This window comes from Phodopus roborovskii, unplaced genomic scaffold (genome assembly GCF_943737965.1).
Source record: "Phodopus roborovskii unplaced genomic scaffold, PHOROB, whole genome shotgun sequence".
Lineage (NCBI taxonomy): Eukaryota > Metazoa > Chordata > Mammalia > Rodentia > Cricetidae > Phodopus > Phodopus roborovskii.
The window spans coordinates 27,736,241-27,880,419 of NW_026126460.1; the positions used below are offsets into that span (position 1 = coordinate 27,736,241).

Below are 144,179 nucleotides of genomic sequence, written 5' to 3' on the forward strand. Positions count from 1 at the left end.
GACTTTAACACTAGCTCTTTGTTGCTACAAATTATATGCTATAACTTGCACAGGTAATTGATTTATGAGTAAATTTAACTCTGAGTAATATAATGACATAAGAAATACCATGCCAAGAGCTCTTACAGTTCACATTCAAAATAGAAAACCAGAAAAACCATAGTCATTTCTTCTCAGAGAAAGACCACATGAGACAAAACTAAGAGACCATCTGTCAGCCAGGAAGACAGAGAGACCTCAGAAGAAATCGGTTGTTTAGGCACCTTGATCGTGGGCTTCAAGCCTCTAGAACTCTTAAAAAGATAAGTTCCAGTTATTTAAGATACCCAGTGTGGATATTTTGTTATAGCATCCTTAATGAGCTCATACATCACAGAAGCACTCATTGGGTCTCAACCACTGTCCTTAAGTTGCTCCTCACTTGTTTTCCCTTGTGGCTCTGCTTCTGCCTTCTGTCTCTGAAGAATATATATATATATATATACTGAGTAGGGCATCTCCTTTCCTATGTGTCTTGATTACTATTCTTTTTTTTCTTTGCTGTGCAACACCTCCTCCTCCAAGGTCACACCTCCAAATCCTCCCCAAACAGTTCCACTAACTGGGACCAAGCATTCAAACACAAGAACCTGTGGGGACCATTCTCATTAAAACCACCACACCATGCTTGATTGTTCCCCAGAAAGAAAATTTTCTTTAGCTCCTTTTTTTTTTTTTTTTTTTGAGTTTGTCCTACCCACATTGACACTGTTTGTTAAAAAAAATGTAGTCATTGCCATCGTCAGGTGGTGGTGACACACACCTTGAATCCCAGCACTTGGGAGGCAGAGTTAGGCAGATCTCTGTGAGTTGCAAAATAGCCTGGTCTCCAGAGTAAGTTTCAGGACAGCCAAGGCTAGACACAGAGATACCCTGTCTCAAAAAAGTAAAAATTTATCCATTCATCCCCACTAGCTTCAGAGGTGTGGCCAGAGGTTTGTCTCCTAGGTAATTCCAGAATGTCTGGGAGGGTTATCTTGAGAATGTTGATTGTTGTAGGAACGTTCATCCTATTTGTGGGTGGTACCATTACCTAGGCTGGGATCCTGTGTTATGAGCAGTTTTTCCACCAGCCTGGTCCCCAAGATGAATCAGCCCCAAATAATACACAGAGATTCTGTGTGTGTATGTGTTTGTGTTGGCTTGTTACTAGTGTTTCTTATTGGTTAGCTCTGTCTTAAATATTAACCCATTTCTATCAATCTAAGTACTTCTACGTGGTTTTATTTTATCAGAGAGAGGATACAGTCTTCTTTCTCTGAAGTCTCTACACCTTGAATCTCCCACTACATCTCCTCGAATCCTCCTTGTCTCCTAGTCCTGCCTATCTTGCCTTCCTATTTGCCAGCAGTGCTTTATTCATTAACCAATAAGAGAAACATATTTACAGAATGACATCTCCCATCAATCCTACGCTATAGAAAATGGATAAAATAAGCAAAGGATGCATTCATTGCTCTCCCTCCTAGTCATGAATGCCATGTTAACAATGGCTTCAAACTCTTGTGACCTTGGCTTCTCTGCCACGGTAGACTGACTGTGCCTTTGAACTGTGAGCCACAAGGAAAAAAAAAAAAAACCTTTCTCTCTTAAACTGTTCTTGTCAGTCTTTTATTGAAACCACGTTAAAAAGTACTATGAAAAACACCGAATGGATGTGATAATAGCAATAATAATTCTTGTTATTCTTGCCAGTGTATTCCAGGCAAAGACTATCTGGAGCTGAACAAATCAAGTCTATTACTCCTTAGAGAGAGAGAGATAGCCTGCCATGGGGACCCATGGGGCATCTTGGACATAGATCAATAGGAATCATTTTAAGATTCTGGCTTTGTTTTATTTTGAGAAGGGCTCGGAGGCTTTGCATTTTGTAATGATTGGATGTTGTCAGGACGTGAGGCTAATTCCATGACTGAGCATCTTCATACATTTCACACTTAGGGAAAGCCAGCCCTAGAGCAAGACTAACATTGAGGTAGGAAAAGGAGCAGCTGTCATTTGTATAGGCCAGGAGAGGGAGGTGTTGAGTTATTTCTGTGTCTTTGATATGTTTAATTCTGTTCAGAAGTGACTAGAGAGTAGAGCTCTTTTTCTGTCTTGTCCATCACAGTCATAGGGTGGCCTTCTTTATGTTAATATTCAGTGTGGTTGTTTATGTATAGTAGGAAAATACCATGGTCTGGCTTTGATTTTTCAGGCCAATGGTAACAAGTCCTGACCAGTTAAAGCCGGACTCAGTGATCTTAGTTCTCTGGAGCCATTTTCTTTAGGTGAGGTACTTGAGATGGATACAGCAGTGTTTTTGGACAGGAATGGTCACAGATTATCTCACAGAGTGATGATGGGTGACACTGAGGGAAGTTGGAGATGTTTATTGTATACATGGATATTATGGTTATTTAATTCTTTGCCAGGATATTTGTAGAACAGCTATGACAAAATTGAAAGCCTGCACTGAAAGACAGATTAAGCAGGTGGACCTAGTGGTACATGCTTGCAGTCTCAGCAACCTAGGAGATTGAATCATGTGTTCAAGGTCAGGCTAGGTAGCTTAGTGAGACCCTGTCTCAAAATAAGTAAAGGCCAATGCTGGGAATATACTCAGTGGTAAAGTGCTTGCCTGTCATGAACAAGGCCTGAGTTCTACTAAAGTTTCAGGAAAAGAAGAAAAAGACAGACCTCACAGTCAGAAATTGAGTTTTCCTTGTTGTAATTTAAAAAGCTGCATGAGAGAGAAAGACACCATGTGACAGAGCTTGGGTGGAGGGTTTTTTGTTGGAGGAAAGTGAACGGGAAAAGGGGGGAAGGGAGAGGGGACACTGGACTCTGGGGACAGAAATAGCAGGAGAAAAGAGAGAGGCAGAAGTGGGATGGGGGAGACAGAGAGACAGGCAAAGAAACAAGGAAAAGAAACAGATATACAGAGGGAGATAAAGATGGGAGATAGACAGGGCCCTTTTAAAAGGGAGCGTGTAGTGAATGTGCACAGATGGTGCTCATAGTGCCTGCAGCTGAGGACATATCCTGTCAGAACCCCAAGGGCAGGCCAGTACAGATGCCTGAATACTAACACACCTCAGACCACTTTATATTTGTCAGGCATATGGCTTCTTCTAGGACAGGCACAGGCACTGTGACAAGCACTTCCTCCTCTGACTACTTTGTCCTTCTCATTGTCCTCTTCTGAAAGAGGACATGACCTCATATTCTATTTATAGAATTTGCTTCATCTCAAGTGGCCTTTGGAACTGCCACTGTGTTGCTGTGTAGCTCTGGAGCATCTTAGCTGTTGCCTTGAGCTTCACAGAGATTCTTATGATGGAACACTTTTATTTTTTCATCCTCCCCTCAGGGCCCTGGCACAATCTCATAGAGGAGAGATGAGGTCAGAGAAAAATCTGGCAAGCATGCATCTAGTTTTCACAAAAGCCAGTGTCCTTTGTAAGACATTCCTGGTCTTTGGACTGAGCCTCCAATGCTTTAGAAAGCACCTAAAGACCTCAGTCATGCTCTGAAAGACCTGCAACCACAGACAGGAATAATTACTTTTCAACCTGCCCCACCTCCGGGGAAGGTTCTCCTTTTGCTTTGAGTTGATCCTGGATGTAGCTTACTATTGGGACTGAGTAGTGAACACTGATAAGCCAGCTGACGGAGTAAATGAGTAAAATCACACACTCAATTAATTTAGAATTGATTTTCAGTCTATGCTTCTGAGGGAATAACTGATGCACTGAACATGACTTCAACTTTTAGAGGTTACATTATTCAAAGGAGTTAAAATGTATATGTAGTTTCCTATCCAAGTTCCAACCACGCCAACCCTGCTTAGCTTTGGTGATCACATGATACTGGGCAGGCTCAGGTGGTACAGATGTAGATTCTATCTATCTATCTATCTATCTAACATTTATGTACACACATACACATATAGGGAGAGATAAGGAGAGAGAGAGAGAGAGAGAGAGAGAGAGAGAGAGAGAAAGAGCGAGCAAGAGAGAGTTACTCATGGCTAAAAGAATAACATTTTGTATTCAAGTATAGAAATCTGATCACTGTCAATTCCCTGTATACTACTCTCATAATCTCCATACCTCAACCTCAGCTTTACTGCATTTGTTCCATAATCTCTATAACTGTTCTTAAGGTGAATTCTTATAGCTTTATCTAACCCTGTTGTCTCTCCTTTTGGGTACATGCCTTGCCTCAGTGGCCAGATGTTTCATTCATTTATCCCCTTATTCATTCTCTTATTCATCCAGTATGTATTTAATGGGTGACTGTTATGGTCAGAACATGTTGCTAGGTACCAGCAGTTCACAATGAATAAGACAAATGTCTATGTCCCACAGTTTGCACATTAATGAGGGTGAAGGAATGTATGAGTCAAGTTTCACCAAGAGAAACCGAATGAGGACAATCTGCTGGGATTTGCTGTCAGCAAATGTATTTCTGGGGATGAGCAACAAGGCTGAAATCTTTAGGGCAAGCCTTCAGGATTTCAGGATGGGGGTTCACAAGCTTAAAAGTGACAGCCACTGTTCTCAGATGGAATTCCTTTTTTTTTTTTCCTTCTTCTTCTTCTTGAGAGGCCTTAGTTCTATTACAAAGGTCTGTCCTTTGATCTAAGCCTCTTTAGAATGTGTAGGGTTATCTCTCTTATTTAAAGTCAGCCAATGATGATGGGCTCTTTATCTCTCTACAAAATATTCTTACAGCAACACCTACATTTGTGTTTGTTTGAATAGTTGGAAACTGTAGCCCAGCATGGTAACATATAAACCTAGTCATCATAGAGAGAAGAATTAAAGAGACAATTAAAATACAATATATTTCCAGAAATAGAAATCCCATTTTCTTTGCTTAGCAATAATCTTAGTGTTGTATTTAATGTTTAATTTTGAAACTAACATGAAGACTTTTCTCAGGACCTTTTGGAAGCCATCAGATCCATTGAGTCTGAAGCTAAGCATCTATGAACAATTCTGATGCCTGGGTCCTACTCTGTACCAACCATAACCTATAGGGGTGTAGATCCTTGATAATTTGAACATGTGATTCAGATGACTATTGAACATTGATAATAAATACTGTAGTGAACTTGAATTTTAATAGTCACTGTACATGCTTTTATGTGAAAATGATCTTTTCAACATCTTTGGATGGGAACTATGTAAATTAGAGACAACTGTTTTTGCTAAACACAGTACCATTACAGCTGCTGAGATGCAGTAAATCATTTTCCTGTACTGTAAGTAAACAGAGGACAAGGACCATGTATCATTTGGTTTCTCAGCTATGTCAGAGAAGGTATTGTTACACATACAAAGAACAATGCCCCTAGATTCTCAGGAGGGTCACAGAAAATTTGCTGTGGTTTTCTGGGCAGCTAACTCCCATGAAAAGCCCATGTGCTTTTTAACCTCAATGTATGGCTGCTGGTGACTAAGGCAAAGAAGGAAGCTTGTAGAGCTGGAAGTGACAACTGATACATGTTTCTGCCATTCCTCTGTCATTGTCACTTGGCCACACTTCTGAAGAAAATGGAACATAACCTTGAGTACATGGGGGTTAGAAGGGAACAGATGTTGATGACTGTTTGGTATTTTATCTCTGACCTTAGTTTAGCAAGTGTTTCATAGTAAAGACTTACTAGATATGAGGCAAATCCTATACTATATCTCATTTGCTTTTATATACTGTGTGTGTGTGTGTGTGTGTGTGTGTGTGTGTGGTGTGTTTGTAGTGTGTGTACATTTCTCTGTGTATCTTTATCTCTCTCTCTCTCTCTTTATCTCTATCTGGTGTCTTTAGGCCTATGCCTCTCAGTACATCAGCTTCTCCAGGTCTGTTGTGACCATGATTTGTGATTATTGAGAGTAGAAGATCAGAACTGACACATCTATATTAATTCCAGAAGTGGGATGGAACCAACTACAATGACAGTGGCAGGAAGGAGACTCCTTTCAACACAAGACTCTTCACCCGACTTTCATCTTTTAGAGTGTTGTTCCCTTTTATACAAAAGAGAGGATAAACCTTTGGGAGTGCTGGACTAAATAGTAAGAAACTATATCCTCCCCACAGATAGAGAAAATTGCCCAGAGCATAAAAGAACTCATTCAAAAAATGATACACTTAGAACAGAGAAAAAAATCTTCCTGTGTTCTGCAGCCTGCTGAAGTCACTGTGCAGTGAACCTGGCTAAGGTCTGTGGGCAAGAAGCAACACAAAGTTGGTTACTTCCTTGGTCAGATAAGCACCACTGAACAGTACTCTTCCCAGCATACCAGAGCTGCAGAGCCCTGAAGAACGGTGGGATGACTTGGAAAGGCAGACATTCTGTCCCAAAGGTCAAGGCATCTCAAGAAGGTTTCCCATGATGAGCCAAGCTTCTGCTTTTCCACACGCTGCAGCAAGAGATGTCACCACCTCCTCAGGGAGGAAGAGTCACCTGACTCCATAGGATGAACCTTTCATGAACCTTCTATCCAGAATGAAATAAAAATGACGACTTTTTCTTTCTTTTTTTTTTTTTTTTTTTTTTTTACAGCACCATGGTTAGGAGTGCAGACTCATCTTTATTCAGAAGCTAAATTTGGAAATGTTTAATTTATATTTATATTTCATATTTCCAGTTGAAAGGTTATGTGTGTGTCCCTATCTTGTTCTAATTATATTTTAAAGTTTTCCACTACTTAAATAGTCTGCCACAGAAACATTTTGCTGTACCAACTATACTCACAATTGGCAGGCCTGGTTTGTATATGCTTTAGAATAATTAATATGACATTGTAGCAAAAACATCTGTTTGAAATCCAAGCTAAGTATATTCATTAGCTGTTATGTCAATTCTGTATTATTAGTATTAACTAAATAAATCTCCAATAAACTGGCCATGTTTAAAATTCTCAATAGTAAATGTGACTGGTGAATACCACATTGAAAATCCTGGGTGTGGAAGATGTCTCATCATCAGACAGATGTGTTTGTTGGAGTGTCTCTGAAGTGGCCAATACTAGAGTTGTTAAAAAAAAAATTGCCTCTAGCCAAGACCTCAAGTACTCCATTGAGAGTGCACAGCCTTGCCTGTTCCTGATGTTGTGGAAATACTTTTTGATTTTCTTTCCCTTTAGGTTGATGTTGGCTGTAGGCTTGCTCTAAACTACCTTTATTATGTTGGGGAAGCCCCTTGTATCCATGATCTCTCCAGGATTTTAGCATGAAAGATTGTTGATTTTGTCAAAGTCCTTTTTTCTGCATCTATTGAAATGATCATGTTTTTTTTCTTTCAGTCTGCAAATATGGTGAATTACATTTACTGATATATGTATGTTGAACCATCCCTGAATCTGAAGGTCAAGGGGATATAATTAGGAAGGGAAGAAGTCAAAGTATGTTTATTTTTATATCATATGATAGTACATCATAAGTGATTCCCCAAAATTCAACCCAAAGAGACCCATGGGAACCTCCAAACAACCCAGGCTATTGCCAAGGCTGTTGATTGATACTCACAAACCAACAGTAAGGTCTTATTGCTGAAGACAACACCTATATAACTCAGTGAACTAAAAGTCAAGCTGGTGCCTACCTAAAGCTTTCACCTCTAAGGACTAATATTCATTGTACTGGAAGGTACTCCATGGGCTACCAAAGGGGAAATGTAAATACCAACTCTGCTACAAACCCTGGATCTACAAGAGTGATCTGCTAACAAGATACACTATTGCAACAGTGTAACAAAATTGGTTGGAGTAATCAATCAAGATCTATCGGGTTTGCTTTAAGTCCCACTCCATGAGATGAAAACCACATGTAATACTGCTTGGGTAGCCAAGAACCTGAGACTAGGTAGGCCAGAGTGTTAGTATTCAGATATCTGTACTGGCCTGCTCTTGGGATTCTGACAGGATATGGACTCAGCTGCAGCCACTAAGAGGCTATGCACTCAGCTGCAGCCACTAAATACCTGTACACATTCACTACATTCCCTTTTCAAAAGTCCTTGCCTGGCAAATGGGTGGAGCAGGAAGAAACCATCCTGAGTGAGGTAACCCAGTCACAGAAAGAATAGCATGGCATGTACTCACTCATATATGGATATTAGACACAGAGCAAAGGATCACACCTCCAGAGAAACTAAGAAACAAGGATGACCCTAAAAGAGGCATACATGAACCCGTGAAGAAGAGGAAAGAGACAAGGACTCCTGAGCAAATTGGGAGCATGAGGGGAGAGGGGAGGGAGGTAGGAAAGAGAGAAGTGGGCAAGAGGAGGGGGGAGGAGAACAAATGGACTTTGGGAGCCTGTTCCCTAAGAAGGTGTGCTATGTCATCCCAGATGATATGACAGACTTTGATGATCCCCCATGGACATCTTCCCTATCCTTGGGGAGGGGGTGAGGGATGGGAGGAATGGGAGGATGGGAGGGAAAGGGAACGGGGGGTTGATATGTAAAATAAGATTTCTTCTAAATAAAAAATAATAAAACAAATAAATAAAAGGGTCCTGCCCACTTCCCATCTTTCTGTCTTTCAGTATCCGTCTATCTGTTCCTTTCTCCCTGCTTCTTTGTCTCTCTGCCCCAATCTGCCTCTCCCTTCTGCCATTCCTGTCCCCAGAGTTGAGTGACCCCTTTCCCCACTCCTCCTTTTCCCATTCACCTTTCCCCAATAAAAAAATCCCTCCACCTAAGTTCTGTGGCATGGAGTCTTTATATCTTTCACACTGCCTTTTAAATTACAGCACAGAGACCATGGTAAAGCCAAAAACTACTGTTCTGTGATAAAGGAACATAACAATAAAAAGACCCTTAATGATAACCTCCTATACTCATAGATCAGTCCTTGCTAAGCCATCATCAGAAAAGCTTCCTCCTATATTAGATGGGAGCAACTAGAGATCCACAGTCAGACAACAGACAGAAAGCAAGAGCCTTTGAGAGACTCAGCCTTAAATGGGATGTCTCCATAGAATCTCCCCCCCCCCACCCCATCGTTCAGCAAACCCTGCAGAAAAGAAAGTTGGAGAGAGTTAAGAGTCAGAGGGGAGAGGGGATAGCACAGTAATGAGATCTAAGCATAACAGATCAATGTACATATGAGCTCGGAGACAGAGGCAGCAGGCACAGGGCCAGCACAGGTCTGCACCTGATGGGGACCCAGGGCTGATAGGAAAAGTAGACACATGCCCCTATCCCTAATACAAAGACTAGCTCCAATTCATAACCACTCACAAATGGAAACTCAATTTACTCCAAGGAGGTCTCCCTGGGGAAACAGACCACTCATGAGGGGCTCCATGTCTAGCAGTAGATGGCTAACACACAATGAACTCAGTGACATCTTTGGAGATTCACATAAGGCTGTGACAGGGTATTTTTCTTTTTCTTTCCTTCCCTCCCTTATAGGTCCTTTGCATATATATTATGGCTTCTGGTTTTGTGTTTTTATGGGATTCCTGTGTGGACATGTGTGTCTTCTAATTTATGTTTCTTATGATTTTTTGGCTCCTTTCTTCTGTTTGTTTCCATTCTTATTTTTTTCTTTTATTTTATTACCATTCCGTAGATGACTTTATTTTCTAGAGACAGAATGGGTCTGGTGTGAGGGGAAGTGGGGGATGAACTGGGAAGAGTTGGGGGGAGGGAAAATTGTAATCAAAGTATATTGCATGAAAAAATCCATTTTCCAGAAAAGAAAAAAATACCTCTTCTCTATTTATAATGCATGTATTAATTCTAGTATTCTTGAGTCATGGAGGTGACATGCTACTTGTCAATCCAGGACCCACAGAATTCAGGGTAGAAAGATTGTAAGAACAGAGGTGGTGGGTAACTTCAGGGGAGCAATATCTTCCAGACATGACAGGGCAATTGCACATAAGATCTCACAGCCATTGTGACAGCTCACGGAAGACCTGCACAAGCTCTATCCAAAGTCTCAGCATGGAGTAGGGAAGTCGAAGGTGTAATCACTGATACCTGAGGAGCTATTGGCATGGGACAGCTGTTGGGAAAGGAAGATTCGGTCTTCTGTAGTGATGGTATGACCCCTGGTGACTGACCACACATCAGAGCAGAGCCCAATCCTGAACTAGCTGGGTAACATGAACCGGACTTGATGGGGAAGGAAGAAAGAAACAAGCAAAATAGAAGTAATCTCAAAGTTGAGTGGGAAGGGGCAGGAGGGTTGAGAGTGTGGTAAGGTGAGGAGTTGGGGGATAAATACATTCAAAATACATTGTATGAAATTCTCAAAAATCTATCATCTATCTATCTAACCATCTATGGTCTATCATCTATCTATCTGTTTATTTAAAGATGATACTGGACAAAGAAACAAAGAAAATCAAAAGAACTTCTAATACACTTACTGTATGAACCACTTGCTGTCTCTGTTCCCTGACTATTGCAATTATTTGATGATAAGAATGACATTTTGGGGCAAGCAGTGATTTTGCCATAGCTTTGTTTTGCCTTGGATATTCAGCTACAGTCATGCTTAGTGACTGTTGCTTAACATTTAAGACGGCTTGCAAGTTAACCTAAGTTAAGAAGAAAGTTCCTCTTGTCAGCATGGATCTGTCCTCATGAGGTCCTTCATGGTCAACTTCCATTAGATTGAAAAAATTTGTCACAGTCATATTCCTTTTTCCTGAGCCTAACTGTAGATTTTCTTTTTCTCATACTGAAATCAACAAGAGCCACACACAAACCATTCATAATTTCTTATTTCCAAGTGAAGATCATTAAACCACAGGCTCCAACTTTAACATAATTTTTCCTTTACTAGGAAAATTGATGACACTTAAAGTAGCACCAAACATATATCACCACAGGTGCCATTATTTTCCATGAGGAAATACTGGTGATCTGTTAATGCCAATGGACTTGAGGCCTGGAGGAGGCTAAATCTGCTTTAGCATGGTTGCTTAATTTCCCTCTAAGAAGCATAAAGGATTTATGAAGTCAGTATGTTCCATACCACAATAAGCTCCTTTTTCTATCAAACTGTATGAAAATTCTGGAATTGCCTATTCTGTATGTTCAGCTGGTTATCTGTCATGGAAGATGTTTCCCCAAATTCACATTAACAATTTCTAGTCTTGAGTAAGTAATTCTTCTTGGAATTCAGAACTCAGTTCACCAAGGCCATTTTGAGAGGCTAATTTGAAAGGGTACCTTTCTTTGAGGAGGATTCTGGTTTACATTTACCATGTTGGTGCTGAGGGCTGACTTTCAGAGATGCTGATCAGGTACCCGCATCAGGTACCTCTGGCATGAAAACATCTTCTCTTGTCTTAGAAGAGCTACCTTATGGGATGCATTGTCATGATGATTATTAATAAGCATGCCTGGGCTATTTAAAGTGGAAATATAGGGGGAGATTGTGTTTTGGTATTTATGTCCTCTCTTAAGAACAAAACTTTACCAATAATGCTTACTACATTTACATGAGAAATAATATGAAAACAAGCTCCTTGGAGGTTATGGAAGAATGACTTTCCCCCCGTGGTTATTAGATAAGAACTAAATTTATTAGTTAATTATCCCGAGTCCATTTGCCTTGACTTTGGGATGGTGTGATCCAATAACTCAGAGCTCCTCACTTGGAGCATTAGTTTTCTAAAAACAGACCAAGAAGAGAACTTGTGTTCCCATTGCTGTGGGTTCTTATGCAACAGTAATGCCGTTTTTCAAAGTGTCTCTTCTCTAAATAGCTCAGGCTTCCTGTCACCCTGATTGGAACTGGGTAAAACTTCAACGTGAGTTTAAAAACTAAGTTGTTCGGAATTGAGCCATTTGCAGAATGGAGTACTACTACTCAGCGGAAGAACACAATGGAATCCTGAAATTCGCAGGGAAATGAATGGAACCAAAAGAAACCATCCTGAGTGAGGTGTGTGTGTGTGTGTGTGTGTGTGTGTGTGTGTTCGCATGTGTGTTTTGTCTGTCTGTATGTCTGTGTGACACATTTGTACATGGTATTCTCAGAGACCAGAAGAGTATATGGATCCCCTTAGACTAGACTTTTTGACACCTTTGAGCCAACTTGTGGATGCAGGGAATGGAACCCTAGTCCTCTGCAAAAGCAGCCTGTGCTGTTAAATCATTTCTCCAGTCCTATCTAGGGCATCTTAAAATTTCCCCAACTCTTAACCTTTGCTCATGGTGTTTTTATATGACTCCAAGTATACAGGTATATAAAATTTAAGTATAGGAACCAAACTTTTACTGCTACTAAATCATGAAGAAATTTGTTTAAAAATAATCATCTGCTCTTTACATAATGTTCCATTCATTAAAGAGGAAAGAGAATTTACATACTAACCAAGAGGGTGTGCTTGTTTATCTTTGCATAGAGAACTCAATCATGGTTTATTATTTGATTCTTTAGGATAAGATGCATCTTCAGAGTTTTGAAGAGTTGAATATTTTGCTTTTGTAAACAATAGTTTTTCTGTTGCTTCTTCCCATGAATTTATAATACAGAATGGCAGAAATATGTATATGCCATTTCAGAAATTAGAAATTCAGTCCTACTCCAAAACCAAAATTCATTAGACAAAATGATATTTTTAATGAAACACAAGTCAGCAATTCAAGTGCCAATTTTAAAAATCAAACATTCTATCATAATACAATTCAGATATAAACTAATTTATTCGACACATCAAGGAATAATGGCAGGGAAACATTAAAAACCTTTGTTTCATAATGTAACCTTTGTGTTTCAATAAGAACTAAAATGTTTGTATGTACAGACACACTATAACTCATAACATTTAAGAGTTTGGAATCTGAGCCAAGGTATTTCTAGAAGTTTGTTGGTATTGTACAATGTGATGGCATACTCAGTGTAAAATGCACATATTGTATGTTCAGAACCAGGGCTGCAGCAAAGCCACATTGTGCAAAAGGAATGAGTTTTTCCTTTCGAATTTTGTTGCAATTCAGAAATATGTTACTGTTGCCCACCATTGTTTGTTTTTGTGTGACTATGTTCAGTTATGTCACTCATACAGGGTTGCCACTCACAGTTAAAGCTGAGCCTTAGTCTACTGAGTGGTGGGATTATTAATATATTCCATCAGGCCTGGCTAAGGCTATATCATTATTAAGTTTCATTAACTCTTTGAGATTTAAGCGGCTAAATAAAATGACTCAGAGTTATAGGCATCTGGTCTGAGAACCTGAAACGGCGGCTACACCCCTTTGGGTGTGGCTTCAGGTGGACTGAAGCAGAAAGAGAGCTTTCCTTTGCATGCTCTTTCTGTTGGGTCAGCCGATCCTGTAGGGAGAGCAGGGAAACTCTTCAGTGGTCCTTTGTATTTTTCTGTGTAATTGTTCCTCAGTAAAAACCCATTTATCATTTATCTTGGGTCTAGTGATATAATTACACCCTCTCCTTCATACACACACACACACACACACACACACACACACACACACACACACACAGTCTCTGGGTCAGATCCAGGGCCAACCTTGTGTTTATCAAGTACTGTGCCATTGACTACCTTCAATATTGTGAAAAGAAAAACACTCCAATGAGTCTGAGCTGTACCAGAGAAGTGTACCTATGCACCTGCACCCAGTAGTTGAAGACTATGAAAGAAAAATGTTAAAGTATATTTGTGATGAACAATAAAGACAATTATTCTTGCTACTGGGCTGTATAATTAACCATGAAAACTCTGAACTCTGGCATGAAGCATTTTGTTACATTAGGCATTCATTCTGTGTTTTATAGCAGAGATGTTGTGTTAGGGTTCTACAGAGGAATAGAACTTATACAATGAGATTTTACACACACACACACACACACACACACAGAGAGAGAGAGAGAGAGAGAGAGAGAGAGAGAGAGAAAGAGGAGGGAGAGAGAGCCCAGTCCAGATTATAAAATAAGCTATGGTCCAGATAGTCCAAATGGCTGTCTACCTAAATGGAAGGTCCAAGAATCCAGTAGTTGTTCAGTCCTTAAGGCTGGATATCTCAGATGGTCTTCGGCATGTTCTAGATTCCCAAGGAAGTAGGCTCTAAATGTCAGTGACAGAATGGACTTGCTAGAGGGAGCAAGAGCAAACTAGCAAAGAGCAAGGTTCCCTTTTCCATGTCCTGTCTATAGACTGCTAGCAGAAGGTGTGGCCCAAGTTAAAGGTGGATCTTCCTGCCTCAAAGATCCCAATAAGAAGAGTGTCTTTCTACTTCAAATGATTTAATTAGGAAAAAATCCCTCACAAGTGTGTCTAGCCATTTGTGTTTGAGTTAATATCAGGTGTAATCAAGTTGACAATCAAGAATAGCTGCCATGGATGTTTTATCTTGGCCTGATGATGTCATTTTCAGAGAGGTCGACTTGAGTATCAGACTCACTGGGATTCTAAGCAGACATGCCTACTCATATTCTCTCCAGCATGATCATTTTAGGCTATCATGGTTTGAAAATAGAATTGCTCCATGGTAAATTCTCAAGAGCCCCAGGAAGAAAGTATGTGATGTTCAATGGTCGAGACTTAGACATCATTCAGTACCACACCTACGAAATCTTTTCTGTGAAGTCAGAACCCAGCCCAGATGTAAACACAGGGATGTAGAAAGCACCCTATCAAAGCTAGGAAATACATTCGTGTTTCTAGAAATTCAACAGAACAGTGTGTAACACCACATACACTTAATGGGAAATAGTAAAAGTACTTGTTCTGTTCTGACCAATGGATTTAATTAGTATACTGTAGTCAACTAAATCTTGCTTAAATTCTTCAGGCATAGTCATTTATACTCCTGGAGCCATGGGAATAGAATGCAATGATTTGCTGAATGCAAGTCTCGTGACTACCCATGGCATTACTTTTTCTCTTGAAGCAAGCAGATGGAAATATGTAAAACTAGGAGCCATTGAGATGGGACAAATAGGAGCTAGAAGCACCACACTCAAGTGTATATGACAGGAGAATGTGTATTGCAAGCAGAGAGAGTTGCTTGTGTATGGTTTTCCAGCCCTGTCTATAGATGTGAGGGAGGAGCTGCCATGGCTGTAGCAGAGAGTGTATGGAAACACAGGAACTAAGTTATAACTTCATCTCATCACAAGTTGATGAACTGTTTGTTTTCTTCTGAGCACTGCTCCTGGCTAATGGAAGAGAGTCTTTTATTTTCAAGGAGTTGAGATACAGGGCTGGAAAAATATAACCAGAGAGTACATGTCTAGAAGGATTGTGCAAATGTTGCATTCTTAAAAAAATTAACTCTCCCCCAAATCTTAAGAGCTCAGTTTTGGGGTAAAGCTGAATACCCTCAATTAGAAGCTTTCTCCTTGGGTCTCTGAGCTTGTCCCTTGAAAAGTTCTCTTGAGAATCACCTGTCAAAAATATTTTTGGCACAAATGAAAACTAGGTTTATAAATATTTCAATCAGGTTTAACACTGTCACTTTATACTTAAATACTATTTTTTCAAGCAGGCACCATTTATGGTGGCATTTCAAAAATAGGATCAAGTGTTCAGAGATGTCATCAGCACTGTATCTCAGATAGTCCGTTACTGCTTTTAAGGTATGTGGTACAGTGTGAAACACTAGCGATGTTTGTTCCCGTGGTTTTCAAATGGTGCTGCTGTTTGGGGAAGGGACGAAACCTCTGGGTCTGTGGCCCAGCTATCCAAAATGGATAATGTGAGCTAGGTCTTGATGGTGATATATACAGATAACCAGCACAGGGACATAGACACTGGCCAACTGAAGAAGTATTAAAAAAAAACTGTGACTATCAAAAAAGGCAACACCTTATGAAAGCTAGGAAAAATCATATTGCTTGAATCACTGGCAAAGCCACTTCAGTTGCTATGCTTTCCTGCCATGGTAGATCCATATCTCCTAAAATTGTAAGCCTATATTAATATTTTCTTCCTTATGCTGTTTTTCCTTTTTGTTTGTCACAGCAATCAGAAAACCTGATCTAAAAAAAAAAAGTCTGTCATTGACTACTTAAAACAAGCCTGTAACGAAGGCATGTTGAAGAGCCTTTCCCAGAAGGATTAATTAAGATTAGGAATAATTAATTTCTTTCCCAAAGACATACTGATGGTCAGTGGCATAAAAGACACATGCTACACTCTCCCATTCCAAATACAGTCATTGGCTTAGCATTTCTGTTGCTGTGAAGAGCCACCACGACCAAAGCAACTCTTACAAAAGAAAACGTATAATTAGGGTGGCTTACAGTTTCAGAGGTTTAGTCCAGTATCATCGTGATGGGACATGGCAGCATGCACGCAGACATGGTGCTGGAGAAGGAGCTGAGAGATCTACATCTGGATCCACAGGCAACAGTAAGGTGAACTGAATGCCACACTGTGTGTAGCTTGAGCAAATGAGACCTCAAAGATCACCCCCACAGTGACACACTTCCTTCAACAAGGCCACACCTCCTAATAGTGCCAATCCCTATGAGCTTATGGGGGCCATTCTCATTCAAATTATGACAGTCTTACTTCAGCCAAGACCCTTCACCTTTTCTATCATTAACAAGGTAGATGCCCATGACCCTCATTTATCTCAGTATAATAGAATCATATTTTAAGTTGCCCCAGGTAATTGGCTCTATGGCAGTGGTCTGTTCATCCTTAGACTACTGGGATAATGGAGAAGAATAACACCTAGCCTTCCTTTTATGGTGAATTTTGTTGAAAATTATTATTTTGAAAGAGTAAATTTCTAAAAATTCTCACTAAGATAGATGCACAAGACAAAACCAAAAATTACATGCATGCTTACAGAAATACATTGGTTGGATGGACCTTAGATCTCCATTATGTGATCAAAGCCTTCCATGTTTGACTCCAGCTACTTTCACTTCCTAGGTTTCCTCATTCTCCCATGCTCCTTGCCTTTGCTGTCTACCTTTGGGTCGAAAGACCACTGCTCACATTCTTCCTCTTGCCTAGAACCACTTTGCCTAGAACCACTTTGCCCTAGCTTTAACATCTTAGCTTTTTCTCATGTGAACTGAACTTTCAAGTAGAGTACAGCTGAAACCAGTGTCACTATGCCCCAGCTGACTCCATGTTTCAAGTCTGTCTCAGTATTTCACAATCGACACACTGATAGGACATCCAGATTCTCTGTAGTTTTTCACAAAGTGCCAATGTTTCAGCTTTGAGCATGACTTCTCAACTTTCAGATTATAGGAGTTAAGGCCAGTTAAGTAACTGGCAATCAGACCTCATGGGTCTTAACTAGTTGAAAGCATGTGACACATTAGAAAAACATTTGGATATTTATTCTGATAATCTTGCACCATTCTCCCCAAAGATCAAATGTTTTATTTGCTCATATGATATGAAGCACCTATTGTTCACACCTTCCCTGAGACTGAATATTATCTATCATTTTTGATAATTTGATTTTTTTATAATTTGATTATATGATTTTTGTCAACTTGCATGTTTCTAAGTACTAAAAATATACAGGTTCTTTAAATGTTCTTTTGGTTACTTTCTCTTATTTATTTATTTTTCTTTTTGATTTACTTTTATTTTTGATTATAGGGTTTTTAAACCCTATAATTCTTCTTGCAAAGTATTTTATATATTGTAAATATTCTTCAGTTTGTTTGTAGTGTTTTGTTGCATAGTTTAGAAAGTTATTTTTAAGGGCACAAGACATTTGATCTAATAGTTGAAGAAATAAAATATTTATTATGTTTTTGCCTCAGATAATTATATGATTTATATTATTTAATAAAATATTTGCACTATCAAGCCAGTTGGCTATATACTGTCTTTGTCAGTTTTCATAAAAAGAGTGAGGGAATGTGTGCATGCCCACGAGATAAAAATAACTCTAATATGGTTCCTTCCCTTCAGGTTGAGGTAATGTAGAGCCCAATTCACTTTAGACAGAGTTTAGTTTTTTTTTTTATTTATGTGTATGTGTGTGTGCCTGTGTGTGAATATGTGCACATGAGTTCAGATGTGCAAAGAGGCCAGATGTGTCAGATCCCCTGGATCTGTAGTTACAGAGAGAATTATGAGACACTTAACATGACTGCTGGGAATTGAATTCAGGGCCTTTCAGAAGAACATTCTGTGCCTTTAACCATTGAGACATCTCTCCAGCCTAACCAAATATTTTATAAGGTTATATTTAGCCTGATGATTTAGTCCAGCCTGTGCCCATCTCTAGAGCCAGGGTGGAGATAGTGCCTCTCACATCACCAGAGGAGTTGGATTTCTATTAATAGTACTGGGAAAGGAAAAGATGGAATTCTCAGTGTGGGGGCCACCATATGTGCTAGTCATAGCTTTTTACCCTGGCAATGACCCACGTGGCCTTGGGTAATGAGGACCAATTTCCTTTGTGTTGCTTCATGCCAAAGATCCTTCCCATTACTCACAGTTACTATTCGTGGACAGATTGGGATAGGTCAAGTATTATTTCCAGCATGTCACTGCTGACCAGCAGGTTTGTGGGTTGTGATCTTTTCCTTATCTCTACTTTGTGTTCATTGGCTGGCCTTAGGGAAGATTTCCCTAATTCCAGATTACATAATGAGTCAAACTTTGACAAGTAGTGCTTCGAAAATGACCCACCCCCTACTTCTAAATTCCCCTTGGAGTTAAGTTCTAAAACAAGATTTGGTAGTGGCCCTTGCCCTTAATCCCTGCACTCAGGAGGCAGAAGTATGCAGATCTCTGAGTTTGAGGCCAACCTGGTATACAGAGCTAGTTCCAGGACAGCTAGGGCTGTTTCTCAGAGAAAGCCTGCCTCAAAAAAAAAAAAAAAAAAAAAAAAAAAAAACTAAAGAGATAAAAATAATAAATAAATAAAAATAAATAAATAAATAGATTCATCTACTGGTGTGTTTATTGGATGGTCATTGCCCTTAGGCTGCAAATGCACCTGGTGCAAACCTTCTCTGTGATTTGTAGAATGACATGGCTATTTATTGATGCTTCATGTGTTATTTTGGATAGATGATTTGCCAAACCATGCTTAGGAATGTTTAATATACAATTTCAAATCAAATATCGCACACCTTTAACAGTACTTTTAAGAATGATGTTGGGAATCTAAACATATTTATTTTGTTATAGTAATATTTTATTGCTGTCTCAAAGCTTAGGAAAATGTCATGATTCATTGCTTTCTCAACTCAAGTGCACCTTCACATGTTATATCTGAATGTCATGATGGCCTGGAGGAGGCTTGTGTGAGTGATGGCTAAGTGTAGTCTCTTTTCATGTGGGCGTTGTTTCTCAAACAGCTTTTGGAACAGTCATCATGTCCAGTTTTCCAACCACCCTGCTCTTTGTAAGCAAAAATCAGTTTCATACACTCTTTCTCCTTATGTTGGGAGAAACATGGGTACCAAAAAATATGGTAAATAACACCGCAAACTTCCCCCCTCCCCAAACAAAAACAAACTACTAGCAGATCCTTGCTGTACATACTGATGTCTTTTCCTGTCACCTACACTTTCAACTCCTGGCCTTTTGTGCCCCCATTAATGTGAAATTAAAGTCTTATAGCAGGGGCAAAGGGGTGGGCTCCAGTGTTCATCCTTTAAGACAAACTTGGCACTGATGGTTTCTGCCCCTTTATCCTTACGCCAACTGGTAACATTTTTTTTTTTTGTTGTTGTTGTTCCATTTCTGCAGTAATGACCTGATACTAACAATACCTACTTCAGAGGACTATTGTTGATATTAAATAGATCAATATAAAAAAGTACTTGAAACAGTGTATGAAACCTAACTAGAATAAGGTCTCAAATACGTGTTAGTTTTTGTTTCTGTTGCCTTACTGATTTCCCCTGTGCCTTGCAAACTCCATTTCTCTACCTGCAAAATTGGGTTCCTAAAAGAAGGACAAGGAAGAAAATCATTAATAAAATCTTGGCTAATCAGGTTTAGGGGACTCCTTAGGAAGGCTGCTTTGCATTCCCAGAGTCTCAGAAGTTGACCAAGCCAGATCCCAGCAAGTGTTCATTAGCTCTCTTCCAGGGGAAGACAACCATCACCGCAGAGCTGGGAAACTGCTTTTCCTTTTTTTCAGGAATGAATCCCTGTTATCTATTCACTAGTCAGGGGACTTCCAATAACGACAGCATTGCCCTTGACATTTGGAAAGATGAGATTCCCCTGATTTAGGTAACAGTGTGTTCATATGTCAACAACCTGTTGTAGTGTGAGCCAGTCTGGAAAATATCATGGGGGAGTGTATTGGGATTTTTAGTAGTGTTTACATCAATTCTCTGTTTACCATGACTCTGGATGAAGGAAAAGCAAACTCATAAGGCTCGATTGAGGTATCAAAGTCAGGCCTGATCCACTAGCAGTTGAGGAGAGCCACAAGCTTTAAGTGCCATGAATGGGTGCCATGCCTGCAGTTTTCAAAATGGACACTTAACTTTATGTATATCAGCAATGACATAGTTTGTGATCTAAATTCTGTGTTTCTTTTGTATGCACAATTTTCTCATTTTAAAAGTAGCTACAGTTTTAAATTGTTTTTTAATGAGGTGTTCTAGGCAGGTGATGGATACAGAGGGAAAGAGTGTAAGTTTTCTTAGCAATGTGGTCCACGGTAGGTTACCTGTGTGCTAGTGGATGGCCCTTGCCCATGTGCATAGGGGCAACATTAGTTGAATGTGGGTTATAGACACAAAGAAGAAGATGATGAGGAAGTAGACAAGATGACATGATGTCAGGAGGGAGATATGGTGGGGGACTCCAGACTCCCCGAAAGTGAAAAATAAATTAAACCTTGAAAATATTAAATAATAAATGTTGCACATAGAACAGCAGCGTATTTCTGAAGGGTCACTCTCTTCCATTCCTTTCTTCTCTCCCTCCCTCTTTCCTGCCTTTCATCTTTCCTCTGTCTCTCTTGCCTACCTACCATGTTTCTTCTTTCCTATATCCTTACCTCCCTTCCTTGATGAGCACATGTTCCATAAAAGTTTCTTTAAAAGTGTATATTTTAATTGAAATTTTTATTTTTTGACAATTTCATACGTGAGTACTGTGGATAGGGGGGCTAATTGTAATTTGAATGCATTATAGATGTGTATGAAATTGTCAAAGAACAAGTTAATTCGTAAAAAAATCTGAAAGATCCCTCTGTTTAATTTTTTTATTTTTTTAAAATCCACAATTCTAAAGCCACTCTGCTGCTCCCTCTGTGGATAACCCACTCCAATTTCTTTTTATGGTGCTTTTTTTTTTTAACTTAGTTTTCTAACTACACTTCAGCTTCTCTCCATTGTAATCTTCAGTTACTTCGTTAAGTAAACTGCTCATACTGTAAAAATAAATTACAGTTACAAATTTCCTTTGTTTCATCTGGTACTCCCCAACTTTTCTTTAGCTGGAATTGTTCAAAATTTGACCTCTCAGTATCGTTCGTTCTTCAGGCATTTATAACACAAAGAGCCACACTACTACCATGCTCCTGTGTTCCACCCAGGCTTCCTAGAAAAACAGTTACAGTCCAGAGAGACATGAGACCCCTGGGACTCCATTACATTGCTTTGCTCCTCACCCCTTCTCAAGCCAAGCATTTGTAATATAAAATTCTCATTTGGAAGTGGCCTCACAGGATTCATTGCTTATGTACTCTATTTCTTCTATTAACAAGAATGAATTTCCAGAAACAATTAATAAAGGACTGGAGCACTTACACAGCTGAGATACCAAACAAGTGATTTTTACATTATTCCCCACAATCAAATTTAAAAATGAGAATTGCTGCCAAAAATGAAGGAAAAGGACATTGTGGGATTTTTTATTTCTTATTCTTTGACATTTCTGTAGGCTTCACAAAAGGTCAGCATGTAGTCTGCTTTCTTTATTACTTAAAATATGGCCAGGTCAAAAATAATTGGCCTGTTATTTGAGATAGCAAGCAAGCTTACCCTTCACAAATGTCACCCATGGTCCAGGGGGAAGGTAGGGATGCCTGAAACTAAAGGCTGGTCTGGTTTTGCTTATGCTCCCTCTCTCTCAACAAATGGTAATTCATTTTGTTTTCTTCTTCAGGATGGGATTTTTGTTGATGTTTCTGGAATGCTGCATGCTGCTGTTTGTTATGTGGCAAAAGAGAGCTATGTTGTGTATGTTCAGAATTTGCACTGGCTCAAGGTTCAGCTCAAGGACAGCATAATTCACCCTGAAACAGTCTTTGCACCAGGATGTGTGTGCTAAAAGTAGCCTGTTCAGTTATTGCCTCATTATGAGTCAGAAACAGAGCAAGGTACATAATATAATCAGGTAGAATTCAACAAAAAATTGAGAATTTTTCGAATGCAACGGAGTTAACTTTTAATGAAGGGCCATTCTTGAAGATTGGTAAGGGCTCCATCTCCTTACTTATTAAGGATTTGTGAAGCTAAAATGAGAGACAGTTGTAGACTTGGGAAGGGGTTTTCTTGACAGTATCAATGATCAGATTAACATTTTATTTGTGCATTAACTTGTTTTTGTGAGCTAGAGGTTAGGCTTAAATGATTCCTTCCATTCATTTCATTCCATTAAATCACATGAGAATGTGATTTAAATAAAAATCCAGTGTTTACAGAACATTTCACTTACCTGAAAAACCAAAGTAATTTCATTATATAACATGAATGGTGTTATATGTTAAGTAGCAGGTTGTAGTGAGATAGTCCTTCTGTGGCACTGACCACGCCCATTGGGGTGGAGCCATGGGCGGAAGTGACCTGGGGAAGGAAGTTGGAGGGAGAGCCGGGAAAAGCTCTCTTGCTGGCTTTACTGGGACAGGAGAGGATCTGGTTGAATTTCCTGGTGTTCATCTCTCTAGGTTGTAAGTTATTTCTCCCTGAATAAACATCTATTCAGCCTATTTGTTTATCCTGATCCTTATTTAACCGCGATATCGGGTGTCAGGAGTGGGACAAAATTACAGCAGGTCTTTACTCAGCCAAGAAGAACCTCAAAACAAAGTTACATTGCTAAACTTTATAATCAAATATTATTAGCTGTTGTCATGTTTAACTTGAATAACTTGATGGCTTCTGCATCTTTAGAGAAAACAACATCTGGGCATGTCTATGAAAACGTTTCTAGATTAAGGTAACTCATGTGGGAAAACTTAACTCAGGAGGTCTGCATTGCTCATATTCAGCACCCTTGCCCCTAATATCAGTTAGTTATAGGATTGCCTCTTGTCTGCCACATCTTTAGGATGCTCAGTTTGTTCAAGCTTCTGAGTGTTTCTTGTTTGTATTTTGTATGTGTCATATACAGAGCCAAATGGTTTCAGTTTTGCCAAATAATTTATGACATTGACACAATTTATTGTCAATCCTTTGTCTGGAGGGATGATGCCTTAAGAAAAGGTTCAGTCAGTTACTGTTGTGGAATATTTGTTTGCACTGTGAAGAAATGTCTTTGCCAAGGCACCTTCTGATCATTTTATCAAAGAGCTGAATGGCCAATAACTAGGCAAGAAGAGGTTAGGTGGGACTTCCAGGGACAGACAGGACTCTGGGAAGAAGAAAGATGGAGACTCTAGGAAACAGAGCAAACAGTGTGTGCAGGAAGAGAGGGAAAGCCATGAGCCAGTGGCAGAATATAGATGAGTACAGATGGGTTAAATTAGTGTATAAGAGCTAGTTAGGAACAAGCCTAAGCTATAGGATGAATTTCATGATTAATAAGAAGTCTCTGTGTCATTATTTGAAAGCTGGCTGGTGTGACAGAGAAAGACTCATTACAAGTTATACCAGTGTAGCATGTTTATTTGATTGAACTCCAATAAAACACTTGGATGCCCAGGTTTAGGTAAGTGAACCCCTGACTGACAGACATACTTTGCATGTGTTGTTACGTAGCTTATGTCATTGCTGAAGAATTTATTAAAGTTTTCTTTATTAAAGAAAACTGCCTTTAGCCTGATGGTTGAAAAACTTAGTGGTTAGGAGTCTTCACTGTTGAATTAGTTACTCATTCCTTAATAGTCCTTTCAACCAATGCCTCCCTGTGACAGTGACCACAGGTTGTTTTAATTTGATTACATCCTCTAGCTGATGGGAGAATTGTTGATGGTTTAGAAATGTTCATGACTATTCTGTTGTGAATTAATTGCCTATGACTTTCACTGTTTAATTTGCATATACTCTAATAATGTTCCCCATAATTCAAAAAGCACTGATGCATTTTCCAATAATTTATTCCATGTTCGTTTTATGTCTCTTTCTTTGGTACCCAGATTTTGTGTAAAGGTTGCCCCCAAGAGCTGGGTGTAGGGGATGCTTGGTTTTCTGGTCTGCATAGAGAATTTCTGGACCCTAGAGGATTCAGCTCCTCATTTGATGCTCACTGGGGCTCAAGTCCTGTCTCTTCACACCAGGAAGAGGCAATTATTTATAACTAATTGGGAGAGATTGAGATGCAGCCAAACATTCTACAATATACATGACAATACTTCATAGCAAAAAAAAAAAAAATGTGTTCCACATACTATTATGTATACAGTTCCAAGGTTGAGAAATGATTTACAGTGACTATTTCCTATGCTAATAGATTGTCTTTAACATTTACATAATCAAAAATTGAAATCAGGACAGAAACACTTAACTAAGTGGTATATGCTTTTATCTATTCACAGTGTGACTATTTTTTTTTTTTTTTTTTATCTTTTTAGATACAATTCGTAACGTTCTAGGTACCAGAGTCCAGGAGAAAAGACTGAATGAACAAAAATTTGGCAACAGAAATTTATTGATTAGTTTGCAACATTAGATACAACACATGGTTACATCCAGTATTTGTGCTTTGGAGGACAAGTAAACATTTATTGGAGCACAAGAGTTTACACATAATATTTTGGGATTGTTTGAACAATAGAAGTGTCATTTCCCGCAGAATCAGGCACCCACAGCTAAGCACTGGACCATACTCCTGGTCAGTTTTAGAGAGGGATGAGGGATGAGCAAAAAGTCAAGACCATGCTGGAGAAACCTACAGAAACAGCTGAACTGAACTAATGACAGCACAGGGACCCCAGTCATAAAGCTGGGGAGTCAGCATTGGACTGAACTAAGTCTTCTGAATGTGGGTACCAGTTAGAAGACCTAGAAAGTCTATGGGACCTCTGACAGTGGAACCAGTATTTATTCCTAGTGCACAAATGGACTTTGGGAGCCCATTCCCTATGGTAGGATACTATTTCAGCTTAGATACACAGAGGAGGGCCTAGGCTCTCCCCCAAATAATGTGACATACTTTGATAATCCCCCATGGAAGGCCTGACTATCCTTGGGGAGAGGGTGAGAGGTAGGTTGGGGGAAGTCTATTGGGGACATGGGAGGATGGAAGGGGGAGGGAATGGGGGAATTGATATGTAAAATAAGATTGTTTCTAAATAAAAAAATAAAAAAAGTCATTTCCCATATATTAGCATAAAGAAGCACAGTTCAGTTTGAGATGATATCTAGGTTTCAAAACCTCCTCGTTAATGCACCCAATTGAACATACACCTAAATCTGGACCATCGGCATGATAAATGCCCACTGAGGTCTGTAGAAGATTCCTGTCGTGGAGGAGGGGGGCTGTGTCCCACCAGGAAGCTTTCTTGGAGTTTTAGGATTCAACTGATAGAAAAGTTGACATTGATGGTGTGGGGCATGGCTCACATTAAAAGGTATTCTGTATGCTTAAAAAATAAAGTAAAATCACACTATTTCAGAAGTCACTTAACTAAACATCTTTCTGATTGAGAAAATAAGAGTGGAGAATATTTAGTTAGAAGGGAAGAAAACTTTTAGGGTCATATACATACTTTGAGTTTTCAAAGGAGCACATTCCTATCTTTGTTATAAATTAAAAAAAATGTGATAAAAGCTTCTATTTCTCTAATTTAGTGTCAGTATCACCCAGCCTGGAAATCTGCTTTCCTGGCTGGCCCTGTCAAGCACAAGGCCATTACCCTGCATCCATCATTATAAATGTCTTTGGAGATACATGTCAGCTATACAAATGTCAGCACATTCATCAAACAATCAGCTACCGAGCTTCATGACACTCTACAACTTGAGACAACAATCTTTTCATGGTTTATGAAGTTCTAAGACAACAATATATTCTTTAGATAATCTCTTCATAATTTACAACAAAACAAAATGATTTTTTTCTCATATAACTCAATACACAAGCTTATTTTATCTCAAAAGACTATTATTTATTTTATTGTTTACTTTTAAAAGCTTGTCTTTAGGCAAGAGTTCCATAATAATTTTACCCAAGTAATAAATGTAGTGATGGAAACAAGGTGACCTTGAGCTACCTTCATTGAATGATAATTGACACCCTTCATTGAATGACAGTAGTCTTTTGAGAAGCTCAGGGATGATATGGGGGAGGGGTCATACTTAACAGCCTCTGCAATTAAATGAAATCACCTCATGTGGATTCTGTCAACACTGTTGCATGTGTGTTAATACTCACTGATACTTGTCTGAGAGTGGAAATCTTTCACATAAAGGCATGGAAGCTTTCAACTATATCCCAAGCATTTCCTTGGAAGAACAACCCCTGTACCTGCTAAGTAAAGTATGATGAAGGTTTTAGCATAATTTTTAGAATTATTGTGACCTGATGACTTTGTCTCTATTTGATTCACATAGCTGGAGACATTACAGATCACTCTATATTGTGACATACGTGTGAGTTTAGTTTTCCTGGAGGAGGGGTTTGTTATAAACTTTCCTATTTGGACTCCACTGAAGTATCCTTCTTTGAAGCCATTCTATATAAGCTCTTTTGGACGAAACCATGGTGATATTGATTAGTACAGACCTATATTTCACAATCTCTCAGACTTGTTCCTATTCTGTGGTACTGGAGCAGATTTTTAAATAGTTCTGCTAATGGGATGCAGTATATCGAGGAAGTTCGGAGCATTTAGCGCAAACGACTGTAACCTAAGCTGGGATAAAGGAAGGAAAGCCTTTGTGGGGTGTACCTGACTTATCCCAGTTCCAGGAGCCAGTCAAAGAGACTCGGAGTCCCCTCTTTCTTCTCTGCATGCATTTTGCAGTACTGGACAACTGCATGAAATATATCCCCCACCTTCCAGGACTTCTGATGAACAAGCTTCACAACATCTAGAAACTAAAAAAAGACACGGAGTTAGGCCTCACATATTCTATTTCCCTCACCAGCATTTCACCAAACAACCTTCCAAAGCCTGGGGCTTTGCGTCTGTGCTTCAGCATCTTTACTTTCAGGGGACATTTTCAAAGATAGCCTGTTTCTCTTTTAGACATTTTGGATAATGAATTCCTTCCATTTTTCACTTCTATTCTTAGTGGAGGACTGGGTGGAGTAAGGACAATTCCTCCTAGAAGCAATCTTTTCGGTAGCTGGTGTTTTCTCTGGTTAATTTTTTATTTGGGTTAGACTTCTTGCACCAGGACTGGAAAATAATTTCTCACTGGATGTGTACATTAGGGAAAATAAATTGAGTATTAAATTTCTGGGCCACACAGTGCTTCCATATTCAATAATGAGAAGTACTTCTCCCTCCACATGCTAAGATTAAGCATCAAAATGTTTTTGTATAGTGAAAGGAAAGCAAGGGCATGTCTTAGATTTGTCAGATAGTATCGGTATCATACTTCGGACAACCGAAGATTCTAAGAATGTAAGTAAATGATGGACTTAAGATTTTTATTGATAGAGTTTAAGTAATTTAATCTTCTAGGCTGGAAAATGAAATATTTTAATATCTGGTAATACAAATATTGTCTTAAAGAGTTTTGGGTTTTTTTTTTAAAGGAAGGCAGATATTCATTGTATCATGGTTACCAATATCCCAAGAGTAAGGTACTATCTGAGCCATGGTTTTCTTTCCTTTGCCTATAGTAAAGAGTCAATATTTCCTGAATGACAGAAAGGATAGGAGGCCAAATGGAGTCAAATACATTATAACCTCAAGAAATATGGGTAGACATCTGTGGTGATATATTATTTATGATTTATTAAATCTTGTCTGAGGATTCAGAATGCAAAGCTAGCCACAAGCCAAAGAGGCCAGGCAGTAGTGATACACATCTTTAATGCCAGCAATCTCATACTAGCAAGCCATTTAGCCAGGCAGTGGTGGCACACACCTTTAATCCCAGGGCTCAGGAGACAGGCAAATGGATCTCTCTGAGTTCAAGGCCACCCTGGCCTACCCAAGAGTGCAGAATAACAGAGCTCACACCTTTAATCCCAGCACTAGGGAAGTGAAGACAAGAGTGATATGGCTGGGTGGAGAAAGGAATATAAGGCAGGAAGAATAGGAACTCAGAGCTTTTGCCTCTGAGGATTTGTGGAGACAGGACAGCCCTTTCATCCTGAGATCGATGGCAATAGTGGCTGGCTGCTTTGCTTCTCTGATCTTCAGCTTCAATCTTGAACCCCAAAATCTATCTTTGGTTTATATTTTTTGTGATACAGACATCTAATATTGTTAAGGATAAGCCCACTACTAAAAGTATTCTCCAGTTTTATGCAGCATGTTTGTACACATATAATTAAAAACAAACAAACAACGGCAACAACAAAAAACAAACATGCATACCCATGTGGTGATTGCTTAATAATTCTCTACTGAAATGAAACTTCATGGAGATGGTTGGAGGTGGGAAATGACAGCAGCAAGTTTCTATACAGAAGATGGCCACAGAGCTTGTCTCCCATCGCACAGTGACATCAGTCACATACGTTGCTGAGGTGGCATATCCATCACCTCATTTTATTACTTGACACAATAGCAATGGGAGTCTAGCCTATTTAGCTGGGATCCCTCTCCATCCTTTTTGATTTCTTCTCTGCCTGATTTTGACACTTCAGGGACAAATGTGAACCCTTCATGGGAAGACTTTTTTATAATGCAAATACCTTGAATAATGAATGGTCCAGGTGCCTGGTTTATGGAGACATATAATTACATGTTAGTGTGTATATAGACTCAGGTCATGTTTTGAATGGAACAAGAGTGCAAACAGGAAGCTTTAGAGTATTAGTGACAATGTGAGCAAAGGGGGTGGAGGAGGCTAGGACATCTAATAAAATCAATTAATCAATCTTCCTTAACTCTTTCTAGGCATCTGTCTATAGCCTGGACATTAAACTTCTGAGAAGGCCTTGAGAGATACTCATAGGTCACTGGCTTCTTGGTCAAGATTTCCCTGAAGGGTCACACATAGCCTTTGGCTAACATCTTCCATTAAGGATATACCTTTTTTCTTCACACATCAACATCAAATCAATGAAAAGTCAACATACACTGAATTTGCCACAGCTCATTTCTGTAAACCCCAGGTTATTCTGCCACCATCCTACCAGTTAGGTCTCCAAATCACTGCTAAGGGAGCACTCTGAAGAAGATGGTCTTTCTAGAAGCCTCTATGTTTCAAACCTTCCCAGAAGCCAGGTTCTAGCTCTGTTCCATATACGGGGACCCTTGAAAAAGGAACTTTCAGAGTGGTGATAACCAAAAATTGCTGATGATTGACCCGAAGCGCCCCAGAGTTAGGCCACTCAGCTAGTAGTTATGTGGTGGCCATTGGCTAGAATGTGTCTACTAATTTCTAAAGTCAGTCTGCTATCCAATTAGACCTCCCCCCTTTTTTTTTGTATTTTCTTTTGTTTCTGAGACAGAGTCTTCTTATGGAGCTCTGGCTATCCTAGAATTTACTTATGTAGACCAGGATGGCCTCAGATTGATGGTGGTTCTCTTGCTTTAGCTTCCCAGGTATTGGGATCGTAGGAGTGTGCTAGCATGTTTCACTCAAGGTAGTCTAAAAAGATGATCTGACCCCACTAAATGAAGCAGCTGCACTAATTTAATCTTGGATCCTGAAGCCTTGAAACATGTGTGGAATTGATGAACATGAAGGTCTTGTGCTTCCCCCATAAAAAATAGTGAATGTGAATTAAGATTGGGAGTAGACAGAAAGGACTTTCAGCCTTTAACCCTTCCGGATGCTGTGCATGCTAGCTAAGAGCTCTCTCACGAGCTGTATCTTCAACCTTTTATCAACTTAGTATTTTGAGACAAGTGCTCAAGGGCACCATGAAATCTTTGGCCCAGGCTGAACTTGAATTTGTAGTTCTCTTGCCTCAGCCCCTCCAGTAGCTGGGATTTACAAGCTAGAACCATCAGGACCAGTTTATGGTCCTGTTTTTAAATCTACATTCTATTTAGTAATTGACCTTAGAGCTTTCATTAAGCCTGCTCATACTATGGTCATAATCAGATTTAGTATGTCAGGGATTTAGATTTTGAACCTGCTCCACTAACAAATAACAACAAAAAAACCATTTCTGTATTGACATTTCAGAATCAACAATAATTAGGTTCTTTTCCTGTAGACCAAAGTAGACTTCAGACATATTTTTCCCCCTGACGTTGTGTCTTAGGAAACTCAAGAGAAACTGTATTCTGTGACAGTTTGTTATAAGGGGAATCATCTAGGAAAAAACATCTCATTGTTTCTCATTTGTATTCTTAGGTGCATCTTGTAGATTTGATTGTTTACAGTTCATGGTAGAATTACAGGAATTGCAGCTTGCAGCAAGCAGTGTGGGGTTTTGTTTGTTTGTTTTAAGACACATTCAATGCACACTTCTGAAAGCTGTCACTATCTTTTGCTCCAAGACAGAAATTAGATTTCATTAAGTAAGAGTGAGTGGATCCCTATTTTATATCTGAAGTTACCGCCTATAAAACCCAGAGTCTGAACTTGGACTGGATCTTGGAATTCTAGACTTTGACCAGGACCTGGGATTTGGGTCTTACTTCAGAGATTCTGAACTGACTGGCAAGGCTCTGACTTGGAAGGCTTTCTGGGATGATGCTACCCCCCACCCTCCATCCAATTTGAGATTTCTGATGAAAGATTCAATGCAAGACAGCATATTTTGTTTACTAATGAAAAGTCTTAGGATCCAATTTGTAGGCTTTTTCCTTTTTCTTTCCTTTGCCTTTGTTTACAGCTGCTATTTTAACTCCCGTGTTTTTTATTTTTTCAGAAGGGGATTTGAGTCAACAGTCAGTCCGAATCATCAATGTTTCCTTTCATTGTCCCTCCACCACTTTGCGTGCAGAATAGAATAAGAAATTAGAGGGGAGCCCGTTTCTGTTCTCTCACTTCCATAGGAAGGTAAGGGTCCATCTATTTCCTTTCTTTACACTGCTTCCAAGGAAAGTGAACCATTCTCAATGCAAGTTTAAAGACAAGCAGTATGCCATGTTTACTCTGATGCCAGACAATGGCTTAGCTCAGATTTCAGAAGCTCACTGAGCTTTTACAGAAGGAAAAAAAGCTGAAGAACAATGATTTCTGCTTTAAAACAAAACAACAACAACAACAACAACAACAAACCCAAAACACTCCCCCATCAAAAACCCTGATAAGTAGCTAGTTTAAAAAAGATTTTAAAAAAATAATTCTGCTAATGACAGTTATTTATTTACTATTTATTTCTTTTGTCATCAGTTAACTGGATTAAATTGACCCGATGTCAAGATTGTCGAGAACTAAGTTTGTAAACTGTTTTAGGTTATCAGGTGTCAGAAGTACCAAGAGTGTTCACCAGGGAAAATTCCTAGACTTTAGTGGTTTTTGAATGGCTAGAAGGAACTGATGGATTTGAGTTGTGAATATATCTCCAAGCTGATTCTGTTTTGTGCTTATTAAATTCATGGGTGTGGTTTAGACACATCTCTGTTTATTCTTTCTGGACTGAAATGCAAGCTCTGAAATAGCAGGAGCATTTGCTTTTTTTGTAGCCTGGGTCCTGGAGCTTAGGCCACTACCTGGCACTCTAGGAATGTTTAATGGATGTCTTGAATGTATGACATTCAAGGGCGTGTAGCTGTCTAATGATTAAATAAAATTCAAATGAAGGGGAAGTCTGGGAAATGAAGGCACCTTGAGTCATTAGAACCTACAATTCACTGGGCATCTGGAGTACTTGGAATTTGCCTTTTCTGGGATTCAGTTTTTAATGTCCGTAAGTGCCTTCCTGGTCCAAGGCCAAGTTTTCAAGGCATCTCAGAAAAGATGAGTTGTTCTAGTGTTCATGTGGCCTCTTTCCTCTTTACCACATGCTTCTGTTATCACGAGCAGGAAGGTTAGTAAGCTGAGACTGCCACAAATAGATACATATTGACTAAATTGGTTGTTGAGAGAATTAAATCCAGATTCCCAGAAAAAAGGATAGGCTACTGGACTTCAGATGTAACTCAGTTGTTAGTGTTCCCTAATGTGCATGAAGCCATGGGTTCAATTCCCAGAACAACACAAACCAACACATGAGAGGTTCAGGCACAGAGCTCGGAAGTTCAAGTTTGGTGTTGGAGAGATGGATCAGCACTTAACGGCACATCCCACTCTCGTAGAAGGATCAAGTTCTTTTCCTGGCTCCCATATTGTAAAGCTTGCAATAGCCTGTAACTCCAGAGGGTCAGATATTCTCTTCTAACTTCAGGGACACCTAAGCTCACAGGCATATGCAACCTCCCATAATTAAAAATAAAATAGGTTCAAGGTCTTCACCTCCTTCACAAAGAATTCAAGGCCTTGAACTACATAAGACCTTGTCTCAAACAGACACAAAACAACAGCAACAAAAAGATGTAGGATATTCATTTGTGGTCTGTGGTCTGTGGATGCCCTTAGTTCTGACAGCAGGCAGATGGCATCTTCTGAACTTACGGTTTCTTTTCTCTGGGAAGAGGAGGAGCTAAAGAAATGTTGCTGATTTTGCACACTATCTTTAGTGCTCTCTTTTCCACACTCTTAAAATGCCTACTTAATTACTTGTTTAATTAAAAACAAATAGAATTGAGCCTCAGACCTTGATACTGAGAAAAGAATGTCTAAGTGTTATATAAGTTTCCTTTATTTAACCAATCCAGTTATAGACAAGGAAAGGTGGTGCCCAGTTATATCAAAGCCATTATGTGCAGAGAGGCTTCATTGACTCAGAACATAACTTGGGCATTTTAGTCCTTAAGACTGCATCAGTAAGATTTGTGTTCCTTGAGCTGGTTGACAAGAGTGGATAAAAGATCATCCAGTGTTTTCCCCAGTAACAGCAGAAACTTCTATCTCCTCAGAAACACAGTTATAAACAAAGAAAGATATTGGTTTTAAAACTGAAAACCTGGTAGATGTAGACAAATACCAAGTTAAGACATAGTTTACATATTAACACATCAATAAAAACCCCCTAACCCCGCTCTTGCAACAGTGGAGAACTCACTAAACATGCATGCATGGAAAGTGACTGCTGGGGTGGGAAGATTGAAGGGAAAGTTAAAGAATTAGTGAGCCCTGCATCGCTTTGCTAACAAAGCAAGGATCATTAGGAAGATGCCTGGGCTGGGTGGACTTAGATGGAAAAAGAAGAATGAATTACTGGTTGGAAAGAGGTGGATGTGGGAGAGGCCAAGGGAATGAGCCCTCCAGCAGCTGATCCAATTGGCTGGGGTTATAGAGATTTTGAAACCATTCTAATTTCCATGTCTGTGGGCAAGAAGGTAAGGGCTTTATCCCAGGATGCTGGATTTTGGCACTGAACATTAAAGCTCAATCGCACATTAGAAAAACAAAACAAAACAAAACTGACGATTGCAACCCTTAATGTTATTTAACTGAGAGAGACACATTTTAATAAGGAATTATTCAAGAGTGTTTTGGAGCAAAAATAGAGTTTAGAGCTGTAACACAACTTTGAAAAAGCTCCTGTCTCCTCAGTTCTTTTCCTCTTTATCAGCAACTGTTTAAGAAACTGAAGGTCAGTGAAGCCATGGTGTGTATGTATCACCACGGCTGGGGGCTTGAAAGTCTTTACAAGGATTTTTTTTTTTTTTGGTTGAAAGAACTCAAGATTAAACACTCCAAGTTCATGAGAGTTAAATGGGCATCCACTGGGTTTCCAGCAGTGAGAAAAAGCACAAAACTGTCTTGTTATTTCACCCAGACACAGAACATGGTACCTTTTCAATTCTGCTTTCCTGAGATTTCTTGAAGTAGATTGTGGGGATCCCGAGTTCTGAGGCAGCTATCCACTGAAGGGTGGCTCGGAGCTCAGCATCAGGACACTCTGGCTCCAGGTCAAAGTTGATCACCAGAAGGCTCCTCTGGGGACTGGCTGCTCTCGCTGACAGTCCAGAGGCATGTTCTGAACAGACACAACCACACTGTCACTCTGCTTTCAAAAGGGACACCCCAGGCAATTGTGTATCAAAAGGACAAGAATATGGCTCACCCTTGACGCTTTCTGGTTGCTCTTTAAGATTCTCCTTTTCTTCTACTAATTCACTTGGGGAGGAAAACAACAATATATGGTTGGTAATGCCTTGGAAGAAGAAGCTGTAATGGAAGATGAGGTGATGGGTCTTTCTGAGCTACAAACTTCTGCAACACATTCTTATGACTTTCATGGAACAAAGTAGAACCAGGTGGGTGCTACATAGGACAGCTGAGTCTGCAGTCAGTGTTCCTACCATCAAAGACAGGTCCTGTGTGTCTTGAAAGGCATTAGGTAGGAGTCTGTGGGGGAGATTTTGAGAATTACATTTTTCTTTACTCTTCAACTCCTTTTCCATGGACCTCCACAGGATTGAACAGTTCAAGAGTGACTTGAGGCAACTGGCTGTAATTTGGAGATTCATCCTACTGCCTTTTACCAGTCTCTTAATTGACTGTATTTTTCTGTTTTGTCACAATGTGTTTCTCTATACTGTGGCAATGACGTACATTTGAATTTTAGAGTAGAAAAATAGTTTATACATACATATGGTTCTGCAAGCTGGAATAAGGACAACCAACAAACTGGGAAACTTAAATACTGAAACAGAATGTTTCAATAACAGCGCCTTTATTCTTTTTCCATTATTTTTATTTGGTGGAGATTGAACAGGCTGGAGATTTTTTTTTTTAAATAACAAGTGCCTCATAACGAAACAAAGCCTCTCCTTAGCTGTGGTCATGTTTAATATTTGGAGGTTTTCTGCACCATGCATACTTACTATAGAACCCTGTGTGTAGTGGGGGACCCTGTAAAGGCTCCTGAAATAAACCCAGGCGGCTCAGGAGCTGAAGAGAAGTGACCATCTTGGAAAGCTGGTAGATGACCTATATTTTTCTAGGTTCTAGAAAATTGGAATGAGGCTTTTACAAATGTGTCTTTTGGTGATAGATTTTCTTATATTCTCTGTTACTGTTACGATCATGCATTCTAGTGTATGGATAAATTCCATCAGTGAGGCAAATTTCACAGGCACACACACACACACACACAGAGAGAGAGAGAGAGAGAGAGAGAAGAGAGACAGACAGAGAGGCAGAGAGAGATGGAGAGAGACAGAGACACAGAGAGAGGATAGCCATGCTTCCATTCATAAGTAATTATTTGCAGGAATGTCAATTTTCTAAGGGTTTAGAGCCACTGATTGGTCTCTCTGCAAGTAGTATAAACAACGTAGCAGCAAGGGAGGTGCAATTTCTGTTTTTGTTAATGTTGGGCTGCTGGATAGGGATGGAGGCTATCTTCTCTTTCCCTCAATACTAGATTTTCCTGAAGTTATAGTTTCATATTACTAAGAAAGATGGAGAGCGTAGTAAGCTCTCCACCACAAAGTAATTTTTGTTGAATTTGTTTTCAGTTCTAAAAAAAGAGCACGTATGTGTTTGCTTTCGAGTAATAAAAATGATGAAGGGTGTGGCAACCTCCAATCACCGAAGAATATACCTAATCAGAGGTGAAATAAAATAAATAAATCTGTAGTTAGCCACAGGGAAACACATTAGATTTCTGATGAGAGGATCAGCATTAAAGCTATATGACTTTATTAGTTCTGAATATCCAAATGATATTCTGTGTCATCATAACCAAAATTAGAATACAACTCAGTTAATTTTCCAGAATAATCACAAATTCAAGTAATTGTTATATAAACTCAGGTTGCCCTCCTGGTCTGTGTTATTTTATATAGTACATCTTATGCATCTTCTCTGAGAAGATAGCATATCGAGAGAGCACAGTTATTGCATGGGGATGATATCTCCCTCATGCCAATCATTGCCATTAGATATATTCCATATTGGTAATCCCCCAGTGTCCACAAGCAAAGAAAAAGCCACTCATAACTAATTTTACTGAAATCACTGTGTTCTATGGCAAAGGTTTTTGAATATTTTTCTGAGGGAGGCATGATACAATTTGAATGATTCTGTATGTTGTTTCTGTAAATCAAAATAGGTAAGATGGTCTATCCTTCTGACTATATTGGTAAGCTTTCTCTGCAGTGGCTATTTTTTAAGGGACACATTTGAAACCAAGAAATCAGGCAATGATGGGTATGGGCCTATTCTAGACCTTAGTCTTCCAGTGACATGGAACCACAGTGGCACAGACATAATGAGTTGGTGGCTAGGCACAACCTTCATGATCACGATGGATTGCCAGATGGAATTGAAGTGGTGCTGTCAGTCACTGAGTCACATAGCTACTTACTTAATCATGGGAGAAGATGATATGCTTTCCTGATAAATGTCCAGGTCCATAATGCCAAGACTGCTAGTGGCACTACTGTTGCCATTGCTGACAAAGCAAAAGTTTACATATTAATGCCTGTCTCCACCCTTGGCCACACTATTGATACTGATGGACCATTGTAGGCAGGGGTCCTTTATTGTTCCCCAGGGAACTATGGGTTTGTGTCTCACCTGCATTGGTATTGATGTTTGAATAAATTAAAGGAAGACATAAGATGGAAGCCAATTATGCTTGTGACCGTAATGCGGATAGTAATTTATGATTTCTGAAGTGGTAAATCAAGGGGGTATCCATCAAGAAACTTTGTTGCTTTGGGTATGCTTACAAACTTGAATATATTTCTGAAAATCTGACTGTTGAAAACATCCTAATGATTATCTATCTGCTCCCTGTATCTAGAAAGAGGCCAGGGATCCACAATCTCCCTTTGTTACATGGAGGATTTTTTTTCTTGGAGATATTCTATGGGATTCCATTGAACATACATTTCACTTCTTTTTTGCCCTAGAGGTCTTTAGTATTTACAAGTACAAATTAGGGTAAGGGGTTTTCAATCTCAGAGAAGGAGTGAGATGTGACACCTGTGTCCCAGAGAGAAAGAATAATGTATATAATGACACTATTATAAGTTGCATAATCAACATATGGTTTACTTAGGAGCCAGGAATATACTCTCTGAAACATAGTACCATTGAGACAATTTTTAGTACTTGTGAAATAGAAGCAATCCAATTCTTACCAAACACACTGAGTCTCCTCACACATTCTGCATTTTCCAGAAATATCTTTTCCAAGTCAGGTTTTGCAGTAGTGGCTTCTAATGTGTCATGTAATGGGGCTTTGTCCCTTCAAGACTTCTGTGAGTCACCAAGAAGGCTCTCTCAACCTGACATTCCTTGCCCAGAGTTTTAGACAAAGCCCTGGAGAAAGTTACAGCCTCAAAGCTGACATTCCATGTCCAAAGATTTAAGTTATCATTTTTCTCCTGTTTTATAACATTTTATGGGAATATTTGAAATTTGAGACCAATTATTTATTGTAAAATGTCCATAAATCTTAGGCTGTACAGACAGAAATAGAACATTTGAAGATCTTTTATCTACACCCAGATGTTTCAGCCTCACATTCCAGCTGGCCTCTCTGGACAGTCTGTGATCTTAATAGGGTCAAAAAGGCTTTGAAATAAAAGATCACTTTAGCAGTTACACCTAGATGCCACTTTCTAGCTTTTTCTAGAAACAGTACAGAGAGCAGGGAAGATAAAGGAAGGGACTAGTTAGGGAAACCCCCACAACACAATGTGGAAATAGTAGGCTTCATGTAAACCCAGCCTGTGTTGCATCTGAAATACAAATGAACCAGATAGTTCAAACTCACAAATCTTAATACCAGCTCCCATGAAAACAAACACACAGTTCTTAGCACTGGATGTACTTGCTGTGACTTTTGGGAAATAGGACATAGCTAACTATTAAGCGTGGCAAAGGTGATTCAAATACTAGATATTAAGATAGTTTTTAGTCCAAATCTTGGTAAGCACACACCTTGGTCAACCAGCATACCTCCCCCCTTTTTTACCCTCGCTTTTCTGTTAAGGACACCTGGCACTGAACTATAACACACAGTTTTGGAGTCTTCATCGAGGCTGACTTCTTTAACAAGCCAAGAGAAGGGGAGATACGTACCTCATGGACCGCTCGCTGAGCTGCAGAAAGCTACTTGTGTCATCTGGGTTGTCTTCCTCATTGGCCAGCTGGGACCAGCTGCCTGTACTCTCCTCACTGCTACTCGGAGGGTTGGGGGGCTCGTCCGTGGGTCTGGCTTCTTTCAAGACTTCGGCTTCTGGTTCCTCTCTGTTCTCGAGGCTGTCGCTGTAGACATCAAGTTATTATTACCAATTGAAGAGGTGCAGCATGGAACCGTTCTCAGAGCACACACTGGGCACCCATGAGCCTACATCTCCACACACCAGGCACAATGTTGGACACGGCAGAGTCTCCCTTTAGGCAGCCACTCCCTTTGAAGCTGGGTACCACTTTTTGTTCTCACAATTAAACTCCAGCAGCTTTCTTTTATCTTCCACTTATCATTGTCTACTGGCTTTCCTTATTTTCAAAGTAAGTTGAAAAAAAAAATCATTGTAGTGATGTTTATTTAATTTATTTATTCATTTATTTATTTGTTTATTTACTTGTGTATGTGTTAGGGTGGTGGTGGTGTACACATGCCATGGGACCTGTGGAGGTCAGAGGGAAACTGAGGGAGTTGGGTCTTGCCTTGCATCTTGTGGACTCAGGCCTGGTAGCGAGCCCCCTCTGAAAACACTGGGGATAGGGATGGTGTCATGGTGTGGTTGTCCTTAGGATGTCCTCCCACTTAAGAGGAATGGCTTTGCTTCCTACAATATTGAGATTTGAATAAGTGAAAGAGAGAGGATGGTGTGGTCAAGGAAATAGTGTTTAATTACAACAACAAGAAGAAAAAACATAAAATCAAAAACCAAAAAAAAAAAAAACAAAAAACAAACAAACAAAAAAACAAAACAAAACAAAAAAAACGTAAATAAAGGAGAGGGCTTCTGGCTCCATCTATTCACCCAATTGAAAGCAATTTTGGGCCCAATGCCTTATTAATTTAGGATATTTCACTATAGTAAAATTGACTCCAGGATATTTCTTGCTAAAAAGGGATCTGAGCCCCAGTGACTGACATAGAATATCCAGGTTAACAAATAAGTCTGTCAGCACATTTTATTTTATCTCAATTTCATGCTCTATTTACAGTAAACCTCACATCTGTGCCATAAAATGGAAATTCAGAACCAGTGATGATTACCCAGAGTGCTAGTTTTTGTTTGCTTTCAGGAGAAGCTTATAGCCTTGCTTATTTATTGTAGAATAATGTACACAAGTGTGATGCAGATGTATGTCATCTGTCAGCCTCCCTTCTGACTCCTCAGTTCCCACAAGAGCTTCAGAAGACTGTGGCCATGTCAAAGCCAATTGTCCAACCTCCACGTTGAAAACAAGCCTCTCCTGATTTTTATCTCACACGCCTACTTGCCATCTGTATCATAGTCATAAGATTTCCTTCGGTCAGTTTTTCTTTTAACATAACCTGTGTTATTTTAAGCCATCATCATAAATAAAAAGTAGAGATCACTTGGCACAGGTAGAAGGCAGCAGTTTAAGCACACAACTGGTACCATGCAGCTGTTTATTAGCATAGAGATCCCTTTGAAAGGAGAAATGATAGCAAACATTTTTCACTTGTTACATATTTTATTTGAATGTTAAATGCATATGTGTGCACATATTCACCAGGATTTGAGGTAAAAAGAACATTAGATTTCATTAAGTTTTTTTTTTTTTTACAATCATTGATATTTGCTCACATTTTAATTATTTACTTTCAGGTATTCTTTTAAACTTAATTTGATAATCTTTTAAAAGATTTTTTATTGAATTTATTGGTTTATTTTGTATACGTTAGTGTGAGGATAGTTATAGGAGTCTGTCTCCTTCTGCTATGTGGGTCCTGGGGATCAAACACAGGCTTTATCCATGAAGTTATGGCACCATCCCTGATCTTTTCTAGTTTTTGATGATGGGCATTTAGTACATAGATGATAAACTGTTCTGATTAAAAAAAAAAAAAGAAACATTTAAAAGTATAGATGTCTTTCCTAAGTAGCATAACCATCATATAACAAATTTTAAATACTTGGCATTTTTCATTTGGAGTTTATTTCAACTTCCCCTGTGAGCAATAGTTAATTTATTAATTTGTAAATTTATCAATGTCTAATTGTTGTGGAATATTTTATATACATCCTTTATCATCAACTTTTGAGTTAATTCCAGAGTGATCAGAGAACATATTCTTTATGTTTTAGATTCTTTTAAACATATTGACTTGCTTTCTGGCTTATGACACATCTTCACAAACGTTTTAAGTACACTTGAAAAATGTGTACTTTCCTGTTGGGACAGCCTGTTCTTAAATTGTATAGATTGAGTTGATTGTGAATGTTGCTCCTTTTTAAATCAATATTTTACTAAGTTTTGAGAATTTCATACAATATATTTTGATGTATTCACTTTGATTATCTAATTTCTCTCTACATTTTTCCACTTCTTCCTCCCAACTTTGAGAAGTCTTCCTCTTTATGTATTTATTTTTTCTTATTTTACATATCGATCCCAGTTCTCCCTCCTTCCCTTCCTCCCTCCCTCCCTCCCTCCCACTCTCTCTCCCTCCTTCCTATCCCCCCAGCTCCACCCTCCCATCCAATTCCCCCCCCAGCTCCACCCTCCCATCCCATTCCCTCCCCCACCTCCACTGGGAGGGTGATGCCTTCCAGGATGGACCAACAAAATCTGTCAAGTCATTTGGAGTAGGGACTAGGTCCTCCCTCCTGCCTCCCTCTTTTAACCCCTTCTTTTCCCATGAGTCCAGTTTGTTGCCCAGCTAGCTTTGGGAGTGGTGTCTGCCTTGGTGTGTGGCCAGTTTACTAAAGGTCACATCAATAAAGAAAGCCAGCACCCTTCCAGCAACTCTTCAGCCAGTGGTGGGATTTCTTGTCCACTTGGTCCCCTTCTGCACTGGGATTTTGTCACGAAGGAGCTTGAGCTAGACTTATGTGTGTTGCCTCATCTCTGACTTCATTATTTGTATGTGCCCTGTTGTATCTGGAAGTGTCCTTGCTGTTGCTTCTCTTATAAATATGTGCACACATTTATAGCATGTTTACATATTTTTATTATCTCATGAATTATTAAAAGAAGAATGTTACATTTCTGTGTCTATTTCTCCTTCTTGCTTTTAAAATTATCATATGATGCTTTGTTACTTAGGTGGTTCCATGTACAAGCAGAAAACATCATTATGCTTGATAATACTCATTGTCCTGAGGGCTATTTGGCCTTTTAAAATCTCTTATTTTTCATCCTTTACTTTAGATCCATAAGGAATCCTAGACAGGAACTGGAATTGTCAGTGGTTTGGATTTTGTTAGTCTTAATAGATATTTGCTGCATTCAATTGTTTGAAGTTGAAATTTCTTAATGGCACACAATAGCTGAGCATTGTGTAGCCTTTTGTCGTTGTGTCAGATACCTGAGAGAAATAAAGGAGGGGAGGGAGGTCCATTTAAGCTTAAGTTTAAGAGGGTTCAGTTGGTGGCTTCCTGGTTATGTTGCTTTTTTGGGCTCATATATGGTAAGGCTGGATATCAAGACAGCATCATGGGTTAGAGTAGAGCTGTTCTCTTCATTGCAGACAAGGAGTAAGGAGACAGACAAACACAAGATACAGCTTCTATGGACACTTCTCAGACAACTTACTTCTTCTAACTAGACACACCTAAGTTTACATCACCTATGGACACTTCTCAGACAGCCTACTACTTCCAACTATACACACTTACATTTACATCACATCCCAATAATGTGGTCAAACAATGAATCCAATCATAGGTGGATACAAAGATCACACAAGGCCTTTGTAATGGGCTCTCTTCCCAATGATTATATATAGTTGGGAATCTAGCCTTCTACCCTTGAACCTTTAATTTTCTAATAAGTTGTTTATTTTCTTACGGCTGATTTTTTTTATAATTTTTTAAATTCAAATTTGAAATAAGCTTGTTTTACATGTCAATCCCAGTTTCCACACCCTCCCGTCCTTCCCTGTCCCCCCCCTCAACCCCCATCCCATCCCCTTTCTTCTACCTAGGGAGGGTGACATCTTCCATGGGGAGTCTTCAAAGTCTGTCATATCATTTGGAGCAGGGTCCAGGCCTTCCCACATGTGTCTAGGTTGAGAGAGTATCCCTTTATGTAGAATAGGCTCCCAAAGTCCATTCTTATATTAGGGATAATGATCCCCTACCAGAGGCCCCATAGACTACCCATTCCTCCAAAATAACACTACATTCAGGGAGTCTGGTTTGATCCTATACTAGTTTCCCACATATTAGACTGGAGTTCATGAGCTTCCCCTTGTTTAGATCAGCAGTTTATGTGGGTTTCTCCAGTCTGGTCTTGACTCCTTTGCTCATCACTCCTCCCTGTCTGTAACTGGATTCCAAAAGTTCAGCTCAGTATTTAGCTGTGGGTGCCTGCTTTTGCTTCCATCAGCTGCTAGATGAAGGCTCTAGGATGGAATATAAGGTGGTCATCAATTTCATTATCAGGGAAGGGCATTTAAGGAAGCCTCTCCACTATTGCTTAGATTGTTCTTACTGCTGAATTTTGTGAGATTTTTTTTCTTTGAAGTCATGTTGTTTTATTAGGAAAATCCTATGCTTATGAGAGATTTGTCAACATATAAGAACATTTTGAATTTTAAGATTTTAGATAGTTTTACTTTATCCTGTGTGTTTTTTAGAAATATGTTTTGATAGTCAATGGCTTACCATATTCCACTGATAAAAGCCACTTTAAAGAACCAAGAACTGTAATCTATACATCTTCAAAATATGACACTAATGATTGATTAATAAATAGTTCCATTTAGGAGTGATTTCCACAATGGCTCTTCAACTGTAACTCATTTATCAAGTAATCAAAAAGTAAGAAAGTAGTTTTTATTTCATTGTGTTGAATTTTAACCACATTTTAAAGAAACATGAAGATGTCCTTCAGAGAAGAGCCTAAAAATATCTTCAGGACTTAATCATTCTCCATCTTCAAACAACATTGAGACTATGTCACATTCCCTACTCTTGCATGTAAGTGGGCTGAACTCTTTTACGGAGAATGAAGTTCTGTTTCCAGCTCTTCTGACAAATCAAATCCCATGATAGCAACTCTGAGCTCTGCAAATGTAACTGAACAGTGACTAATTTTTCTGCTTGGCAATCCTAGGAATTCTCTTGTTTTAATATAACTCTCACATTGTCCATTACAGGTTTCCCCATGGGAAAAAGACATCTCCTGAAATAAAGGCCACCATATACCTTCAGTCAAATGATACAAAAAAGAGCAATGACAACAAAGTGTGTTTATTGAATGTTCATAATAGTATTTAATTAAGAGATTTGTATACAAATCAGTATTTAAAATTTAAGAATTATATTATCATTCCAATATCTGCGTGAATAACCCCAAGTGAAAGAGATTAGGAAACTGGTTCAAATTGATATAGTTTAAGGTAGTATAGTTCATGTTGTATGATGATTATATTGCTCCACAAAAACAAAATTGATATTCATTCCTTAGTCTCTGTGCTTTGCAATTAATTTCTGGGATATACTGCATTATTTCTGCTTTATTTGATGAAAAACAGAACCATGCATGTATCTGTATCCTGAAGCGAGATGTTGAAGCTTTGGTGATAATTTGGGACAAGAATCTGAGTCAGCTATGATGGCTTTATTTGTGCAGAGTGTGAAGTGTTTGCAATGTTTCCAGGTGAAGTCTGTTGTAGGAATAGCATCAGTGACATTTAATTTAAAACTGTGTAATTGTAATCACTACTTGATTGTATCTATAACCATAAAGCTTGATGAATATTTTTAGTTCATGGCACTTTCTATTTTGGTGACCTTCACTGACTAGACATCCTTGGTTTCTGCTGACTTTAAGTCAGGTACCTGGAACCAGTGTTTCTCTTTTTTTGAGTATTTCTATATATAACAATTCTGAAGAATGATATATTGGCTATTTTGTACTTTTAGCTCTGATATATTTCTTCATAGTCCTTTGAGCAAAATCTTTGAAGAATACTGTCTATGGCCAAATAATTATTGATTAATCCTCATTTCTTTGTTTATTCAGCCTACTTTGTTAGTCTTAACTTTGTGTTTTTGGTCCTTATTTTATTTATTTACTTGCTGTATTCTCCTTCTGTGCTTCTGAGATCCTAGATAATTGAAAAGAAAAGCTCTTAGCACTAAATGTCTAGCAGGAAGACATCATATCTGACTGGACCCTCTACCAAAGACACCATGTAGAACCCTCTCTGGTGAGGGTATTTTAACACCTCAACATGATTCTCTAGTGCTTAGGGATAAATGTTACAGAGTTTAGAAAACTGGTGCATTTGGTGGTATTGTGTTCAATTTGAGATATATATATAGATATATATATATGTATATGTATATATATATATATATATATATATATTGCATTTTTTTGTAAATGATGAACTGTAGGCATACATCTCTGAAAAGACTACACTGTATGTTTCCAAAGTTTGAATTTTCTGTTTCAATAAACTTTAATTATGGGCTAAAAATAAAGGAATGATATAATGGTACCTTGTGAGGAGTATGCAGAAACTGGAAGTTAGGAAAGAAACTCATATTCCTGAGGGAAATAATTACTTTGCCCCTGATTCCCATTTCATTGCAGCTGCTTGCAGAGCAATCTTCTGCAGAAGCACTGTCCAGGTGACAGCTTCCAGAGACACTCTGCATACCCCTGTGACAGTTACACCATTTACACCATGCACTGAAAGAGCTGACACTTGTGGGACACAGGGTCCCGACAGAGAATTCTTAGAATAAGCCAGAAAAGGGTACTCTTTAGAGAAGAGATGGCAAAAAATGAATCTCAAATTTTAAAGCTAAAATTTAGTGAAATTGAACTATTTCCAAATGAAAAAATTGTTCTTGCTTACTATCGTGTCCTTTTATTGAAAAGCACCTTGAATAATTTCAGCTACCAACCCATCAAAGTACTTGCTTTCATGAGGAGAATGATGCTGCGATTCTTCTGTTATATAAATGAATTCAATTTGTTCTGGAAGTTAAAAAGTAAGTTACTCAATCAACCTCCCTCCTTTCCTCCCTCCTTCTCTTCTTTCCTCTTTCCTTCCTGTTGTTCCTTCATTTACTCCTTTTTTTTTTTTTGCAGTAGGCAGATATTTTACTATGCCATCAGTATAGAAAAAAAAATCAGTTTTATATTCCAAATAGTTAACTGTCCCATTTCAATACTGCCTCAGTTATCTAATGCTGAGGAAATGCCCTAAATAATATTCACAGTTCATTACAAAATATATTTTGATTAGCCTAAAAGAATTTTTTTTTTTTGCTTATAGCAAGGTGTACAGGAACTTTATCAGGTTCTGTCTGGTTTCATATGTTCAAGTAACCATTCATAACGCTTCCTGGCATATGAGTAACATGCAATAAAAATACAGCATTTTGAGCCAAAAGTTATTACAGGTATATGAACAGATTTCCACAAGATGACCAGGGGGATTATTGATCTTAGATGAGGATGAAGATCAGGCATTCTAAATAGAATAGAACAGTAGGCACATTGGGGCCATTACCTAAGCCTACAAATTAGAGCGGGCCCAGCCATAGGAAAGTTGGAAAAATGTCAAAGGATAAGGAGTAATACCTCCCCTTTTATATGAGCACAGGGGCCCATGGAGGTCATTTATTGTCTCAGGAATTCTGTTCGTGTATCAATAATGTCACTGCACTCCTACCTAAGATTTGGAACAATTGTTCTTAGGTCCTTTACCTTCCTAATGCTGGGGCCCTTTAATAGAGTTCCTCACATTGTGGTGATCCCAATAAAATTATTTTTGTTGCTACTTCATAACTTTGCTACTATTATCAATCATAATGTAAATATCTTGTATGTAGGATGTCTGATGTATAGCCCTATGAAAAGATTGTTTGATCTCAAAGGGGTTGTGACCCACAGGTAGAGAACCATTGATTTAGACTAACATTAATTGAAGTGTAAACTCTGGTGAACATGCACTCTATCTGGTCTCAGGGACGATTAACTCACCAACAGCTTTGGCAGGTTCTCAGGTTTGTGTCTCCACTTCTGGCCACATTTGGGATGTTTTCTTCAGGTTGGTGCCCATCTGTTTCTTCTAGGGAGCCACTTTGGGGAAGGATAGGTTCATGTTCTCCAAGGCCCTCTTCTTTCTGATCTGTCTCTATCTGAATCAAAGGTACATCCCTTGAGTTAAGTGTCTGCCTGGGGTTTTTGAGAACAATGGCATTGTGGCATGAGGAAGTTTCTCTTCCAGCATCAAAACCACTGAGTTTTGTAACAGGAGCTGTATTGCTTGGAGATGACACTGAGGAACAATTGCTCCCAGGAACAACATCCTTTCTCTGAGAATCCACAGACTCCTGTACAAGCAGAGTTGGTGCCCTGTGTCCTCTGTTGGTGGCTAATATGTTTGTACACTTCTCTACTTGCAAAGGAGAGCCACTGGAAACAGGACCAGGACTGACACCAGCTGCCTCGCCATCATCCACAATAATCTTGTTCTTCCTCATGAGAGCCTCAATGGAGCTAGCCCATGTTTCATGGATTAGCATGTTTGTGATCTGGTCAGTGCCACTTCTGCGATACAAGCAAGAGTCTGATTTGCAGAGACCAGATGAGGAAGCCCTATTGACTGGCTGTACGTTTAGCGAATCTTGAGGGCAGTTTTGGGCAAAGCCGTCTAAGGAGTTGGCTTTGACTGGCACATTTACTGCTAATCTGGAGCATGGGGACCTGCTGTCAGGCATAGATGACTGTCTGTAACACAGCGGGGAGCGGGCAGAAGGAGACAGCAAGCCCGTGGACCAGTCTTGGCTGCTTCGTCTGGAGGAGGTACCATCTCTGCCTTCTTTGGCAATGTCCCTCAGCATGTACCTGTAGAACTCCTCTGTGATGCTCTCTGTGCTAGACTGCTTAGAGGGGCAGCTCGGCCTCACATTGAGGCGGTCATTTTTCTGGCATGCCTGCATCACTGCTGAGCTCAGAATACTGCTGGCATTTTTGCCAGCGTAGTAATCCAGCAGTAACTCAAACCCTCTCCCTTCATTTTCCATCTGTTTCACCATGAACCTGGAAAACTCGTCGGTGATACTCTCACAGCTGGACTGCTTGGAGACTGAGCTGGCCCTACTAACTGGCTGGCTTAAGGTATTCATTAAACCCAGGCTGTTTACATAGACCCTGGCATCAGAGTCCTCCTCTGGGATGCTTTCGCAGCTGGAGGCCTTCAGCCTGCTCCACCTATCACCACCTAGAAACCGATTCCGGGAACAACTCTGGGCTTGCCACACACCATCCACCATGGAGAACTCCGTTAGGTTCATGATCTTGGCTGCCACTTCATTTGCAAAAGTACTGACGGAATCAGGAGTGTCTTCCAGGTTCATTGACTCATCCATGACTCTGTTCATCAGCTTCTCTTTCAGCTCAGGATGCTCATCTGTTTTTCTCTTGATTTCGCTGAGGCGAGGTGGCTTGTGTTTCCTCACAGTGCTTCCACCACCTGAGTTTTCCTTCTTCCTCTTCAAGGATCGGCAGGATCCATTAGGCGCCACCAGAAACTCGTTCCCTCTTTTCCAAGCACAAAACCATGGCTGTTTTCCATTGGAGTTGTCAAGGCAGATTGCTGCAATTTCGGTTGCCATGGAGACAACAGTCTCTGCCAATTCTTCGGCGAAGTCTGCGATGCAGTAGACCTCAGACTGCTTTTCCTGTAGTGTAGATTGAGCAGGAAACACCAGGTCATCCCCTAATAAGGATCGGCTGACTTGAACTTCGTTGTTTATGGGTGTGACACAAGTGTATTTCTCTTGGGTGTTTGGGAGGATGCTGCTTTCAGTTTCCTGGGAGCCACTGCAGCACTTGCTTGTTTTGGGCAGCTTTCCTATTTCTATAGATGCTCTCTGTTCATTGCCATCATAACTGAACGTGTGGTGAGGGGCCTTTGAATCCTCTCCCACAATCCCTTTCAGATATATGTCTTTGGGGGATGTTTTAGCAGTTGAATCAAGCATTCTGTGACTGAATGAGGATTCAGATTGCATCCTGGGGTTATTGAACAGTCCCAGCCTTATTCCACCCTTGTTTTGCTTGGGAGCTGCATTCTCAAGATCACTGATGACAAGACCAGTGCCATGTGCATTGCTAGGAGCATGACTGCTGGAGCATGCTGAGGCTTTTGCCCATGCTTGACCAGCAACCTGATCATCAAATGACTGGCAGCCCAAGGGTTCCGACTCTGTCCACCTGATGGTTTCTTTAGAAACGTCAGTGGGATGTTCACTAAGCGTGACAACGTGATGCATCTTTTTAAACGTGAAGCAGATCACATTGTGGAGCAGCTGGTTCACACTTTCCATTAAGGTGTCCAGAGTTCCATAGGGATGCCTTTCATCAGCAGGCTGAGCCATTGCACTTCTCTGGTGAACTTCATCAATGGAATGTTTGAGGATGACATTGGACAAGGTCTGTGCCAGTTCATTCCTTTGAATGTTTTCTTTGCACAGGGTTTGGGTTTCGGAAGTGCTTTCTATGATGCTCCTGTTCACAGAGTCCAAGAGGTCTCCAATGCTACTGTATGCATCAGGCCGTGCTAAAACCCGAGCAGCCTCCCTGAGCAGAGCCCCTGCAATGGCTTCCTTACCCAGCTCTGTGCTCCTCTCTGTTGCTAAACCACCAATCGAGGATGTTTCTTTAGCAACTCCAGATGTGGGCAAGAGGTCCCTTGGAGCTATAGCACATGTCATCTCTTCTCTTTCACCTAGGCCACAGACAGCGACAGCACTTGCCACCTGTGTCATGCCACACAGAGCCGATGGGAAGGAGTATTCAGTTATAGAAGGCTCTTGGGGCACTCGAGTTTGCTGAACCTCACTGCCTCTCTGGGCATGGCTGGATATCAGGGATTCCTGCTCCATGGCGAGTCTCTCTGTGGCCTGTGGACTGGAAATGGTTCCAATGACAGTGGCTGCACAAGCTAGTGCAACTTCTAGGGTACTCTGAGTGGATCTGCTGGTGCTGTCTCCGGAAAAGATGCCTGAGGTTTCAACAGAAACTTCCATCTCAGGCCAGGAGGAGACACATGGTTCTGGGGCAGTGTCACTGCCGTCTGGGCTCTGCACAATGACAATTTTGGGGAGCTCATCCCATGAACGAGGGACCACCATATCTCTTCTACAACAGCCACCAGGCATCAGAGAACTTCCCTCAGAGAAACTGACAGACGATTCCCCGGGGAGTATCGGTTGCTCCTGAGACAATCTGATGAAGGCATCTTGCAGCACTGATTCTGCTAAGTTTGTAGCATACTCTCCTGTGGTGGCTTCTCCATTTTGAACAACTAGAAGAGAGTTTTGCATGCCACCACGGTCCCTGGGGTTACTGCCTTGCTCAGTGACAGCTCCACACAATGAAAGCCCATCTTTCTTAATCATGGAGAGATAAGCGTCCCTAGGGATGTACAGCATCTGAGATGTTTCAGTTTCTCCTTTGATGTTTTCAGGGTAGGAGTGGTTTGCAGCCAGCTGCTTGCTCCCCTCTGCTGCTTCACTTTTCCAGCGGGATGCCCTGGCTGAAGGATTGAGACTTTGCAAAGCTATGTTCTCTGCTATGTTTTCCTTTGATCCTTCTGTTTTCATCGAAGGTGTACGGTATTTTCTAAAGTGTTTTTCCCCTAAAGCACAATGTGACTTTTCCTTGTGGTAATCCCATCCTTCCTGGGTCACTTCCTTTGGCTTTTTACCTTCCAAAACATTAGCTGACACGTTTATAGTTTCAAAACCTAGTAAAGAGAAAGTGAGGACTGACCATCATTACATTTTGGATAACAGATTCTACTGAGCCTAAACTAACAATTTCTTTCTAAAATTTCATCCAGCTCTCATTCCCCCCTTTTAATACAACACTGTGGCTGTTGCCTCATTTGAAGTGAATCAAATACAGATGTTGAGTTTTGTTATGGAATTCTGTTGTATAATGTGCCTTTAATGTGGTTCACAAATGCAGGGGTTAGGGGAGGAGAAGGTATTTGGGAATGATGGCATGCCATCACTTTTCCCTGGGAAAGTGACACAGGAAATTGAATTGCAGGGGAAGGGAGAGAGAAGGGGTGGGGGGCTAGAAGAACTTCATGGGAGCTGTGTTGCAAAGATTTGCACTGAAGTTTGCACAGGACCTGCCTCAGCAACAGTGCAACACTTCATGCAAGTCCCTTCTCTCTGGTTTACAATGGGGAGAGGTACACACTCTCTGAGTTCTGTTAATGAATTAATAACATGTAAATGAGAGTTGAGCACTTTGCTGGGTCATTCCCTTCAAATGTCACAACCACCACTAACTAACTGTAAGCCCTCTTGGAAACCAACACTTAAAAGAGATCAGAGAGAAGCCTTAGGTCTCAGAGTCTCAAAGTGAAGTTCTAGGATTCCAATCCAAGCCAGGCCAATTTGATTCCTGTTGATAATACCGGCTTTTGTGGAATGTTTGAGGAAACTAACTTTCTTATTAGGAAGACATTTTCTCTTAGTGGGTAGGAGGGTTTCCCTGTAGAGCACACAGATTCCCCTCAGCATCCCTAAGGCATCTTTTGGGAGCCAGTATCTGTCCAAGCATTGAGATGTCTTAAATATATTAGTCAGCATGTTCACCAATGTTCTCTTATCATCGTTGCCTCACCAAACCTGAGCAAGTAGAGATTATGATTCGACAGCCAAATTGACATGGCCTGAAACTGTTCTTGATCTCCCACTGACAACATTATAGGATGGGGTGACTAATCTGGGAGGACATGTTTGTTTTACCAGCAACGTCTTACCACTCCTGTATTCCTCCACCTCGATCTCTTCCTCCAAGTGCTCAGAGGCAGTAAGGAAATCTTCTTCAATTGAAGACAGGGAACAGTTTGTGTCATCCTCCAGCTTCAAAACATTGGTCTCCAGGTGGAGCTGGCGCTCCTGCACTACTTCCAGACCAATTAAGAACTTGTTGATCTCAAAGATGATGCAGTTGGTACTGTTTGGTCTGTTTCCTCTTGCACATTGTACCAAGCAGATATCAGGCAGCCAAGGACACTAAAGACAGAGAGACAAAAAGGCACTTTCTCCAAAATGACAAAAAAGACAATTGTCCATGACAATTTTCTTCTTCCCAACCTCTCCTGTGAAAAGGAGAAGGCTCTTAAAGATATTTGAAATATCCTCAGTGTTCCTGCTGGCAAACTGTTTGAAAAAACATCATAAGACATTTTGGAACACAGGGCATCTAGAAGAAAGTTTTACTTAAAAGAAAACAACTGGTTGTATCGTATATTCGGGATTTTTCTCATTAAAGCAAAAGACAAGCTGTTCAAAGTTGAATAGGCAAGGAAGATTTTAGTATCCAACAGTATTGAAATAAGCAGAGTGAACACAGAACCCAGGCCATCATCACTGTAATGAAACGCAAAGCAATGGGTATTTAAGGCCTTTTTCTTTTCTTTTTTTCTTTGCTAATTGGCTTTACACAGGGAAAAGTGAAATGTTGTCTATCTGGGGGCAAAAAGCCTATAGATATTAGTACCCCATTCCCTTCTAGAACGAGGAAGGGGGCACTGATCTTAATACATAGTTTTCAGTCTGTGGGTAAAACACTAGTAGGTTATAAAACTGGATAGAGGCTTTACAAAAATTAATTACATTTCAAACGGGAAAGAAATCACAGCAATATGTTACTTGGGCTAAATGCTCAGAGGCAGGACATAGGCTGGGGCCTGGGGTCAGGAAGAAGCTTGGTTGAAGGCTTCCGGGCCACCTCTCTTGATTAAATGGAGACTTTCTCTCAGAACATTATCCTTTGCTAGCTTGATAGTAGCCAAGTGCTTTGACTTTTTTTTTTTGTCAGTGTTTGGGATATGAAGTTAAGTGTTCTCTCAACTATATTCAGGCTTCACATTGGTGCTGCTGTCTTGAAGATGGAGCCAACATGAAATCTAAAGACACACTCTGAAAGAGGCCAGATGGTCTCTACAGCACTAGCACACACAAAAGGCCAGTGACGAAGGGGCCTGAATGATGGCATAGTACCTTGGGTAGACCTGATAATACTATTCGGGTTTAGAGTTATGGACCATCTGGTTATTCTCCAGGATTCATCTTCATTATTCATCATATTTCCATTAAAAGAGCAGCAAAAGTTTTAATTGCTCCTGAACAGATAACAAATAAACCAAAAAAAAAAAAAAAAAAAAAAACCACCAAACCAAAAGGAAACAAAACAAAGATTGTGCACAATTCTCTGCATGTGTGTCTATGTATACATATATGTATATGTATGTGTTCACAAGTGTCATAGGCTGTACACGTGGAAGCTAGAGGTTGACGTTGGGTGTCATTTGTCATTCTCTACCATTCTCCATCTCATTTTTTTTTTTGAGACAGTGTCTCTCAGAAAACTTGGAGTTTTTTGCTTTGGCTAGGTGGGCCCACTGCTAGGTGGGCCAGTAAGACCCCAAGACCTGCCCACTGCTATGCTCATATCTCACAGCATTGGGATTATGCTACATTGTTATAACACTTGTCCTTTACTTGAGTGCTGGGGCTCCCTCCTAAGGCCAGCATGCTTCCACAACAACTATCCTACCCACCGAGCTACTGCTCCAGCCCCTACAGTTTCATTTTAATAATAGCAATAATGTGTGGATTTACAGCAGATTTCAGGGGAAATGTCTCCAGATGGACATAAAAGTTAATGGACAGGGAGAAAGTCAATCCTTAAGTGGAATTAGAAATGTTTGGGAATAAATATTTTATGTCTGAATGGTCACTTTTAAAAAGGACATTTCAATTCTATGTTCATCTGTGGATGGCGTTAATCAGGTCTAATGCTTGTGTATTTATTAGTGGGGAGCACAAGGCTGTACAAAAGGATACATACACATAGATGCCCACATGCTAGCTTCTAAAGTACTTTAACATTTTCTTTTAATTAATTAATTAATTAATTAATTTAATATAACCAAGTCCATTTAAATGAAAGCAAACATTTAATGAAGATGTGGCACATCTACACAATGGAATACTACTCTGCAGAAAAAAATAATGGTATCTTGAAATTCGCAGGCAAGTGGATGGCACTTGAAGAAACCATCCTGAATGAGGTAATCAAGTCACAAAAAGAGGAACATAGTATGTACTTACTTTAACATTTTCTTATCTGTCTGACATATACGAATTTTTGATTGAATATTGTAACTAGAGTAATTGTAGGAAAGATGATCTTAAAACAAAGCAGTCAATCATTTGCATAATGGTTCAGGATTTCCTAGTTTGCAGGGACAGAATTTAGCCATGCACATTTGTGATCTGAACTGTCTCTCAAGGATGGTGGTGCCTTGTGTTTCAAAATGCAGTACACAGACTGGAAGTCTCAGCCTTTTCTGGATGCTCTTTTGAAATGTGTAATTTCAGACTTTAACCCAGTTACACTAAATCATGGCATGCTTCTTCAAGGAAGTCACATGCGTGGACTTAGAGATGCACTGGCGTGTTGCTTTTACTGAACCCACAGACCTGGGGTTCTTCATCCCAAGTGGTGAAGAACAGTAATTCTTTCTTTCCTCTGAAATAGTTTCCTTTCTTCCAAACTTAGACCTAGCCCATTAATTTGAAAAGTACCAGACATCTTCTGACTGTTAGACACAAAGTACACTGTGAGGAACAAAGCAGGACAGCCAGGCAGTTACCATAAAAGGCAGCCCACCATATCTGCCAACTGTAAAGAGAATTATTAACTGGAACCATGTGCCAAGATAATTTCTTATTGGCTACTTAATATTATTCAGATTAAGTGTGCAACATAACAAAGCAATGTGGATCAGGAATAGTCCAAGATAGATTTAAAGTAACTTTTTTGTTGTTGTTGTTAATTGTGCACTGCTACACAGGTTTGGAATTTTTTAGAAAGAAAGTGTACTTTTTTAAAAGTCTCCTAAAAATAAATAAAAATCTAAGAGTTGTAGCCAAGTAAAGCAAAAAATAGCTTATAACACAAAGACATATCACATAACTTTATGATACTTTACATGTTCTGAACCTTCCTGATGTTGCCATCCTTTAAGATAGTTCTTCATGTTGTGATGAACCCCAATCATAAAATCATCTTCATTGCTACTGCATACCTGTAATTTTGTAACTGTTATGAATAGTAATATAAATATATATGTGACCCCCAAGGGTGGGCCATAACCCCCCCCCAGGTTGAGAATCACTGCTTTACAGGGTAATTTTCAAATCTTGCTGATTCCAATGTAATTGATCTATATATTTATGAGGCTGGCAATCCATGGCTCCTTCACTGACAAGAATATAGAGCCAAAATTATCTAACTCTTCCTTCCAAGGCTAGACAAGTACACAGTGTAAGAGCCAGAAATGCAATTCAGGCTTAATGCACACTAGAGGTATTCTTTATCCTCATGGTTGCTTGGTCCAAACAAAAAATACCCATTATCCACAGAAGGTGGAAACTGGTGTGAAGTTTAAAAAGAAGAGAGGCTGCACCTGGGCCTTTGCAAACCCATGCATGTGCAGTTAATTATACCCTCCTTTCATCTCATAGGAAGGATAACCACAGGAGTGGACCTCACTGTTGTATATGATAAGCTTCTCAATACATAGTCAAGTGTTCCAGTTAGCTCTTATTGTCAACTTGACACAAACCTGAGTCACCTGGGAATAGGGAACCCCAAGTGAGCTGTCTCAGTCAGATCGGCTCATGACCATATTAGCGAGAGATTGTCAGATGAGAGATGATCTAGCCCACTATGGGTAGCACCATCCCTAGGCTGGTGAGCAGGGGATGTGTAAGAAAGATAAGGGTGTCAGAAGGTGAGTAGCATTCCTTTGTAGTTTCTGCTTTAGTTCCTGCTCTGATGTCCCTCAATGATCGACTGTTACCTACATGCGTAAGCTAAAACCTTAAACCCTATTATCCATAAGCTGCTTTTGTTTACAGTGTTCATTGTAGCAAAAGAACTCAAACAGGACTGAAAGTAAATCATTTTACTTAGTATTTTATGTAACTATTGGCTATTGAAATTCTTTTCTTATTATTACTCTTCTTAGGTGATGACAGTGCATGTTCATTAATGCTTTGAGATGTATGCATGTGGACTGTTGGGTATGTACTTACATATACTTAATAATACACATAGACATAAGGCTCCAGCTAATGACTGTAAGGGTGTTTCCCAAAAGCCAGGTCTTAACTTGCTCATGACTGTATTCCCAGCATGGTCAAGAACTAGAGGCACTTAGTAAGTCATCAGTGTATTGTTAGACCATTTCTACTACTAATCCCTACTAATCCAGTTTATGCCAGTCTCTACATCCTTAATTGTGGTTTAACAGAGTGCCAATTTTAATGGGTGGCAATGCAGACAATCATAGAATATCTTTGAAAAGTAGATAGATACTTGCTATGGTGGCCAAGATGGGGTTCAGTGTTGATGCTGCTCCCTTTTCTGACCTATTAAAACATGTGATGTGGTAACTACAAAAATCAGCTTTGGGAAGACCTGGGAATCTGCAGAGAGGCAAAGGGATACAGGATAAGGAATGGACAGTCTAATAAAAAGGAAGTATGAGATGAAAGTGATAAACCTGACAGATAAGAATTGATAGCTTATAGGTAAAATGTTACAAAACTGAACATTTTGTTTGTCTTTTGACATGGGTCTCAAACTCCTATCCTCCAGTGGTCCTCCAAATCCAGCCTGACAGATAGTGGGGACTATAAGTGGCACACAACCGTGATTGACTTTGAACACTTTTTACTATGTGATAATTAATGAGTTATTGGTAACTCTACTCCCAAGGGTCTCATGGAACATCTTTGCTTCTTTGGTGAACATAATTTAACCTCTTTGTCTTTATGTTCTGTGAGGCAGAATTTTCTGCTTCATTTACTGTTTGGGACATTCACAGGAAGTTAATCTCTGAGTTCAGGGATGAATCTTGCCTGGACAGTCTTAACAGTATATTCCTCAAATGAGAGTGACCGGTTAAAAAATGAATATATAACACATGAGAGAACTCACTCAATGTGGCATTGGAAAACTACCTGAAGTGTTAGTTTTAGTCAACTTGGACAAAAGGATAACGTCTCCTTGTGTTTGGTAAATAGGACCTACAGAGAGAAACCAGGAAATAGATTATAAGGAAAATCCATGTCCTGTCAACATGGTTCAAGTCCTTTCATCTTTCTACTCCCTGTGTTTGCTTAGTTATACATACATTCTCTGTGTGCTTACATCTATTTTCAGTCATTTTTTTTCTCCAGCCCTTCCAGCCATGTTTAATTAAGAATCTTAACTAAGATCAATCAAAGTCTACCAAGCCTAGGTTCAATTAATGTAAGTATCACTTTTCTTGGCTATATGAAAAGAAAATTGGGTCTTCTCAATAACACCTGAAATTGCCAATATTACCTATAGCTGAGCACATCAGTAAAAACCGATCTAGTATTATAAGGTAGACAGAAAAAAATTTCTCAATTGTTTCTATATCTAAAACCATAACATATAATTTGTGTAGAAATCATGTAAAATTTATAGTTACAAGCCTTGTTGTTAGCTTCAGAATCAAGAATATGATTACTAAGCCAGAAAGCTTTCCTTTTCACTGATTGGTCACATTGTTTAAAAAGTCATTATTAAAAGGTTGCAATTTTAATATAAAGTAACTTCATTTTATTTAAGAAGATATTTAAGAGAAAAAATAGCTTCAGTTTTTTTTTGTAGGATGTTGAATTTTATACAATTTTGTTGTTCTTTTCTAAGAAAACTAAAATTCATTTTGAATAATGTGAGTTTTACAAATTCCATTTCTCAAGTTGATGCTCCAAAGTAAAAATGCATTTATTCTGCTTCATAGATGGATAAATCCAGGATGAGAAAGACCCAAATTCTTCAGATTCAAATCCCAAGTGGTGGCTTTTCAGGAATATCATCTCTCTGACTGACAAGGTGTAAATTATTATGTACTATTGGATTTTTGTTTTGTTAGTAAGAATGACCACACTAGGGTGAAGATATGTGGTCAGGGCAGTGCTTGCCCTTCACTTCCAGAACTAGTTGGAGTTTACTTTGTGATATTAAGGAACTTCTCATATATATATATATATACCTTTAACTGGGTTGTAGATCATTCCTGGGCACAAAGGCAGAGGAAATCCAGGCCTATAATTATTGTTAAAATACTTAACAACTTTCAGATTTTAATTTTTTTTTCTGGTCATCATTGTTTTGCTCAATACAAAAGGTACTTAGAAACTTAGAACTTTTCTCAATAACCCCCAGAAATCCAGATAATGAAAAATATTACTATATTGATATCTCAATTAAAAAATTCAAATAGACTAGGTAGAGATCTGCACTAAGTCTCTGGAGTCAAAAACTGAGTACAGGCTGGCCTTCTGAGTTTCTGATATCCTGGTGCACAACAAATAACACTTTAATTTGGAGCTGTGGTCTATATTATTACAGCATACCTTGTGTGTACTTGCCTTGCAAATAGTCTAAAAAGCTTTAAATGCATTCTTCAAACTAGTGCTGTAATAATTTATACAAAGCAAAAAGGAAGTATCAGAATATACAATATTTCCACTTCTACTTTATTTTTAATGATATTATTTCTTCTGGGATTTTATTCCTTGGGCCTCAAATCAGAAGCCACATTCTCTACTTACAATCTTGGCTAACTGGTATTTCTTAAGGAGCAAATAATTCCCAGAAGAATGATACTGATGGATGGTGTGATGACCAAATGATACATAGTAGAATTCTGAGTTTGTTCCTAAAAGGGGAGAAAATTGTGAAAAATATTTAGCTAGGCTTTGTAAAACAGAAAGTGGGATAACCCAGTATCTGCTTAAGCCACAGTGAAATAACACTATGGATCTGAGAACTGATGTGGAGGGGAAAATCTATCAAGCTCTAAGTGGTGCTGTCTGGGAGAAACAGAGATAAAGGCCAGTATCAAATACAGAGCTCTTGTTGGTTCTGCTGCTAAAGTTCATGCATAGCATCTGTTTTGGGGTCATATCTATCTGACTACAGAAAAGTTTTTCACTAAGTGACTAGTTGATCAAGAACTATGTTCCTTACCTGTGAAACATCGAAATCTGCCTGGAGGTTCCCAGAGGCTAACCCACTTAAGAGGACAATTTCATTTTCTTTCGGTTGTTGGACATTCATAGAGCTGATGAGTTTTGGAAGGTCTGGTGAAACATTGAGCAGTTTCTGTGGAGTAAGACTTTGTTAGTTCAGAGGATTCCTTTATACATTTAAACTAGTACTTCCAAACTGTTCTATCTCCAAAAGTCATTTGTGATGGGAGATGTCATTCTGTAAATATGTTTCTCTTATTGGTTAATGAATAAAGCACTGTTATCAAATAGGAAGGCAGGATAGGCAGGACTAGGAGACAAGTAGGATTCTGGGAAATGTAGTGGGGAGAGTCAAGATGTAGAGACTTGAGAGGAAGAGGTCAGGACCCTCTCTTCAGTAAGATAAGACCACATGGAAATACTTAGATTATTAGAAATGGGCTAATAATTAAGACAGAGACAACCAATAAGAAACACTAGTAACAGATCAACAGTTTTATATCTAATACAGCATCTCTGTGTGTTATTTGGGTTTTTGGGGGCTGACAGGGCTGTGGGGCCAGGCTGGTGGAAAAACTGCTCATAACACATTTATTATTTAGAATATAGATAATTTGCTGTTTAGTCTATAGATCCTTACTATACAACCTAAGACACAGGGGTCATTGTAGAAAGAAGTTTGCTATGGGATTATTTCTAGAAATGTCAGAGAAGCTACCCATGAAGTATGACCATCATGGCTGCCTAAACCTGACCTGAACAAGGATGACACCAATGTATGTGCTAACACGCAAAGGAGAAAGCTCAAGAGGCCTCAACACTACAGAGGACTGCAGGAAATTAAGGAATGCTGAGTGATGGGTAAATAAATAGCTTTCCCCAGGGAAGAACACAACTATCTGATATGAAATGGTCATCCCTGAAAACATAACACACACACACACACACATACACACACACACCACTACCACCACCAACACCATCATCAACAATAATCAAAAAAGAGATGTGTTTGGGAGGAGCTCAGGGATAAGAGGGAAAGTTGGAAATGATGTAATTATAATCTCAAAATATAAAAACACATTAAAAACCTTGAAATCTAGAAAAGAAACTGCTTCAATTTGGATAATAAGAATTAAGGTTGGAATAGAAAATTTAAGCTTAAAAATAACTCTGGTTTAAATTTTCCAAAGTGAACATTTGGCAATTACTATCACACAATAGGAAAAAACACTATTTGGAAATATTTTTCCCTCTTAAAATTTGAGTTAAAGGAATTACTTTACTAGTAATCTTCTGTTCCAACAAACTCAATAATTAAAAAAACATCACTCTCAATACTGATTTTGGTTTGATTATGTTCAAAGCAGTTTGGTAAAGCCTATTTATGTGACATCCTATTTCATTTAATCCTTTATACAGAACCTTGTGTGACTGAGATGCCATACTTACTTTCATATATTCATTAATAGCCTATGGCCTAGAAAATGGTAACTTGCACAATTCATGTCATCTATATGAGTTGAAGCCATATAGATGGAAACTCTCTTAAATAATTCCATAAATTATGAGGATGCAGTTATTATGATGAGTCTTTGTTTCCACCCTCTCTGTCCTATCTCTGAAGGACTCTCCATAATAACTCCATTGCATAAAGTTATATGCACAATTTTCTTTGAAACCTCTTGTGCTACACAAGGAACAATATTTGGAACCTGATGAAAGTTTATATTGAGTAATCCCTGTGAGTAACTAGATTCAGTTATACCAAGAAAAAGACACAGAAGCACTGAGTAACCTTAGGTTCTGCATATACTGTGACTAGGTCCTGAATAACTGAGCTCCTAGTATCAACCGAGTGAAGCATGCATGTACTGTCATGTGATAATCCAAGGGCCAATATGTTGTTATAGCAAATGAGGTCAAACCTCTCAGCTTTGGGTATGTAATGACAAAGTATGACATTACTTAATTCTTTTTGCTGTACCACAGGCATGCTCAGCTTCTAAAGAACTGAACAGACATTCAGGAGGTTAGTGCAGCCAATGATTCATACCAGGGTTCAACCTTGGATGAGCTTGGGGAAGTTGGCTGTTATGAGGTACAAAATATTCAAGCTGATGATGAGGGTTAGACAAGGAAAACACAGTTGAGACAAGATTTGATGGCAAGAATGGGAGTCATCCTGAGAACTAGAGGAAAGGACCGACTACCTTCATCTAGGAAAATGCATGCCAGACTGTGCTGTGAAAGCTAAGAAATGACAGAATAGTCACGTTAGGATGCTGATGGGTGAGGGGAAGTGCCTCCCTGAACAGTTTTGTGGGCAGAGAGAAATTACTCTCAAACATATAGCAGGGCAACAGTCTGAAAAACTGCAGGGCAAGGTCAGGGAAATGGGCAGGGATGAAGCCATCTGCACTTTTACAGAAGAGCATCACAAAGTCTAGCATTCCTCACAGGCTCCTGGAGGGCTCCAGGTCCAGCTCTCTTACCTGCTGCAGGTGCTCTGTGCTGCAGGCATCCTTGTTTACATCCAGATTCACAAAACAGACCTGAAAAAAGAAAGCATCAATTATGTGAAGAATCTATCCATCCTGTTTGAAAAAGGATCCTAACACCCATTTGTAGAAATTATTTTAAAGTCTTAGGAATTTTATATAGCTTGACATAGAGGTCATCACTTCACTTTGGGTCTCTACAAAGATTCCCAACCCCCTTCTCACATGTCTCGATTGTCATAGCAAATGTCTTCCTTTCATAGACCAACATAGTCAAGCAATTTCCGGTTTTGCCTGTGTCACAGCAAAATCTTCAGGTTTTTGTTATTATTGAATCCCATGAAATAGAAAAGAAAACAAAGAAACCAAGCAAAGAGACCAGTAATGTGTTGAGCCTCAGCTTACAAATCATGAGTAATTGTCTACATTCTCCCAGTACAATATGTGATGACGGGTCTCTGAATGCCTGGGTACTGAGTTTATTTTAATTTATTTACATTTGTAAAGGTTGCTCCTTAGTTGTTCATCTTAGATGAATGCCTAATTCAGTCAGTTTAAAATAATGGGTACATTATTAAATATGGTTTTCAAACAACATTGAAATAGCTTGTTCCAATTCAAATTTCAAGCACAGGATACAGATAGATAGTACTCTGAACAATGGGATGAAGTTGGAAAGAAGATTAAAGATAAATTTCAAAGAGGAAAGTTGGGTTTATGAAAGTTGGAAGATTCTGTTCAGCAAGGAATAAGGAGAATTTCCATTGATGGCAGGGGTAGTGCTTGGAGATAAAACACACTGTCAGGCAACTGTTGCTCAGCCTGGGAGAAAAGGAAGTTCTGGAAATAAAATCTTACAATGATTATATCAAATCAGATGACAGGAATGAGGTTTTATATTCGTCAAAATCTTCCAAATGTTTTTATTCTTAACTTATTGATTTGAATATGTAAAACAGAGCACATCATCAAAATTTTAGTAAGATGTGTGATTTTACTAGATGCCTGCAGACCTGTGGGGCCTTCTGATTTCATTTGGTTTCTACAAAGTCATGGTTTCTCAGAATTCACCCTATTCTTTTTGAGATTAAAAGAATAGTCCACAACTGAAGGCCTTAAAAGCCAGTGTGATTTATACTCTGCTGGAGCGTGAAACAGACCACTGCTGCTCTGCTTCCAGATAAGAGATTTCCCCAAGCTTTATGGACTCTTATGACCCTTGCATTACATTCTATGGTATAGCAGGTACTTGTTCAGACAGATTGTTGGGTATTATGGAGACATAAGGCTATGAGACGCTCCTTTATTTTTATTCAAGCTCTATTTCCTCAAGACACTCTGAATGGAAAATCGGGAGTCACGGGACATGTGTCCCTTTGCAGATAATGCAATGAAAGTGCAGTAGATGGGAGTCAGAAATGGTTCACAATCTAGAACCATTTGAGGATTCGTAGAGTAATTGGAACTTTGACCTTGGAAAATTGGCTCAGTATCCATTAGCACTCAGGGGTATTGATACCACACTATCAGCACTGTAGACATTGAATTAATTTGATGACTGTCCACTTATCTTTAAAAAGGCTATTACTTTTTTCCAGGCACATCACAAAACTCTCATTATCGAGTATCATAGTGGGAAAAGGCAAAGCAGAGACCATTGAAAGGCATCTAGGATAGTGATTATCTGCCCTCTAACACAAGTTTCAGTTATAAGAAGACAAATTTGCTCATCCACGGTGGACCATGGTATGACATTTTGCTGATACATGTCAACAACCTGCTTATATCTGGCCTGGAATATTTTTGTTTCTGTATCTTGCTGTAGGATGTTGATTAAGGATTTTTAGAACTCAATTTATACTATATAAACACACACACATATATACATATATACACTGATTTTTTTTTATCAAGGGAACATTTATTCAAGAAAAAGAATAATAAGGTTTATTAGATATGAAATCAAATATCCCTTTTGTAATAAAATACCAAATATAGGTACTGGGAACATGGTTCAGTGGGTACACAGCTTGTGATACAAGTTTGAGTTCAAAGCCTCAGAAACAAAGTAAGTAATATCTAGATGTGGTAGTGTACATCTGTAATCCCAGCACCATTAGGGCAAGATTGCAGGCAGAGAATTCCTAGAAGATCCTGGTCCAGCTAGAGAAACAACAGATCTTGTCTCAAAAGAGGAATGTGAGGACCCCCCCACCCACACACACTGAGGAAGGGGAGAAGAAAACCTCTCAAATGTGAAAACTTTGAAAACCTCCAGAAAGGTGGTATTTTAACTGCCTAATATATTCCCCTATAACACCCTTCCACTAATTTCTGATTATACATTAATTAGCTCTTTTTTTTTCAAGAAGTTTTAGAATTGTATCTTCTCCACTGAGAGTAAAGCCATAACCCAGTATTGTTTTTATATGGTTTAGTGCTTTTCAGCTACTCAAATTCTTATTTATAGAACATTACCCTGTTTTTTTTAGTTTAATTTCCATTTTAATGGGAAGCTGTCACACAATTCCTTTCATGTTTGAGTTATTATAGTATTACTACTTATAGCATACTTTGGGTTGACTGAGCATCACTGAAAAATCCCACTGATGGCTGGGAAATTCTACATAGGCTAGCTCTGCTCACTGCTATCTTGTGCCTGGAGTATTGAGATGTGGAGTATGTACTAACATGATTATGACCTCTGACCTGACTCTATCATGTCACAGTGTTTGGTTTGGTTGCCCCTTTCTATGGCAAGAATATCCCTGGGAACCATTTCTTCTTGCAGGTGGCTACAAATACTTTAAGTGTATATGAAATTCCCTAAAGCCACATAGTCTGTATCTCATAACTATAATCCCATCCAGTTTCTCTAGTGTCAGAACTCACAAATGCCTTGGAAAAGTTTAGGCGCAGAATAAGATACATTGAAAATCTGAATAGAAATGGTAGCTAAAATATCTACCTTTTGAAAAGTTTGCACGGGGGCCATGCTAATCTTCTCTGTGTCGTTCCAATTTTAGTATATGTGCTGCCGGAGAAGAAACCTAAGAGTTTCATACAAGGTCCCTCGGAGAAAGGAAAGGAACAAGATCTCCTGAGCATATTGGGAATGGGTGGGAGAGCAGGGAGTGGAGAGGGAGTAAGGAGGAAGAGAAGAGGAGGAGAGGAGAACATTTGGGACCAGGAAGATTGAGTCAGGGGATGAATAGACTAGAGTAAACAAACAAACAAAAACAAAAAGAGAGATACCATAGTAGAGGAAGCCATTATAGTTTTGAAGAGAAAACTGACCCTAGAGAAATGTCCAGAGACCTACAAGATGACCCCTACTAACAATCTGAGCAACAATGGAAAGGGTAACTTAAATGCCCTTCCCTGATAATGAGATTGATAACTAACTTATATGCCATCATAGAGCCCTCATCTAGTAGCTGATGGAAACAGAAGCAGACACCACACTTAAACACTGAGCCGAACTCCAGGATTCCATTTGCAGAGAGGGAGGAGTGATAAGAAAATGAGGTCAAGACCAGGCTACAGAAACAAACAGAGACAGCTGACCTGAACAAGGGGGAGCTCATAGAACCCCAGACTGATAGCTGGGAAACCAGCATTGGACCGACCCAGACCCCCTGAACTTGAGACTCAGTTAGAAGGCCTAGGCAGTCTACAGGAACTGACAGTGGAACAGGGATGTATCCCTAATGCAAGAAAGGACTTTGGAATCACATTCCTCATGGAGGGATACTCCCTTAACCTAGAGACAGGAGGGAGGACCTAGACCCTATTCCAAATGACTTCACAGATTTTTGATGATCCCTCCTGGGAGGCATCACCCTCCCTGTGGAGTGGGGGGGGATGGGAGAAAGGGGCCAGGGGGACATTGGAGGGATGGAGAGCGAACTGGGATCAATACATAAAAAGAAAAAAATAAATATATATAAAAATAAAATAAAAAAATATTTGCAACATAATCATTTGAGAATTTTTTTGTCCCTAGCCCAGGGCCTTAGAAGTAGGACCTCTGCATATTCAGAGCTTTGCAAGCACAGCCCTGACAGTTTTACAGTTATCTGCTTCCTATTGAGATAGCCCTTGTGATTGGATTGCTGTTTACAAATGTAACTCCCTCTTACTTCAGGTTATTTCCTTGGAATTCAGTCATCCATTCATGCTTACCCCTAAGTAACAATACAGATCTTTATAAGAAGAGTAGGGAAATGGTAGGTATGGAGTGGCCAGTTTTGAGAGACCAAGCATTTATCCTCTCTGAGGTATATGTTCTTTGGGCTGTGTGCCCAGAAGACAGACAATACATGGTGCTCTTCTTGTTCTTGTGGAGTTAGGTACCTGGAAGGAGAACACATCATACAATGAGAAGCAACATTACGAGATGAGTAAAGGTGGACTGGAGAAGGATGCTGGAGTGTTGGGCCAGTCCCAAATGATATCCCAGAGAAGACACATTTGAGGTGAGCAGAAGGGGAAAGTTCCTATAATGAATGGGCGATCTTTATATGATGTACATCCACTGAGCAATCCCATGAGAGGCTTTGCATTAAGTTTGCTGGGAGGAGAAGCCAGAGCTCTGAAGCCCAAAGAAATAGGACTTCTGAGCAGAAGACCTTTCTTCTGACATAGTGAAAACTCAAGGCATCTTCTATCATTTTAAAGGAGTAGAATGAAAGAGGATATCAGCATTTTATGCTACACTCATTGCCTCACAAGTGCTGAGAGAGCGATGGATATTTCCCAACTTGACTGACAGCTTGGAAGCTTGTGATGGAAATGTTTGGTAAGAAGGTACAATAAAGTTCTGTGGAGGGTATGGTTAGACTAGTTCTGTGTGACTAAATTATGAAAGTCAAGGGATTTTTGTGCTCTGGTTCTTCAGGATGAAGAACATTTTGTGGTGATGATGGGGTTGGGAGCTGGTGCTGCAGGAGATACCAGCTAGTAGGCACCAAGGCACCTGTGCTGGCTTGTCTCCTTACTTGATTAAATGGTACAGAGTTCTCAGGGAAATACCCAAATAAGCAAATCCAAGTATGCCACGTGACTCCAGGAGGGAGCTGCTGGCAAAAGATGGTTGTGTTTACAGAATTTCCATTTCCTTGAACATGGTCTATCTTCCTTTGCCCTTTATGTGTGCCTGAGACAGGCACTGCTCCTCAGTCATGTTTTTAGTGCTTATCATAGTGCCTAGCACATTCTTTCTTTTTAAATGATTTATTTTTATTTGTGGTGTGTGTGTGTGTGTGTGTGTGTGTGTGTGTGTGTGTGTGTGTATGCAAGGTGAACATTTTGCTTTTCTTCTTGTTTTTCTATGCCTTTTCCATTGAAACAGGGTATTTTAATGAACCTAGAGGTTGCCTTTTTTTTTTTTTTTCAGTATGTTCACCTATGCTGGTGTCCAATGAGCACCTTGACCCCAACCCATGTGTCTCTTCCATCCCCACACCCCAGTTCTATCCCAGCTTCAGGAATGGGGATACAAGCTCACATAGCAATGCCTGTGATATTTGTTGTCTACTACGTAATTTTGTGTGAATGTAGTGAAATGTAGTGAAAACCAGATGTGAGAAAAATGTGATGCTAAGATCTACTCAAACAAAGTAATATACAATAAATTTAATTGGACTACAAATCAAACAACTTTTGAGAGATAAATGATTTTATAGATGAAGCCAATAATGTTATATCAGGTTAAAAACGAGTTTTAACTTGGGATTTAATTGAGAACACATTAGAAGAACTGGTGATGGCTCTCAGGATCTATATCATGTATGGACAGTTTTAGGTTGCTTTGTGTTAATTCCAGTCAACATTTTAGATTATTCATATAGACAGATGCAACAGTAAGGAGAAACCACCCTGCTTGTACCCACCGTGAGCAAACAGTGGTAGAAAGCTAGATGACAACAGGGATTTTAGCCAGGAGATGGCATCTTTGACTTTCTCTGTTAGGACTGTTTCCATGTCTCTTGAAGTCAGCTAAAAACTTTTATTCATATAGAGATGGTTCTTATGAACAGTTTATTAAAAGCAGGATGTCAAATTGGCGTTAAGATTTAGACATTTGAATGTTGTTTATGAGCAAACATATACTTAGGGTTTATTTTTGAAGACAACTAGCTCGTTTCAGCTGCTTTGAACAATGCAGCCATCTGCCCATAGGAGCTATGACAAGATCCCTTAATTTGACAGTATCAAAATGCTGATCCCTACAATGCTTTCAAAGGAAAAAAAAGAAAAAGCTGTCTCTTTTCTTCCTATAACCAAAAAAAGTCTGCTAGTTTCAGGACCCTGGACCCAATTTATCCTCTTAAAGTGTCACATTTTTTCTGATAGTAGTTTAGGCTGATGATACCAAAAGGAAAACTTTTCCATCAGTGTTGCATGCTGTCTTGTTGTCAGCCATTCTGGGACACACTCGACTCTTTGGGATGATACTGCATTTGTATACAGTTATTGCTTCAAAATAATTGCAGCAATCATACAAAACGCAAGTCTTATTTACACTCAAGGCTGTCAAACTTCTTTGCTTCCTTTGATTGTCAAAATTTAAAAAATACATTTGAAATGTTTTTCGAAGAGACAATTGAGCACTTTGTGATGAAATGCCCAGTGGAAGCTATAGACAGGGCAAAGAAATAGATATTCTAACTAACTGTACATAAAATCAATTTTACAAATTAATAGAAATGGGTTAATATTTAAGACAGAGTTAGCCAATAAGAAATACTAGTAACTAGTCAATAGCTTTATATCTAAAAAAATAGTTTTGAAAAGAGATTCATTCTAAGTAATTGTTTGAACTCAATCTGCTTGAAAATTTTGTTCTGTGCATATACAAATAAAATGGTAAGAGAATTTACTCTGCAAGCATAAAGATCTGACTTAAAATCCCCAGCATCTACCTACAAAAAGTCAGATCTGACTGCTTGTCTCTATAACCCCAGAACCGTAAGGAGGAAATGGATATATCCAGAGAGCTTTCTGGTCTACCAACCTAGCCAAAACGGTGAAGTTGCTTCACTGAAGGATCCCGTCTCATGGCAGAGAGCAACAGAGGAAGGCACAAGACATCTGTTGTCTTTGATATTTATTTTTTTTAATCCTCAGAAGAAACTGTTAATTGGCAATCAAATCTTATTTTTCATAATATTCCTTCCACAGCCATAAGTAACTACACAACTATTTAATGCCTTTCATAGAGTTTTCTATCCTAGACATTTAATAATGTAAATGCAAATATACAATATGTGGCTTTATTATGATTGCCTGACATGTTTAGTTCAATTGTACCAAGTGTGTATTTGTACTTCATTAGATTTTATTATTGAAGAATAATATTTCATTGTGAGAAAATATCCATTTTATATGTCCATTCTTAAACCCTTTGTTTCTTTTAAAAGGAATGCTTATTTCTCAATACTTTTTGCATGAGAATTTGGGAAATATAAGGTGATCTTTAACTGTACTGTGTCATTTTCATCTTGGCTGTGAGAATCTTGGTACCTCTTACTACTAAAAGGTATGCTCTTAACAAGGGATACCAAAATATTGTGGGAAGTGATGAATCAAATTCTGTTGGGAACTCTATGTACCTGGATGCTTCACTTGTAAAGAATAGAAAAAAAAAGGTGTGTGGTAGACTTAGCTCCACTTTGAACATATTTTCCTTCTTAGAGGTTATTTAGACTACTAACATGCATAGAGTTTGGATAGTTATTTTTTTCAACTCTGGAGTCATGTTGTAGGCTCGTGTATATAAAGAAAAGTCAATACATTTTAAGCAAATGAATTAGTATAGACACCTGGATGATGCTGAGGGGCCTCATATTCTGCAACAAGACACCACTCACTTTTGTTCAACATGATTTATTACCAGGAATCCCCAATACTCAAGCCTAGGCTACATAGCAGTATGATGAAGACCAACCAAGACACATAGTGAATTCATTTCTCTAAACCACCACTGCTGCTGCCTCTGCTGCCACCACCATCAACACTGCACAACCACCACCTTCCAACATCTTAGAATGTATGTAGCTCAGTTTACAAAATGCTCACAAATATCTGGGCTGAATTAATTCCCCAAACCACAGGTGCACACTCAGCCTTCTACTTTGCCTACTGTGATTTAAAAAAAAAATCAAGCTGCATAAAGCCACTGCAATCACTAACAGCTTTCACAGGAATAATCATTTCTGGTGTATGGGAGAAGGGTATGCGGAGCTGTTTCTTCTTAGATGGCCGGGACCTCAGAAAGTGGTAGGTAGGATGCTCTGTTTGCTGGTTCTGAAGGGTTAGTGGCGAGAAAACATAAAATTCCTACCTAATGCCAGGTTAAATATGATGGTCCAAGGCTTCTCAAAGTCCTTCAAGTTACCTTATTTACTTATGTTTAAATTATGTATTGGTACTCTTTCAGATATCTGTAGTGCAAGGGTCCAACTCTAGTATATCTGAATTAGAATGCCCCAGAGAAAAAATGACAAGGTGGTGGGCTGACTCACAGAAACCAGCAAAAATGACCCGTATTCCCACAGTCTCTCTTACTGAAGTAAGGTGTGTAGCGAAAAGTCATCTTATCTTCAAATTTTTAAAAGCAACCCTGTATTTTCCAAGCAGAAGGGTCATCATTTATTCAGAATGTACAAATTCTGTGTTTCATCAAGGAACATTGGAGGGAAGCCCAGATGTTATGAGTGACTCGAGAGTAGAATAATTCTGTATTCGTGAAACTAGAAGCAGAAGTGGCCAGGGTACGGAGAAGATGTTCAGATAATGCTGGTTTCTGTGACAAATTTTAAAGACCTTGTCTTTGCTCTGAATACAGAGTGTTGTGCATTATCAGTTAATGCACACTGTCTTTAATCAAGATAATCATTGATACTGGACTGTTTGGTGCGTGTCAGCACATAGAATTCCAGCAAGTTCATGCCAATCATGGACTACAAACATGCTCAGCATCTTGCCCCTGCATCATTAACATTGCTGATGGACCTGGTTACCCGTGCCCTTCCTATGGGAGAAGATTCTAAGTGCTTGCTCTTATAGTTTCTCTTGTGATGTGCTCCTCTTTCCATCATTTAAAGGGTGTGTTATTATTTAAAGCAGGGCCCTTTCAGCCAAGTGTCCATTTTATATTTACTCACTTGTGTAGTCACAGTTTAAAATTTTTGTTTAAGCACAAATTTCCATTTGACTTAAGTAACTATTTGCAATCTTGCTAGGTGGTGTGGTGCATGCACATTTAAGTAAAAGTAAGCCCCCAACTATTCTCAGAGTGGTCCTAATATGCCCCACTCCTGTTACACTCATGTTGGGGATGCTGCGCTTGTAGATACTTTCTGAGTCTATTTCTGCCAGTGACAGAGCTGAGCTGCAGTAATGGTCTAAAGCAGCAGGAACTAGAGGAATCTGCATGTGTTGGAAACTAATCTAGCCAGGAAAGGCAAAGTCTATCACAACAGAACAAGGAGAGAGAGAGGAAGGAATATCATGGAGCTGTTTTTTTTTTTTTTTTTTTTTTTTTTTTTTTGGTATGAAAAAATAGAATCTGCATGTAGACCTGAAAATACAAGCTTATTATTCCTTCCTTATCCTACAATTCTTTTAAAAATGATTTATTTATTTATCTCATTTGTGTGAGTGTTTTCTACATGTATGTTTGTGCACTTCATGCTCACAGTACGCTACAAGGCAGATGGTTTTAAGCTGCCATGGGAGTGCTGAGAACTGAACACAGGTCCTCTGGAAGAGCAGCCAGTGCTCTTAATTGCATGAGCCAGCTCCTAATTGCTCCAACTCCCAATTCCTGTTCTCCCCAGTGACATGGAATTTAAAATAGAGCAGAGACATTTATTTAGAGGCTGCTGTAGAGACTCAACAGTCAGTTATGTCTAATTGATAGAGACCAATATTAGGCAGAAATGCAAACAGAACTCTCTGCCATATGTGCAAAGGGATGCATAGATGCAGCATCATGGAAACCTTTGATAGGTCTGGCTCATTACTGTAGCAGAGCATCAGTAGTCATAGCAACCATAGTGATAAGCTTCCCCACATACCAAGGTGCTTGTGCTTCAGCTTACTCCATCCTCATAACAAGCACAGCACAGCATGGATGTTGAACTTACCCAAAGAAGAGGATACTGAGGGGTAGAGTTTTCAACATCCAAGGAAGAACTGAATTAGAAGTTTTAAAGGCCATTCTGATGAACCTGGGAGATGGCTCAGTGGGAAAAGTTCTTGCTACACGACTTGAGATCTCAATCAGATGAATTCTTAGCACCAGTATGAAAAGCCTGGCATGTATGGTGATGGCTTATAACTAATAATTTGGGGTTGGAAATATGAGGATACTAGTGTCTTATAGGCCAGTCAGCCTAACAGAAATAACAAGCCAGTTCAGTGAGAGACCTTGTTTCAAAATAACAAATTAGTTAATAATATGGAAAAACAACTGAAGAAAACCACCCTGACATAAATCTTTGTCCTTCTACAGGGGTGAACATATTTGCACACACATATATACACACATGCATATACCATACACTCACAAATAAATTTTAAAATATGGGATCTGAAAAGTCAATGCAGTAGGCAGAATTGAAGAGATGTCTAAAACTCTCTAAAGTTCAAATAATTTTAAGTACATGGGTACATTCCTTATTTGGAATGAACTGACCAAATAAAATTCTTTGGCTTGTTATTCAATACAGAACGTACGACCCCAGTCTGGTGGCTGTGCCATGGGAATAAATAGAGGCATTATCTTCCTATCTATTCACTCTGGATACTGATTCATATCTGTTTTACTAAAGTTTCAGGTTAGTGACAAAATATCTTTGATCCAAGGGTTGGCCCTACACCCACAAACATTCTTAACTCACTTCCGGTGAAATTGGCCTCAGTAGGTTAGATATGACTGGGGATGGGTTCTAGGAGGAGTATGAGGGGAGGGAGTGGGTGTGACTTTAATCAAAATGCATCATGTACATGTATGAAATTCTCAAATAATTAGTACAACATATTTATAAGAAGTGAATGAGTGCATACCTTTAATCCCAGCTCTCAGGAGGCAGATCTCTGTGAGTTTGAGGCCAGCGTGGTCTACAGAGCTAGTTCCAGGATAGATGCCAAAGCAATACAGAGAAACTTTGTCTCAAAAAAACCAATAAATAAATAAATAGTGAATGAAATTGAAGAAAGAATCAAAATAATACTGAGTTGATTTGCTCTAAATGCTTGCATTAAATGTGGAAGCATTATTTGGAGTACAAGGCTATAATAGGTATAAAATTAACATGAAATCCTGTGCTACTCTGGCTGGTGGAAGCCAGTGCTGGGAGAGATAGAGCAAATGAGAGGTAGGTAATGTAAACCAAAGGAGAGGAATTAAGACAGTAGGAATGTGGGTGTCTAGCCTTAAAGTCTGCTGCATAGGATTATTATTATTTTTTTGAAGCATTTTCTTGATTTTAGAATACACTCCCTTTTCTTCATAAACCTCCAAATCACTTGAGGATCTATATTGACCTTCATAGAGTACCAGACTATGTTACATGACCATTTTGAAACTGTGACTTCCACACTGGTTTTTATTTGATCACCTGCTCGCTCCACATTTTGGTGCCTCTGTGGCTCTTGAAACCAGAACCTAGAGATTTGCTTACAGCCTAAACTACTTTCACCAGCTACAAATGAGCCCTACAACAAAATTTAATTTCAAGCTAACAATCATAATTTATTTTCCTAACTATTTGATAGTTTTAGTTAGTTGTAAAGAATATTACTAAGAGGTGCAAATATTTTTTTCGCATTACAAATATTGACCTTCCCTTTCATTTTGTATTTCAACCAGAAATAGTAAAATACCTACAATATGGAAGCTATTTTATATATGCATATTTTTCATATGTTTTGATTTTATACATGAGATATAAAGCAAAGGATAATGAGATGAAAATTAACAGCTCCAGAGAGCTAGGGTAACAAGGAGGCCCTACGAGGGAAACATGGATCATCCTGAGAAGAGAAATTAGATTATATCTACAGGGCAAACTGGGGACCAGGTGGAAGATAAGGGGGAGAGGGGGGAGGATGAGAACAGGAGGGAATGAGATGACCTAGGTGGAGAGGGATGCAGTGGAAAAGCAATAAAAATATATCTTAATAGAGCCACTATGGGCTTAGGGAGAAACCTAGTTCTTGGGTAACTCCCAAGAATCCACAAGGAGGACCCCAGATAAGACTCCTAGCAATAGTAGAGAGAATGCCTGAACTGGCCTACTCCTGAAATCAGATTGATGAATTCCCCAACTATCATTATAGAGCCCCCATCCAGTAATTGATGGAACCATATGCAGAAATCCACCACCAAGAACCAGGAAGAGTTCTGGGATTCCAGGCAAAGAGAGAGAGAGAGAGAAGGGAACTTAAGAGCAAGAGAGGCCAAGGTCATGATGGAGAAATCTACAGAGACAGCTGAACTAAGCTCGTGGAAAGTCATGAACTCTAAACTTAGAATTGTGGAGACTCCAGCCCCCCCCCCAACAATGTGGGAGACAGTTGTGAAACTTGGACTATCAGAGGGACCCCTGGCTAGCTTGTTAGAACCCATTCCGTAGGGTAAGATGCCATGCTCAATAGAAGTAGGACCATGATATAATCCTGGTGCATGAGGTGGCTTGTTGGAGCCCATTCCCTATGGTGGGATGCCATGCTCAGTCTTAAAGCATGGGAGAAGATCCAGGCCTTGCCCCAACCTAATGAGCCAGACTATGTTGACTCCTCATGGGAGCTTTTACCTATGAGGTGGAGTGGACTGGGAGTGGGATGGGGGAGGTAAGAGGGGTGGGAAGATGGGTGGGAGAGAGAATTATAGTTGGAATGTAAAATGAGATTAAAATATGGAATAAATATTTAGAACTCGTCAAAATTTTTAAAAATGACTTTTTGATGACTTAAGAGACTTTTAAAATACATATTTATATATGTCCATACAAATATTCACAAATGTAAAGCTGACTTTATATGTACATGCTGCTTCATGTCGGCTTTATATATGTCAGCTTTAAAATAAGAGCCGCAGAATCACACCCGAGAGCTGAGGACGTGGTAGTCATTTGGTCCTCCAGGCTGTGTGCCTCAGCACTCACAGTAATCCCACAATGACTGTCTCTCACTAGGGAGAGAAGGGATGACAGCCACTAGCTGCTCAGTCACTCCAAGACTGGGTGTTTCAGCAGTCTCAATATGGCACTAGATGCCTGAAAGGTTACTGTCGCTGTTGCTTCCTAGTCCACAACCAAAGCTAATCAAAGCTTTTAAATGCTGGTTTGATATGAGAGGAGGAATCAACATCAGCATCAGTGCAAATTTACTCAGGGCAAAAGGCAATGCTGAATGAGCACAAGGAGAGATGGATGATCTACCTGGGATGCCATTTGTATCTGGGTTGCTACCAAAACCTGCTCTCAACAATCTGGTGGGCCTTCCAATATCAATCCAGGCTGCCAGGACACTTCTTCAGTTGAAGCTCCCTACTCAAGATTCTAGTCTGTGGCAACTTAACATTAACACCAACCATGGCATGCCACATACAAGTATATTATACTATTGTACCAGAAGTTACAGGTGTCCAAAGAAAAGCATTGTCACCGGACACTCTTAAAGATACAATTTAATTGATGTCACCATGCAAGGGAACTTGACTGACATTGCTCATCTTCTGTTATTGGACCTGAGAAGGAAGAGTTAACCAAAGAGACCTCTGATAAAATAGAATCACAAGGCCTAGAACACAGAGAGAACTCTGGGATATTGGAATTCTAGAACATTCTCAGATGTTGCTATCCTAAACACAAGAGGCAGATGCTGGGCTTCAGAGACACTCCTATCAGGGAAGGAAAGACAAGTAAATATCTCTTCCGGTCAGTAGGATCATGGCTGAGGTGGGTACTGTTCACTGCAATAATGTAGTTAGTCAATTTGCTTTCAGGACTGGGGCGGATGAGACAGTTGAGTAATTATAGTTTACAATCAAATATTAACAAATGAGAACTTACTATATAATTTTTTAAATTTCTTATTCCTGATAGTTTTAAATACTGGGCTTCAAATGATTTTTTAAGTGTCATAGATGTTTGTGTTCCATGAAATATTTTCTTCATTTGGTATTACGAATGGCATGGGGCCACATTAATGGCAGATGTTTGCTTTATTTGCTGCTGGTTTTCTGTTGCTTCATTGTGACCTTTTTTGTTAAGCATTTGAGTCTGAATTTCCTGGAATGGATATTATTTAAAGCATGAGATCATGAAAGAATGTAAAAAGGAAAGGACAGCACTCTAAACAATGGGCAGACAAAGGCAGACAGAAATGGATAGGTAATAACACAATGATCATCTCTCTATATTCTTGGTTAAAACAAAAGTGCAAGGCCCCTGACTGCTCCTTATAGGTCTGGCTCATAGCAGGGTCTCCAGCTAGTAGCCTCATAGGATGAAGCGCTGTCTTTTCCAACCCCTTTTGCAAAGGGCAGGTCCTCTGTGAACTGATGACTTTTTAAGCTGAATATTCCTTGGTCATGATGCTAACTTACTATATGAATGGCCTAGGGACCACCTGTACCACTGTGGTTCTTGGAAAGAATGGGAAACCAACCATGCTGATTCTCTTGTTAAGATATACTAAGAGTCATAAAATCCTTTTCTTTCTGACACAACAGTCTTCCATCCTTTCTACACATCCCCCAGGATGGCATGTGCTTATTGAAAGGAGGGTAACATCTCAAATCTGCCCAGACTCCCAACAGGAGAGACACCCCAGCAGCAACTTAAGTTCAAGTGTGACACTGAATGAGGTGAGTGCTAAACATGACAAGGAACAGCCCCCTGGGATTGCTGAAGAAGAAGCTTGATGGCAGTGAGTGTAGTTGCTACAGTGGACAGAGCAAGTAAAGAATTTCAAAAGTTTTCTCATTAGTGGGGGGGCTCAGGTAAAAGAAAGGGAACAAAGGAAAATTCTATTTAAAGGTATTTTTATTACGTGTGTGTGCCTCTCTGTGTGTGTCTACACACACACACACACAGGAACAGAGAGAGAGAGAGAGAGAGAGAGAGAGAGCAGGGGGCGCCATTGTGAGAGTGTATGGGGAAGGGCTTACAGCAAGGCCGATTTAAGAGACTCCTAGGGTCTACCACTGAGAACAGCCTCTTGCCTGAACTTGTCATAGTCCGCTCTCCCCTAGAATTAGCACTGAGTGATGCTGCATGAGCGTATAGGACACACTGCCAGCCCTCAGAATTCCAGAAACTTCTCAGTGAATGTTAAGAGTTAACTAAGGTGGAACATGGGAAGGAAGAGTAATCCATCACCAAAATAGGATATGGGGGAGAAGTGGATAGAGTCATAAAAGCTTCCTGTGTTCCGGAGTCTCCTGGAGCTCCAGTTTGACCAGCACGATTCAGAGGGACACTGAAAGATGATCTTAGTGCCTGTCCACAATGGAAAATCCTACAGAATAACCAGAAAGCTGTGGGGACAGTTAACGCTCTCTGATAAGTAGACAACTAAAGAAGGGACATTCATATTTTTCTCTTCCTCCCAACCTCCCTCCTAACCACCTCACTCCACCTACCCCCCCCCCCCCGTTTTCATTCGTTTCTTGCCTAGAAGTGTTTTTGTTTGTTTTTTGTTTGTTTGTTTGTTTTTCAGCAGAATATAGCTCACTCCGTTGAAAAACGCCTGTGGTGAGACGTGTCCATAGACTGCTCTCCCAGCATTTGTGGACATCTCACCCCATCGTGAGCCACAGATCACACCCTTTAATGTCAAGGCATCATCTTCTGTCCTCACCTTTCTCAATGGGTTCTCTCACTTGGGCACACAGTAATTCGGTTCATATAAAATGGCCATTTGTGCCTCTTTGAGCTTTATCCCTTTTAAAAGGTTATCCAATTACCCTCTGTCATGCTGCTTGGATCTACAGAGGCAAAACCATGCCAGCCCTCCAGGCAAAACCAAGCCCCAGAGTCTCCCAGGGCCAGGTGTGAGGGGCAGTGGCGCCGGAGGCCAGGGCTGCAATTACTGTGCCATTGCTTGCTTGCACATAGTTTTGACAGTGACAAATCACACTCATTTCTGTCTCTATGTAAAGGAGGACTTATTTCTCAGTAGTGGGGCTGTTTGGAGCAAAAGAAACATTTATTCATCCATAATAAATTCTCATTAGAGTGTAAATTTATCAGCATAGTTAGTAAGTTAGTATCTTTTTTTTTTTTTTTTTTAAGCATGTGTTTAAGCATCTGTTTCTTAGGTCCTGTTCTGTGGGTTAAAAAACTCATTTTTTTATCACTTGTCCTCTTGTCCTGCTCCATGGTGCTAAACATACCCAAGACTGTCTGTCTTTATGTAATTTGGACACTCAGATCTGTAGATATAGCATTAATTGTGTAAGCCACAGGCTCTTCTGAGATCCCACAGCTGTCTCTTTCTCTATGATGCAACCTACAACGGCATTCTGTTTTCCTGTTTCAGTGTGGTTGTAAAAAGGACTAGGCTAGCCTGGCATGGCAGTACACACTTCTAGTCCCAGTACTCACAGGTAAAGTCAAGTGAAGCTCAGTGATTTGGAGGCCAATCTGGTCTACGTAGGTGAAGACAGGGTTACTAAGTGAGATTCTGGCAAAAATTAAAAAAGTGCTACGTGTGGTATCTAGTTCTTACATCACCTTAATGCAAGCTAGCATCATTTTGAATGGTAATCTTAATTGAGAAAATGCCCTCAACAATTGGCATTTCCGTCAGTGGTCAGTGTTGCCTCTGGGTAGGTGGTCCTGGGTTCTAAAAGAAAACAGAGTGAGCAAGCCATGAGGAACAAGACAGTAAGCAGCACCCCTCCATGGCCTCTGCATGCCTCCAGATTCCTGCCTTGAGTTCCTGCACTGGATTCCCTACATATAGAAGTATGACTTAACAGTTGTAAGTGAAACTAAACCCTTTCTTCCCCCAAGTTATTCAGGAACACAGTGGTGTTTCATAACAGCAAATAGAAACCCAAAGACAGGAAGATCCTCATCTTTGCTGAAGTACTGAAGACCCAATTAGCTTAATGCCATCAGATTATCAGTAACTACTAGAAACATTGACAGGTGCTTTCAGTTCTAGTAAAAGTGGATTTGTTTGATTAGTTTTTTTAGATGGAAGAAAACTGATTTAGGAAATTACAAGGTATGCTTACAAAACTTAAAATTATAAACTGTGTAAGCCAAGCAAGGAATATGAAGGACAGTGCTTTCTGTCATTTGCTTTATTAAAGTCACCTTGGCTTGGAAATTGACAGCATCTCATGGGGTCTGAGCTAGCCAGCCATTAGACTGTGGATCAGACAGACAAGCCCTTATTCAGTTATTTATTATTTAACCAAGGCCCTCAGGTTCAGAACGGTGACAGATCAATCTCCAAAACTTAGAAACCCTTGGGAACATATTTGTTTTCCCTGATATGTATGACAGAGTTCACTTGGAAAATAGATTGTGCTGTGTATTTAGAACTATATATTAATTCATAATTTGTTCACAAATACACACTCATGGTCACTAGAATGGAAGCCTGAGCTGGTAATTATATATAGGCATCTGGGACTGTATTTCTGTCTGTTGCTATCTGACAGTTAAGAGTTAATGAACATCAATATTACAAACATCTGAAAAATGTAAAATCAGGGTTTTCTTCATTATCTTTGGAAGGTCTTTGTATTTTCAGTTTCAAACTTTTTCTCAGTTCAGATATTTTATGTTTTATTCATTTAGATTTTAATATTTCCTTGGGTTTAAAATGAAAGAAAATCAGTTGGATTCTAGCTATATAACCTTGGAACAGTCAGCCATTTCTTTCAACAATAAATTTGATTTTCTCTTTAATGCAGATATTCAAGTAACTTTATGATTATATGTACTTGCCTTTGGCTGTTTTTGCATCTACCTAGAATTCTCTGCCTTTTCTTTCTTGTCCAATTAATTTCCCCTAGTTTTCAAACAATGATTACAAAAACTCCACCCTCCATGAAATAAAATTGGAGTTTTTTAGTTCGTCTAGTCAGGGAATAGCTCCTGCTTTTCTGTTCACTTCCTTCCTTCATGACTTTGATGCTAACACGCAGCATCCAGAAAAGTAGACAAAAGGGGAACCTTCCCTGTTGTGTCTCATAGACATAGACTCTGGTTTATCTGTCCTTATTTACCACTGCAGTGTACTTACTTTTTAAAAGAAAATATGCCCGTTATAATTTTGGAAGTATATAAAACAATAAAACACATGCAATGACAAAGCTGCCCAACTCTACCTTCTCTGGCCTCTTTCCTTTTCAAATAGTTTACCTAGCATTAATCAATTTTCGTATCTCAGTAGGTATCCTTTCACATCTTTTTTTGTAAACAAACCTGGTCTATACATGTCTGTGTCTCTCATATGGCAATCATCTATCTATCTTCCATCATTTTCCTATTCTATTTTCTGTCCACCTATCTTTATCATTCTAATATGTACACCCAAATTTAGGAACTTTATGAAATTGTTTTGAAATAGTAGAATGTTCCTTTATACTCTATAACATGATTTTCTTACATGGACAGGCATACTCCTAACTAGTTATTTCTTTTTTGCTATGTGCTAGAAGTTTCAGGAAATGTGATTATAGCACATTATGTGTATGTTTGTGCACCATGGGTTTTTGTGCTCATGCAGGCTAGAAGAGGGCATCAGATTCTCTGAAACTGGAGTTACAATTGGTTGAGAGCTGTCAAGTGGGTGCTGGGAACTGAAGGTGGATTCTGTACAAAAACAGTACTCTTAACCTCTGGACCATCATGCCAGCCTTACATGTGGATCTCTGTTTTGAAATATATGTATATTACGTGTCTTTTTAAAATATACATGTATGGGAGATATGACTATAGTTTGCTTCATAAAACAAAATATACTTTGTATCATTTGCTTTATTAATACATCTTAGATATTTCCTAGGGTAATAACTCAGTACCAGCCCGTTTTATATGATTGTTGCCTGTGTTGTAGACTGAGGTCATTTCAGTTCTCCAGTCCAAAAAAACCATTTTGTTTCCTGATTTGTTGGTCCATTTACTCCTATTGTTGTTACTATGAAGATTGCACCTTTAGATTCTGATTTCCATGGGTTCATTTCCAAAAATAGGATTTCTGGTTTAGGCAAGTACATTGGGAACTTGAGTTTAATAGCTATTTGTGTTTCCTATTTAACAGGACAGAACAATTTAAACCACACCAGCCATATGTTAAAATCACATACCTTTAAATCCACATCAGGAACTGTGGTAATTTAAGTTAGAATGGCCCCCTTAAGGTTGTATATTTGAACAGTTAGGGAAGGGTGCTATTTGAAAGGATTGCTAGGTATGGCCTTGTTGAAGTATGCCTTTGCGTGTGGGCTTTGAGATTTCAGAAGTCCAAGCCAGTCTCTCTCTCTTCCTGCTGCCTCTGGGTGTAGAACTCTCAGCTACTCTCCCGTACCATGTCTGCTAACATGCCACCAGCGAGGTTTCCTGCCATGACAATACTTGACTAAACCTCTGAGACTGTAAGCCAGCCCTATAACACACACACACACACACACACACACACACACACACACACACACACACACACACACACACAAAAGGACTCAGAAATTGATATTGGGGTTCAAGCTTCAAGCTGAATATCAGAAAAGCAAAGCAGCTAGCCACTAGCTCTCACCTCTAGCTCAGGCTGAAAGGGCTTATCCACAAACGAGCTCTTCCAAGACTCAAACTTCTGCCTCTCCTCAGTGTTCCTGGAGACTGAATGCCTCTCTGAGAACTTGCGTCTGTCTTATATACTTCCCTAATGTTGGGATTAAAAGTGTGAGCTATAAATCTCTTTTACACTGATTCACTCTTGTGTAGATCTGGGTGGCCTTGGACTTGAGATCTATCTTAATCCTGAGTCCTACAAATAAAGGTGTGTACCACCATCTTCTAGCTTCTGGCTGCTGGGAATAAAGGTGTATGCCTGGCTTCTATGGATTGTGGTTGACTTTGCTTTCTGAATCCTCAGGCAAGCTTTAATAAATCATAAACAATATATCAACACAGAGCCCCAGTTAAATGCTTTCTTTTATGAGTTGCTGTGGCCATGCTGTCTCTTCACAGCAATAGAACACTGACTAAGAAACAAGTCTGTGTAGCCCCTTTAAATGTTTACTATCACCACAGGGAAGCACAACTATGCTTCCCCCAGGAAGATCTCCTGGCTTCACTTTTAGTCCATTGTTTGCCAATGAATGCATTCATGACACAGCCACTTAATTTGCCATTTTATAGTTCATCAAATATTTCCTGTAACTTGATGAACCATTATGAAATGTTGCTTCAGCTCTTCTTGTGTGTCAAGCAGAAATGCCTTTTAAAAAAGTGTTTAATTTCAAAAAGTATCATTTTTGAAACCATTGTTCCATTTATTCTTCTTTTTTGAAGCGTCTGTCATGTTCGTGTCAGATTTTTTTTTTTTTTTAAGTTTCTCTTCCAGGGTTTCATGCTTTTATTTTCTACAATGAAGAGGATTGAGATTTTTCTTACTCATTATTTATAAGTATTAAAATTTGTATCTCCTGTGTCACTCAACCTATGTTTTGAAACAATGAGTTTTAAACTGAGAATGATCAGTTTAAATGATTTGATTTTTCGTTGTGAATGGGTTCCCAGAAATACTCTGTACTGTCCGAGCCAAGTGTTTGTTCCCTCTCATGAAGAGAGGCAGTGTTTTTGTATTGTATCTGGCATAGAGAAAGTACCCTAATGATATCCATTAATTTTATATTTAGAAATTTATTACGTAGAAAATTATTACTATTAATGTTCTTATTTGTAAATAACCAAAATGAATTCTGCCCTGCACAAAAAGGGAATGCATTACACGGCTACTGAGTAACATATCTAGAACTGGAGGGAAGAGAGATGGCTGAAGAAAGCTTGAGACACAGACAACAGCTTTGGGAGGTAAATTTCAGGCTACAGTAGATCCGCCCAGGCCATATTGCTGTTGTCACTTAGCAGCTGTGTCTTGAACTGTAGCCACAGACTGTGTGTGTGGTCTACATAGGTTAGATTTCTGTATTACCGCCCTCTCGCCCCCTTAGTGCTTCAGTTATGAACAGGAGGGCAGGATTGCCTAAGTTCAGGCCAAGTACATATGCCCAGTGTTGAGAGTACCTACTTGCTTGTACTTTTTAGCTATGAAGAAAATAAAAGCCAATATGTTCTGTAAACCTAGGAAGGGGTTTTATAAACTCAGCAGTCAAAGACCCTTCGTAATTTTGTGGATAAACTTAACTGGGCAACTGCATGCCTGTCTAGCTAGTACTGTGTACAAGGTGCTTCTGAAAGTTATTAACATTTAAATTAGAGAATAGATGAAGCTTATGCTCATCCTCAATGTGGGTGAGCATCATGTAATCCACTGAAGACTCTAGAAGAACAAAAAGGCAGAGGAAGAGAACATTTCTCTCTGCTGACTAATCATCCTCCCTGGTTCTTATACTGCAATTTACACTGTCAGATCTCAGGCCATGGGACCATACTATGGCTTTCCTGTGTCCCTTAACATACAGATAACTGAACTTCTCAGCCTCAGAAAGGGAACTGATTCATATCACTAATACCAAATCTAAAGTTATCTACTACTATTGTTATTCATATTTTTATGAAGCATTACTAACTGTTTTTAATATTAGACATTCAAGAAAGGGAGAACCATAGCAGATTAATTCTATCCCCATGGAACTAAGCATATTGAGAAGATGCTTGTGAAGTTTATATTGCATTGCCCTAGGTCCAGACACCAATATGTACCATCACATGTACCCTTTGCAGTATATTAGTGGTGCTCCTCATCAAGATGTAGGGCCAGTGTTATTTTATTCTTTATCTAGATGAGCTGTGTCTATAGAAGAAATAATTCTGAAGGTATGCTGATGTAGCATAGCTTCTCTTTGGAGCTTGGATCACACCCCTTGAGACCCTGGACTACCATGTAAGAAGTCCAGATCATTTGAAAACTCTGTTCCTCAGAGGCAATGGCCACACAGAGGCAGAGTTGGGTGTTAGAAGTATCAGAGATCAGACACATGAATGAGCAAGCATTCCGATGACCACCCATCAGTGTCCCCTGTAGCTACGTTGATGCCTGTGGAGTCAGCCTTAAGAGTTTTCCAGCTGTATCTCAGAGAATTTCGAGCAGGAACAAATACTTGTCCTATCCAATATCTGAATTCTAGCGACACTGAAAGGTTGATTACATTATTAAATTCTGGGGTAATTCCAAGTGCTGTGTTAATGAATAGAACTCATAAATAGAAAACACTTACAGTCATGGGGAATAAATTTAAGAGCATCTAGTCAAAATCAATTATTTCAAAGAGGGGGAAATCACCTCAAATGGACAGGATGTCTGATCTAGCATCTAACAGCTCATCAATGGAAGAGTAAGGAAAGGTTTCCTCCTTGTTATATGAGGAATAATTCTGTCTTCCAGGAATACCAACATGGAAACTAATGTACTAGAACAAAGATGGCAATTCATGCCACACTGTATTCTCATGGTGGACAGAGTTAGGAGAAAAGAGTTTGAGGTCACAAACAGGTATGGGAAGAGCAGGTCTAAAACATGATAATTGAATGCGTAAGTGTGAGGAGGTAAGCGTTATGCTGGAAGAGGAAGGAATGTCCATATGCTTCCACTTCTGCGAGTGATGTCGGTAAATGTCATGTCATCATGTACTCTTAAAATTATTTAAAGTTTTCAATAGCATAAAACCCCCAAATAACCTTGGACCAGAAGTTTGCTGTAGAAAAGCACTGGTCTCAATGACTTGGTTAATGTAGGAGACAGCTGATCAAACACCAAGGGAGGCTCATGCTCACTGTGTAAAAAACAACCATCCTGCAGGCAGACAAGTATGAATGCTGCAGGTTTATCATCAAAGTTTCTCTAATGAACCCCTGCATCTTCCAGTCAAGCGTAATTTTGCTTGATTTGCATTTTTGATAATTTAAAAATAAACATAATGAAAATTTTCTATGAAATGCGTGAATAAAATATATATCAGCATGAAATATCCCTAATGGATATAATGTAGTTTGATTTCATATCCATGGTTTGTGTTCTATATTACCATTCATAATAAAATTGATAAGAATTATCAAGTGGTAGTGGTGCATGCCTTTAACCCCAGAACTTAGGAAGCAGAGACAGGCAGATCTCTATGAGTTGGAGGCCAACTTCGTCTACAGAATGAGTTCTGGAACAGACTACAAAGTTACAGAGAAACCCAGTCTTGAAAAACCAAAAATAGATTAATAAGACTTATTTGAGTTCTTTAGAAGTAATTCCCCTTACACAATTTGATGTTATTGTATAAGTCTACCTTTCTTTCTCCCCTTCACCCTCTCCATTCCTCTCCCTCCTGTAATCTTCAGTTTTCTTTTAGTGACTATGTATTTTTGCCAATCATATTTAATTTCATCATGAAATAATTTTATCAGGGAAAAATGAAATAATTTTATTCCAAATCTAGCACAATAATTTTCTTTATGCCTAGAGGGTAGAGGCTATAGGCATCACAATCCCAACTGTAGCTCCTGGGGAATAATTAATGCCTTCTGACTTTTAAACTAAGAAAAGTCCTTTATGGAAGTAAACAGACACTGCGTTTACTTCCACAAAATGGGCCTCAAAGATGAAGAAATTTTTTTGTATTACTTCTTTTCTGCTGCTGGTGTTTTACCACTCTGTCTTTTGGGATATATAGATGTGTCTGTTTTTCAAAATTTATAGTATGTCGGCAATTTCCCTGGTTAATTGTTTCCTCGAGTCTTTATCCGAGCAGCTGAGGATGGACATTGCACAAGTCACTGAATTAGTGAGCTCCCAATTTCCTCTTCTGGCAGGGCCATACATGTTTGAACCCCTCCCTGTACTGCAAGACACATATGAACTCCTTCTCACCATGGCTTTTGTGATTTCTGAGTTTGTGATTTACAGGCTGTAGTAATGTGGGAGGGCAAATTAGAGTTTACATGACTAAAAATACCATCAGTAATTACGGCCTTGAGAAAAGAGAAAGAGCCAGAGTCACTCAGGAACCAATATATGTTTTGCAAAAGAAGCTCTACTACTCTTCCAAGGGAAAGGGGGGCAGCGGTCTGCTTGTCTAGTTGTCAGACAGAAGTCAGGGGGAGATGCTGTGATTCCATGGGCCACTGGTGTGATGCCTGGCTAAATTAGGAGGGCATGCATATAACAGGGGGAAACATTTTCATTTAAGTGAAACAATAGAGTGTGTGGGAACTTGTTATGATGAGGTCAACTGATACAAATGTCAATATATGCAATAAGTAAATCCATAGCCTTATCATGGAGAAAAGAGATCAACCAACCATCTGAAGATTTGCCAGGATCAAAAGCTCTGAGAGGTTTTGCAAAGGCAGCTCTGTATTCTTCAATCCAAACCACCAATCCAGAGAAGGTGGTGTTTAGCTTCCTAAGTGCTGCCTTTCCTTTAGAAAAGATGGTGGCAAACTTCTCTAAACCGTGTATACAACGCAACAAGATACCTTGCATCAGCAACCTATAGGTTTTCTATTACATTTACTCAGCACCCCTTTCTGACCCTGCCTCTCTATCTCTGTCTCTGTTCTCTCTATTTCTGTCTCTGTTTGTACGTGTGTATGGGGGGAGAGGACAGATGTAGAATGAATGAGGTTGACAGGATTGACGGCTCAATAAAACTCATTTATTTTCTAAGCAAATCATGGGACACATTTAAAGGTTCAGTAGTGTATTTCACTAACTACATTTCCAGAAAACCATGGATAGGAGAGCATCGCATCTTAACTTCCCATTTATTTTTATTTGGTAGGTGTGGTGGTTAGAACGAGCATTCCCCCCATAAATGTGAATAATTACTCCCCTTTTGTTGGAATTGCTTAGGGAGGACTAAGAAGTGTGGGCTTGTTGGAGGAGGTATACCACAGGCATGGGCTTTGAGGCTTCCAAAGTCTCGTGGTACCCTATGCTCTTGATGTCCTGCCTGTAGTTTGAAATGTGAATTCTCAGCTGTTCTTGCTGCCTTTGTTCTGTAATCATGGCCTCTAGAACCATGAGAGACCGATTAAATCTTTTCTTTTATAAGTGCCTTAGTCATGGTCACATCAATAGAAAAGTAACTAAAATATAGTTGACATAGACTAGATGGGATTTCTTGTCCTTTGTAACTAACTGAAAGATCTGGGTTAAGATACCAATGTTGTTACCATGTGGCCTCGGACAAACTTCTAACTTTCATTGCTGCTCATTTATCTACTTAAGATAAACTATTCTAGCGACTTCATGAAGTATTTATAAGAATTTGGTTAGACAATACTAGTAGAAAGACTTCACAGAAGCGGTCATGACTCAAGCAGTTACAGCTGGCAATAGCAGACAATAACTGTTGCAATTTTAAAAAAGCACCTAGAGAGAAAAAGACACCATGTAACAGAATCCAAGCTGAGGGACTTTTATTAAGGGAATAGGGGAGAGGGGAGGGGAGAGACCAGCCTCTGGGGTCAGGAGCAGTGAGAGAGGGGAGAGAGAGAGGGGGGGGAGAGAGAGAGAGAGAGAGAGAGAGAGAGAGAGAGAGAGAGAGAGAGAGAGAGAGAGAGAGAGAGAGAGAGAGGAGAGGAGGGAGAGGAGAGGAGAGGAGAGGAGCGAGGAAGTGGGCAGGGAACATAATGAATGTGCACAGGTGGTGCTGTTAGTAGCAGCAGCTGAGGGTGTATCTTGTCAGAACTCCAAAACCTGGCCAATACAACAGTAACAACAGAAGCATTCTCAGAAATGCACGGGAAACAAAAGAAGAGACTATAGATTTGAAATCATTCAACAGCAACTTCCATAGCTAAGGCAGGTGTGTCCTCTGAGATGTAGCCATGCCTTCCAGTCCTATTCCAGTAATTTGTTTTCTGGGAGGCCTATACCTGCACAAAGCTCTTTGGTCCAGGAAATAAGTTCAGTGCTTCTGTCATTATTATTGGCAAATCTTTTTTATCACTGGAAAAGAAAGAGACCAGTAGCTGTGCTCTACTGTGTCAAGTCAATCATTTAACATATTTTTAAGCTATAGAAAAACAATGGGAAGTCTGGAAACCTTAATCAATGGTGTTCACTGAGCAGATCTTTCAAATGCAGCAGCAGCAGCCAGGAAGCCACCCCTCTATCTTGCCTCTAAAAGTCCATGCATGGTGTTACAGGCAGTGCATAATAATTGCTTCATTGCATTGAGAAACTCTAAATGTTAATACAGCTAATAGTGGTCATGCCATTCATGACACACTATGCTTTAGAAAAAAAAGAGAGAAAGAGACAAGTGAAAAGAATTGATTGTAATGATGTACACATAAAATCCAGAACTGGAGAGGCTGAGGCAGGGGATTGATTTCCAGGTCAGGTTGGGTGACATTGTGAGATCTGATAGCATAAAAACAAAATGACAACTATGAAAAGAGTCAAAGCAAAAATCACTTCACAGTTGATTTCAAGTGAGCTTTGAGCCTGCATACATTTTCACCATAATTATCAAACTGGCCTCAGGCTCTGAAAACACATTCTGTTGGATGACCTAAGAGGAGAAACTGCATCAGGTTGTATTTTGGCTTACTTAACAGCAACTGTTAAATCAATTAACTTCATATTTTAATGTATTAAAAACAAATATTGTTGTGAAATGATTTTATTGTCTTGCTTTGCATTCAAACAAATGATGTGATTTGAATTTTCCTGCAAAGAAGGAATCTATTATTTATGCCTGGTCTGGTGTGGCCTATGAATCTTTCCTTTTATCAATTGCTTAAATGCTCACCACTGCTTAATTTTGCAAAACACTTTCTTAACCTAAAAACACAAGTGAACTTTCTGCTTGGATGCTGAGCTCCTTGTTGGTATACTGGTGCATGAAGAGGGCTCAGTTCTTTTCTTTATAAAAATGCTTTAAATAAAAGTGGTCTTTGCTGTGTGGAGAGTGAGAAGTTTGGATTGGACAGCAAAGAGGCATCTTCTCAGACAAACTGACAGAAGAAAAACAGGGAATAAAGTTGAGTAGCTAAGAGCCTATGACATTGATTGACAAATTCTCCTTGACATTGCCAAGGTAAGCTGAAAATAAATCCTGATATAGTTTTCTTCTTAGGTCATCCAACAGAATGTGTCACAGGGCTCCAGGACAGCAGCAATCTGCTGAGTTAACAGAACCTATACTGAAGGCCCAGGTTAAAAAACAAATCAATACAGGTGTATATATATAGCAGAAATACTGTTTTCACTAATTAAGCATAGCCTCACCCTCCTTCAATACTACACTGCCAAGAACAATGAATAAGCTTTTGTAAAGAGTTCTAAAATTGGAAAGATATGTTGAGCTCATACATTGCCAGCCACTTTGGATAAAAACTTCAGTGAAATTTCATATATATATATATGCATTATTTTCTGGTTGTTTAAAGAATACAAAAATGTTCTGGTTGTTCAAAGAATACAAGCCTCAGTTTTCTTGTAGTTCAAGGGCGCGATCATATTGAAATAAAGGAATGGCAAACATATTGTGGCCTCTTGTATACTTAGTGAGATGAAGAATGAGTCAGCTTTGGGTACTCAATGCCTACCATGCCCTACCATGCCTTTAACCTCTATGCATCTTCAGATGAACACGGCATTACACGCCCATGCACACAGTACCAAAGAGCACCTTTTTATGGTTCATTTTGTGAGCTTATTTTGAAACTACACCCTTTACAGGCAAGCAGTCATTTAAGCAGTCAGTACTATACAGCGTCTTTTAGTGGACGCTTTGGATACCATATGGCACCTGTTAAATGTCTTCAGAATACAATTAACACAAGCATGTTCTGAAGTTGAACTCCACATTTTAGAAACTCCAACTTTGTTTTTTTGTTTTTGTTTCCTGTGAAAATAGCAGCACTCTTCACAGTTGCTGAATTAAGAGAAAAATTAGATGCTATTTCTCAGACACACTAAATGCTTTAGTCATGAAGCAATCTCAACAGCTCCCTCAACACAGCTGAATAGCAAAGGTTAGAAAGCTGCTATTAACTAAAGGCACGGAACTGCTGACTATTAATTATAAACCCTTCTAAGTCACAAAGTCTACCTGCAAGGGCCAGGCAGGTCACATGGAGTGGAACAAGCTGAGCTGACAATATGAGAAAGTACTAAGTTTTAAGTCAGTTAGGGGAGTTCCTGAAGTTCTGAGGACCAGATCTCTCATAACTTAAGAAAAGTTAGCACACACATGCAAGCATGCACGCACACACGCACGCACACCCTCACTCCATATTTCCACTGTTCTCTCGGGAGCTTGTGAACCTCACAGTAAGCAGTGTTAGCTGAGATGCAATTGATCTTCCTGGATTAAGCTGGCTCAGGGATGGTTTGCATGTCCACTACAGGGTTTGGATGCTGCACAGAGACCTTTTAATTGTTTTGGTTTTTTTTTTTTTGTTTGTTTGTTTTGTTTTGTTTTTGATCAGCAGTGATGTCCATTTGTGGGCTTTTAAAGACAATAGCAATTTTGAAGGAGTAAGATATTCAAGTAATTGAATAACCTGCTTTCAGTTCCCAGTAAAAGGAAAGTTCAGGAAATTGCCGTTTGTTTTTCAGGAATTAATGTGAAAACATGAATGTGAAATGTTTCTCCCTACCTGACAGAGTAATTCTTAAAAGCTGAAATGATTGTTTTGTTTGAATGTAGCCAATGTACTGGACTCAAAAGAGTCAGTGGCAGTTTATACAACAGCAAGTAGGCACCAAGATAGTCCAGGCTGTGGAAAAAAAATATTTGATTGATAGTAGGCATTCTAATGAAACTGGCATCAGGGAAGTAAATGGGCATAGGGCTACTTGAGTAAATGTGATAGGAAGATGCAGAGGGTTTTCAATAAGATACTTGGGTATAAACACATCTAGTTGACACATTTTGATTTTTTTTAGATTATTCTTTCTTGATTGAGTCTTCATGAAGGATGCTATTTACTTTCTATGGCCATGGCTTCAATAGGAATACATATGCATATGATTTACATGTGTAGATGTAATACAAATATAAATGGATAAAGAAGTAAAGTGGGATGTTCACTTTCATCTATTGTTCAGGTTAGGTAAGACTTTTCTATAGCATCCTCTGGAAGTGAGAGTATTTAGAAGAGGTGGTCTGGATGAAGACAGGTACCAATTTGGATAAGCCAAATGGAGTGACAAGAAAGGGAATCTTGGTAATTAATTGGTCCCAGACACAGAACTTTTATTGAGCTTGAAAGCATTTGTTAGGTTGTGGAGTAGCACATGATGAAATGACATAAGTCAGACACTGTAGTCCCACCAGCTGATCTTAACCCAACACACAATAGCTAGGCTCTGTTTTGGTTATACAGTGTTGAATGAAAATTATAGGCCTGGAAAATATTTTAAAATTTAATATCTTATATAGGAACAAAAATGAACAATATTTCTGACTCCTTTTGAAAAGCTGAAGGTCTCACATTGCTACTTGAAGACATGACACATCATCATGGTTGCTCACTGTAGGTCCTACAGGCAAGTAGGGCAGGAAGTAGCCTCGTTTCCAGTAGCAGTAGGTTTATTAGATAGTAAGATTAGAGTGCTTTCTTTCTTATGGCTTTAAGAATACTATCATATAAATGTATGGTATCTGGTAAATGACAGCAGATGAGTAATAAAACATCATATCGCCATCTAGAAATATATAGAAATTGTGATGTCCCAGTGACACTGGATCCTATTTGTGACAAAGGCAACAGCGATGGTTTAATCTTTAATTTCCACCTATACTTTACACTGGTCTTGACAGTTTCATGACTCTTTCCTTTGGCTTCCTCCCTTGGGTTCAGGTGGCTTTTGATACAGTGATAGGTAGCCTAGATTTACTGGAGATGAGTGGTCTGTGTTTTATTTCTCCACTTATGGTAGTTTGGTGGACAATGTGGAGTTAAAACACAGATTTGGATGAATCACCTCATGTGTGTTTTAAATCTTCAGGAAATTTGGACAAATGCCTCCCAACAAGATGTAATTTGGGGTGCTGCCCCATCTACTCACTTCCCATCTTTCACCACATCTAGAGGAGACTCTAAGGTCCAGTGTTAGTTTTGTTTGTTACAACTTGGAAATGTGTTACTTCTGGGACCTAATGAGTAGAGACCAGTGAAGATACTAAATATGCTACCATGCACAGGATAGCCATTGGGAACTAAGAATGATCCACTGCCCCAATGTTTAAATAATACCAGAGGTAAAAGATCTTAGTTTATAGGACATTATCCATGGATGTCCATGAAACTTACTCTAGTGGGCTGGCTGACTCAGACTCTCTATTTAATGACTATATTAAAACCAAGCAGAAGGTGTATCTTAACTGGGATTCTCTTTCACTCTATTCAACTACTGAAAATGCTTCTGGAAAGTATATAAAATGCTTTCAGATGGTTCAGTTGAAACCTGTGGGCATCACACACATCATGGATCAGTGAGTAGACAGGTGTCTCTGATCTATAAGAAAATATGGTAACTAATATTGAAGGACAGAAATCCTGCTTCTATATTTAGTATGTTTTCATTCCTTCATTAACCTCTACAACAAACCTGTGTCATTGTCACAGAATTGGTAACTAATACTCCTGGGAACATCAATCACAAAAGAGATACCCTTCAGTGCTCATTAGCTAGATCACTTCCCTTTATTTGTGTTTTTCAAACTTCAGTATATAAGATTTAAAAAAAAAATCAACTACTCATTCTCACCTTTCCCCCTAGGATATCAGAATAATTGAATAGAAAAGACAGGTTGATACAAACAAACAATTCTAAAAAGAACTAGAAAATTATGTGTAATCGCACCCTTCAGGTGTTGGAGGTATTTTAATGAGAGTAATTATTTATTGTTACTGACTTTTCTTGATTGATAGGCTTTTTCCTCAGAGGAAAATTACCATAATGGAATGAGGTGTTGAACATTTGAAACATGTCTCTATTTTGAGCTATTTTAATAATCTGTTCTGTCAAAATGAATTAAAAATAGTTGATAAATGATGTAAACACTCTGGCTTTATAAGCACACCCAGATCTACTCATCTAACCCCATTTTTAGTGGCAAAATGTTGAGATTTGTAAAATACTTTATGCATTAAATTCAGGCTTGCAAACTAAAGTAATAATCCTTTGCTAGTCTAAGACCCTCCGGCATACAGATCATCAGCCATGAATGTATTCTGAGATTCCAGACTCCTTTCAAATTGCCCCTTTCTCTTTATACTATTCCCTAGCTTCATGGATCTCTGTCCTCCAAAGTCCTTTGATGAATGAGGTTTAAATCTCGGCCTCTATTTCCAATCTTGCCAAGAGACCCAGTTTCTAAATCCAGATGCCTATCATCTCTACCTGAAGGAGTATATGATATTCAACCATCCTCCACCTTTCAATATCTATTCTCCCTTTCTCCCTCCTTGTTTCCTACTATAGTAAATGACTATCAGTGGCCCAGGAGCTCAAACCATAAAATAACAGTGTAATGATTCTTGACATACAATTTTATAGCTTTATTTATTTTCTACTCTTGTGTTTTCCTTGCATTAATTTGTTGTGTTTAATTTATTGCTTTTGCATCCATTTATTTAAGGCATGTAGCACAGCACATTTTAGAAAGCACATGCATATTTGAATCATTAGGATAATAGAATAAATGAACATTTCTCTCATCTCAACTAGTTAGCCACCTATCTTTTCCCTGGCTGGAATAAATACAATCTATACATCTACTGAGAATCTAAGGTAAAATACACTATTATTAACTGTGCACTTCCTAGTGTACACTGAATATTTATACTTGCTTGTCCAACACAGTTTACAACCTACTTTTAATATACAATTACATAGGGACTCCTTATTCCCAAGTGCTTAAATAGTCTTTCAAAGCCTGGTTCATGAATATGTTTCACAATGAAGTGGTTTTCCTAACTCAGTGACTTCTGGCAGCCTAATCATGTTTAGTGGCTACTTGTTTCTTTAAGAGTCAAAATGCTTCTTCTGGGAATTTTGAATTTCCTGATGGGGCAGATTCATAGGGTGAGGCCAGGCCACTCAGACAGATCATAGAATTTGCGTTCCACTTCAACAGGCGTCATCTCATTTTATCTATTCTGGGAGATGTATTGGGCAGCAAGCCTTCTAGGAGGGTCTTTTCTTCTGGACTCATTGAAGGGTTTGAGTATTAAAACCCCTGGAAATCTGTCAGATGGAAAGAAGGAAGAAGAATGCGGCTTGAAAAAAAGAAACCCCTATGGGTGAAGACTGACCTTGCTCTCATCCTCTGCTTTCCAGGAGGCTACCAGCTGAGGCTACCCGCTAGGCAGAGCAAGAGTCTTCCTAAGGCCAACATCTCTACTTCAACGGGGAGGGTTTTGTTGTACTCTGTCATCCTTCACCAACATTGGACCATTTATGCTTCTTGGAAGGTGGTGGTGTTTAGCTTTTCTTTTCTTTAGCAACAAAGGAATGCTGTTGTGCAGAGGAGCTGCACTAGGCTGTGCCAGTGTCTTTTCCTCCTTGGGTCTAAGCACCTGACAAAATAGCTTTAAGGGTCAGAAAGATTGACTTCTGTCTTAGAGTTTCAGGAGAAGTGGCCACTTGACATCGTTGCTTTTAGATGAAGGCTCAGTAGGCAAGTAGGCAGGGGAAATAAGGATGTGTGTGTGTGTGTGTGTGTGTGTGTGTGTGTGTGTGTGTGTGTGTAGAGGAGGGGTGAAGAGAGAGAGGAGGGAAGTAAGAAGGGGAGGAATAGGGAGAAAAGAAAAAAGGGAGAGGAGATAAGGAAGAGGGAGAGAAGAAAAAACAAAGAGGAGGAAGGGAGAGAAGGGAAGGAGACAAGTGGGAGAAGGAGAGGGGAGACGAGGGAGAGGGAGAAGGAGGAGGAGAAGAAGGAGGAGAAGGAGAACAGATAGGAGGAGAACAGATAGGAGGAGACACTAAATATGCCCTTTAGGCTATATCACCAGTGATCTTTCAAACAGGCCCCATCTCCTAATGTTTCTACCACCGGCTAAGAGCACCACCCCTTTGGGTGAGCCATTGGGAGGCTTTCTACATTCAAAGTGTAACAGAACTGTAACAGACACAATATTAATCCTGCTTTTAAATCTTCATGCTCCACACAAAGAAGAGAGGAATAAAGGACCCAGTATTTGAAACTCATCCTAAAACAGGTCATGACTCATACACTACTAGTCATATAAAAAAACTTCATGCAGAAAATGGCAAACCACAAGTTAGTAACATTTGAGGAAATGGGGAACTGGTGTCTCATTTTTGCCTTGTATCTATCAGTCTAAAATTAACAAATAATTAACAAAAAGTAATAAAAATAAAATTAACAAATAACTTACCATTTAAAGAAAGAAGCTAAAACATGCCTACAAACATCCCCCACAGTTCTGTAATTACATATTTCTTTGAGCGTCCTAGTCTTGATCTTTCAAAAACATTACACATGAGGTATTTAGCTTGCAACAGTTTTCGATTCTCATGAGAGAGTATGAATATATCTAGAGAAATGATATACCTTATATTCTCGGTAGATGTATAGATTGTAGTTACTTCAGTCAGGGAGGAGATAGGTGCTCTGTTTGAGTTCCTGTCCTGACCTCTCTCAATGATGAACAGTGATGAGGAAGCTTAACCCAAAGAAACCCTTTCCTCCCCAAGTTGCTTTGGTCATAGCATATCATCACAGCAGTAGAAACTCTAACTAAGACAAACCAGGAATGGAAACAACATAAATGACCAAGATAATTCTGTGGATACATTAAGGCAATTCTTTAAAATTTAAAAATAAAAATTTTAGTATATAGCAAAATCCAATAAAGACTCATTTAGCTTTGAATTAAAAATAGCAAAAATAATGAAATGTCTAATTCCTATCAGTAGTTTTAAATACCTCTGCTATGATAGTGTCATGGCTATTGAGTTTTGGAGGTGGGCTTCCAATTCCATTGTCCTAATTTCATTTCTTTTAAATAATCAGGTTACTGAAATTAACCCCCCCATAAAAAAGAAAAAATGAAAAGAAAGAAAACAAAAAACTAAAACCCCAAAAGCTGGTGTATATTTTTTTTGAATGGCAATTGGGAAAAGGAATGAAATGACATTGCATGATGTATGAAGCTCTGTTTAGGAAACACAGAATTTTTATCTGTATTTCCAAAGGATTTTGCCTTTGGAAAAGTTAGCAATCACCTCAAGATGCTTTCCAGCCAGTGACTCCTGTTTGGGAGGAGAGGGACTGTCACGTTTCTGACCACTTCTCACTGTTCTTCACTAAGACTAGTCTGGTTAGCCTAACTCATCAACTTTACACAACTTTTGAGTCATTTCAGTTAACAACTTGCCTAGATCAGGCTGATCTACAGGCACATCTATGGAGGCGTTGTTTTGATAGTTGATTGCTGCAAGAGAGCTGAGCCTAGAGTAGGTGGCATCATTTTTAGGCAGGTAGTTTGGGCTGTATTAGTTAGTGAGCATCATTCCTCCATGGTTTCTGTTTCCAATTTCCTACCTTGACTTCTGACCATGACTTCCCTCAAAGATGAGCTGTAACCTCAATGTGTAAGCTGAAATGAATGATTTGGGTCATGATACTTGTCACAGCAACAGAATGGGAATGGTAATAGAGTCTTCATGTTAGCTGTAGGAAATATAAGCCTGCTTCCTGAAGAAATAAACCTTATGGATTGTTTTTGGAAACAAAATATATATTGATATGTGGACACAGTATCCCAGTAATTTCCAAGCCTGAGGCTCATTTTCAAAACAAAATAAAAAACAAAACACAAACAAACAAAAAATTCAAGTGGCACCAAGCCAATCTACTCTCTCTATAAAATTAGCTACTAATTGGAGTACAGAAGCAATAGTCAAAAGAGCAGTTCACTTAGTATTGGGCCTTTCAGAATAACAGAAAGATGATAGAACAATAAACAGCATCCCTACAGATTCCTTAGGGGATCTGCTGTGATTATCTGTAAATACTTTAAGACTAGGAAAATTTCATAATGCTGATTTTTTAAATTAAACTTTAATGAAGGGATTATTTTCAACCATACTATTTTTATCTTCTTTTAAATTATACCTTTTTTTTCCCAACCAGGGAGGTATCTGAGACAGGATATCATTCTGCAATATTGGCTTGTTGGTAACCAGCAGACCAGATTGGCTATCAGCACTTGATAATCCTCCTGTTTCAACTATCTGAGTTCTGGGATTACAGGCATTAACGCAGTGCTTGCTCCAATTTACATTGCACTTTCATGGAGTTGGGAGAAAATTAACTTTTATCCTTTGTTTGATAAGGTTTTTGTAATATAGTACGAACAACCCTGAAGTCATGTTCTTCCTGCATTGATTCCTCAGTGGCTGGGAGTACAGGTCTTTTCCACCTGCCACACTGAGAGACGGTTTTCAAAAAAGAATTTAATACTTTTTCTTGATTGCTTGTTTCCATCACGTGGTTGTTTTGCCAGAAGTTACCTCTCCTGGCCCAGTATCTCCATAGTTTATCCTAGTTCACCTGTAGATATGGGGTTCTGTCAGAATTAAGGAGCCCTGGTCTCTCACTGTTCTGCTCCCTGCCTTAGAAACCTCACCATGCTAAAAGAGAAAGAATTTGGGATTAAGAAAAAGTGACTATAGGATACATTAGCTAAAGAGACTGGATTTCTATAGTTATCATGAAATTTAGTTTTAGTTCATAGACATGGATAATTCTTAGTGTTTATATTAGTTTCCGTCATTACAAATGACAGGGCAGCATCAGGAACAAATACTCTAATGTGTCTTTACTTCTGTTTTGTTTCCCCATTTAGAAACTGTAGGAAGAACCATGATAGCAGGATGAATCAATTTAACCTTATTGGTGTCATCTAACACCAGAAAGGAACAAAGAAGAAAAAAAGTCCTATATTTTAAATCCAGTTTGATGATGGATATGAGTGTTTGCACACAGAAAGATGCCTTGGCTATGAAAGTTAGTGTTTCAAACCATAGACCCACAATTTCAATCCCAAATAGTGTGTGGAGAAGACATCTGCTCTGAAGTCATTATTTTTTTGTAATCCAACATTCATGCACTTGCCACGTGGAAGATCACAGTATAGGAATTATTTAGATGATAACTTTGGCCAAAGCATAGCTACTGTTACAGGTTCTCTTTTGCTACCTGCAGGGCTATGATTGGATATCCACATCATAAATGCCGTGATTTTTTGTTTGTTTGTTTTTTTTTTTAAACTCCAGGGTTGAATTTGTAAAGTAGGCATTATAATAGAATCATTTGCCACTTATTTTTCTGAAAAAAAATCGACCAGCAACTAATTTTTGGACAAGAGATGAAAGATACTAAATGTTTGGGGCTAAGAAGATGGCTCAGTCAGTAATATGACAGCCTTGAAATCACGAAGATATAAAAACCTGAGTTTGGACCCCTGACACTAACATAAAAGTGGGTATGGTTGTGCACATCTGTAACCCCAGCACTGGGGAAAGGGCAAGGTGGAGAGGGATGAGGCATGTGGACTCTCAGGAGTTCACTGGCCAGTCAGTCTAGCCAACCAGTGAGTACTGGGCTCAGTTAGAGGCCCTTTCTCCAAAGTTAATATGGAGAGCAATAGTGGAAGGCATGGGATGTCTCATGTTGTTATCTGGCTTCTACCTGCACATGCAAAGATCTAAACCACATACACACACGCACACACTTGCACACACACACACACACATACGTACACACATACAGATACACACACTACATAGAACACACATGCACCACACAGTGAGATACATTCACCATATAGACACACACACACAGTTACACACATATACAGATATACTACATACCCAGAACACACACACACACACACCACAGACTCAGACACCATAGACACGGGACACATACACAGTTATAGGCAAACACCCCCACACACACACACTATACTACACAGACACTGTACAACACATACACAGATACACACACAACACACATACACAGACACACATAGATATGTACACACCACACACCCCATACTCATAAATACCACATGCAGAACACACACAAACAACACACATAACACATAGACACACGTATAGCACACACACACACACAGACACACATAGACACCATACACACCATACACTTATACTAAAAGTTTTTATCCCAAAGAGAGTAACTATTTAAAACCATTTTCCTTATTGCTTTTTATATAATGTATTGTCATTTTTCTTCCAATTCCTCCCTACTTCCCTACCACCACCCAATTTCATGTTCTCCCCTTCTCTTTCTCTATCTTCCTCATGCACAAGCAGAAAATGAAAATCAGAACAAACCTGCAAAAAATAATGAAAACAAAACACCCCCCCCATCGTTGAATTCACTTAATGTTGGCCAGCTACTTGGGCACAGAGCCTGCTGGGAGTGTGGTTGATAAAACTGCTTTGGTCTTTCCCAGTAGGTATCTATTGAAAATAGCTGCTCTGCTCATCCCATCCTATTTTCATCCTTCTGTATATTTTTCTTTTGAAATATATTCCAGGAATAAATCAGAGGGGGTGCTCTCAATTTACTCAGGAGAAATGCATTTCTGCCCTCTTTGGAAAAACTCCTCAGTCTGTGTACTCATGACCCCATAAGAGCTAGGTGGTTTCCATCACAATGTAGGATATAGGTCTTAGGAAGGGTCACTCCAAATACCCACAGTGTATACTCACAATCTAAGCCTTAAGAGTGATATAGTCTGTAAGAACACTTCTTGCCTCACAGAGGCTTTTCACATAGTACAGTATAGCTCAGTACATTAAAATTCGTGCCTTTTCATTTCTTAGGTTGAGGAGGATTTCAAATTATAGCTGTAACCCATAAGAATGCTAGAAAATTCTTGCCCAATTTTTGTATCAGAAAACACCTTCTAATAGAAGTTATAAAAACATATTGGAAAGAATCCAAGGAAACTATTCTATTCAGGTTTTATGTTTTTATTCCTGTACTGCCATTCTATTTCTTTCGGAACCTATGCCTGGGTCTTTTTTTTATTTTTGTTTATTTATTATTTGTTTATTTTTGCTTTGCATGGGAGTGATTGCAATAGCTCTTCTATTTAATTGAAGCACCGATGGAGAACTGCCAGCTGTCTATTATTATGCTGCTTGTCCTCATGAGCTACTCACATATTTTCAAAAGGATCCTTTCCCAAACTTGTATAAGAAGTTATTGTATATTGTTAAGTTCCTGTCTTAGGTATCTGCCCGGATGTCCCGCATTATCGGACAGTATCTCCCCACATCGTTCGCGCACTTACCGAAGCACAGTTTTCAGACTCGTCGTCCACAAACCCAATCTGGCAAGGCGTCCTCTGGTTCTGCAACCAGTAGTCCGTGGACTCCAGCAAGCTGTTGCTGCGAAGAACCTGGGGGAACACAGACAAGCCTTCCAGTGCTGCTCAGCAAGGCTTTCTGTCTAAGCAAGCAGCTTTCTGCTGAGAAACCTGTAGGTGTTTTCCCCCACCCCTTTCCTGCAAGCAGCTTGGTAAGGAAAAGAGGAAGGAGAAAGTCTTGGATTACCACAGCCTTAGAAAGTATAAACATTCTGCCATGAGCTGGCTTTATGTTTGTACCTATGCTCCTTTTTGTTCAAATCTAACACCCCAAACAGGAATGTGTGCTTGACTTTTGCGTAATGTGTAACCCGGAAACTACTTTTGGGTGATGCCCACCTGTCAGTGGGCATAGAAGTTTCATTTATAGTTAATGTTCTCTTACAAATTTGAATACTTTTGATTTAAAAAATTCATGTTTTTATTTTCAGTGCATTGCCTATTCTTTATTCCCTTGATTGCATTAGCATAGGTGTGAAATAGGGCACAATTCTAGAATACCTAAGGTACCAGGCTGTTAAAAATATTAATAATTATACAGTTCCATTAGTAAAACCATTTTTTCCATTTAGAAATAGTAAGCCAAAGCAAAAAGAAATTGAACACACATATCAATAAAGCCATATATCACTTATAAATGCAGGTTTTGGCCTTGGGTTTCAAAGCAAAGGTGAAAAGCATTTTTTCAGAGCCAAATATTTTAAAGACACAATTTCTTAAGTAACCAAATGACTCAGTTTGAATATGACTTCCAGTGTTGTTATGGGTCTCTTTTAAGGTGAGTGTCTGTTAAATTGTGATTACAGCCTTCCCTGAAGCAATGTAACTGCCTTGAGCAATTCAGTTAATGCCTGGAAAATAGAATTTAATCACAACAACATATTATCTCTTTTATCCTATAAAAGCAGAAATGTATTAACTTTGTTTTAGAACAGAGTTAATATAAATCCTGAAACTGTCTTCTGTAGTATTTTCCCCCTAGATTTGTGATCTGACTTAGGTACATCTTCCCTTTCTACATTTTTACCTAAGGATGACAAACCTTCATCTTTCTTTTGAAATAATAAAAAAGATAGTTTGTATGTGAGCAGGTGACTGAGTGGTGAGCTTGCTTCTATTTCTGCAGACTAACACTGGCAATGGGACTGACTTCTCACTCCTCTTAGATTCTGCCTATAGTGCCGACACAGATAACATTTGCTGTTTCAATACTCATTATCTCTGGGTATTCAATTGTGTTTCTAGAGACAGTATGACCTGTGCTGGCCCAGAGAATTGAATGCAGAAGCACTAAGGAGAACCAGTTGTCTCTTAAGTCAGAAGTTGAAGTGATTTGCAAACATTCAAAATAAACACATATTCTCCTCATCCAAAAGTTTTTTTATGTTTTGGAAATCATATGGTTTAATTAATAAATATGTTATCAAGTGCTTAACATTTTATAAATAAGCATGTTAAACCTATGGAAGCAGGGGCTAGAAAAATAGTTCTGTGGGAAAATGCTGGGCATGAGGACCATCCCCAGAACCCATACAGAAAAGCCAGGCTATCTCAAAGGAAGGGGAGATGGCACCAAAGGAATGATGCTTGGAGTTATATTCTGGCCTCTATGTATATATGTCTGTGGGGACCTGCACACATATGGGTACACACATGGGTGTAACACATACACACATCTCAAGGAAACAAAACAAAGTACAATGAAAACTCTGAAATAAATAGACAAAATAAATCTAAACTATTGTATATGCCAAAAGGAATTTTAAGTTCTTTTAATCACATTTTTAAAATATTTATTTTAAAAAATCAGGAATGTAGATTAACTTACTTAAAGCAGAAAGGGGCCTCTAAATCCCCAAATATTGCCATTCCTTTTCATTTCCAGACAGAATAGAGTTTGCAAATCATTTTTGAGTGGGAGTTTGGCCACTAACAGCAGGCCAAGTGGGGCCAAGTGATGTAATCTATGCTTTTCAGCTTCCTTACCTATGAGAAGGGATCAAAAAGCACGAGGGTTGACTGAGGAGCTGTGGTGGGAAGAGGGAGGAGTCCATTGAAGAGCTGTGCTGGGAGCAAGGTGGGACCCACTGGGGAGCTGTGGTGCTGGGAGCTGGGAGATGGTTGCTGAGGAGCTGTGATGGGAGCAGTGAGGGGTTCACTGAGGCGCTGTATGTGAGCCATTCAAGAGGTGGGTTATTTTCTCAGAACATGGTTTTGTTACGATTTGAAGGGAACTATAAACAGTGATAGAAATTTGGAAGATATTTCCCTAAAATTAGGAAAATGAAATAACTTCAGATGTATGAAGGCAAGTTTTCTTTCATAAATATTCTGGACCGAGGTGTAATTTGTGAACTTTGTAGGATTGGTAGTGACAGCCAATATTTCTGGCAGGGTTAGAAAATTCTGAAACTGAAGTTATTAAAATTCACCTAATAATTGTTGTAATGTTACTATTTCATAGACAAAGGTTTTCACAGAATTTATGATTTTTTTTAACAATAAGGTCTTAGAGGCTCAGATGGTTTGGGGGTTTAGGGTTTGGCTCTGCATGGTTCGGATTTGGCCTTGATTTAGTCTGGAGGGCACCAAGGTCTGTTTTTCAATTCCCCAAACATAGCTGTATTCCACACCTCCCAAATGGTCCGATCTGAAGTCCTTCTGAAACATCTCCTACTGTCCAATTTTTCTAAGTAAAAGTGCATTTTATGTACTTTCATTTAAGTTCAGGTTTGCCTTGTTAAAATTCCTGGGTAATATTTTTCTTTAAGAAGGAGAAACTTTTGTGGTGTAAATGATATAACTGAATTAATCCACTTAGTGATAACATGCTATTATAATTTCTCATAGGAAGCATGGTTTTAAAGCCTACTCGAGCTATCATTAGAAAACTGATACCACGTGCTTGCTCCTGGCCTTTCTTTGATCTTCTGGATTTGCAAGGTTATCAGTGAAACAAAAAAAAAAAAAACTTATTAATTCTGCATCCTAGGAACATTAGAGCTTAAACTACAGGCATCAGATGAACACAGAAGCTAATCCTACTTTATAAAGCAGTTCAATAAACCTAATCGGAATCAACTCTTCATCGTTTCAGGGCTCATTCTTCAAAAACTATGGTATGGACAGATTCTGACTCACAAAAGGCATATAATCTTGTGGTCCTTGCAAAATGTTTCGATTGTCACATCAGCATTTGACTGATCTTTCGACTAGATGAGCTTGAGGAGTAAAGGAGTAGTTGAATTGCAATTCATTTGGTCCTTTCAGGGTATGCAAAGTTGACACACTTTCTTAATGGTGGTTAGGGAGTGACAAAAGTCAGCCTGCTACTTGGCCACATGCCAGCTGAGGAAGCAGCTTTCTGATGCAAAGCGAGCCAGCCTGTTACTTGTGTTTAGTAATTTCTTCTTTTTTTTCCCTCCGTTTTTGTGTATGTATGTGTATCTGTTTGTGTGTGCATTTTTACATGTGTGTTGGCATGCCTGTGTATGTACCTGTGCACATGGTGCACATAAATATGGAGGTCCAAGACTGATGTCAGGGATCATTCTTGATTGTCCTTTCATTCTTCATTGATTAGGATCTCTTAATCAAACCCAGATGTCACCAATGAGGCTCATCTCTCTAGCCAAGTTTTCTGCGGATGGTATATCTCTGTCTTCTGAAGCTGGAATTACAGAATGTCCTATACTCCTTCCATTTACACAGATGCTAGGGATCTACACTGCAGTCTTTATTCTTGTGAGCCAAACATTTTAATCACTGAACCATTTGCCCAGCCTGATTAGAATTACTTATACTATACTGTGAACTTCGAGATAAAACTCCTCATGTATTATTTGAATTAAAGCTCTAGACTTGTGGGGTACAGTGTGAAAGCTAACATATATATATATATATATATATATATATATATATATATATATGAGACAGTTCCTGCCATATAAAAGTACCCAACCAACCATAGCCATCTTTTAAAAGTTATTATTCTCTTTTTCCTTGATCACAGAGGCCAAAATTTTGTTTAGCATAAAGCAGCAGCATTACAGCCATTCTAGGAGATATCAAGGCCTTGACTCAAGCTGTAGTCTTTCTATGTTAGTGATATCTCCTGAACCTCACATTTGGGTCATCTATTCTAATGTAAGGATTTGCAGTCTGGGTGATTCAAAAGTTCTGTGCCAGTTCTGATTCTCTGTCAGCTAACTCTTATGTCCTCCTAGCTTCTAGTCCCAGTTAAACTGGGTAAAACAAATATATCAGACTATCTCAGGTAAGCACCACCCTTGTACACAGCATCATGTAGTATTCCCTTTCACGCTCCTAACTCCTTTCCCATTTATTTTAGTAGTTCAACAAGATGGTGGTGGTGCACACCTTTAATTCCAACAGAGGCAGAGGCAATGGTAGAGGCAGAGGAATCTCTGAGTTTGAGGCAAGCCTGATCAGCAAAGGGAGTTCTAAGATACCCAGGGCTACACAAAGAAACCTTGTCTTTAAAAAAGGAAAGAAAAGGAAGAGGCAGCTGGAGAGGTGATTTGGAGGCTGAGTACCTGCTGCTCTTTCATAGGACCTGAGTTCATTTTCCAGCACCCATTTTGAGTGGCTCACATGGTAACTACAGTTCTAGGGAACACAACACCCACCTCTGACCTCTATAGGAACCTACATATACATACTGCACATGTACAATCACACACACACACACACACACACACACACACAATGTGAGAATGTTTTTCAAAGAGTCTGATTAAAGAACAAGGAAAGAAAACAAAGATGATAGCTTCAGTGAGTTACCTATTATAGTGTGTTAAGCAATTTTAAAATATCTTTTTGTCTAATGGTTTGGACAAAGGACTAGAAGGAGTGTTTGAAAAAAAATATGTTCTTGAACATTTAATATTTTTGAAGCTTATGAATATAGCTTCCTGCTGAGGGAGTCATTTTGAGTGGGAAAAGAGAGACGCTCCCCAGGTTCTCCATGGCTCATTTAGTTATCTGCTATTTTTAGTTCCCGGCTTGCTTATTTCAGATGGAGTGCTAATAATGAACGTGCTGTGTGCTGTGCATTCTCAAGTTGGAAGTTGTAATGGTGCAATTCGCCTGAAAATTTCAAGAGTGTCCTCAATAAGGAAGAAAGATCCGTCTGTCCATGGTTCAGCCACTTTTATTTCAACAGACAGCTCCAAGATATCGCAGTTTTGGTACAAGGCAGATGATGGGAGATGTCATTATGTATATATGTTTCTCATACTGGTTAATAATAAAGCACTGTTGGCCAATAGGAAAGGAAGATAGGAGGGACTAGGAGACAAGGAGGAAAGAGGAAGTAGTAAGGAGGAGTCAAGATGGAGAGTCTGGAGAGAGCTGGACGCCAGCCACCTTCCCGGTAAGAGAAGGCCATGTGAAAATACATAGATCAGCAGAAATGGGTTAATACTTAAGAAAGAGCTAGCCAATAAGAAACTAGTACCTGGCCAACAGTATAATATCAAATACAGAGTCTCTGTTTGTTAATTGGGGCTGGTGCGGCGGTGGGACAAGACCAGCAGCGGCAGGTGGAAAAATCCATACTCGTTACAGGCAGATAAGAAAGAATTGGCTCTTACAAGTTAAACTCAGTCCTATTGCTGCAGAACAAGGCCTGCCTTTTTGATTAGTGACTTAGATTGGAGAATATGCTCACTTTGAGCTGAAGGAGAGACAGAAAGCTCTTCCTCCTCATCTCACACACTTATTGAATATGTTTAGAGAAAATGATGGACTTCCTTTCTCCAGTAAGCCAAGACCACGTGGAAATACTTAGATTAATAGAAATGGGTTAATATTTAAGACAGAGCTAGCCAATAAGAAATGCTAGTAACAGGCCAACAGCTTTATATGAAACACAGTGTCTCTGTGTATTATTTGGGGCTGACACAGCTCTGGGACCAGGCTGTCATGAAAACTACTTGTAACAGACTTCTGTGGCTTAGTCATTGTGTTACTCCAGGATAAAAATGCCACTTGAGAATGTTGTTCCAGGGACCAAATAGGATGTTTGCAAAACCATGACCACCTAACAGATTTAGCTACCTGATCGATGCCTGCTTCCTATCCATAGAGGAAGGCCATGGAATTCAGAGGTTATGTGCTCCATCTTGGCACTTTAGTTATATTTCCAGTGTCTGCCAAGCTCTCTTCCTTCATTTGTGATTTCTTCTTTCTCTACTCTCTCCAGCTGGCTGTTGGTTAGCAAATGTTAATTCTTTTGGGGGAAATGATGATGATGAAAAAACCCAACATGGAGTCATACACTGCATTCTCAACACTAGGAACAGGGAGGGAAGATGATCAGAAGGGCAAGGCAAAACTATTCAAGGTGAGACTGTGTGGGAAAAAAACAAAAATATATGCACAAAAATCCAACTATGTCTTTGCAAAATACTCCCAGGAATGTGATAAAGAGAAGCTGCTTTGGCTAATGGCAATCCCAGTCAAATATTCCAAGAACAACGTGGTCAGTTTTGTCTTGGGTTAAGAGACATCAAAAGCCTTATCATTTGATGAGTGTGTTGGAAGGTGAATTTGAGTTGTCTAGAGATACTAGGGAATCTGGAAGGACTGCCTCTTCAGACTAGCTTTCCATCCTTTGTTCACTAGTATCCATTTCTCGAATATTGCTCCTTTCTCTTTCATCAACCATCCTCTTTGTAGACCTCAGGGCCTCACAGGGCTTTATCCCCTGAAGGAATGACAAGCTCATATCTCTTGCTTCAGCTTTGACCTTGCCCAGGAGCCTGCCTATGACATTTCTAATGGTACATTGTTACACTTGGATCTGCTGTGATCATCTTGGACTTTTTGTGTTTAAATACAAACTCCCTCCTTCCCCAACTGAATCTCTAAAAGGAAATTCAGGTCCTGATCCAGAAGTGATGGTAACTCTCCCAGTTATGTTGGCTTGTTATTTCTGTGCCAGCTGAAACACCACTTTGCCTATTTCTATTTCCCACTTTCTTCTCAACCAAGTTTGTTTTTAATCTCATACATTAAACATCAGCAAAGCTTTTAATGTGCATGTTATGGTTTGCCCTCTGGGTAACATATTGTGCATAGTATGGAATTGATCTTTGTATTTATGGAGACAAAATAATAAGCGAAAAGCATTGGAATGTATAACTGCAAATAATGGTTCATAGGATGTAAAAATCCACACATGCTGTTATAGGGAACAAAAGGGATGAGTGTTGCTATGATTTGAATGTTTTTGTCTCTCTAAATCAGTGGTTCTCAGTCTTTCTAATACTATGACTTTTCAATGCATTTCCTCTCCTTGTGGTGACTCCCAATCATAAAATTATTTCATTGTTACTTCATAATTATAATTTTGTTAATGTTTTCAATAGTGATGTATATATCTGACATGCAGGATATCTTATTTGTGACCCTTGTGGGGTTTGTGAACCACAGGTTGAGAACCACTCTCAATACATATATTGGAATCTAACCCTTAATATGTTGCCATTAAGAGGTGGGTCTTTAGGGACTGATGGGTATACTGGGCTCCAACCTTACCAAGAGGATCAGTGTCTTTAGTAAAGAGATTCCATAATCTGTTTCATCCTTCAAAGTGTACAAGATCACTTTGTTCTTGATAAGAAATAGTCTTCCTAAGACCCTGAGCCAAGTTGTACCATGGACTTCCCAACATCCTGAACTGTGAGTAACATTACTAATGCATATTAACATATCTGAATGTTCTAAGACAGGAATGTTGTGCAGCATGGAAAGTGGGGAACACATAGAATCCTAACCAGTAATGTTGTAATTGCTTTTTCTTCTTCTGCCCCCTTTACCTCTCAAATCTACATAATTTACTGAAACCAAGATGGAAAAATGTGATTTGAAGACACACCTAGTTTCAAGTCTCAATGTGTGTACCTATGTTCCAAATGCTGAAGTCATATATATGTACCCAGACTCTGCCTTTGAGATGTCATTTTATTTCCACCTCTAGGATCTTGTCTTGTACAGAATGACAAGTTCTTTTCACTTGGAGCAATGAGTTCAAAATTCAGTGTGCTGTAGTGTGCTGTTAGTAGTTTATTTTATTGCCCAGCCCAGCAGTATTTGCTTCTGGGTATACAGAGAATTTTTATAATTAGAAAGATATTGATTTGTTTATATCCTTTGACAGGTACAAATACAGCTATTGTGGATCTTTGCCCAAGTTTTTGCTTGGTTCAAGTATTTTTTGTGGGGAAGGGTTCTGGGTAAATACATAGGAATACACACTACTAAGTATTAAGGCAAACGTACATGGCTCTAATGTGCCTTCATATAAAGTTACCAATTTAAATTTCCATTAGCAAAACATCAAAATGCAAGTTGCTCCATGTTTATTCTAGTACTTGGTGTTATCAGACTTTACTTTTAAACTTATCAATTATGACAGGTGCATAACAGCGTTTCATTATGGCTTATTTTTGAGTTTCAAGTGACTTGTTTCCTTATAAAATAGTTTTGAAACTAAATTTTTAACTTGAGCTCCATAGAAGCTATGAGTGATTAAATAAAAATGTCAGTGCCAGGTGTGGGATATCACATTCGTTTGTATGATATTCATTAAGGAAGCTCTAGAGTCCCTCTGCCATGATACAGGTTTCTGCCATTCCTCTTGAATGGATGATAAGACCCTATTGATGAAGACACCATATGCTCTGATCATAGGTTCTAGAGAAGTTAAGATGGATCAGAACTAGAAACTTCCTGCCTAGTATTCACAGTGCTGGAAGGCACTATAAAAGCTTCTGAGGGAGAAAAGGCATTGATAGTCTTACTTAGCCATCTGTGTGCCACATCCGTGGACACACCCATTCTTGTGCAGACCCAGTAGAGGCAACAGCAGCTGCTGTGAATCCATGATTGTGGCGGGTGTCATGACCAGAAAATGGCAGCCTATCTCTGTATGTTTGGCTCTTTCATTCTTTCCATCACCTGCTCTTGATTGTTCTCTGAATCTTGAGGATCGGTGGCGTAATGGTCTCGTGTAGAGCTGAACACTTAACCCTGTATTATTCTCAGTAACCTGAGCAGACTTGAGCATCTGCATTCACCACCGTTCACTGGATGGAGAAGCCGTTCTCATTGAGTCTGGGAGTGGCATGCATCTATGGATATAAACATAAATATTGGGGCCAGAGATGTGTGCCATGTAAGATGTGCACAGATGTGCAACAGTGGCACAGCCATTATAGGAGTAAGTAACCATTCTACCAGTGGACTTAAGACCATACAACACAATTCACACCAGGTATAGTGGCCAAAGATCTGTTGTGTGGGAGGTCACAGGATCTAGAAGGGAGCTAAATCTTCTTGAAATAATGTTAACCTGCCCACTAAATAAATATTTCGTTTAGCGGGTGTACATGTATGTGTGGGTGCTTCTGTGTGTTGGGGATTGTTATGGTCAGAGAACATCTTGATTAAAGTAGTTTTATTTTTCCACCATAGGGCTTCAGAAATGAAATTCAAATCATCATGTTTAGCAATGACTTACCTACCCACTGAGCCCTCTCCCTGGCCCCAATATTTATGTTTATATCCATAGATGCATGCCACTCCCAGACTCAATGAGAACGGCTTCTCCATCCAGTGAACAGTGGTGAATGCAGATGCTCAAGTCTGCTCAGGTTACTGAGAATAATACAGGGTTAAGTGTTCAGCTCTACACGAGACCATTACGCCACCGACCCTCAAGATTCAGAGAACAATCAAGAGCAGGTGATGGAAAGAATGGAAGAGCCAAAACATACAGAGATAGGCTGCCATTTTCTGGTCATGACACCCGCCACAATCATGGATTCACAGCAGCTGCTGTTGCCTCTACTGGGTCTGCACAAGAATGGGTGTGTCCACAGTCATGCACAGGTGAGAGAAAGACACATGGGACCCAACCCCTCACCACTGAGGTATTGGCTACTGATAAAGGGGGATGGGGAATCATTGCCTTCACTTATATAACTACTGGTGAAAACAGCAGGCTTCAATAGATAGCCCTAAACCTATGGTTTACACAGATGGCCATGATGAAGTAAGACACAAAGCAAAAGAATGTGAATTGGGGGATAGGACTTTTAAGGAATGGGGGTGGTTAGTAGGGGTGGATGATGGATAAAAAATAGTGGGAGAGTAATTAGAATGTAGTATGTACATATATGTGTGTGTGTGTGAAAAACTTTTCAATGCCATTATAAGAGAAGGATATACCATCTATGCTAGGTTTTTACTCACCTTCACCTACACAGTTATTTGTTTTACTGTTTTCCACTAGGCATTGTTTATTTAAGTGAAAAATCTGTGAGCAAAACAAAAATAGGAATCTACATAGAATCCTGTTTTGTTCTACTGTGGCAGGACCACAATGAAAGGAATAAATAATAAGCATATATGTCAGATAATGAAAACTACAGGAAAGATCTATAACGGATGAAGACTTAAGGAAGTAAGATGCTATTTTGGAAAGTATATCTTGGCAGGTCTCTCTAACACTATGCTAAAAGAATTTTCAAGTCTGTAAAGATAACATGGAACAGAGAGCTGAATAAAGCAAGGCATCAGTCACACTCCATCCAAGGAAACAGCAGTGGCCCATGCAGAGGTCAAGAGCGCAAATGGATGCTCAAAGCTGAAGTGTACATTTGAAGGACAGAAAAGAACCCATAATGGCCTGGAGAGAGTTGATGGAAATAAAATTTCCCAGAAATAGGAAAAGAATTTTTTTATCTTTTGATAAGAAGACATCTGTTGCTAAATTGGGACTGTAGATTTTCAATGTCTGGGGACAGGTTAAGATTTTTTTTCTGAAATTTTATTATAATTTTGGAGTATTTAGTCAATGGATTAACTGCATATATTGAACTAGGTTAAAAGTCTAGCACACATATGCACACCACACACACACACACACACACACACACACACACACACACACACACAGTCCAAAATTCAGAGGATTTTGCTCAATTCATACATTTAAGTTTCTGTTGATTTAATATATGCCTTTGCTAACTTTCCTTTTGGAGTTTTCTGTCATCTACTCCTGGATAAAATACCTTCTGTTGTTTCAAAAAGAAATGTACACAGTCTTTTTAAAGCACACCAAACTACAGAGCAGAAACAATGATATAAATGATAGGATTGTGTAGAAGGAAAGGTGGCATTTAAAAACCTTTCACATTGGGTTTAAGCAAACATCAAAGTAGCATTTTCCTTTCAATGGTAATTTAACTGGGTGACTGGGTTCTTGTGTGTTAGCTTCCTTTTACAAGAGGAAACTGGATTCTAGTGTATGAATAATGATTATTCATGGCATCTACCTTATAATTCTTTTTGGTTAGATGTAAAAGATTCTAGAATTATGCTCTTGATACCTGCCAAGACTCAAATATGTTCTAATTGATTATTAGAAAAGGACAGCCAAATAAAGGGATTCTTTTAGTATTTAGAATAAAGTGATTTCTAATCATTAAGGAGGAATCACAACCTAGCAAACACCAGGTGACAGGTACCTTTCATGGGAAAGCCTGGGGAGGAATGGGTTGTGTGGGGGATTGCAATGCATTTTGCCCCTTGCTGTAGAGGGGGAATGGGAAGGGCGTCAGTAGCTTCAGATAATCATGCATCATGGTTAACAGACTAAAGACTGGCCTTGGCTAAATTATTTTTTTATAGCAGGAGAGTACTTATTTATAAAATGCTTTTAGCACAAATACTTGGTCTAATTAAGCTTGTAGCTAACAAACAAGTATAATACTGACTTATAAAATGTATCTGAATAGTATCTCTTTTCTTACTCTTGTCTATTCGTCGCAGGACTCAATCTTCCTGGTCCCTCATGTTCTCAATTATAGAGGGAGCCATTATAGGTTTGAAGAGAGAACTGACACTACAGAAATGTCCAGAGACCTACAAGGATGACCCCAACTAACAAGCTGAGCAATAGTGGAGAGGTTATCTTAAATGCCCTTCCATGATAATGAGATCGATAACTTATATGTCATTCTAGAGCCTTCGTCTAGTAGCTGATGGAGACAGAAGCAGACACCCATGGCTAAACACTGAGCTAAACTCCTGGAATCCCTGTGGAGTGGGTGGGGAATGCAATGGGAGGGGGAGTCAGGGAGCATGGGAGGATGGGAAGGAGAGGGAACTGGGATTGATACGTAAAATAAAAAAAAAATTAAAAATGTATCTAAATGTAAAATGGAAATGCTTCATGGTAAAATCGGGTGAGTTTATTACTCTAGCTACAATGCTTAGCCACTTTGTATGCCAGCATGCACCCTTATGAGGCAAGCAATGGACAATACAGCTTGAGTATATTCTAGGTATCTTGTTGCTTTACTTGTGATCCTCAGTTACATGTCTCCTAGAAGCTACACTACATCTCAGTATAGTTCAGAGAACTGGATGGGAGGACAAAGACAATCCAGAGTTTGAGAAATCTTGGGGGCAGTGAAGAAGTAGCTGCTGCTATTGTCTAATTCTGTTGAGTCCCACAGATGTCAGCTGCCCAGGTTGGTCAGAGCTTTTCCCATATGAGTGTAAGCAGGTTTGAGTCTAGGGCATGAAGTGAGGGCACAACAGAAGTCATATTCGGGAGACGAGAATATAGCCTAATTTATGGATGGTCTGCAATGGCTTTAACACACTCAAGCTATATTTACAAATAGAATAAAGTTGATTGATTACTATATAATTGCTGTGTGGAGCCAGTGTATCACCATATGTTGATAAGATCAGTGAAAGGAAATATTGTTTTACTGTTAAGCTATGCAAAATATATGGAAAATCCTTTATGAAAGATATACATGCATATTTATAAACTACACCACAGGCTACTACTGATTATTTTAGATAATTTTTGCATAGGCATGCAAAACAGAATTTACCACTGGACAAAAGGACATGTCTTTAATAGTTATCTGTCACTTCATTATCAAATATGTTTTGGACCCAGACACCTAAAAAGAAGTGGTAATTCTCTTTGCTCAAATATATTTCTCCTCCAGAAGAAGCCATTGGAAACAAAAAGCTGGTTGGAAACATTGAAGTAGACATATAACTTCAGAAACACATTTGCTCATGGAAGTTCTTTTTCTGGGATTGCATGAGCCATGGAATAAGTCTTCCAGGGAGGGTCACTTTTACAAAGGGGAGAAATCAGCCTAGTCGACATGGACACATTAATGAATAGGCTCTCTCAGAGAGATGTCTGAGCCAAAGGTACATGCAGAACAGCAACTCTACCCTTCACTCTTCTTTAAAATTGGAAGACTGGAAAGCTAGGCATTGTGAGCAAAGAGGTTAAGCAGGTAGGGAATGAGAAACGAATGGGGAGAGAGGAGAGCCCACGCTAGACTTCAAAGTGAAGGAGTTTTCAGATACAGGACTCTGATGCTGCCTACAGTGAGCAGGGTAGGAAGCCTTTCCTTGGTACCCCAGGGAAGAAAGTGAGCTTCAAATGCCAGATTGTGTTTTCAAAACTCAAGAGCCCTTCCGTTACTGGAGAGATATATTTAGTTTACAGTTTAAAGAAAGTTTATGGTAATTGCAAGTACTCCTAAGGAAAGATTTAATTCCAAAAGCATAGTATTGCTCAATTTTCACAAAATATTCTATGCTATTTTGGGTTGTCAGAGTCCTACTTTTTTGATTTAAAAGAAAGAAAAAGTTCTGCAAGCTCCTTCCGAGCCTGCTCTAACATAGCAGAAAAGACACAAGAACAAGACTGGCAAATTGACTTTGCAAAATTATTGGAGGGAAGGGGGGATTTGTAAAAAATTCCTCCATTATACCAACTTTCAGAATACAGAGAGAAATCATATTCATATTGAAAATTAAGCTGCAATTGATAGCTTTAGATGGACTGTCCTACAAAAGGTCAAAATGTCAACACTTTCCAAAGCATAAACTGGTGGTGGGTACAGTCAGCCTCTCTGGTTCAGGATGAACTCAACCACCCAATGACAAGGGAAGACATTTAGCATCATGACCTGGTTTTTACTGACAGCAGAGGAAATGAGTCCCTGCTGGAAGCCTTCACTATTTGCATTTTGTCCTCAGTACAACCCTGAAGCTGTCTACATGCAAAGTGGCTCAGGATGTGCAGAAGTTTCCTTTGGTGGTCAGAGGCAATCTTGATGTATGCTCTTCACATATAACTGGGTGGATTCCACACTCCTGGCTTATCTTTGCCTTCTCTTCAGTGCCTTCCAGAGCCCTCTGGAGGGTCCCAACTGGGCCACCACTCAAATGCTCAGAGGTCATCTTCCGTGTAACATTCACTGCCATGCAGTATTACTGGCCTTGACTTTCATACATGTCTCATCATGGTTCCCCCTCCTCCCTTTCTCTGCTACCACATAGGCACTTCTCATCACTCTTATTCTACCCCCATGAAGTGGCCCTTCCTGGCATCCTAGGGTCTAGGCACGTTTGCATCCAAACACTTATCTGTAGACTTTCTAATTTACCCTTTTTTAAACATTATTTTAATATAACTTTCTACTTCCTTTCTTTTCAAAAGTTTCCATTTATTACTTATTTTATTGTTTTTAATGTATATATGTCTTTTTGCCTGTGCTTATCTGTGCACTGGGTGCTTGCAGTGTTGGGAAAGACCAAACAAGGTCATTAGATCCCCTAGAATTAGAGCTACAGATGGTTTTGAGCCACCACGTAGGTGCTGGGGGTTGAAACTCTGATCCTCTGGAAAAGCAGCAGTACTCTTAGCTGCTGAGCCATAGTTCTATCATGCTGCCTCCCCCCCAAGTCTCCATTCCTTTATTGCCATAGAATGGGTGTACAAGACGGCATCTAGCCCACTGACAAAAAGTGGCAAGGGCATTCTTCTATATCTCATGCTGGTCCTGAAGACTACTAGTATGCTGCAGGATTACAGTATACATACAGAGACCTCAGTGTGCTTTACAGAGCAGAGGCAGGCACTTCCTTCTTTAGACTGCAGCCTATTGTTTATCTTATTTAGCCTCTCAGTCTGTAGGTCTTTCCTTTTTGAATGGAAAGAGCCTTTACTAGCACAGACCACTGTAACCGTTCTCCATGATGTGTCTATATACCTGTCCAGCTCAGTAAAATTGCTTAGCTTCTTGGAGAAGCAATGATGGGGTTTTTGTTCCAAACAGTTCTGTCTTGAGAGATAATGGGTTATCACATTTGAATGTATGTGCCTCCACATACAAATTGACTTCTGTTGTTAAACGCATGTCCTCACAAAGATCTGGTTGTAGGTGAAAGGGTAATTTACAGAATTAAATCAAACATTAAGAGGCATATGGTCTGTCACTCCTCAGATATATCTGAAGCACACTAAACTACTTCAGGGGTCAGTCACAGGAAAAAAAAAAATCTTGAAACTTCAGAGTGTGATCAGATATCATAGGAGGATCAAACTGTCCCTGGGCACCCAAAGGGTTCTGTGTCTGCTGCCTTTGATAAGACCAAGTTTATGGAGATTCATTAACATGACAGGAACAGAGAAAGACATCTGGGGTGCTGATTTTCTCTACAAATTCCTTCTGCATGCCAGTAGTATTTAGAAACTTTGTTGCAGTCTAAAAAGAAAATAATGCATCTTTGGTCCATGAAATAAAGCAAGGGTTGAGAATGTTCCACTGGTGCAGGAGCCTGAGAAGGAATACAGTGCTTTCAAGGGAGAAGAAAACAAAAGTATTCCACATGGAAGGACATTGCACAGGATGTGCCCATCAGCCTGATATCACACACTGAGAAGAAAAACCTGGGATGCAGTTCAGGTATTTGAGCAGATTCACATTCAGACAGTTGCCTGATTTCACTGTTTTAAGATAATAGATTTTGATCTTATAAGGATACAATAGAGACATTTCACTTAAAATTCAATGAATATAAGATTATAATGTAATAATTTATCTTACGTAGTAAAAACTCCTTACAAATCAGCTTACTGAAGCTGACTCTATTTATCATATTAGGAGTCACAGTAAGAGAAGCATTAGCTGTGCCTGGGAATGAAGTTGTTCCGGGGTCACTGGGAGGGAATGGTGGCGCCTTTGCCCACTCACTCCAAACCCTTCCTAAGTTTCTGCAGCATTGAGTGATTCCAACATTTAACATGTACAATACTGAGAATCGCATTTTTTGGAATTTAAACAATCTAGATCTTCATGGTCACTACATTAGAGTGGCATGCAAGTTACTGGGTACACATTCCAACTTGGATGAACTGTGCTGGATAAGTTTCTAAGGCCATGTCCAGGCACATTGATTTACATTATCAATGTAAATTAAGAGAAGGGGAGAATGTAACTTTGAGACAATGTCTCATTATGTAGCTTAGGATGTTCAGGTATGTAATCAAGGCTGGCCTTAAATACTTGCCTTATGCTCTCATATGTCACGGCTGCAAGCCTGGGTCCCATGGTTCTGTATATGTATATTTATGAACATGAGAAGCTCACTTTCCCAGTACCTTTATTGGTGATTACAATTATTTGAAAAAATGATCAATGGTTGTTGAGATGACTTGGCAGTAATGGTAATAAATGCATTGAATCATTCAATATCTTCATGCTAAGAGTCTATGTTCTGGGTACTAGGAAGAGTTAGACGTTATGAGTTAACGTCTAACGTTAATGGTGTGAATGAGAAGGTCAAAGGATGTAAGTCATTGCTCTCTCTGATTGTTCACTACTGTGAATGCTACATGACAGCCTCTGGTGTTTCTCCCATTTCAGCTTCCCATCTGAAAGGGCTTATGTCACTGTCTCTGACTTACATGGGGTCCAGGGATCCAAACTCAGGTCCTCACACATTCACAGCCAGCTCTCTACCCAGTGAGCCATTTTTCTAGTCTCTGAGGTTATTTTTTTTAAGGTGATACAAATAATTCCACCCCAAATGGTTTGCGACTGTGACTAAACAATTACAATTAAACAATCATTTAAGCGTAAATATAGAAAATACTTGAAATAAATGGGGTCTACTGTGAAGATTTGTAAACTTAGAAGTACACACAGCTTTTGGTTAATTAGCAGTAGACCATTGGATGTTCTGTTTACACATGCAGATGCTCACCATGCATGGGGCCTAAATCAGAAGTAATCCCTGTAATAACTGCTGCCTCCTGGACTGTCTCTCACCTCTTGATTCCTCTTTTCCTTTTATTGACATAGAATTTCTCTCGCATAACATATTCTGATTATGATTTCCCCCCATACTCCTCCAAACCTCCCCTCCTATCTGCATCCACCCCCTTCTTGTATCTCATTAGAAAACAAACAGGCTTGTTGGAAGGACTCATTTCTCACCTACTTTAGACTGTCTCGTGATATGACTATAATTAACTTGTGAATTCTTGCTTTACTTTCACATGAGGAAACAGAATTACCTGTTAAACTAGATAACAGATTTTTCTCATAAGGGAAGTTTGTGATGCATCTTTGAATCTACCTTCAAGATTTAAGAGGACTTTGAATATATTTGGGTTGAACCACATGAAATTGCCTACATTTGATCACTTTGGGTCGATAACAAAAGGTGATTTTATATTATTAAACCTATTAACAATTGTTCAGAAACAATTGCAGAATAAATGAGACTCTATTTAAAACTTTTAAATCTTATCTGTTTATACATAAATATCTGTTCATATGGATATACAGAAATATTACATGTATATGATGATAAAATCTTAGAATTGAGTTTTGGGTTTAATTTGCTTTAATTGAGGTGTTATCTTGCTAGATAGATAATTGGCCTAAAATTGCTGTATTACTCAGACTCTCCTCATCACTCTTGACTGCTTTTAATCATTTAAGTAAACACTCTGCTTCTACAAGGTGTCAGTTCAGTAGCTCCCAGACATTAGTTTTTAAAACAGAATAGGGCATGGCCAGCCTTTCCTCCATAGAAATGGCTATAACTAAGATAACACTATGAATTACCTTCTCATTATTAAGTTATTTTTCTGGGACTGTACATGCTTGGATAAAATTACCCTGCTAATAACATTAGTAGTAGGTAATCTTTCTTTGGGGGTGCTTAGGATATGCCAGGCATGGTTCTCAGCACTTCATGTCTGTTGCCTCATTCTGGTCTTGTCTCGCTCCTCTGAGGAGGGTAATATTATTATCTTCATTTTTTTCAGATAAGGAAATTGAGTCATCCAGAGCTAGTCATTTGCTGCAAAACACACACCTCACAATGAATGAGAAGCTGACTGACAGATTCAGGTATTGTGACTACTACAATCATTTCAAACACCACATAGACTCTTACCAGCAGAAATGTATATGCCTTAGAAATTAGAATACCTAGAAAATCCACTGGCTTTGTGAAATGTATAATACCTAGTACTGCATGATTTGAAGTTACAGACTCAGAAATGGACCTAAGGTTTGGAGGCTTGCAGCATACTCCTCTTATACAAAGTTAAAAATAATTTCGAGTTGTAGGACCTCCAGTATCATACACTAATTGGGACTTCAGCATCAATTTATCTATAGGTAATTTATAGCAGGAAGTATCATGATACATCCTATTAAGAGTTCTTAATTAGTTAGACAGACTTGTTCTATATTTGATTTTGAGTGAATACGTGAGTTAGATTTCATTGTAAATGACTCATAAAGACAATGGTTAGACACTTGGTCCCAATCCTGTGCTATCAGTGAGCAGAGGCAGAATGTTTAGCTGTAGTATGGAAGGAAGTTTGATCATTAGAGGCATGCCCCTAATGGGGATAGATGATTTTTGGCTTTCACTATCATGCATTCCTACCCCATTGTTCTAACTCATTACAAACACAAGAACAACATGGTCAATAGACCATAGACTTGAACCTTGGAAACTGTGAACTGGAGTTAATCTTTCCTATTTAAAGACATTGTCTTAGTTGTTTTATCTCAGCTGAGGGAAGCTGGTGTACATAGCATGGAAATACATTGATAAAATTATGCCTATTCTTTTTTATAGTATTGTTTTCTAGTGTATATGTTTGCTAATAATTTTCTACTTTAAAACCATCAATTTATTAAAAAAAGTTATATAGGTAAGAGAATAAATGGACTGATTATATGGACATAGTACTCAACAGCATGATATTTATATAATATATATAATATATTATAATATATACACATATGAGTATATGGAATGCATATTACCTATATGTAGTATATGTATATATTTTGTAAATAATTTGTATTAATTTATTCATGCATGTGTTTGTATAATTACAAAATATATCTTACAATAAGTAAAATAACCCAGTTTGGTATTCTCTAATTTTGAATGAGAAGCACCCTACTATCCTCCATTAACCAGCATAAAATCGTGACAAAATATTAATTTGGGGGATCAGAATCTTAGACATTTTGCTTTATGATTTGGGCCTTAGTTAGACTGACAGAAAAATGGGGTGGATAAATTGGATTATTTATGTTGCACAAATAATTTGTCTTCTGCAAGTATAATAAAAAATGCAAGACAACTCTCTGGCCAAGATTTTAGGAAATGAAATTCCACTTCTAAGGTAATCCTAGCATACCCTCCCTATTTATTGGAAAGCCATACTCTACCCTTGGGTAGTCATAAATTTTGCTTCCATATGACATAGCTCAAAACAGTAGGTCAAGCCATTGAAAACCTGGGAAGACTGTCCATGTTTATGTGGCTCATTTCTATGGCTGTCTTTGGGTCTACGTCTTGGAGAACAAGGTGGGATTGGGTTAATTGGGCAATGGAGGCTTATCATTTTCAAGTTAGGACTTTGGAAATTGCTCAGTTATTTAATCCTTTCTATGAAAGCAAAATGCAGGTAATTTGGTTGTTTCCCTGGTTGTCTCTATATAAGGAAACGTGCCTGAAAGACCAAGCTTAGCTGCTATTCACTGATAAGAAAGTGTCATGAGGAAGGGTTACCTTCTTACAGGCCGTGATGGAACCAGCCAGGTTGCCTGCTGCGCTGTTACTGCTCTGCTGAGGTTCCAAAGCTTCATGCATCAGTGGTGATTCCACTTTGCTGTGTGTGCCCCAGATGCAAAAGAAAGAGAGCACAGTCCAGTGAGTCACCAGTCTATTTAGAAATGCTGTGCAAATCAAGCATTGCATGACATTAAACCCATCTTTTCCAATTGTTCTTAACACCACCAGTCTTCCGGCCCCAACTGGCCTTTCCTTGTTCAGTTCTCATTATGAAATGGAAGTAGGATGAATAGTCATACTGTGGACAGAAAGCAACCAGCCATTGCTTCCCACAGTGCTGAAATGGATACAGTCCCATCTGTCTGACCTCTAATGGTGCTAGCCACTTTTCTTAAGCAGTTTTTAAAATCAAATAAAACCCTCTCACCTGTCACATTAATTCAGTTCTGCCAAACCAACACTTTGTAAAACACTCATCTCATTTTTTCAAACTGAAGGTAAAATTATTTTAGCCAAGAACTTAGCATGATATGACACCAGAAAGAGCAGGAGCTCAGCAGGAGCTAGCCACTCCCTTACCATCTCTGTGGTGGTAGAATGTCCTTCACCTTGTCTGTTTCCAAAACTTGAAATGCTTCCCTATATCTACAACAAACTTTGATGGTTTTGTCTATGTATAGAACTTCATCGGTATTTTTTAAAGAATCAGAATTATTGTTACATTTTTTAAGAGGGGTTGAAAACCTCTTAAAAAGAGGTGAAGGTTTTATTTATTTTCAAAAATCTCTTCATTGAATAACTGGCAGTTGAAAATTGAGCACCCTTCAATGCTAAAAAGTCCAGTGAATTTTTACAAAACATTTCTAAGTATTGTTTTTCTTCTGAAAATATGACAATTTGGAATCTACAAACATCATATTTAAGGCACACGCTTTGCCATGATGTGATTGCTGGCTATCACATAGAATATGCACAATTCATTGAAGGTACCTTTTGAAATATTATCTAATGGTTTCATATGAAACCAAAGTTATGTACATAACTTTTTAAAAACGTTTAAAAAATAAGTCAATTCAAACAAACAATGTTCCTAATAGCACCCTACTCTCCTTTCAGGTTATAGTTTCATGAGATCAGGATATGAGTGTAGTCTGTTGGCATTCCCATTAATTACAGTAGATGATGGTGTTTTGTGACAAATCACAGGTCCAGCAAAGTTTCCATAGAGTTCAAACTTCTCATACATGTTACTTTCTGAGTAATTGATGCCCCGAGGACTACAATGAATTAATATTAAAGAAAGGGCAATACTCACATTGTCTTTACTTATGGAAGATAAAGTAAGAAGAAAAAGTAAACTAAAGGCAACAGTCATGGAAGAAGCAAGAGAGATATGGAGGAACAGAGTTGAAGAGGGAAGATGCAAAGAAGGAATAATAGGTTAAAATAGGTCATAAATTATTAACATGTGATAGACAAAGTCATAGCCAAACTAATCTTAGCCACCATACCTGGTCTGTGAACACAGAGAAATAATTCCTTATTCCATTTCAGAGTACTATGGGCAAGGAGTCAGGAAGCAACCTCTGCATCCTGTTGCTATTGTTCCCCCGGGTAGCTTTGGTAAGCTAGTGAACGACATCTAACAATCATTCTAGGACTAGGCCCAGAGTTAGGCATTCTTCATATCTTTTTTATGGTGCTAGGGAACTTAGGAATTGGACATAGAAGGGCTAAGAAGTAAAATTGAGAAAGTGCCCAGACTACTCACTGCTGCTGAGAAACAGTAGACACAGCAAGTCAACAAGCTCCACCTGCTCATGCGGGGACTTCATCTGGTTTAAAGAGTTGATTAGGCCCCCCAGTCAGCAAGAGCATGATGTGAAAAAGAAGAAGAGTGAAACTTAAGTAGCTGCTCACCAAGTATCTACTCCCATATTTTAGAAAGCCCGGTACGATGATCAACACTCATCTATTAAAAAGAAGAAACAGAAACTCTGCCCACAGATTTCTCTGTGATAGTCTGTTTCCTTTTAGTGCTGTGACACGCTAGCTGGACATAAAGATGCATATAGGAATTTAAGTTTTGTTACTTGTCTATATGGTTCATTCCGTCGTTCAAGAAATACTATAGAAGTAATGAATAAGTTAACTATGTACATATGTACACACACACACACATTTAATTACTGTTGTAAGAATTAAATGAGGAAATCAAGTGACATCACAGGTATAAAGTCAGTGTAGTATATTACTTATTGATAATCATTATGCAACTTCATGACACCAATGTTAGAAGCAGATACACCTCCTTGTCTCCCAAATTACCAAAGATATGGCTTCAATGATATATAATATCCACAACAAAAATGGAGGGAGCTCTGCCTTTTAAAACCATGTGATATGGTGTAGATTTTTAGTATGTGACTCTACAATTGTCTCCACATGTCCTCTGGCATTTGGGATAGAGATGGGAAGTTTTCATTTTTACAAGAATTTTGTTTTTAGTTTCCAGGGAGGTAAATCTTCAGCTATTTCAGGAGGAGGCAAGATGGTGGTGACATGAAATTCATGTGTCTATTAATATGAGCTCAAGTTGACATGAAAAAAATAGCTGTCGAGACACATGGTACAGTTCTATAATTTGCTCTAATGGGCAAGCCTGTAAATTCTTCCCTGGTACATTGACCTTTGATTTGACAAGGGTTGATAATATTAAGGCTAGCCAGGCTGATTTTCATGTGGAAGCTTATAAAATCTATTTCATTGAGAAGGAAGATAAAGTGGAATATATTAAAGCGAAGTATGATGGAAAGGAGTGATTTTAAGCTGGTTCTCCATCAAGAATCCTTTTTTACAGGGAAAAGGTCATTTGTGACCAAATGAGGTGTTCAGGGGACACTACACTGCCTGTTTCATTGATTCATGTGGAGTGAGGTAGTAAGCCAACATCCAAGATCACATGATTTCCCCAGAGACAAGTTGTTTACGTATTCCTATTTCAATCTTAGTCCAGGAACCATCACCACTTGTATGGATCTGGGGCTTGTTAGAAATCTTACAATTTGGGTCCTCCTTCATAACTACCAAATTAGAATGAAAAATTTGATGTCAAATTTGGGTGGCTTCTATGCCCACTAATTTCTGAAAAGTACTTCTTTGTCATGTTAAGTGATGCATATTCTAATTTTCCATAGTCCCTTGTACATGATGTTTCATCCAGGAACATTCTTTCTAATGTGCCTCCTCTTTCATTAATAACCACTCCTGTATCAATTGTGTTTCAGCTTATAAATTGCTTCATGATTCTTCCCCTGCCCCCACAATTCCTTCCCAACATCTTCCAAATCCTCATGAACACACACCTACACACATTGACACTTCCTACTATTCCTACCTCAAGCTATGAAGCGAGATACTCACTGACTTCTATATCCCACCCGCATCCCAAGCCACATCGGCTACAGCACTTGTCAAGAAGTCCAATCTGTGGATAATATTTCTCTGTCTCTCCCTTTAGGATTGAGTCTTAAAAGGGTAGCAACCACAGGGGACACAGGACAATGCTAGGCAGCAAGCAATTGCTGAGATTATTTGTTCCCATCTTTCTGGGAAATCAGTTAACCTCAAAAGATTAGACACAAACATGTGTTTGCATTCATTGTTTAATTTTCGGCAGCAGTGACAGATGGTAGGATAAGCTGTATCTGAGAAGATAATTTAAAGTATTTCCCAGGATAGGTCTAATGAAAAAAAAATTAATACTAACCCTGCTGGTAGTGTTGCTAAACAGTGTAAAGTCAAACACTTTTAGTTAAAAAAAAAAAAAAAAAAAAAAAAAGATTTGGTCTTGATTTCTCTCCACTTAAAGTGTGCTTTTGCTAAAATGTAATGACCATCATTTGCCATTTGGTTATTTGGTTATGTCAGCCCTTGTCAAGGATGTGTACTCTTGAGCTCCCTGCTAAATCCTTTCATCTCAACACTGGACGAAAAGACTCAGATCCATCTGAAGAGGTCTTGAGTGAACAACTGAGATACGCTCATTATTAACTATTAAAGAAAGTACTACAATCAAGAATTATTTAGAAGAATTTAAAATATGTGTTTGCACAGCTCAAAATGAAAGTTGCTCTTCTGAAAGTCCTCATTTTATCTTTATCCAAAGAGATTAACCTGCTCTGTGCAGGTCAGGCATTTAGGTTAATCTTTTAAAAACCAATTTGTTATACAAATTAACATGACATAGTAGCATCTCTTGTTTTTATCTCCTGAGCCATCTTTTGACTGAGACTTGGTTCTTGACTTTGATTAAGTTTTTAGTCTGACTTTTATGAGTGTCCTTTTCAGCTATGCCTGGACCTTGGTCTGCTGAGCCTTATATTAACAATACACTTCCTACCATAGTTTAGCAAGACATCCCTTAAACTGGGTATCTGACCATCTTTCTCATCTCCTCACCCTTGATGCAATCCTTGGCCTGTCTTAGCAAGTACACGTAGTTCAGTTTCACAGACTCCCAGTAACCTTGATAAGCTTTCTTAATATTTCTGTGTTTCATGAGCCTTTCATCCTGCCTTTTCTTGTAAATTTCTCCTTAGTATATTTATAGTTAAGTCCACCTGTATTAATGTCACTTGTACCCAGTGTAATAGTTTACATAAAATCTACCTTGACAACTTTAACAGATATCTGGTACAAAACCAAATCTGTTTTACACTGTATTCTATAGTTGTATCAAGTAGGTAAGATTTCTGTGTTCTTTTTAATTTTGTATTCATATGCATGACCTATCATCCACCAATTTGGAGGTATCCATGCAAATTGAATTCTTGGCCAATTCAGCTGTGGTTGAAAGGCCAATGAGTCCTCATGAGCTGTAATAGTTGAGTAAATTTACAAGAGGAACAAATTAGTCAATATTGAATATATTTGGACATCATCTTTTATGAATCCTGTTTCAACAATGAAAGTTTTTCAAATAACTGAAGAAAGAAGTGTAGACTTTTTATATCACACACCAATAGAATAATAATGACAACAATGCATCAAGTAGCCACACTTTGATGTTCCTACAGGAAGACATTTTAGAAGCAAGTGAATAATGAACACCTCACAGCCTATTGTCACTATTATACTTCAAAGCAAGGATAGACAACATGACAACACTGTGATGCATTATCAAAAAACAAAAGGCATTACCTTGTAAATAAAAAATAGTTGATAACCTTTCCCTAACATTTTGTCCTTGGATCACATAGAACATTCTTGCAGACCCAAGCTTGGGTACTAGCTATGTGAAGTGCTTAGTGATGGCAATGAGAGACTACAACAGGTTGTTCATTATTAATCATAAAACAAGTAGGATCTTCTTGGCCACAAATTAGCTATGCTCTATTTAATCTCAACAATTAAGTAGCAGATAAAGAACAAAGGCCTGATTATAGTCTTGTTACTTCCTTTGAAATATAATTTGTAAAGCCAACAGCTAGTAATTTCTCTGTTTTCAGTGCTACTTGTATTGAAGTCTTTTATACTAAGAATTGTGTTGAATATTGCATAATTAAAGCTCTTTATTTGTAGATCTCAAAATCTAGCAACTATGTCCATAAATAATCTGGAACTACATCTTAATTAGATACTAGGCAAAATGACTGTATTACAATAGGAAAGACAACCAACAGTGACAACCAATATGCTGTTACGGTTGATGTATAGCATTGAAGAGCATTTGCAGAGCAGGGTCTGTGTGTCAGATACTAGGCTTTACAAATGCATGCAGTTTCTACTAAGGAGATGATGACAGACAACATACACATGGCCTTAATCACTACTGTGTAGGTTCCTAGATTTCATTTTTTAAAAATGTTGCTACACAGTCTTGGGCTTCACAAATTCCTAAAATGTAATTTAGAAACTATACCACCTTGCTCAGGAAACAGACCCAGCCTGCAAACACATGGACTTGTGTGTCTGTCTGTTCTCTGGCTATGTGGGAAACTCTTTTAAAATATGCAGCTCCCAACCATGTGTACAAAAACATAAACTGGTAACTTTAAGACAATACATTCCCACCACTATCACTAGTTTATTTTTTCATGAATAAGTATTCAAATAGGAATGGCACACAATGTTTAATACACAAAAATTCCATCTTTTTTCTATTTGAAGATAAGAGGTGTTTCAGCTGCAAAGATAAACTATATTGTGTATGTTGCTTCATTCAACTGCATCAGACCTTCATCCAGGTGAACTTAGGAAACATGTTGTAGAGATTGCCTCAGCTATGGCCTACTCAGTACTTTCATAATACATAGGCACAAGACTCTCTCTTATACAGTTCTTCACCACACCATTCACTTCTCCCAAAGTTGCTATTGCTTAATATCTATTGCAGTTTTTGCACTCAGAAGTACGTCTTAGTTAATTATTATGATACGTCTACTTTGTATATAAGAAGTTGAGTACTAATATAAGAACCTAATGTTATATTGCCTGGTTATAATAACCTGATGTTACAGCCACAGACTTGTTCTGCCACTCCTGACACTGTGCAGCATCCTTCTCTACTGATTTTGCTACCAATCCCTCTCAGTCTCTGCTTCCATGACAAAGCTAAGCAAGACCAAATGTGGCCAGTTCCCAAAGACCCAATGTTCAGGAAGGAGTTGCTCAAGTCTCTTTAATGTTTAAGGTTTTTTCTTCTCTTCTATGGAATGCAGACACCATGGGCTACTATGGTGGATTGGTAAGATTAGTTCCTGTAAATCTGCAATATCATACATGGTATAAAAGAAAAATCACTCAGTATGAAGCTGAGAATTGATGCCATCATAAGTCCTGAATGCTACAAAATGCTTCCTTGTTAGGCTTACACACATTTGGCAACATAATATATGCAGACTTTTAAAATAAATACACACATACTTAGTTTTGTCTTTATACCTGATTTTTCAAAATATTCAGAGTAGACATTTCTGTATTTAGGGAGAATCATGAGCACTATCATGATGACATAAAATGAAGACTCACAAACATCTTAGAAACTCTAAAGACCACAGAAATTTTCAATCAGTCTTTATGAAGTCTATAAAAAGACTATAAAGATGTGCCTGTCCAGACACACAATGTTTTGTCTATCATTATGGAAAATATTAAAATAAATCATACTCCAAAGATAACAAAAAATTATTATATGGCAAAAACCCGAATTTTTTTTAATTTATAGACCAAAGAAGTTGTTTAAAAAAAAAAAAAAGAAAGAAATGCTACTTCAAGTGGCAAAAAAGAATAAGATTATTTCAATAAATATGTAACAATTATGTTTCTAAGGTAGCTTGTGCCTTTTTTATCATTTGTTCCTGTTTGCCCTATGTATTTGCTTGGTAAAATCTTTCTCCCAGAGATCCCAGAAGAAAAGCCTCTGAATTTCTGCTTCATTTAGCATAAGCATCATGTCTCACATCTCAAAGGGAGTAATGCCAACTGGAGAGAAGGTACAGGATAGGCTGAACCCTGCAGGGAGTAAAAGAGGTACGTGTGTTGCTGGAAAATTGATACATGGGCCAATTCCAATGTGATTTGTTTGTTTGTTGGCAACTAAGGAAAGAAACACATTTTTGATTATTCAGATTATGAAAACTATTTCACTATTCCATTGATATGAAATATATATTCACATGTTATTTCTGGAAGTATAAATCATGACTTTTCTGAAAACCACCTGACCAGGCTTTCCTCAAATTTTACCCATTCTAGCCTCCTACCTGTATGGGATGGTTTGAATGAAGCATGCCCTCCATGCCTTGAGAATTTGAATACAGTGAGAATGGGCTGGGTGGTGTAGCTGGGAGAAACAGGAAAGACAACAAAGCCAGCAAGCTCGGGCTTAGACCAAAAGACATGACCTACAGCAAGAACATCTGTGTTGCTGGGAAAAATCTGTTATCCCAGGTTAAGTGTTTATAAATCTGCATCTTGCCTCCCTTGCATCTCCCTCCCAAGACTTCCGGAATATGTCACAGTTGTCCATGACAATGAGTAATAGAATAAAATTAAATCCAGAGAATCCCATGGACTGCTTCACTGTGAATTATGAGACAAAAGGAGCTGAAGCCCTCAGAGTCTACTGAGTGGCATTGCTGGTACTATGTAAAGTAATACCACATCACAAATATAGTTTCTTTTAAAGGCATGTATCATAATATGTAAGATTACCTATTTTAATGCTTCATTTTTCCTTCACCATCTTAATGAGGTCAGGACTTGAGCTGAACTCTTTATTGGGAATATGAGAATATTTTATAAAAGTAAATAAAGCACATGGGAAGGTTATCAGAAAGCATTGGAAGGCACTTTGGAGTGATTGAGATCAGACCTTAAGAAAAGGCTGGGGAATAACCTTGGGTGGGTGCTTCTGCACTCAGACTTTGGAATGCATTTAATGATTTTCTTTGGAAAAAAATGTGTCTGTTATTACAGTTATGGGTTATTCCTCCAAGCCAAATAACTCACCCACCTCCTTACAAATGCACTTTTTTAAATGACTTTGAAAAACCCAGTTTGTTAAATGTCAAAAAAAAAAAAAAAAAAAAAAAAAGGTACAAATAGGAAAAATAAACATAGTGGAGAGGAGGGATATATCAAAATTAGCAAGAGTAAAACAGAACCCATAGATTAGGGGCCCTATTTCTCTGCATAGTTGAATCAGCGTTCAGTACTTGAAAACAGGAAGGGTATACCTATAAAAATACAGGGGCGGGGGGAGGTGTGATTTGGCTTATACCAGACAGTAATTGGTGAATGTGAGACACCCGTAAGGCAGTGAGCCTGTTGTATTTATTTTATTATAAGTATTGGTCTAAAGTATTTGATTATTTGACTACAGATAGCAAGTATACCAGACATATCATTCATCCATTTTATATTTTCTTTCCTCAGATTTTTAATATTTTTGTTTATGCTTTTTGTACCAGAAAAGTTTGAGAGTAAGGTACAAAGCATTTCAGCAGGCCCCTGCATCTCCCACACATAGTCACCAACATGTTCAACTAGGCTGGTCTGCTTGTCACAACTGGCAAGCCACAAAGGCCATTGTCACCTGAGTCCACGGTCTACATTAGGGCTCACATTCTGTGCTGTAAATTCTGAGGATTTGGAAGAATGGCATGTGCCCCATATTACAGTGTTCACCTGTGGGCACTTTAAAGCCCTGAAATTCCCTTGTGTTATTCCTATTCAACTTTATAGCACCTACCCACAGATTTTCAGTTTATAAAGCCATGTGTTCCCGGATTGCTTCTTAATTTGTACTGTGTTTTGGAATTAAGAACTTTTGAATCATTGTTGAAATGTAGATAAGGTCTTTTTGTAATTGTAACAGAAGGCATTGTAAGTTATCTGGGCAGTTGCTTAACATAGCTAGAAAATAAATGATCATTTTTTTTCCTTGTCCAGGGCAAAAATATCCATAAATAAATCATGATTGAGTAAATATATCTTTACCTCCCAACCTTAACACATGCCAACCTCCACTTTAAGGTACTACCTTTGTACCTAAGAGAGGCTTACAACTTCAATGGGTGTAAGTTAGAATTGCCACGTTTTATCTTTCAGTGTTTTATTTAGTTCTTGATATGAAAAGGATACCTGAATCATGATGAGATCCCACAAAAGATAGCTGTGCCCCTAACTATTCATCCTTCCATAAATGTGATAGGTTCAATTATGACATCACATTAAAGACCTTCTGATTAATTCAAGTAAGTAGAATATTAATAATAATGTCTTAATTTCAATTTCTTTTTTTGAGTGCCAATACTTCTAAAATACAAGTTTCAGTGAATATATCAAATACATAGAAATAATTTGCATATATTCCAAATGAAACACTATTTATTTATTTTAGACCAAGAAAAATGTCTGTAAGTCCTATTTACAGTATTTGATGCCTTTTAAAATGGGATAAAGTATAAGAATATCCATGCATTAAAAATCTTCGACAGGAGAATATTCACACTTCATTTCAATGAGTCAGATTTGAATGTTTCTTCTCTGTGCAGTGTAGAACCTTATTACATAGTGGCTGAAAAAGACTCCCCATGGGAGATCTTACCCTTTCTAAGGAGTGGATGGGAATGAGTTTGGGGAAGGTTGGGGAGAGGGGAAAGAGGGAAGGAAGGGCGAGATGTGGTTGGTATGTAAAATGAATAAAAAATATTTTTTAAAAAACTTAAATTGGGCTCTCAACTGGCTTTCATTGCTTTGATCTTAGGAATATTTTTGTGCTCTCTTCTGGTAAATGGGGCTGATGTTAATCACTTTATAATATCTATTATGAATGAAAGGAAGGCAACCTCAATGAAAAATAAACACATTTCACTGAGTACCTGTTTTGAGTTTTACAGTCGTCCTGGTATTACTGCAGGGTGGTTGCTGCCGACTTGTTATATTGGTAAGGCTACAGAGTCACAGACTCTGTGTTTTCCCATTTTATTACTCTAGAAACTGAAGAAGAACCTGCTCTCCCCAATCTATGGTCTGGCATGATTTCCAGCTATGTAGGAGCTGTTTTAATGGGGTCTTCTGACTTTATTGAACTTTTGGGTCTGGAGAATAGCAATGAAGACTGGGAGTAAGTATTGGCATGGGAAGTTACCTTGATGGATAGAATCAGGTTGAACGATAGTTATAAGTAAACACACCGAGGGGTCTGTACTTCGTGAAAATGCAGTAGAAACCAAGTTTGATTTTAAGATTTGCAACATGAACTTCACCCAAGTAAAGGTTTTACCTCCCCTCTAATGATTTCCAAATACCTGGGAGCCCTTTAATCTGCAAGAAGGCAGGAGGACACTGCAGGGATGGAACATAGGGGTCCATGATATTGAAATATCTCGTAACGCCTTAAAGCCTTATAAGCTAGAAGGAGGGCAGGGCACTGAAGAGGTAGAATATGGGAGTTAGATGTGACAATAAATAAGAGACAAGTGCATGCGATGGTTTGCATTTCTACAGTTGCTCCATCAAACAGTTAGGTCTAAAATATCACGGTCAAAACTTTCAGCCATGTGTCCCCAGGGCTCATGGGTACTGGGATTAAGAAGACCCTGATCATGACTTGGCATTGCAATCCCCTGGGTCCCAAGCCCCACAACCCACCTGCATTCCTGGGAGTGTCTCTTGGCAGGCAGGGCAGCAGAGAGGCAGGTGGGAGAGTTTGGTTCAACTACCCACATGGCTGATGGAGAGGACCACACCCACCATAAAGGGGTTAGAAACACCAGCAGATTTGGAGAGGAAGCCAGAGAAGAGGTGATGGGGAAAAAAAGAAAAACGTTTTAGTATTGTTTAAGAAGAAAGACAGGTTCACAACATGCCAGTATTTGTACAACAGTGGTTACATGGCAGGTTCTAGAAAATACTTTCAACTTCAGCAAAGGGTCTAAGGACTCCAGGCATGTGCTTGTACGTCATCTGACTTGAGTTGATTTGGATCGCAGTGGATTTTTATTTGTGACTGATCACCACACCATTAGTATATGAAAAAATAGTTTTCATTTTGTAGATAAGAGTTTCAGGTCTTCTTAACTCATTTTATACACAATCACTTTTCTGATAATATTTTAAGAGATAAACAAAGCAATATATCATTTTAGATATTTTTTTCTTTGTAAGATTTATAGCTAAGGTTTGTATATGATGTATTTGTGCAAGCTCTGGTCCTTTTTGAATGCAAATCAATTTTATATCTCAGTTATCTTCAGATTACAGTAACTATGAAGGGATAATACATATGGCTAAGCCAAGCAAGAAAAGAAAACTGTCAGTAAAATAATGGTTATCTTATCTCACAGTCACTAGTAACTCAAAACACAAAGCAATTTTACTCTGTGAATGAAGGTATCAGAGAAATATGAGATGTCACAGCAGGAAAACCCTGGTGTAGAACAATGAGGGAAAAGTACAGATGAGTGATCATTTCTGGCAATATGAAAATATCTTCATTTACTCTTACAAGGTATTTTCAGAGAGCACAGAATTCTAAACTAGCAATAGGTCTTTTGAACACATTGAAAACATTACCCATTTGCTCTGGTGAAATTGGCCATTAGATTAACTAACTATTGGTTTTGAAGTTTTAAGTTCAGAGACCTTTTTTTTTTTTTTTTTTTTCACTCACTTAAAAAAAATCTTTCAAATGTGTTTTTAGTTTGATGATACTTGTTTTTTTGGGGGGGGAATTGTTTGTTTGTTTTTCTGTTTTTTATTTTTTTTTTCTTTAAATTAGAAACACTCTTGTGCCAGGCATTGGTGGTGTGTGCAATTATGCAATTAGTCCCAACACTTGGGAGGCAGAGGCAGGTGGATCTCTGTGAGTTCGAGGCCAGCCTGGTCTACAGAGCTAGTTCCAGGACAGGCTCCAAAGAAATACAGAGAAACCCTGTTTCAAAAAAAAAAAAAAGTAAAAAGAAAGGAAAGAAAAGAAGAAAAGAAAAGATAAAAAGAAGCAATCTTGTTTTACATGTCAATCCCAGTTCCCTCTCCCTCCCCTTCTCCCCTGCCCCCTACAAACCCACTATCCCACCCCTTTTCTACTCCCCAGGGAGGGTGAGGCCTTCCATGGGGATCTTCAAAGTCTGACACATCATTTGGAGCAGGGCCTAGGATCTCTCTCCTGTGTCTAGATTGAGATAGTATCCCTCTATGTGGAATGGGCTCCCAAAGTCCATTTGAGTGAGGTAACCCAGTCACAAAAAGACAAACATGGTATGTACTCACTCATATATGGATATTAGACACAGAGTGAAGGATCACCAGCCAACAATTCACACTCCCAGATTAGCTAGGAAGCAAGGCAGACAGGCAGACCCTGAGAGAGACATTCATGGTTCCCTAGAGAAGGTGAAAGGGACAAGATCTCCTGAACAAATTGGGAGCACTGGGGGAGGGGAAAGGGAATTAAGAGAAGGAGAAGGTGGGAAGAGGAGGGGAGAGGAAGACATGAGGGGGCAGGAAGATTGAATCGGAGGGGGGGGAAGCAAGAAAAGAGGATACCATAATAGAGGGAGCAATTGTAGGTCTAGAAAAATCTGGCACTAGGGAAATGTCTAGAGACCTACAAGGATGACCCCAACTAACAATCTAAGCAGTAGTGGAGAGGCTACCTACATGCCTTTCCCCTATAATGAGATTGATGGCTAACGTATATGCCATCCTAGCTGATGGAAGCAGAAGCAGACACCCACAGCTAAACACTGAGCCAAACTCCTGGAATCCACTTGTAGAGAGGGAGGAGTAATGAGCAAAGGAGTCAAGACCAGGCTTGAGAAACCCACAAAAACAGCTGACCTGAACAAAGAAGAGTTCATGGACCCCAGACTGGTAGCTGGGAAACCAGCATAGGACTGACCCAGACCCCCTGAACATGAGTGTCAGTTAGGAGGACTGGGAAGTCTATGGGGCCTTTGGTAGTGGATCAGTATTTATCCCTGTGTACAAATGAACTTTGATGGTACTTGTTAGTGAGCTCTTTTTTATATTGTTTTTGGTAAGTGTCAAATGTTTGTAACAGAGGCTGGAAAGATGGCTCACCAGTTAAGAGCATTTGTTACTCTTACAGAGGACCTGGGTTTGGTTCCTAGGACCCATGTGGTGCCTCACAACCATCTGGAACTACAGTTCCAGAGGGTCAACACTCTTTTATGATCTGTACAAGCAACAGGCATGCATATGGTGCCCATATACACAAGCAGGCAAAATATTCATACATTTAAAATAAGATAAATACACCTAAAATAGAAGTGTTAGCAATTTTAGTTGTTTTCAGGAAGATGATTTATATATGATTTTTTTAAAATAAATAATATTAAAGCTAAAATTCATAGGCATATCAGTTTCTTGATACTGTCAAGATGGATGTAACTAGAAAGAACAATAGTGTCAATGGGTTATAAGGTTAAGAAAACAATGTTGGTAAGATAAAGGAGACAGAAGAGTATTTGCAAACAGAGAAGACCAAAGAAGAAAACGCTAGCTTGTTGATGGAAAAGCTTTTCAGAGATAATAGTGCTGGAACAGAGGAGGCAATAGTCATCCTTTAGCCTAAAGATACATGGACTTCTTACACCATAGCAATAAGCTCTAGCAAAAACAATAACTTGTATAGCAAGGTTAGTTATATTGTGGTTTAAGTAGTTCTGTGTAGTTTAATTATCCTCTATCACAAATGCATAGGGTCAGAAAGGTTTTGGCATTTAGATATTTGGGGGTGTGGAATATTTGCATATACCTAATGACTTATTCCTGGAGATATGTCCCAAATCTAAACCAGAGTTTGATTACTGTATGTAGAATTATAGGTGGTACCATACAATATTTTCAGTGTGTGAATCTCAACTGGAACTGCCATGTGAGGTCAGGAATAGCATAGCCCCTGGTGACGGTTTTCAGTACTCAAAAGCTGGACTCTGGCATCTTTTGGGTTTTGGACTTTTTAATTAGGACACACTCAGTTTGCCTGCCACTTTTGAGAAGTAAATCAGTTCATTCCCATTTTACATGAAGATTGTTGGTAAAAATAACCCCATGGTATAGATTTTTTTTAAAAATGTGGACATTTTCCAAACCATTTTCTGAACTGTATACTTTAAAAACAAGATAATTGACCGAATATGGCTCCTGTTTTAGTCTTAAAAGTATACCTTGCTTATATACATCACATAATATATTTCTTGTAAAATAAAGCAGGCATAATTAAGAGAAAGTTTGTCCCTTAAATATATGAAAATACCTGGACAAAAGAAATACAGCATGTGAATTTATTAATTTTATTAAATCTTAATTCTTTGGTTAGCAATTCAATAAAATAGCACTCTATCACTGAGTCCATAGGTTTGATTTTTCTGGACTGTAGCTACATGTCTTGGAGGATGGTGCTCAATGTTTGTCCTAAACAGCTTTTAACACAAAGCATTTTTACACTCACAAGGCTGAATTGCAGAACCCTGTGCTGGAGAGGGCAGCCAAGCTCTCACATTTGGTCTAAGACAGCAACTCAAACACCACTAGGTTTTACCATGAGGCACAAAAATGTGTAAAAGAATAAAATATCTCCTTCCTTTATTCTCACAGGAGTTCAGTTACTTAAAAAGAATTAAATGAATTTGTTGATAAAGGGAAAAATATAAATTCTCATTTTAGCCCCAAGTTCTCATGTTTAAATGCATTGAGCCGACACAGGGAAAAGTAGATCTACCTTGCACCTCTCATAAAAGATTGTGTGATCAAAATCAGCAGTAAAAGCATTCCTCAAGTTGTAAAGAATGCTGGGCATTTTATTATCTAATCAGTCTTCTAATTGTGTAACCGAAAGAAAAAAATCTTAAATATGATAATAAAACTTTATATTGGGTTATCAGTTTGGGGAATTAAAATATTACTGACTATACTTTTACACATCTGGATGAGCCATTCTAGGGCTGATTATAAGGTTTACTATTTAACCAATCTGTGAAGAGCTTTCTAAAAGAGTCTAGTGATGCTCCTTCTTTTTTAGCACATTTATTCCTAGTAATAAAGCCATTTTCTGAGTACCATCAACCATTATAACGGTATTCAAGTATAGTTTTCTGTCCCACTTACTTTCAATTAGTTTTCTTATTGTGTCTGCAACACTATCATGCTTTCTTTCAGAAGATGAAATCAAGCCCATGAGACAGGCCTGGCATCTCCATCTGCAGCTCGGCCAAGAATACACTTGCCATTCATTCGGCAGTCCCATTTCTAAGATATGAATTAATAGACTCAGACTTTGCTTTCTAAGTGTAGATAATAAGGAAAAAAGTAACTGACACGCAGGCTCTCATGGAACTATAACCTGCATACAGCTCCTATTAATAGACTCTAGTATTATGGCCTGTATGAATCATATCAACAGAAGAAAGGTGCTCTCTAAAGAGACCCAAAAATACTCAGGATATAAATGCCCATGTTAGATTTTTTAAAATAACTTTATAGACTCTGAAATAGCCAAGTTCAGGAAACCTTGAGTAGTTCTTAAAGACAGCATTTCTTCTTCCTCAGTGAAAGCAGAGCATGGAATTTTACCGAGGCTGAGAGATGAGCAAGTTTCCTCATTATTAGGACAATAGAGCCATTGACACAGCAGGTCTATGTTGCTGCCTCATTAGATGCTACTGGGAAGAGTGAGCTGAGAGCAGCAAGTAAGCAAAGGCAGCCACAGTCATTATGTAAAGACTCCCTTGCTGCTTGGTACCCTAACACACTTGTTTTCTTGTTTAGAAAATGTGCAATAGAGCCATAACGGACTTCCAAGAGGCATTTTGAAAAATAAATGTTTATTGCAAATTATATTTGTAACCAAATGGAACTTGCAAGTGGCTCATGCAGGAGGAGCAACGTCTCAGAATATGGAAGTCCTCCTTTGTTGGGACTCAGGGAGGAAACAGCAGGTTGTGGGTTTATTAGCCAGTTTGTAGGCAGAGTGGAATGGAACGTGTCCTATATAGAAGAGCATCATGGTGAGAAATGTCTTCCCTTGGGAAGGATTACTTAAGCTATAATGTGACACCTGAGAGAACAGGATGTTTTTTATTCTTCGCCTACTTTGAGATAAGAGTACTAATTGGCATGTTTGCTTTCATCCAGTCTACTCTGATTTCCCCAATACCAGATGAGTTTATCTCAGCTGTAGCTATGATCCATTTACAAGACTGGGTCTTTAGCATTTCAGGACTTTGTGCCTAAAGCCATGCTGTCAAAGAGGCCATGTGACCTTTAGGAGTTGAGTTGGCATTGTGGGAGTCTCTAAATTATGAAGGTGTTTACTTGAATTAGTCTGTGGAGTATGTTTCTTATCTTTTCTGGTTCGCTTCCTAGACATGAGGAACTTGGGCTTTTCTGCTGTGGTATAGAGATAGTCTCAAAATGCTGGGAGTGGAGGGTGGCCGTGGGGGGGGGGTCTTGAGAGAGTGGGAGAAAAGGGAAGGAAGGAGGGAGGGATGGAAGGAGGGAGGAATGGAGGGGGAACTGAGATCAATATGTAAAAATAAAATAAAATAAAATAAAAAGCCTGGTTTCAACCAATCATGAAAAAATACCTTAAAACTCTGGCCATAAATAATCCTACCCTTCATTCCTTTCTTATCTCCTCCCTTCCTCCCTCCCTTCCTCCCTGTCTTTCTTCCTTCCTCCCCCTTCCTCTTTCCTTCTTCCTTTCTAGCTTATTTCAAGCATTTGTTATAGCAGCAGAAAGCCAGGAGGGAGCTTTATTGATATTAGAGTTTCTGGTGCCTCCTGTGTGTTAGCTCAAATGGCTCCTTTCTCTACTTACTGCCGCAAGGAAAAAAATGTGATAACAATAAACAGGCTTCATATCCAGGACATAGTTCAGAGCTGCTCATTTTCTATATTAGAATCTTCTTGAAAGTCCAGGTATACTTGCTTTTCTATAACTCATTCAATTTAAGTGAACCTTCTTTCTAACATTGTGTTAATACATCCATTGATCAGTTTCTAGCACAATAAAAACAAAAAAACAATCCTTCTGAGCTGTCATAAAATCACGAACAGACCTTCTTAGTTTTTATTTATCTTTTACCTAACAGCTATTAACAGCTAAGTATCGTTTAGAATGTCAAGATATGTCAGCAAAGGAAGGGGAACCAATTCTGACTTTCATGAATTTATATAATATTGGATAAGACAGGCCCAAAAACTACCTACAAGACTAAGGTGAAATGAAATGAAGGTGGTTTTTCATACCATTCTAGTAAAGTATTAGTTTCCTTTGCACACACCTGAGAATCTTGTCAGGAAACACTGAGAGGCACATGGATATTCAATTCACAGGATAAGTCATGGCATACCATCTTAAACTCAGGGTCTTCAATCTTGTATCTCCCTCCCATCCCCATTGTAGAGCATGATCCAGTTCTAAAAGTACAAACAAGTGTGTACTGAACATCATGGAAACGACTCAAAGTATTCTGAGATTGAATATGTATCTGAATATATATGAGTTCTCCATGCACAGCCTCAAACAAAACAAAACTAGTAACAAGAAAATAAGGCTGGGTCTGTATGGTAAGAACAGAATGAAGCAGCTGGATAATTAGCAATAGAACCTCTGCTTCACAATGCTAATATATTTTATTTTCTTAGAAATTGCTTTAAGAGGGATTCTGAGTCCATTTGGTCAATGTGGATGTTTTTGTTGCTTTGGGGTTAAAGGTGATAACATTTTAGAGTGTAAGCCCTGAAGCCTGGAGGTTACTATTGGAATCAGATCTTTTAACAGTTGCTCTGAAAACCATTACTGCTGACCCTTGAAAATAAACATCTAGAAAATGGACATTGGTTATTTTTACAGATAATTTAGATGGCCACTGAAGGTCAATAGATATCTCGTCTAAGTTGAATAATTGTGATATTTAAAAAGACTAACAGACAGGAAACTGGGTGTCAAATTTTAATTATAGTTGGTTTTTGCATTAATCATATTTGTGTAGCCTGTTGCACTGTGCTCAAGACCAATGTGGAAATTCCCAGGGCACAGCAGCATGTCAAACTTAGTGTAGCTAATTATGATGGAGAAGCTTGTAAAAGGCCAGGAAGTCTGCAGCGGGGTGTACAGCTCACACAGACTTGTTTATTTTTGGACAATTATCTAGTGAATTTAATCAGCACTTCTGAGCAGTACTGACCATACATCTAAACAACTTCCATCCCCTGCCTAAACTGTCTACTAACATCTTCACCTGATTTCATCTTTCTCAAAAGGGATGTGTGAAAGTGCACACACACACACACACACACACACACACACACACACACACACACACACACGTGGGGGGGGTTGCAACTACAATTCACTTCTTGCTTTTCAGCCTTATCTCTGATTTTATTCCATGTTAAAAGCCTAGAGACCAACCACATCCATTTCTAGTGTGCAGGTGATGAAAGTGGCAAAGAGTGGGTAGAACGAGAAGGAAGTGTCAGGGTACAGATAAGGAAAGATGAAAGGTCGGAGTCAGGCCGCTGAATTTTCTTGCCAAGTCCATACAATGAATGACAGGAGGAACACCTACAGAATAAGATGGGGGAAAACTACAAAATTCAAACTGAAGAATAGAATTTGGAGTGAGAAAGCGGCAGCACTATCCCGATAGCATCAGTTTATGCTAAAGGATCTCTTCTCTCTGATACTTCCAGCCCAGAACCACAGTTGCACTCCAACCACCCCCTTTCACATGTGCTTCAGAACCAACCACAGCTGCTTGGCATCCACATCCATTTGTTAACATCGACCGAAATTCAACTTACTTTCACCTGAGATCTGCCTCACCCAAGGAATTTCAGTTCTTTTTTTTTTTTTTTTCTTGTTCTTTTTTTGTTGTCAAAAGCAACCCCAGATGACTCAAACCAAAGATAAGTTGGATTTACCGTCTAATCCTCCTTTATCCCAAATACTTACTCCATTATGAAAACCTTCCAGTTTTTCTAAATATGATTTGCTTTCATGCCCTTCTTTGCATTCTCATTATCCCTGTAAAAATTCAACCCATCTATGTCCTGTGTGAGAAAAACAAGACTGAATCATGAAAGAAAAACCGAGAGGAAAGACAAACAAAGGACACACTATGCAAGGTCACTGAAATGGGGAGGGAGACCAGAATGAGGTCTAAACTATGTAAGTCAGGAGAGCTTCTCAGTAGCAGGAGTACTAAGCAGATGTCAGCTCTGTGCTCAGGAGCCTTATGTGAAGGAAGTACATTTTCTCATACTTTAATGAGTTGGCATAGTTTTACATGTTGGCATAAGCCACCCACAAATATCAGATTCCTCCTTTCCTATTGTGATTCAGAAATACAAGATAGCATTCCCCCCCTGTGTGTTCTCTCTCTCTCTCTGTCTCTGTCTCTGTCTCTCTCTCTCAGTAGTGTTAACATTTCATTACATTACATTTCAAAGAGATGGTCCTTCAGAAAGACAGTTCTAGTTTGAAAACTGCCAACAGACTTCCAAAATGATTCATTTCTCAAAAGATCAGAGACTGAACACAAATTTTAAAAAATTTCTAAAGACATCATTCCAGGAAATTAGAGTTCCTGATGTGCTGCCCAACATCAAGAAAAAGCCTATGTTAAGGTTAAGGGTATTTGCTCTGAGAGACAAGTTACAATTTTCTTAGTCAATAACCTACAGGGCCTTCCTCTCTGACTCTCCATCCTCATTTCTCAACATACAGAATTGAAGACTATGATGCTGTGGTATTTTTGCTGTGTTGGTACAGCTGATTTCTCTATATGACAGTCTTTAAACAGTCTATGTAGAAACATATATGTATATCATATTATTTTCTTACCTAGGCTGACAATATACCTTCCAAGAACTAAAGACCATCTTAAAAAAAAAATACCAGGCATGAGATCTCTCTTTTGAGTTGTTGGTCAGGGCTGTCCAAAAGAATCCCAAAACATTACAGACTATGTCCTCTGCTTGCCTCTCAAAGGTAAAAGGTTAAGTTCCTATTGCTGAAGACCACTAAGTGCTTCGGAAACAGGACCCAGAGGTTCCTGAGCTGGAACCGAGCTGAATGACTCCTCTCTGAGGACTAGCTGTTATGGTACTGGAAAGCACCATGCAAGCTTCCAAAGGAGGAAAGTCATCAACCTGTGTATCCAACTATGATGCTGGATGTACCACATCAATGACTAGCATGGGGGGACATTGTGTTCGCTGAATCAAGAAACAGTGATATTTTGCCTCAGAATGTTAGTCATTGAATTTTTACCAGTGACATACATTTCGTCATTAGTGAAGGATGGAACTTCTTGAGAAGTTTTCTCTGAAGCACACATACACATGGCATCAAAAGATATTTTCAAAGTGCTCTAATTGCAATATTTGTTTGAGTAGTCTTACCAAGTGGGTTCCATGCTTTTGTGTTAAGGATTTTACAATCAGTTAAAATGTCTTGCTAACTGGATTACAGGTATGGTGCTGCAGAGAGAAAAGCTAATAGGGTTTTAGTTAATATTCCCTCAGGAATACAACTCAGGAAAAATGGTGGCCTTGAGGAAGAAGTCAATAGAAGTTAGGAAATGCTTAGAAATTACTAGGAACTTACTAGATTTCAATTTCGGTCAATGGTAATTGTAGTCTATTCACATAGACCATTCTGTATGAATAAATCTTGAGTCAATCCTCAACCTAACAGAGGAGGCCAGGGAAACAAGTAGAGTCCAGAACAAGAAATGCCTTGCATGTTGCTATTCTCTTACAGCTGTATTAACAATTCAAAATATTAAGTGGGAGAATATTGGTGACTTCATGATGCAGGTGATAATTTGTGAATTTTTTTCTTTTACATTTAAATTATACTCATTCATCAAATCGATTAGATCCTTATCCATGACTCTTAAATCATAAGTTTTATCTTTATTTCAATTTGAACAAGACTATTGGTTTGGCCATTCTTATTAAATTATATTATTGCATCCATTAAAAGTTGCCAATATTCAGTGTGAAGAATTTGATGAATTTATTTACTGTTAGTATAAATTACATGCAATGCATATTGCTATATTAATTTGACTTTGAAAGGTTACAAGATAGTAAGAGCACAGAGGTAGGTAGGGAAGCCAGGCCTACTTTGAGAAATTCTGTGAGGAGGTAGTAAAACCCAAGAAAGAATAACTTTTTGTTTCTGAAAAAGCTGAGTCACTAAGTATTGTGTTCCAAATGAAACAGATCTTGGTGTCCCACTTTTAAAGTGAGCAGAGGCAGTTGCATGCCAGGGAGCATCTGTCTTGGAATCAGCAGCCACATGAGAAGATTCAGTTATAGACAGTAGACAAAGTTTTTACAGTACAGTTCTGAATCACACAAGATCTTTGAGAGGGCAGTATCTCACTGAAGAGATGGAGAATTTTAAGAACATGAAGAAAATGTTGTTCTTTTGAACCTTTGGTAAAAGTTAAGGGAAACATTGTCTCATGTGAGGGCACCATATGTTATGTATGGTAGTTAACTGACCCAGTCCCTACCTTACAGACCCATATGATGTCATAATCTTCCTGGAGAGATGCAACACATACCTCTGCTCACCCCAGAAAGAGAGCTTATGTCAAACAGGGTAGTGGTGGCACCAGTGTTCCAACAGATGAACCAGTGAGTTTTTCATTGGGTTACTAAAAGGAGTATGAGTGATGCGTATTTACAAAAAAAAAAAAAAAAAGCCACATCATTTTAAAGCCTCCCTGACAGGTGATGACACTTGAAAACTTTCAACCCTAGAGCTGTCTCCCCAGGTTACAGGCAATGCCACAGTTTGAACAACTAACTTGTTTTCACAGTTTGACCACTCATTATCTCCACCTGAGCTCTGTTCACTACATTTTATACTGTTTGGTAGGGACCTGGAGATTCTTCCAAGGCATTGTTCTCTAGGACACAGTGATCTTTACTTCCTGTTACCACTTCAAGTTTGTGAACCTCCTCCTCTATCCAGGAACAAATGCTGAATTTGGTGGAACATGCCAGATAATGCTGAATTTGTACATTCTCAAATCATTTCTCTCCTTTCTTTCTTCCTATTCTTCCTCCTTCCCCCTCCCTCATTTTCTCTTTCTCCCCTCTCTCTTATTATGGAATTGAAGCTAGTGCAAAGACAACTAACTGTACCTATGTGTAATGAACATGAAAGGTCAACAAGAGCATTTGCAGATGGAGGCAGAGTCAACACCTTTGCTTGCTATAAACATTGAGGATGTGGTAACATGTGAACTGACATCTGGCAGAAGAATCCTCGTGGTTGCTTTTTCTATTTTTGTGAAAGATGATCAATCTCTTGATTATTTGTTTCCAGATATCTTTTTGTATTTTTGAAGGAAAGAAAGAAAGGAAAGAAAGGAAAGAAAGAAAAAGGAAAAAAGAAAACATTTTATTTTTTTTAAAGTGGCCTGTTAGTGATTGTCACTTCTCTTAAACTGACTTGGGGTTCTGGGTATCTTATGATTTTTAGTAGTCTTCCCTACCTGTTGAGCTATTGAAATTGTAGGCTTATCAAAATTGAAATTGATAGGCTTATCAAAACCAGTTTTTTTTTTTTAAACTGAGGCCCAGGCTAGTAAATGTAAAGTGTAGGGCTTAATGTCATTATTTTTCCTGAAATGAAGGAATTGAACAAAAACTACCACCACATGGTTTTATCTTGTATCAAGAACAATCTTGCCCTATATGTAGGAAGGCAGCTAATCCTTTTCACTAAGAGCAGCTAAAGAGCAATTAAGAGCACTTCATTGAAATGTATACCCTTTGTATATTGGAGTAGACTGAAAATTGGATGGCTGTTTCAACTCTATTATACTTAATGACTTACTTGAGATGCTGCAAGGACAAATGGTGTTGCCTCTCTTCACTTTTATTTAATAAAGATAGAAGAAGAAGGGAGGGAGAAGGAGAAGAAAACTGAAATAATTTCTGGTAGCATCTCAAGTAGCAATTTTAGTTTGATTACAGTCCATGGCAGGCACAGGAATGATTCCCCCAAGACATTTAGTGACTAATCCTTGGAGGCTGTGACCATTATTATTCTAAGGCAAATCAGGATTAAAGTTCAAGATGGGATTAATCAGATGACCTGGATAGAGAAAGATTATGCTGGATTATCTAGGGTGCAGTATTATTAATAGCATAAGAGGGAGGCAGAAGAGGAAAGAAGGCCAGAAGCCAGAGGTCAAGAATCAGAGAGATGTGATATGACCTCCACATGCACAAACTGCTAGCTTTTCAGATGGAGAAGGTAGCCATGGAGTTAAGAATATAGCAGTCTATAGAAGTTAGAAGGACACAGTTCCTTTAGAACAACCTCCAGAAAATACTGTGCCTTGCTCACAGTTGCTGCCTTCCCAAGACTGTATACACTAGGATTCTGACCCACAGAACTGTGGTAAGCATTGTTTTAAACACTAGTTGCTTTGAAAACCAGTGCATTTTTTTCCTTTGGGACTAATTGGAGTGTCTGGAAACCATAACTCATCTAAGAAACTTAAATAACTATTTTAATAAGTTGGCTATTTTCTGTACATTTAAAATGAAGGGAATAAAGTTTGGATGTGAAATGTCTTCCATGAGTCATAGATTTGACCAGTTGGTACTCAGCTGGTAGAACTCTTCTGGAAGGTTGTAGAACCTTTAGAAGGTGGATCTAGCTGAGGGCAGGCTTTGGGATTTAAGAGCCTGGACATACTCCTTGCCCACTTGCTGCTTCCTGACTGTTGATTCAATGTGACTAAACATTTCAAACTGCTTCTCCTGTGCCTCCCCTACCATGATATATCATCTTTGATACATTAGCATTGGCGACTTAAAACTATTTTCTCCTGGTTAACTGTCCACCTCTTACCTGGGTGGAGAGCATCTGATCTGTGCAAACTAATAGAAAAAAATAACAAAAACAAAAACATTTCCAAGGGATAAAACATCCGACAGAACCATATCCAATAGGTAGGGCAGAAGTTTTTGAACTGTTGAAAATTAAATAAT

General features: G+C 38.9%; 1 protein-coding gene and 1 non-coding gene across 2 annotated transcripts; both read right to left on the minus strand.

Moving 5' to 3' along the window:
• Positions 1-26,358: 26,358 nt before the first annotated feature.
• Sphkap (SPHK1 interactor, AKAP domain containing) lies at positions 26,359-119,740 on the minus strand. The gene is made up of 11 exons (XM_051190603.1): positions 119,607-119,740; positions 99,558-99,665; positions 61,015-61,074; positions 58,518-58,652; positions 51,193-51,448; positions 46,389-50,160; positions 38,316-38,501; positions 36,589-36,675; positions 34,339-34,391; positions 34,067-34,251; positions 26,359-27,180 (listed from the first exon to the last, which is right to left on the minus strand). Exons 1-11 carry the CDS (start codon positions 119,685-119,687, stop codon positions 27,037-27,039), a joined length of 5,067 nt encoding a protein of 1,688 aa, XP_051046560.1. The 5' UTR covers positions 119,688-119,740; the 3' UTR covers positions 26,359-27,036.
• On the minus strand, positions 63,968-64,070 carry LOC127226570 (U6 spliceosomal RNA). The gene has a single exon (XR_007834899.1). It is a non-coding gene; the product is annotated as a U6 spliceosomal RNA (small nuclear RNA).
• Positions 119,741-144,179: the final 24,439 nt, after the last annotated feature.

Excerpts from the sequence above, each read along its gene's own strand:
- Sphkap (XM_051190603.1), bottom strand. The coding sequence starts at position 119,687 with ATGCATGAAGCTTTGGAACCTCAGCAGAGCAGTAACAGCGCAGCAGGC. Across the intron at positions 61,075-99,557 it reads AGTCTGAAAACTGTGCTTCG|GTCTGTTTTGTGAATCTGGA; the intron begins GTAAGTGCGCGA and ends TTCTTTTTTCAG. Across the intron at positions 51,449-58,517 it reads CAGATTTCGATGTTTCACAG|TGTCCTTGGCTGCCTGATAT; the intron begins GTAAGGAACATA and ends CTCTGTCTTTAG.